Source organism: Rana temporaria, chromosome 1, assembly GCF_905171775.1.
Source record: "Rana temporaria chromosome 1, aRanTem1.1, whole genome shotgun sequence".
Classification (NCBI taxonomy): domain Eukaryota; kingdom Metazoa; phylum Chordata; class Amphibia; order Anura; family Ranidae; genus Rana; species Rana temporaria.
The window spans coordinates 53,273,972-53,418,150 of NC_053489.1; the positions used below are offsets into that span (position 1 = coordinate 53,273,972).

General features: G+C 43.8%; 2 protein-coding genes and 4 non-coding genes across 10 annotated transcripts in view; 2 read left to right on the top strand and 4 right to left on the bottom strand.

Moving 5' to 3' along the window:
• Positions 1–7,866: 7,866 nt before the first annotated feature.
• On the bottom strand, positions 7,867–114,444 carry ZFR (zinc finger RNA binding protein). 4 transcript variants are annotated; one of them, XM_040337976.1, is made up of 21 exons: positions 114,338–114,443; positions 86,292–86,421; positions 68,983–69,064; positions 58,743–59,025; positions 56,451–56,589; positions 52,757–52,972; positions 50,339–50,589; positions 47,933–48,124; positions 43,836–44,100; positions 42,429–42,610; positions 39,691–39,810; positions 37,674–37,819; positions 35,734–35,896; positions 35,371–35,576; positions 34,541–34,691; positions 32,602–32,743; positions 28,196–28,293; positions 27,273–27,368; positions 21,236–21,347; positions 11,688–11,785; positions 7,867–9,138 (listed from the first exon to the last, which is right to left on the bottom strand). In XM_040337976.1, the coding sequence occupies exons 2-21, from the start codon at positions 86,326–86,328 to the stop codon at positions 8,959–8,961; spliced, it is 3,159 nt and encodes a 1,052-aa protein (XP_040193910.1). In that variant the 5' UTR covers positions 86,329–86,421; positions 114,338–114,443; the 3' UTR covers positions 7,867–8,958. The 4 variants fall into 4 exon arrangements, with proteins under 4 accessions (XP_040193910.1, XP_040193900.1, XP_040193928.1 ...); XM_040337966.1 differs by having other exon boundaries at positions 52,757–52,996; XM_040337994.1 differs by lacking the exons at positions 7,867–9,138; positions 11,688–11,785; positions 21,236–21,347; positions 28,196–28,293 and having other exon boundaries at positions 27,282–27,368; positions 52,757–52,996; positions 114,338–114,444.
• Positions 46,512–46,646, bottom strand: LOC120925388. Its single transcript, XR_005746663.1, has one exon. It is a non-coding gene; the product is annotated as a small nucleolar RNA SNORA66 (small nucleolar RNA).
• LOC120925390 lies at positions 68,792–68,928 on the bottom strand. Its single transcript, XR_005746665.1, has one exon. It is a non-coding gene; the product is annotated as a small nucleolar RNA SNORA66 (small nucleolar RNA).
• On the bottom strand, positions 82,906–83,035 carry LOC120925407. Its single transcript, XR_005746681.1, has one exon. It is a non-coding gene; the product is annotated as a small nucleolar RNA SNORA13 (small nucleolar RNA).
• Positions 114,445–135,667: 21,223 nt separating the features above from the next.
• The window catches only part of SUB1 (SUB1 regulator of transcription), a 15,722-nt gene continuing 7,210 nt past the window's right edge, over positions 135,668–144,179 (top strand). Inside the window, exon 1 of one of the 2 annotated variants that reach the window (XM_040338007.1) lies at positions 135,668–135,774. The gene's annotated coding sequence lies outside the window, so the exon portion shown is untranslated. The remainder of the gene's footprint in view (positions 135,775–144,179) is intronic. The other variant, XM_040338016.1, reaches the window with a different exon arrangement.
• Positions 140,785–140,917, top strand: LOC120925389. The gene has a single exon (XR_005746664.1). It is a non-coding gene; the product is annotated as a small nucleolar RNA SNORA66 (small nucleolar RNA).

A 144,179-nucleotide genomic window follows, 5' to 3' on the forward strand; every position in this document is an offset into this window, starting at 1 on the left:
GTAAGAGGAGAGGATGTAATGTTATGCTAAGATTGCCCTGTATTTGGCTTCATCCATCCTCCTATCAACTCTGACCGGCTTCCCTGTCCCTGCTGAAGAAAAGTGTCCCCCCCCCCCGCCCCCCCATGATGCTGCCACGTTTCACGGTGGGAATGGTGTGTTCAGGGTGATGTGCAGTATGAGTTTCCAGCCACACATTAAAGCGTTTGTGAACTAAAAAAAAAAAAAAATGGATCCTGTCCCTTAAAGCATGTTATACTGCAGAGTGCTTGTGCTGTGTAATTTGGCCCCTTGAATCACCTGAAATACCTGGCTGATCCTGCCTGATTATGCACTCCCCTCTGTAAACTGACTACGATATATGATGGCTGCTGAGCCCTGACACCGTTGTTAGTTTATGTGCCTCCGTCATCCTCCGCTGTCCTGCCCTCCTGTCAGCTAATGACAGTGCCTGCCTCCCCCTCCTGCTGCTGGAATAACAACTACATCTTTATACAATTGGTGCTAGCTCCAAATCTTTTGTGTGTGCAATTTTTTTTTTTAAATAAAACTGCAGTCCTCACGTGACCGGCCGGGCTCTCTCCTCCGCCCCTCCCGACTGACGTCTGTGGAGGAATCTCGGCCTTGCCCACTACAGCTGTCAGACAGGAAGAGAGCCGGCCAGTCACGAGAGCGCCGCTCTGAAGCGAGGTATACAGTATACTGCATTCTTTTTTTTTTAAATCACACACAAGATTAGGAGACAGCGCAGATAGTATAAAGATGTTATTAAAGTGGCTGACCAGCCACCCTGTTGGTTTACTAAAATCAAATCCACTGTGCACTAACTGTAAATCCGAAGGGGGAGCTCTACTGATTTCTAATCTATCATGTGCAAGCAAAAATTCATTTTTTTTTGCTTTTAGACCAAAAAGTAAAATTTTGATCTCATCTGAGCAGAGCACCTTAATTCCAAGTTTTCTGTGTCCCCCACATGGCTTCTTGCAAACAGGACTTCTTATGGTTTCCTTTCAACAATGGCTTTCTTCTTCCCACTCTTCCATAAAGGGCAGATTTGTGGAGAGCACGACTAATAGTTGTCCTGAGGACAGATTCTCCCACCTGAGCTGTGGATCTCTGCAGCTCCTCCAGAGGTACCATGGTTACCTCTTCGCTGCTTCTCTGATTAATTCTCTCCTTGCCGGCCTGTCAGTTTAGGTGGACGGTCATGTCTTGGTAGGTTTGCAGTTGTGCCATACTCTTTCCGATTTTTTGGAATGAACAGTGCTTTGTGAGATGTTCAACGCTAGGGATATTATAACTTTTATAACCTATCCCTGCTTTAAACTTCTCCACAACTCTATCCCTGACCTGTCTGGTGTGTTCCTTGGCATTTATGATGTGGTTTGTTAACAAAGGTTCTCTAACAAACCTCTGTAGGCTCCACAGAGCAGCTGTATTTATACAGAGATAAAATTACACACAGGTGAACTCTATTTACTAATTAGGTGACTTCTGAAGGTAATTAGTTCCACTATATTTTAGTTGGGGATATCAGAGTAAAGGGGGTTGAATACAAATGCACGCCAAACTTTTAATTATTTGTTGAAAAAAAAAAAGTTTGAAAACCATTTATCATTTTCCTTCCACTCCACAATTATGTGCCACTTTGTGTTGGTCTATCACATAAAATTCCAATAAAACACATTAACGTTGTTGGCTGTAACATGACACAATGTGGAAAATGTAAAAGGGGTTTGAATACTTACATAGTTGGTAAGGTTGAATTTTTTTATTTTTATAATATATTTAATATTACATTGTATATCCCTTGATGTTGTGGACATTCAGGTGCACTTTTATAGTTTTTTTTATTATGTATGCTCCCTGCTGTGAATACTTTTTCAAGGAACACAATGAATGAAGCTGCCACTTGGAGATCCTTCCACTACAAGTTTCTCTCCTTCTCCAGCAAGCACAGTAATCAAATCCCCAAATCTCACTCCAAAGCACCTGCAACAGCAGTCACATTGATGATCTTAGGCTATAGCTATACAGCTGAGGGGACAATTTATTGTTCTTCAGACATTAATGAGGCCAGTGGGAGTAAATAATGCCCCATTGTTGGTGTCAGTGGAAGGAATAATGCTTCATAAAGGCAAGCAGAGGGCTGCAGTTTGGAGGGCCGTGGTTCTCAACCCTGACGGTCCCCCAATGGGCCAGGTTGTCCTGTTTGCTCAGCTGCTTTAAAATGAATATCAATGACATAGTATTAATAAGAGTTATTCTATCTAAGGAAAATTCCCACAACATGGCCCGTTGGGGGCACTTTGAGGACTGAGGTACTACTTACTGTACTTTAACCACTTAAAACCCGGACCATTATGCAGGTTAAGGACCAGGCCCCTTTTTGCGATACGGCACTGCGTCGCTTTAACTGACAATTGCGCGGTCGTGCGACGTGGCTCCCAAACAAAATTGGCGTCCTTTTTTCCCACAAATAGAGATTTGGTGGTATTTGATCACCTCTGCGCTTTTTTTTTTGCGCTATAAACAAAAATAGAGCGACAATTTTGAAATAAAAAACAATATTTTTTACTTTTTGCTATAATAAATATCCCCCAAAAATATAAATAAAAACAACTTTTTTTCCCTCCGTTTAGGCCGATACGTATTCTTCTACCTATTTTTGGTAAAAAAAAAAAAAATTTATCGCAGTAAGCGTTTATCGATTAGTTTGCGCAAATTTATAGTGTTTACAAAATAGGGGATAGTTTTATTGCATTTTTTTTTTTTTTTTTTTACTACTAATGGAGGTGATCAGCGTTTTTTTTCACGACTGCGACATTATGGCGGACACATTTTTGGGACCAGTCATTTTCACAGCAAAAAGTACTATAAAAATGCATTGTTTACTGTGAAAATGACAATTGCAGTTTGGGAGTTAACCCATTCAGCGCCCCCTAGTGGTTAAGTGTGAACTCATGTGTTTCTAACTGTAGGGGGGCAGACTGGACGTGTGAAGTCATTGATCGCCTTTCCCTATATCAGGGAACAGACGATCAATGACATTGCCACTGTGAAGAAAGGGGAAGGCGTGTTTACACACACACCTCGCCCCGTTCTTCAGCTCCTGTGACCGATCGCGGGACTCCGGCGGCTATCGGGGCCGTGGTCACGGAGCTTCAGACCGAGTCGCGCGCCCACGGCTGGGCACTTAGAGGACGTACAGGTACGTGATTGTGCCCAGCCGTGCCATTCTGCCGACGTATATCGGCGTTAGGCGGTCCTTAAGTGGTTAAATACCTGTTCTTCCATGTAAGCTCGGCAGCGAAACCTCTAAACCACTGTTGCTCAGCTCACAATGGGATCTTGGAAGAGCAGGGACAGAAAATGCAATACCTGGGAGGTTGTAAGGTAACTTATAAAATATCTGTATTAAAGTTATCCTACATTTGTTGCTGTAAAATATTTGCCTCAAAGTAAAAATACTGTTGTAGTATCAGGGATCCAGCTACCAGCCTGAGGGGTAGAGACACTGCTATACACAGGGTATGAAGAATAGGTTGGGTTGGGCTTGAGTACCACATTAAGCTTCTAGTCCTGCCACCTATAGGAGGATTAGACATTGGCAAACAACACTTTAGACCAGCCCAAGTTAGCCCCCCTCCCACCAGTATACCTCCATTTTGTCAGAGCATGATCATAAACAGATCGCTGTCCCTCAACAACCTCCATGAAAAGCATTTTAGGTTGTGTACAAGAAAAAAAAAATAGTAAATTTGACAGATCGATAAAGCCCATATTATCTACATTGCCCCCTGGTTTACAAATACGTAAACATTCCTGTTTGCTTAAAACTGTACAGGACACAGTAACCGAAGATCATGGGACAACCCACCCCCAATAATTTGAGGGGTGGACAAGAAAATGGCCAAAAAAGGTCCACATGGTAAAACGTCACATGAGATGGACGAGAGGAGGGCTGGTGGGGGGAAATCAGCATATCAGAACAGGTAGATCTGCCAGAAGCGTCCCTGCATCAGGAGACTGCTTCTCTGCCCTGACCACCCAATCTGTACCGCGTCCTGCTGACCCCCATCCTCTGCTCTACCTACTACTGACCTCTGTACTGTGCTCTACCAACTTCTGACCCCTGGATACTACTTACACCAAGGAGAACTCAGAGCAGAGATCCATGCTAACAATGAGGCCAGCTAGGTCTGAATCTAGTCAACCTGTAAAAGGCGTGCAGAATTCTCACGTGAGCTTTGGCTTCAGGTAAAGCCAGGAAAGTATTGGGACCCCAAAAGCCTAAATTTCTGTCTCAGTGACCACTGCCATCAACATAACCAGTCTGGACATGCTCACAATCTTGCTTTTGGGCTACCAATTTATCAGGTAGTACTGTTAAATTCTGGGATTAATGAAGACTTCCCAGTGTTGACAAGCCAAACCAGATTCTCCCCCCCACCATGAGAGGCTACTTATATATTTTCCTTTTACTTTCCCTCTGTTGTGCATGAAGGATATTGTTCAGATATGGGATGGGAGAAATGTTCTGAAGTCTCTCAAATACATGACATCTGCTAGGATCTTGTAATAGTCTAGGGCAGGGATATTCAATTAGCGGACCTCCAGCTGTTGTGAAACTACAAGTCCCATCATGCCTCTGGGTGTCATGTTTGTGGCGGTCAGTCTTGCTGTGCCTCATCTGACTTTTTGTTCTACAACAGCTGGAGGTCCACTAATTGCATATACCTGGTCTAGGGGCTGCCAAGAGCCCATGGGGTAACAATGATACATTTTTTGGCGCGACTACCATGAGACGAAGAAATTTCAGATGGAAAGTCCAATCTTACCATAAAAAAACACCTTCAGGGTGGTTTTGTGCAATCATTTAAAAACCTTATATATTTTGCCCTGCATGGGCCAAAGGTTCACTGTGAACTGATAATGGAAAAAAAGGATTTTTGTACTCACCATAAAATCCATTTCTCTGAGTTCATAGACGGACACAGCCTTCATTGACCTTAGGGGTTATGCTTCTTCCTACCAGGAGTCTCCTGGTAGGAAGAAGCATAACCCCAAGGTCAATGAAGGCTGTGTCCGTCTATGAACGAAAGAGAAATGTGTGCTGGTCAGGCTAAAAAGGAAAAGCAATTCCTGTGTCCACCACTGAGTGCGGGAAGGAGCTTGTCTCGACTCCAAACTGTTATGCGAATGATGGATACCATGAAGCCACACATCAATGCAGACCCACTGGTATTGGAATGAATGGCAGTCTCTCAGCCTGGGCTCCCAGCAGACCATGCCTTAACATTTCAATCCACCCCTCTGAGCTTTATCATGGGGATCCCTGTGATTAACCTCTGAGGGGCAGAGTGAAACACATTGGGGAGTGGCAGGGCAGGAACCTAGGCTGAGACTACCATCCATTCTAATACCAGTGGGTCTGCATTGATGTGCAGCTTCATGGGATCCATACTTTGGCCAAGGAAAGTTTACACTACAGTGAACCTGTGCCTTGACCAATGAGGAACATGTAATAGTGCAGTGTAAGTGGGTTCTTAGGCCCCTGGTGCTGTCATATGGGCAAGGAGACAGAGTCCTCAGCCCTGTGTAAGCTCCAGATTAAGCTCACAGTTTCTTCACTGCACTCCCCAGAACAAGGGAGTAAAGAAAATGTGAATAGGGGCTGCTGTGGAGGGAGGCATGTACAGTTTATTGCAATGGAACTTGCAATTTACCCACAAAAGAAAACAAACAAATCACAATTTTCACTGCAGGTTACTAATATCCAATGCAGTGATCTTACCTCACGTGACAGAATCACCACTGCTCTAGCAAGGCAAGTTACAGTTTAGGCCAGATAGTCATATTTAATACACAAGAAATATCAGTTTAAGATTGTCCACTTTCAGGTTTATTTCACTGCAGTGTTGACAACAAATGATTTTAGTGCCAGTTTACATGAACAGTATGATGCAAATTATAGTACATAAGTATCATCAGCTTCTCACATGACACATGAAGGCAGGCCAGACCAAACCAAACCAAATCAATTCAGCACACACTCTTCTTGTATTAATACATGGTGGGGCTTATTGAAGGGTGCAAGTCACTCTGAAGACTCTTCTGAACTGCTGCTGGACCAGATAAGAGTACTGCTGACCGGACAACTAATGTCGTTTTGTTGTAGCCTGAATAGATTTACCTATAAAGCCTCACGTGCACACTGGACATTTTAAAAGCTGCTTCTAGGGGCATCTGCCCCCGCCCCCCATCTAATCTCCCTTGTGTGTTAGCCTATGTGGAGAACCTTGACACCCTGGCTGTTTTGGAACTACATTTCCCATGATGCTCATGCACTCTGCAGTGCTATTGAACATCATGAAAAGTGTAGTTCCAAAACATCTGAGGTTCCAAGGTTCACCATCACTGGCCTGTGTGATGCACACAAACTTTAGAGGCTTTTTTTATGGATATAGGGCATTTAAAGGTGGGGGGGCGGAAAGCCCACTGCCAATGCGCACAAGAGCAGCAGCGTTGGCAGAAAAAAACACTTCTAAACATGCGATAATGCTAGGTTCATTTAGCGCTTGAGCGTGAATGTATTTCAATGGCCAGAATTCTCTATTCTGGCCAATGTAACAAATTAAACTCCCAAACACTTGATGCAGCTAAACCACACCACAATGTGTGACATAAGCATCACGCTTTTTTTCCTGCCAAAACGCTGCAGACAGGAGAAAGTTTCGAAGAGTTAAAAAAATGTCCTGTGTGCATGAGGTCTTATTGTTAAATAAATTGTACTCTGCAATATATTCCATCTGTACAGCTACATTAACAAACAATGCACAAATGTTTAGAAAACAAAAATACAAACACGTAAAATCAGAAGTTTTCTGTTAAATCTTTCTATAAAAAAAAAAAAAAGTTTCAATCGTCCAAACTAGCCTCTTAAAAGATCAGGCTATACACGTATCAGGTACATGTATCAAATGCTGTTGCACGGTGTATCAGCTATTGCTTTTGTTCTAGGCTCCGTTCACACATCGGAATCGCACACTTTTCAAAACGCACATCAGCATGTTCAGGTGCCATTCATTTCAAAAACATTTTCCTAACAATACAATGCGATTCTACAGCGACATATCACGCAATCCAAATTACCCAAAAGTACCGGAACGTTTCTTGGGCAATACGTTGCACGATTTGGTTTGCGTGACAGGATTACACTGCTTTTAAATTGGCAATGAATGGCACCTGTACACGCTGATGTGCGACATTAACATCGTATTTTGAAATCGTGGGCAGAATCACGGCAGTGCCAAGCGCCCATGTGTGAACAGAGCCTCAGGATCACCAGTGGTCTCTGAAGTGCACCCTATTAGGGCTTTGAAAACTTGTATGGGTTTTGTTATGAATTAATAAGGCCGTGTCTGGTAGAGATCCAACTACCAATTATGCCACAACATGATTTTGCTCATCTAAGTGCCACAAGATTTGTTTTCCTACGTGGTTTCTGAAAACAAATTGAAGCTTCTTCAGACCATTGCCCACAGTTAAAAAAAAAAAAAAAAAAAAGAAGATGAAAAGATGCACCTTGGCCCCAGGGAAGGGCACAAAAAAGATAACCAATGACGGGGCATTACTGCACAGTTTACTCCCACTGGTGAAAGGACAGTTTCTATTCGCACTGGCCACAGTCCAGTCCCCCTAAACTCTGAAGGAGCAACCAATCACAGATTACAAAAAATGTCCCTGGAAAAAAATTATACTGGGGAGTTAGCACTTAAACAACAACAAAAAAAAAAGTAATAAAAAAAATAATGAGTATCGAAATGCTGTAACCGGCGATGAAACGTACAAACCTACATCCAATGATGGAACTTGATTTTTTTTATTTTTATGGAATTATCTTTCTAATGTTCCCACAAGTCACAGAGTTACAAGTGACTTGCGAGATATTGTTGCCTGTCATGCCTTAGAAGGCTTAAACTCGCTGAACTTTATGCTTCATTCACATTAGCCTTGCTGCACATCAACACCTGAAGAAAATTTGCAAATGGAGGCAAAAAGACCTATTACTATAAAAGCCATTCTATTAAAAAAAAAAAAAAATAAAAAAAAAAAAATTTGAGAATAAAAATAAAAATAAATGCATTCATGCAGTACTGGCAGCATCTGTGTATGAAAGACCGTAACAAAGGAATATATTAGCTTTACTCTGTCCTTAGCACAACTAAGAGCAAACAAATATAGACAGGAAGCTGCCTTAGTTACAACTATATAAACCATTGACACTAATGCCACGAGATTTCCAGAAATGTTTACTTCTGACTGCTGCAATTGGAAAAACGAAACAAGAAAAGTGTTTTAGTTTTCACACAATACGTACATGTGTATCGATTTACAGAGACAAGAACTGAAAAGAATTAGTGAAGGCTCATGCCATATCTAATAAAGTAACTTACAACTAAAGTAAGCGGTCCCTTTTCCCCTGTCGCCTTTTATTGTTAATTAGGTTTTATTTTAATAAAACTTAAAAACACAAAACCAAAAGCACAACTGAAAATTAAATACTACAACTACAAGATAAAAAGACACTGCACAGGGAGTGAGTGGGCATCCCAGTTGCCCTAAAAACTTAACTAAGAATACCTATCCAGATCACAAGGAGACGGCACGTCTAAAGACATGCACGGCCCCTACTGAACAGTAAATTGTGTTGGTGGTTATATCAATCTGGCCAGGGGAAAATAGCTTCTAAATTTTAACAGCTATACAAATATTTAACCTATTAACAACCCCAGAGGTTCTACATCAGTATGAAGCAAGGGTAACAACGAGACAGTTGTGCCAGGACATGTAACCCTGCCGCAGACATGATGAAAGACCTCTATTAGTGGAAATGTATTTTTTGTGGGAAACTGAGCACGAGCTGTGCATGGGTGGGCATCTTTGTGCCCTTCATTAGAAGTTATCATAGTCTTTTTTGTCCTTCTTCCCTTCGGCTTCGAAACTGTCCACACCATCGCTGTCTCGCCTTCGCTTGCGGTTATTGTGAATGTTAAAGCGTTGGTTCATCTGGGACAGAGGATCCATACCGAGGACTTTGTGGATCTGTCTAAATGCAAGGAGCCTCAGTGCAAACTGCCAAGGAAGAAGAAAAATAAATTACCATACAAGACCGTGTTAACGATAGGAAGTAAAATTACTTTGCAAACAACAAGCTAGGGCATGTTTGGTTACAGAACCGTCATTAGTATTAACTAGGGTTGTCCCCGATACCACTTTAAGACCGAGTACAAGTACCGATACTTTTTTCAAGTACTCGCCGATACCGAATACCGATACTTTTTTTTAATGTCATGTGATGTTTTCAAACCACAATACAGACTGTTCCTTACATTGGTGATCAGTGAGAAGAATGCCTGCCTTACAGATAGCGAATACATTCATTGGGGTCACCATTTTATTATCTGCGAGTTGGAAACAAAAACATTTGATCACTGCTGAAGAAACCCCCGGCAACCTCTTGAGGAACCTGTAATTTTTCACATAAACTTAATAGAGATTGGATTTTGGACCCCAAACCAAACAAAAAGAGTTTTTTTGGGCAATTGCGGTACGATAAACAATTATAAAAAATGCACGTGTAAAGGAAAGTATACATTTTATTAACACAAACAATAAGATACAAAGATGCAATTTAAAATAGTGACGATCGTCACTATTTTAAATTGCTTCTTTGTTTGTATTTTATTGTTTGTGTTAATAAAATTTATACTTTCCTTTACACGTGCATTTTTTATAATTGTTTATCGTATCGCAATAGTCCAATTGCCCAAAAACACCTCTGTTTGGTTTTGGGTTTGGGGTCCAAAATCCAATTTCTATTCAATTCTGATTCCTGGATGATGGTTCTTTTAACTAATCTTATACTACATGTATTTTTTTTAGAGTCCAATTCTATTTCACATAAACTTAGTTAAAAAAGACTGGTTTACTGATTATTAAGCACTATAGTACTTCCAATAAAGAAGAGCTGTCAGCAGGTGGCACTGCAGTTCAGTTGATTCCAGGGAAGAAGTTGATATTGCACTCTCTCTCTCTCTGAGCTCATATCCTGCCCTCCTAACAGTTCTTAATTTTTCACCAGAGAAAGGCAGGACCCCCCCCCCCTCCCACTGGGCCGTTCTCAGTGCTGATGAAAACTCCCTCCCTCCCAGCATCGAGTCACCTATTGAACAGCAGAACACACGCTGCGAGTTTTCAGGATGATCAGGAAGACATTTAATTTCACAGTTCAGCAGTTTACTTACATGCTGAGGACTCACTCTCCCCGCCCGCTCTGCTCCCGCTGACTCCGCCCATCCAAGGTATGGGCTAGGCATCGGGAGCATTTGTGCGAGTACAAGTACTCACGCAAATGTCCAGATACTGATACTAATATCGGGACAACCCTAGTATTAACAAATTTAATCTCGCATACACTGAACCAATCCTATCCCATGGCTAGTCAACTCTTACTAGGAGGATCTCATTGGTAAAAGAATGTTTCCTTTCTATTCTCCACCACTTCATAGTCCCGCCCTCTGTCCCAAACACAAAAAAACAACAAAAAAACACACGCCCTTCCCTCTCCAGGAGTAGGACGCGGATGTATGATGGAAGTTTTGGACTCTCTGCCCCACCCCATTATTTTCATAATTTGCCTTCTTTCTAGGTTATAATTATGGTTTTGTAAGTTTTGTAATGGCATTATACACAAAATGTATATTTTCAATAAATAATAAAAAAAATGTAAATACTAGTCCATAAAATTCATCACAATAACAGTATTAGCTTTGCCAATAACAAGCCCCTCCTCATTCCTTGCCTTTGAGCTTCTCCTTTGACAGAATCATGATTTTTGGGCATAGCTATGGCTGAGCTCAGTTGTCACTTCCACTGTTAAGGAAGCACCCTTGGGGGGGGGGGGGGGGGGTGTCATATAGAGAACTCCCACCCAGTTTCCCTATTCAACAACCCCAACCTTTTGAGGTGATCCCTGACGCTCAGCATTCTTGGTTGCTAGGATGCAGGCTGTTTCCGCTGCCTAGCATCCTTTGTTTCCAGAATGGCTACTGCCACCTCGAGGGTCCTTGGCTACCAGGATGTGGGCAGGTCCTGCCACTTCGCATCGTTGAGGGATGATAGGTCACCGCCCAGCTGCACAGCATCATTGGATATGGTACAAGACAGGACAGGTACAAAAAAACAAAAAGCCCCAGGTGGTCTCTTCTGTAGTTAGCGCCGTTGTTTTAAGGGCCCGTTCACACTATAATGCAGCTCAGGAAAGCCGTGTTACAGTGCGGCTTCCGGCACCACATCCTGATCACAATGCCCATTGCAATCTGCTGCAGGGGTCAGTTCAAGTTAACGAAATCGCAAACGCAGGTCACAAAACGCATTGCATTTTTCTGCATGTGGTACAAAAGTACCATTCAAAAGGTAGTGCAGCACGTGTGGTGCGATTTTCAGTCCATTCAAAACGAATGGGGCTGAAATCACATTGCACAGATCTGCATAGCGTTCCTGTGCACTCCACATGCAGTGCCTTGTGTGAATGGGCCCTTAGATTCTTCCTTCAAGCTTTCATGTATGATTGATCAAATGACCATGTGTGACATTGCTCCCTTTATGATTAAGCCTAGTACCTGTGCACTAGAAGTTATATCCTCCCGCTGCTGTTCATTCATTGTAGCCAGAGTGTCATAGGGATCCTTTTCACAAGGATCAAGTAAGCCTGGACCACCTGTCAGAGAAGAGGACAGAACATGTTAGCACGTGTGCAATGGTACTTTAAGCTCTTACGTCATTCTTCAGGACTGTCACACTGAAGAGTCATACAATTAACAGAAAACTGGATGTGACATTTTATACATTCATAATGCTCCCACTGACAGCCGGGATACAGCAGATGGATCTGCACAGAGTGGTTTTATAACATACACTGAAATATGCATTTGTTCCAGGGAACTAGACAATGAGATCTGACAAAATTATGATCAGCAATTACCAGGAATTTAGGACTGCCTTTAGTATCAGTTTATTTTTTTATTTTAATTTGTTTTTATTGAACTTTTATACATTACAGGAAAAAAAAGGAATGATTTAAGAAAATTGAATAGGACAGCAGTACAGTATTGGTCATGCTGGATTTTATACACATTTATATCTGTTGGTAATACAACGTATGAGATATTAAATTGAGAATACTACATCTTCTACACTCTGTCCTAAAAAAACAAATCAGAGAGAAACATGAGCCTAGAGGCCATCACATAGGTTATTTTTTAACCACTTCATCCCTGGAAGAATTTGCCCCCTTAATGACCAGGTCATTTTTCGCGACACGGCACCTGTCGCTTTAACCGACAATTGCGCGGTCGGGCGGCGCTGTACCCAAACAAAATTGACGTCCATTTTTTCCCCCCATAAATAGAGCTTTCTTTTGGTGGCATTTGATCACCTCTTTTTTTTTATAGCGCAAAAATAAAAACCAAAAAGTTAGTGTCTACAAACTTCTTGTAGCGTCTACAATATAAGATTTATGATATTTTTTTTTTTTAACTAGTAATAGTGGTGAACTGCCATTTTTTGCAATACTGTGACATTGCGGCGGACAGATCAAACACTTGACACATTTTTGGGACTAGTGACATTTATACAGCGAAAAAAATGCTATAAAAAAAGTGCTATAAAAATTCACCGATTACTGTGTAAATGTCACTGGCAGGGAAGGGGTTAACACTCGGGGGCAATCAAGGGTTTAAATGTGTTCCGTAGTTAGTGTTTCTAACTGTATGGGGATGTGACCGACTGTAGGAACACACGATCTGTCGCCCCTCCCCTGACAGAACAGGGATGTGTGTGTGTGTGTTCGCACGCACACATACGTGCAATCGCAGGTGGCTGGCGGCGGTCGCGCCCACCGGCCACACGCAGCGACTCCCCGATGCGCGCCCGCTATGGCTCTTAAAGGGGCCGATGTGCAATTCTGCCGCCGTATATGTACGCAAGGTGGTCGAAAGGGGTTAAAATTTTCTCGGCAGGGTGCGAGTACCTATACGAATGAGTTATGTCATCCAATCTGTTTGGCTGGACGAAGTGACAATATCATATGGTGCCACCTAAAACCTGTTGAAAGGATTTCAGTATTCGATTTCAACACTTGCACAGGTTAAAGACGAACCAAAACACCCCCCCCCCCCCCCCCAAATACTCCTGATCACCATTTCTCCTGCAATACAAATACTATTAACATTCTCATAAGAAGGTCTTTTGACTGAAATATTTTAAAAACACCAACTCTGGGTTCTGCTGGTCAGGTTAGCTCCTGCTTCGGATTCAACGTGCTACTAAAGCTAAAAACATTTACCTTAACCACTTAAGGACCTTGCCTGTTTTTCAGATTTGGTGTTTACAAGATTAAAAGTTTTTTTGCTAGAAAATTACTTAAAAACCCCCAAACATTATATATATATTTTTTATAACACCCTAGAGAATAAAATGGCTGTTTTTTGGGGGGGGAAAAATCATGTTTTTTTATAAAAAAATAAAGACATCAGTAAAGTTAGCCCAATTTTTTTCTATATTGTGAAAGATAATGTTACGCAGAGTAAAATGATACCCAACATGTCACGCTTCAAAATTGCGCCCACTCGTGGAATGGCGTCAAACTTTTACCATTAAAAATCTCCATAGGCGACGTTTAAAAAATTCTATAGGTTGCATGTTTTGAGTTACAGAGGAGGTCTAGGGCTAGAATTATTGCTCTCGCTCCAACGATCACGGTGATACCTCACATGTGTGGTTTGAACACAGTTTTTATATGCGGGCGCTACTCACGTATGCGATCGCTTCTGCGCGCGAGCTCGTCGGGTTGGGGCGCTTTAAACATTATTTTTTTTATTTTATACATTTTTTACACTAAAAAAAAATAAAAAAAATTGGTCACTTTTATTCCTATTACAAGAAATATAAAAATCCCTTGTAATAAAAAAAAAAGCATGACAGGTCCTCTTAAATATGCGATCTGGGGTCAAAAAGACCTCACATCTCATATTTAGACTAAAATGCAAATGGGGAATTCTATTTTTTTTTTTTAAATGACAATAAAATATGCCTTTAAGAAGCATGGGCGGAAGTGACGTTTTGACGTTGCTTCCGCCCTGCTATGGAGACGGGTGGGGGCCATCTTGCCCTCACTCGTATCCCAGCCACCGATATCACTGTTATCGTTTAAAGGAGTGCTCACTGAAAATATGGATATCTCGATTGTGGCAGCAGCTGCTGCCGTTACAGAGATATTAATCTTTAAAAAAAATGGCGTATATACACAGTGAGGGGTCCTTAAGTGGTTAATGCATTCCTGCATTTAGAGACAGTTCACACCAGACGCAGTTCCGTTTGCTTTTTTTTTCTGCACTAAAAATGCATGCATCGTGTTTCATGTATTCCAATGGCTCTAGTTCACACCATGCACGCAGTTTCCGGTCAGTTTCCAGTGCAGAAACTGACTGCATGGTGTGAACTAGAGCCATTGGAATAAAGGGAAAACACGATGCATGCATTTTTAGTGCAGGAAAAAAAAGGGATTTTTAATACAGCTTACCTGTAAAATCCTTTTCTTGGAGTACATCACGGGACACAGAGCGGCATATTCATTACTATGTGGGTTATATGGAGTACCTTCAGGTGATGGACACTGGCAATCTCAAACAGGAAATGCCCCTCCCTATATAACCCCCTCCCATAGGAGGAGTACCTCAGTTTTGTAGCAAGCAGTATGCCTCCCAAAATGGTCCCTATAAGAGGGGTGGGAGCTCTGTGTCCCGTGATGTACTCCAAGAAAAGGATTTTACAGGTAAGCTGTATTAAAAATCCCTTTTTCTTTCTCGTACATCACGGGACACAGAGCGGCATATTCATTACTATGTGGGATGTCCCAAAGCAATGCTTTAATGAGGAGAGGGAGACATCTTCCCAAGACAACAGGATTTAATTAGAGGTACACTCTAAAATAATAATAATAAATCCAACTTAGTCAAGAAAGAATAAATTTAAATTTAAATCAAGGGTGCCCCCGATTCCGAGGGTCTTAAATCGCAGCCTGCAGCACTGCCTGCCCAAAGGCTGTATCAGTATTCCTTCTTACGTCCAACTGGTAGAACTTTGTAAACGTGTGGACTGAAGACCAGGTTGCCGCCTTGCATATTTGAGCCATAGAGATCTGATGGTGTGCTGCCCAGGAGGCGCCCATGGCCCTGGTAGAATGAGCCTTTATTGATAAAGGAGGAGGCAACCTCTTCAAGCCGTAGGCCTGAGTGATTAACTGTCTAATCCACCTCGAGATGGTGGATCTTGCAGCCGCCTGCCCCTTCTTGGGCCCATCCGGCAAAATGAACAACACCTCTGTTTTCCGAATCTTCTCTGTAGCTTTAAGATAGGCCTTCATGGCCCTGACAATATCTAGGGTATGCAGCAACCCTTCTTTTCTAGACGTAGGTTTCGGAAAGAAGGATGGTAGAATCAAATCCTGGTTTAGATGAAAACCGGATATAACCTTCGGCAGAAAGGAAGGATGAGGACGGAGAACCACCCTATCCTTATGCAGAATAAGATATGGTTCCTTACAAGATAAGGCAGCCAATTCTGACACTCTCCTGGCTGAAACTATGGCAACCAGAAATAACAACTTCCTTGTTGGTAAAACCAAAGGAATCTCAGCCAAAGGCTGAAAAGGTTGCTTCTGCAAAGTTGACAGAACAAGATTTAAGTCCCACGGACAAAGTGGCGACCTGATCGGAGGATTAATACGCAAGACCCCCTGAATGAAGGTCTTAACCAGCGAGTGGGTGGCCAACGGCCTCTGAAACCACACTGACAGAGCTGAAATCTGTCCCTTAATTGTGCTTAATGCTAGGCCTTTATCCACTCCCAGCTGGAGAAAACTTAACACTCTATCAATGGTATACTTGCGGGAAAGCCATTTCTTGGACTCACACCAGCCTACATAGGCCCTCCAAACCCTGTAATAAATTACTCTGGAGACCGGCTTTCTAGCCCTGATCAGGGTGGAGATAACCTGCTTAGACAGACCTCTACCCCTGAGAATCAGGGATTCAGCCGCCAGGCCGTCAAATTTGGACGCCGTAATGCAGGGTGGAGGATCGGGCCTTGAGAGAGTAGGTCTGGTCGTAGGGGAAGAGTCCAAGGGTCTTCTACTGCCATCCTCAAGACTAGTGAGTACCATGCCCTCCGGGGCCACGCTGGAGCAACCAGGATTACTGGCTTGTGCTCCATCCTGATCCTGCGCAGCAGGCGGGGTAGTAACTGGAGCGGGGGAAAAGCATAAAGGAGTTTGAACTGATGCCAAGGGCAAACTAACGCATCGGTTCCGCAGGCCATCGGGTCCCTTGTCCGGGACATGAACCTGTCTAGCTTCTTGTTGAATCTCGATGCCATGACATCCACGTCTGGCACCCCCCATCTCTGGCAGATTGTCTGAAAAACCTGGGGATGTAGAGACCATTCCCCTGGCGACATAGTTTGGCGACTTAAGAAGTCTGCCTGCAGGTTGTCCACTCCGGGAATGAATATTGCCGATATGCAGGGCACATGAGCCTCTGCCAACAGGAAAATCAAGCTCACTTCCTTCTGAGCGGCCTGACTCTTGGTTCCCCCTTGGTGGTTTATATATGCCACAGCCGTGGCATTGTCTGATTGTATTCTCACCGGGAATCCCTGCAATTTGGATGTCCATGCCAGGAGGGCTAGCCGAGCAGCTCTGAGCTCCAGGATATTGATGGGCAGCTGCTTCTCCGCCGCTGCCCAAGTACCTTGGCGAGTACAACCATCCAAGACCGCTCCCCAGCCTTTCAGGCTGGCATCTGTGGTTACTATCTTCCAGGCTATGGGGCTGAAGGATTTCCCTTTCAGCAGATTCTGAGGGTTTAACCACCAGCACAGACTTTGCCGGGCTCTTGATGATAGAGCTAAAGGAAACTCCAAGGCCTGTGCTTTCCTGCTCCAAGCCGCCAGAATGGCTGCCTGTAGGATGCGAGTATGGCTCTGTGCGTAAGGTACCGCCTCGAACGTAGCCACCAGCTTGCCTAGTAAACGCATACATAGGCGAATAGTTGTTTTTTTTTTTGCTTAGAACCAGCTGAATCAACTCCTTGATAGCCTTGACCTTTACCAGGGGTAAAAATACCCTTTGCTGAGCTGTATCTAACCTCATGCCGAGATATTCCAACTGTTTTGTTGGTTGGAATGCTGATTTTTCTCGGTTTAAGACCCAGCCGAACCTCTCGAGGTATTGACCCGTGAGGGCAACCGCTTGCTCCAAGCAAGTAGGTGAGTGATCTATGATCAAGAGATCGTCCAAGTATGCTAGGACCGTGACCCCTTGGATTCTTAGATTGGCTAAAATTGGAGCTAGAACCTTCGTAAACACCCGGGGGGCCGTAGCCAGCCCGAAAGGAAGTGCCACAAACTGGAAGTGACGCTGAGCCACCGAGAAGCGTAAAAATCTTTGATGTGGCTGAAAGATCGGTATATGAAGGTAAGCGTCCTTTATGTCTATGGAAGCCATAAAGTCGTCCTTCTGGAGCGCGGCGGCTGCTGACCGAACCGATTCCATCCGGAATGACTGAACCTTTAGGTAAACGTTTAAACCTTTTAGGTCCAAAATTGGTCTGACATCACCGTTGGGCTTTGGTACGACAAATAGATTGGAGTAGAAGCCTAGTCCTTGCTCTTGGACTGGTACCTCTACAATCACGCCCTGGCCGAGCAGACGATCCAATGCCGTTAGGAACGAGGCCTTTTTTGCTGGATCGTTCGGTACCCTTGACTCCTGAAAATGAGGCGGCGGAAACTTTAGAAACTCTAACTTGTAGCCTATGGCCACAGATGACCGGACCCATCTGTCGGGGATGTTGGCTTCCCAAACCTCTGAAAAGAGACGAAGCCTTCCCCCCACTCGAGTGAGTGGGGGCGCCCCTTCATAAGGCAGACTTAGGGGCTGGCTTTGTTGGTTTGCGATACCATGGCTTCTTGCCCCCAGGGGCCTGTCCCTGTGACTTATTGTTAAAGTTGGATCGCGCAGGAGGCCGTCGATACTGCCTGGAATTTGAGGGCCCCGGGACAGGGGAAATCGGCCTTTTAAAGGCAGGACCCCGGAACTTCTTTTTGACTGGTAGGAGGGTACTCTTACCACTCGATATAGTCTGAATGTATTTATCTAGATCTTCTCCGAAGAGTCTTCCCCCATGGAAGGGAAACCCTGCCAGAAGTTTCTTACATGGGGGCTCGGCCGCCCAGTTCTTTAACCATAAGAGCCTTCTCATATGCACTACCAATAGTGATAAACGAGACGCCTGCTGGATGGAGTCCTTTATAGCATCCACCGCAAAGCATAAAGCTCTGTGAATATTAGATAGCTCCTCTGCCTGTTGGGCAGGGATGTCTTTCAGCATCTGTTTAGTCTGGACCTTCAAAGCCTGACAAACTCCGATAGCAGCTACTGCCGGCTGTACCACTGCTCCTGCCGTAGCAAAGGAAGCCTTTAAAAGTGTCTCTAAACGTTTATCAACCGGGTCCTTAAACATTTGTATGTTTTCTACCGGAGAAGTTAATGTTTTATTTACGCATGAGATGGCTGCGTCCACAGCTGGGGGCGCCCATTTTTTGGAAAATTTCTCTTCCATGGGGTAGATAACAGAAAATCATTTAGGCGGCAAAAAAATTCTGTCCGGTCGTACCCAATCCTGGTAAATCAATTCCTCCAACAGAGGATGGACCGGAAAAACTGCGTTATTCAAGGGGGCTTTTAAAGAGCCCAAGGAGGAAACTGTCGGAGCCCGAGGCTCCGGTGAGGGCAACTTAAATGCCGATCGGACCATGTCTGTCAAGGACTGGATCCACAGACTTTCTGCTTGGGAGGCAGAGAATGGTTCCTCCACAGTAGAATCCTCAAGCTCTGAACCTTCTAGGTTCTGGTCCAACAGGTCCTCCTGAGATTCTAATTCCCCTGGAGAGAGAACTTCAGCATCTGAGTATACACACTTTGGTGAAGGGGACCTAGACCGCTTCTTGTCTGGCAACGAATTAGCGATCATAGCTGCCAATCTTTTCTCTAGCCCTCCTAAGGAGATAGCTAGCATTTCCTCAGTGACAAACACCGGGTTGGGAGGATCTGGGCCAGCCTCCGCACCAGACCCCCCTATTGGCTCAACCAAGGCGGCCATCCCCGGGTCAACAGGTGGGGAGAGTACTGGCATAGCCTGACTCATATCCTCAGAATCTGAGGGGGAACCCTTTTGTTTTTTGGCATTTTTTGCCCCTCTAGATCCTGAGCCTTTGGGAGCCATAGTACAAGACCGAGGTACCCCAGCATACAACAACTGACTGTTTGTAGCTAGGAAAAAACTACGTGGTTAAGGGAACAGCAGTATTACTAATGTCCCAAACCTGGTGGGGCGCCGTATGTTCCAACAAAAAAGAACCACTTTTTTTTTTTTTCCAATACATTATTATATATATATATATATATATATATATATATATATATATATATATATATATATATATATATATATATATATCCTTTAACTCATTAAAGGTTTTTTTTTTTTTTTTTTAAAACATACAGCCCCACCAATACTTTACCAGCCTCCAACCTGCTGCAAAGAGGATTTTTGGCTTAACAGATAAATATAGGCTAAGCCTAGCATGTACTACCCCTTTCCTGCCACCGGGGGTCACTAGTGTGCCGCTCTGTGTCCTCTCGCTCTCAGCTCAGTTTCAGACTGAGCCATGAACGAGGACCTGCTTCAAATAACAGAGGCGAAAGCCCGCCTCTTTCGACGCCGGCCTGCACGCTCCCCGCCCCCCCCCCCGAACGGCGCGAAACCGCTCTATTAACCGTGCCCGCGCGCGCGCCCGTATGTCAGGGGAGGGGAACACATGGAGACGCGCTGCCAGGCTTCAGGAAGCCGGGAGAGGATCGCCCCTACGGGCTGCAGAGCGGCAAATTCAAAACCCCGGCCAGGTAGGACTTAAACACAGGCCTCTTAAGGACACATTTATAGCCCTGAGACAGATCTCCTAAGAAGACCTTCCCAACCAGCGGGGCAGCAGGTAGCCAGTAAAGAGATGCCTAGACAGGGGGATCCAGTTATGGGGGGAAAAGTTTAGATCATCCAGACATAACAGACATAGTGACCATGGTGCCAATGCAGAGCATACTCAGGCAAACCCCCCGCAGATCTCCCCTGGAGAGCCCACTGTCGGACCAAGTCCCGCAGGCTCTCCACTTACCTGCTCCATGCCGCAGGACGTTTGCCAAGCAACAACAGTCCAATCTTCTCCCATCTCCGTGGGTAAAGTAGTAGACCATCAGGTACTGGGGTCCTGGAAGGAACCGACTGACCTGGACCTATATAGCACCCTGGCAAACAGGATACTTTTGGCTTAGGAAAAGCTCTAAGTCCTGGGCCCAGGGTCCAGCCCTCTAGAGAGGGCATTATAGGCAAAACCCCACGGTTTGGGGCACGGGTACTGTCCACTTTGGCGCTGAGGCACTTTGGACAGATCCGGTTAGCCCGCCTTAATCCCAAGGATACGGAGGCAAAGCTAATCCATGACCAACACCTAAGACACTGGCGAAAAAACTGAGGTACTCCTCCTATGGGAGGGGGTTATATAGGGAGGGGCATTTCCTGTTTGAGATTGCCAGTGTCCATCACCTGAAGGTACTCCATATAACCCACATAGTAATGAATATGCCGCTCTGTGTCCCGTGATGTACGAGAAAGAAAAAGCAAACGGAACTGCGTCTGGTGTGAACTAGCACCAAGATAAAAAAAAAAAAAAAACATTACCAGCCACCAGGATTGTGGGATAATTTTTTTTGTAAGAAAATGTAAGGCAATTCTAATCAAACACTTTTTTTGGTTATTTTTCCCCCCTTTATATAGCCCCCCCCCCCAAAAAAGGGGGGGAACCTACCACCAGAAGAAAGCTTCTATACAAAGAATTTGGGCAATGTTGCCTGACCAAGTTAACAAGTCAAACTACCACATCTGTGAAGACTGAAAAATGGCCCAAGGGGGAATATACAGGCTGGTATTGGTAATGGTTATTACTGTCAACATTTTCACATTATTTGAATAGCGCTATTAAAATCTGAACTTACCCTTCAGAATGATACCAGATGAAATGCACTCGAAAACTCTCCTTAAGGCATCTCCGGGACTCTGGGGACTAGAAGCACTGCTGATTGCCTTCTCCACCAACAGCTCCATTGCCTATGGAATGCAGATTTTAGGCATTTTAAAAATAGATGTACGGTGAATGTATGCAGAAAATCCCACATCCGAAACAAAACAAAAAGTAAATGTGAATCCCATTTCTCTTTAGTTATAGGAAGGGTTAAAACCTGTGTCCAAAAATATGAGAATGAAAGCTATGAATTTTATAAAAAATGTATCATTAGATGTAGGAAAGATACTAGGTACAGGGTCTCTGCATCTACACACCAATACCTTGGAAAATTACAGAACATTTATCAAGTATAAAGACCGTCACTTTCTCAGTGTTGTTATGTTGCTGCCCAATACTACAGTTGTTTAAATTCATTATTTTTTCTCAACCACATACATAAAATTTAGGTGGCGATTTGCAAGTGGTTTACCCTCGGTACGGTTTATTTTTCTGCAGGTAGCCGGCTCTCTCCTGAAACCGGTCCGCGTGGCTCATTGGGAGAGGTGGGCGGTAAGTAAACAGAGAGGGCAGTGTAAACTCCCCCTTCTGCTGGCGTTTTCTAGGCTGTTTCCGGCAGTTCGCACAAGAAACGATCCGATGGTGAGGCTGGCTGCTCCCATAGGCGATGAAAGATTTAACACTTTGACCAACTATGGCCTTGGGGGACCGTCACTTCCGATCCAGGCTGGAAGTTTATTTTTTTATCTTTTGCTTTTAAAAAAGGTCAAATAAGTTTTGGATGTTGAGGGATAGCAAGATCCCTTTCACACTGAGCCGCCCATAGCGTCGGCGGTTAAACACCGCTATATTTACCGTTGACGCTATGGGTGGATTTGCAGCGCATTTCGGCTACTAGCGGGATGCTGTTAATCCCAGCTAGCGGTCGATAAAGGGTAAAAACCGCCCGCAGTGCGCTGCTGAGGTATAGCCGCGGTGTCCTATTGATTTCAATGGGCAGGAGCAGCGGAGGAACGGTAAACACACCGCTCCAAAAGGTGCGGGTAGCAGGACTTTTTTTTACCGTTCTGCTAGCGTAATGCCCCAGTGTGCAAGCCCTCGGGCTTGCACACTGGAGACAATGGACCAGCTGTTTGAGGGCGGATTGCAGGCGCTATTTTTAACGCTATAGCGCCTGCAATATGCCCTCAGTGTAAAAGGGGTCTTAAAATAAAAATACCTTTTTAAAGCGCCCCCTTTCCTCTGCTCCCACACTCAGAAGCGAACGCATATGCAAGTCACACCCACATATATAAAAAACGGTATTCGAAAAACATATGTGAGCCATCGCCAAAAACATTACCGCAAGAGGAAGAATTCTAGCGCAAGACCTCCTAAACAGGTAACCTGTAAAGGCTGATGTGCAGTATCTGGATTACTCCAGACATAACGTTGAGCATTGAGGCCAAACCATTCAATCTTGGTTTCATCAGCCCAGATAATCTTGTTCCTCACAGTGAGTCCTTCAAGTGCTTTTTTGCAAACGCCAAGCAGGCTTTTACGTGTTTTGCACTGAGGAGAGGCTTCAGTCTAGCCACTCTGCCATAAAACCCAGATTGTTCAAGGGATGCAGCGATGGTTGTCATTCTGGAACTTTTTCCCATTAAGATCTCTAGAGCTTAGAGTGACCATTGGGTTCCTTGGTCACCTCTCTCACCAAGGACATTCTCCCCCCCCCCCCGATTGATCGGTTTGGCCGAGCGGCTGGCTTTTAAAAAGGGTCCTGGTCGTTCAAAACGTCTTCATTTTGAGAATCATGAAGGCCGCTTTGCTCTTAGGAACCTGCAGTGCAGCAGAAACATTTTGTAGTCTTCCCCGGATCTCTGCCTTGCAATAATCCAATATCTGAAGCCAGTTGCTCATGGCTTTTGCTCAGATACAGTATGCATGGTCAGCTGTGAAGCCTTTCACCGAGAGGCGTGTACCTTTCCAAATCATGTCCAATCAATTTAATATACCACCATAGGTGGACTCCAATCAAGGTGAAGAAACATCTCGGCAACGATCATAGAAATGGGAGGCATCTGAGCCAAATTTCAAGGGCTGTTGCAAAGGGTCTGAGGCCGGGTTCACACTGGTCCGACAAACGCTCCGACATTGGGAGCTCATGTCGCATGATGTGTGAAATTCAATGTTTCCCTATGAGTGCCATCCTAACTGGTCAGACCGTCTGTCTGACTTTGAAAATTCTCCCTGTACTACGTTGGTGCAAAGTAGGATCCTTGTCCTTACCATCCGACATTGTGATTACAGCAGCAGTAAAAGGAATTTATCTCACACTGGGATTGTTTGGTTGGTCAAAGAACACGTCAGACCAGGGCTGTGGAGTCGGTAGCTAAATGTTCCGACTCCGACTCCTCAGTTTTATGTACTTCCGACTCCTCTGTATTAATATGCGAATGTATTTTATACATTCCTTGAGGGAAAGAAACGCAACCTACCACAGGACTACTGGCTGGGAAGCCAACAGTCTACTGTATTGCACAGTTTAAGCAAAAGACAAACACAATGAAAACAAAGTTTTATAAAAAAAAAAAAATATTAATCAATCAAGTGGCTGGATAGTAGCAGCAGGCATAAACATCAGGAACAGGATCTTTACCAGTTCAAAAATACAAACCACATTATTTGGTTGTTTTAGAACAAAAACATAGCTTATCTATAATGAACCAAAAACAAAATCTGCAAAACCTAGAAATGGTTTATATTAATCTTGAAATGTAGTTCTAGGCTTAGCAAATGCAAATCAATTCAATGTAGAGTTCTAAGGAAGAGAATTGCCTCTGCCAGATCCTCTTTCATAGAGGCTCTTAAGTCAGACTTTATTATTTTTAGGGCTGAAAATAATCTTTCGACACTGACTTGGGTGGGTGGCATTGCAGTAACTATTCTGGCCACATCACGAACGATCTCTGGATAAACAAGGATGGCTTCTTCAACAGTAAGTTTTGATGAGCGATCATACTTTTCAACTTCTTTTAGTGCTTTATAAAACTCCTGTTGGAATTTTTTTATTTGGACACTTACTGGTTCTCTAATTCTTCGTTTGAAGAAGATGATCCGGAGTTACCACTATTGCTTAAAACAGGGATCTTCAAACTACAGCCCTCCAGCTGTTGCGGAACTACACATCCCATGAGGCATTGCAAGACTCTGACATTCACTGACATGACTAGGCATGATGGGAATTGTAGTTCCTGAACAACTGGAGGGCCATAGTTTGAGGACCCCTGGCTTAAAAGAACTTCATCCCTGCATGCATTGGTCTTTATTCTTACAGTAGAGAAGTCATTAATTATAACTTTTTGTAAATTGGGACATTTAAACTTGCTTTTTTTTATTTTTTTATTCCAATCTAAATTTAGTAGGAGTCGGAGTCGGTGCATTGTTTGCCGACTCCGACTCCAGGTACCCAAAATTTCCTCCGACTCCTCGACTCCAACTCCACAGCCCTGCGTCAGACTATCACAAAGTCGGATCAAAGTAGTATCCTGTTCATGAAAGTCGGATGGATGTTGGACCAATGTCACAGAGCAAAGTAGGATGAAAGTTGTATGACTGTCGTGTCGTACCAGTGTGAACCCGGCCTAAAGACTAATGCCTCATACACACTGTCCGATTATCAGATAAAAATCTTTTTCGGATAGATCGTTCGATGATCTGATCGTTAGTACACAACTTTTGACATCCAATCACAACAGTCCGTCCAACAAAATCCTAAGGGGGCAAACATGAAAACTTTGCTCGGACGGCAGCCTATCGTACGACAATCGTTTAATCAGTACAGTATGCGTCCGCTAAAAATTGATAGAAAAACACCACGCATGAGCGGAAACACGAAAATAAACCAGGAGGACATGCAGTGCCTTGTGAAAGTATTCGGCCCCCTTGAACTTTGCGACCTTTTGCCACATTTAAGGCTTCAAACATAAAGATATAAAACTAATTTTTTTTGAAGAAACAACAAGTGGGACACAATCATGAAGTGGAACTAAATTTATTGGATATTTCAAACTTTAACAAATAAAAAAACTGAAAAATTGGGCGTGCAAAATTATACAGCCCCCTTAAGTTAATACTTTGTAGCGCCACCTTTTGCTGCGATTACAGCTGTAAGTCGCTTGGGGTATGTCTATCAGTTTTGCACATCGAGAGACACATTTTTGCCCATTCCTCCTTGCAAAACAGCTTGAGCTCAGTGAGGTTGGATGGAGAGCGTTTGTGAACAGCAGTTTTCAGTTCTTTCCACAGATTCTCGATTGGATTCAGGTCTGGACTTTGACTTGGCCATTCTAACACGTGGATATGTTTATTTGTGAACCATTCCATTGTAGATTTTGCTTTATGTTTTGGATCATTGTCTTGTTGGAAGACACATCTCCGTCCCAGTCTCAGGTCTTTTGCAGACTCCATCAGGTTTTCTTCCAAAATGGTCCTGTATTTGGCTCCACCCATCTTCCCATCAATTTTAACCATCTTCCCTGTCCCTGCTGAAGAAAAGCAGGCCCAAACAATGATGCTGCCACCACCATGTTTCACAGTGGGGATGGTGTGTTCAGGGTGATGAGCTGTGTTGCTTTTACGCCAAACATAACGTTTTGCATTGTTGCCAAAAAGTTTGATTTTGGTTTCATCTGACCAGAGCACCTTCTTCCACATGTTTGTGTCTCCCAGGTGGCTTGTGGCAAACTTTAAACGACACTTTTTATGGATATCTTTAAGAAATGGCTTTCTTCTTGCCACTCTTCCATAAAGGCCAGATTTGTGCAGTATACAGGGACTGATTGTTGTCCTATGGACAGAGTCTCCCACCCCAGCTGTAGATCTCTGCAGTTCATCCAGAGTGATCATGGGCCTCTTGGCTGCATCTCTGATCAGTCTTCTCCTTGTATGAGCTGAAAGTTTAGAGGGACGGCCAGGTCTTCGTAGATTTGCAGTGGTCTGATACTCCTTCCATTTCAATATTATCGCTTGCACAGTGCTCCGTGGGATGTTTAAAGCTTGGGAAATCTTTTTGTATCCAAATCCGGCTTAAAACTTCTCCAGTATCTCGGACCTGCCTGGTGTGTTCCTTGTTCTTCATGATGCTCTCTGCGCTTTAAACGGACCTCTGAGACTATCACAGTGCAGGTGCATTTATACGGAGACTTGATTACACACAGGTGGATTCTATTTATCATCATTCGTCATTTAGGTCAACATTGGATCATTCAGAGATTCTCACTGAACGAGAGAGAGTTTGCTGCACTGAAAGTAAAGGGGCTGAATAATTTTGCACGCCCAATTTTTCACTTTATTTGTTAAAAAAAGTTTGAAATATCGAATAAATTTCATTCCACTTCATGATTGTGTCCCAATTGTTGTTGATTCTTCAAAAAAAATGACAGTTTTAAATTTTTATGTTTGAAGCCTGAAAAGTGGCAAAAGGTCGCAAAGTTCAAGAGGGCCGAATACTTTCGCAAGGCACTGTAGGGGTCACACGTATTTGACATTTCAGATATGTAGCTACGCACGCGGGAAGGTTTTTCATTGACGCTACTTTGAAATCGTGCTACTTTACTTGAAGTAGCACGGTTTCAAAGCAGCAAGGTCAGCACGATTTTAGGTGCTACTTGATAGACATCTGTGTGGCTTCATACACAGATGTCTATTGAAGCCGTACCTGAAAATCAGCAAAAGTAATGCAGGAACTACTTTAACAAATCGATGCGGTGTCGCATAGATTGGAACAGTGCCATTGCCTCCATTAGGCTGCAACTTGTCATGCAATTTGATCTCTCAAATCGCATGACAAATTGCTCCAATGTGAACCTAGCCTTAAACAAACTGTAGTATCCAGCTGCAACATACCAAAATTAAAGACGTGAAGGGGGTACTTTATGAATGCATTGTAAGAAGGTCAGACCAAGTTTACTCTGCATCTTGTTTTCAAGTTAACAGCTTACACAACAAACAGAATTTGGAATACATACCCAGCTTGGAAAGTCAGACCATGTTGGCACACGCTGGCACAGGTCACGCAGGATACGGATGATGATTACACAGGACTGCAAACCATTGGCTCTAGCCTTGCATACAAGAACAGCAACAAGTTACCAACAACATAAAGCCAGCAGGCGAAAGACTAAAATGCCACTTTTTGAAGCACTGCGCTCATCAATTTCTGTGGCATTTTAGACATAAGAGAAAAGAAAATAATAAAACTACATTTTGTGATTTTCTGTTAACTGTGACTTGAAAGCCTTGCAGACAAAAAGGAATTGAATCACATTTACATTCTAAAACAAAGTTCTAGCAAGAAAAAAATAACCAAAAATAAAAAAACATGAAAAAAAAAAAAAAAAAAACACAAGTAGGGACTGGAAGGTGGCCAGAATCTGTTTGGCATTGTACTGTGGCTTTGCGGGAAAGCAAAGTCACAATGCCAAATGGGTTCTCGGTACCTTTCACTTCCTACGCTAAAAAGATAAAAAAAAATAAAAAAAAATAAGATTTAAAAAAAAAAAATTAAAAGCTAAACAGGAAGCAGTTTACACATTTCATCTGTTAAGCAAAGATACTCTGCAGCCTTATGGAATAATACAGATTCACAACACAGTCTAGGATGGGAACACTGATAAAAATGAGTCAGTCTTTAATTAATGACTACTCAATGACCAGAAATTAATAAAAAATTAAATGGAGCAAAACAAAAACAAAACAAACAAAATTGGCAATAAAACAGCTGGATGTAAGTCTTTATACATTTGAAATGTTCTTGTTCCATGCTTCTGGTCATTTAATTTTAATTTTTTTAATAGGAACAAAACAAGCGTGTAGTAACTATACAACAAATTAAACAGTGAGTGCTAATCTCTCATAAGGCTACAAGAAGAAAGTAAAATGATGTGCGAACCTGGAACCACTTAGCGTGGCGGAGAGCAGCCAGAGCGTCAAGGCATTTTTGCCTGTCCAAGACGTCCGGTGGGTCTTTCACCATACCCGAGGTTACATCTAAAATGGATTGAATTGGCAAAAGTGCAGTGAGGAACGGGTGTTTGACCAGGTGAGCAAGACAAATCCTTCTATACAGCTACAGTGTCACACAAGCCATTCCCATGACAAGTACCAATGTTGTCTGACAACGTAATGAGCCCCATACATGATGCTTGACAGCAAATGACATTTAAACACGTTACCACACCAGATTTCCTGTTGCCGCTGAAGTGTCCTTTACTGCAACAGCAAATTATTTGTAAATGTAATATCATTAAGGAGGAGGGTAGGGGAGGTAGACTATATGTGGTTGTTCTAACCACAAATATTTTAGGGGCGATTTGAAAATGCCGCTTTAAGGCCTGGGTGCCTCTAATGTTTTCTTGATTATGGAAACTAGCAGATTAGCTTTTGGAAAAGTGTGAGAGGTCAATCAGTCCAGTCAAACTTCAACGACATAAAACTCACCCATAATAAAACCTCCATAACGTGGAAGAAGCCCAACGGTGTGGGATGCAGGGACACCCTTAAAAATGTAACTATGGGGGGCTCAAGGAGAGAAAAAAAAAAACACAGTGCCCACCTTTCGTAACCTCCTCTTTGGTAAAATATCAAGACTACAGGCGCAGGTTTTGTCTAAAATTGGTTAAACCTACATGCAGCGACCTTGGCTAGTTAAGTCTCCCACTACATTGTGTGAATTAAAGAAGGATGGTTGACCACAATGCACTAGCAAACTAGATCACAAGACAGAAGGGATGCAGAAATCCACTGCAGCAAACTTATACCAATTTAAGTACAAGAAAAAAGCATTCAAACTAGTCATGCACCAGCAGTCCTGGCTGCTACATATGACTATCGGCAGAGGCGACTACTGGATTTGGCCAGGCGATGGTCTTAAATGCTCTCACTGCACAAAAAGGTATTGATCAAATACCTGGTTGTAGACATCAGATGATGTAGGAGATCAGATTGATGCTAATCAGGACTTGGTCAGCAGCATGTAAGTTCACTAAATTGATTAGAGGTTAGCTTGTAGAAAAGATGTAAATATGGCTTAAAAGATCATGTCACCCAAAATGGATACTTCAGTTTCACAGATGCTCAAGGATTGCGGCACCCACTGCATTCTATTTTCTCTTGGAAGCTCCAGATCAGAGATGACCTTTCTGCAATTCTCTCCTGGTGCTACACTGTCCTTACCATAAAAAAGGGATATCAGGAAAGTGAGCCCCAGAATGACATACCTGGGCACAGGGTGCAAAAGACAAGAGCAGCCTGCAGATTTAATCAACGCCTCAGCATCCACTTAAAACTGAAATTCAAGTTTGGGTAGACTAACCCTTTAAGCTGCTTTCATAATTGCCCCATACACGGGCAGGGAACAGTAGCTAATCTAACCAAACCCTTCCATGGGATATGAAAATCAGAACGCGCCACAATGCACACACTATAGTGGAGTGTGGATTTTTGCATCCAATTTGAATGGTTTTGGATCAACCCCTTGAGAGTCAAGTTCAAGAACACTTTAGCAGTGGAGAATCAAGGAAATCCAGCTGATAATATGAATTGGCAAACTGCTTAAATGTTCTAATAATGTCTGCTAGAAAGGCGATTGCAAAAAAAAATTATAAAAAAATTTGATCCGGTCAACTAACAATGTGACACTGGTTAAAAAAGTTAAGGCAAAATGCATGGACACAAAAATATATATTTTTTTTTTATAGGCTCCTTTGTCAATGCACTTTTAAACAAAAATGAAGGAACCAGGGGGTTGTAGGGGTGCCCTGCATGCCATTTAAAAAATAGCAAGTCTCTGGAACCAGGGGGTTGTAGGGGTGCCCTGCATGCCATTTAAAAAATAGCAAGTCTCTCTGGGGTGAACAAGCCATGAAATGATGATAATCTGGTAATTCACCACGCTCTTTAGCTTTGATCACAAACTCAGGACTTCAATGTAGTAGTTCACTGTTCAAATGTGCAGTTATAAATTAGAAAGGAAAGCAGTCAATGTTGGCAAATTATATTATCACTGGGTTGACGTTTAAACAGGGAAATTTAAAGGGCTCCACCAAAAACAGGATCCTTTGCCTTTACGAGCAGGGAGATTGGGGGACTCATGTGAAGCTACACTTGCCTCCTCTTTCTGCTCTTCTCAATCCCTTTCCGATAAGTCGGTTTGATTTTCTATGGAACTTTCCCAGCACAGTTGTTCGGGAAAGCTTAACAGAAAACATTAATAGCAGTGATCAGGCAGCAAGTGATGCTTGACATCAGCGCACCCCAATACACCCAAATTAAACAGTTACCCGTTAACTTGATTTCCAAAATGCTCTTGAAATAAGAGGTTAATCAGTGAAAAGATTGCTGTGCCCACACTATTTCATGCTTCGCTTTGGGAGAAAAAGAAAAAGGATTTTCAGAAACTTGTTAATTAGCTAAGAAGGGTGGTAATTATAAGTCTCCGCCCATGAGGAACCAATTTACCAATGCTTAGTCAATTTCCTGCATCTCACAATCAGAACTAACATTTCTTTTGGCTTCAGTTACTATATCCTGTAGGCAATAGCGAAAACATGAGAAAATATGTAAAACCATCAGAGAAAATAGTGTGAACACTGCATACATTTGAGAAGAAACAAGAAGGGAAGGAGTAAAAGCAGATGCCTGCACTATGCAACCAAACCCCCCTCTGTAATATATTAACAAGGCTGGTGTGACACTGAGCTAGAAAAACCTTGGTCAAAAATCCTTCCGTTGTCTTGGCAGAAATTCCTTGCTGGAACCAATTCTCAGCTACAAGGCTTTAGAGGAACAGCTGAAAGGATGGAGAAAAACACACACACAAGTATACTTGCTGGTGGAAAGGCTCAACAGCAAGGTTAACATATTGCAACTAAAAGGGTCACTTTGGTTTCAATGTAACAGAGCTGTGGCATCTAGAATCAGGAGAACGACATGCAACAAAAAGGGAAGCCCCTAACCCATTAGTTACCTTTTAAAACAAAGCAATTTTGAGGTTAGGTGACAGACTGTGCACTGCAAAACCTTGTTATTTATGCAGAAGGTAGGAAAGCAGGAGGCACAATGGTCATTATAGACAATGTCAACTTTAACTGAAAAGTGGACTTCCACTTAAGACCAACTAATGTGGCAACATTAATGTGGCAATATCTGACTTGACAAGGACAGGGCCCACTGATCTTGAAAGAATTAACCATGGGAAAAAAAAACAAAACAAAAAAAAAACACCACCATTTACTGGGAAACAAAAACCAGTGATGGCACCAACAGGTGAATAAAATTTGGTCTATCACAGAGTAGCACTAGCAGATACATAAATAGTTGGGCTTAGGGGACTAAGGCAATACAATAAAATTAGGGAGGTCTAAAATTGTGGTCCACATATCAGTTAAAGTGGAAAAACCCCTTGCAAAATAAGGAAAAATTCAGCAATGTACTTCAGGAAAATAAATAAACCGAACCTGGATTGTTTAGTGCAATGCAGGATTCACACTAGGTCAGATCAACGACAACTTTGTTTCCTTTTATAAGAATAAAGCATGCAAAGGATAGCTATAAAACATTTCCTTCATGTCTGTAAAAACATAATTATTAGACAGAACCACAGGAGGAAAGTACTGCTATACTTCTAATTACAAATGATGGGACTTAAATAGCTCATCTAACAAAATGATTAAACATTTAATGCAGACTGGAAGTTGCCTGTATCACAGTGAGCAGTTTCCCTGACACTAGCAAAGGAAACAAATGTCATTCTCTGACCTACATGACAGAACCAACAAATTGCAGACATTGCTTCTGCTTTATATAGCAAGTAGATGACCGGAAAGAGGTATATAAAACACCATGGCAGCAACACTGGCGTCACATCAATTCTTTTCAGAGATGCAAACTGTTCATAATAAAGCAGCCATCTTTATGGAGGATGCTATATTTAATTGTGAAGAAACAAGGAAAACGTACTATTCAGCTGGCAATATTAAAAAGGAAGGGGAGCTAGATCTCTTGCTATAAATTCTCCTCAAACATGCATGAAGTCATAAAATGAAGGGGAAAAAAGCGGGGTATTGCATAGCTCTGTGAAGAATTATTAATGGACCTTTAAATGTTCACTTTAAAAAGAAAAAAAAAAAAAAGAAAAGTTTTTTCCTAAATGTGAACTGATTAAATTTAAAAAGGCAGTATGCATCTGGTAGAAGTGTGACACCATGTTTGTGCTAGAATCTGTCATCCCATTAAGAAATATGCAAATAAAACAAAATATACAAGTGATCATGGCAGTAATGTTAAGGTTTTTCCAACCTCCATCCCTCGAGTTTTCTTCTCTCATGATCGGAGAGGTCAGCGTTATTGTGACCTGCATTTTAGGTTCTACGCAGGAATTTAAAATAATAGCAGATTCCGGAATGGAAGACACCACCTCATATTTCTCAGGGCTGATCACCTGTAGAAAATGGAGACAATGGGATTTTAGAGGGACAATGTAACAAAAAAATATAGGAGGGGGAAGAAATAATAAAAATAAAGCTCATTGTTATACAGAAGTTATATAGCACCGACAGATTACAATGTAGAGGGGGGACAGCACAATTACAATACAGAAGGAATAAGAGGGCCCTGCTAATAAAAAATAAACCACATTTAAAAAGAGACTGTTGGCAGACCATTCATTTAAAAAAAAAAAAAAAAAAAATTCCTGTAAGATTTAAATGTGCATTTTATTTATTATAGGTACTTCTATAGTGTCAACTTATGCAGCACTTTACACACACACAAAATTATATATATATCTATATCTATAGATATATATAAAAATATCTTAGATCCCCAACTCACATACTAGGGCCAATTTAGACAGGAACCAACCTACCAGCACGTCTTTGGAGTGTGGGAGGAAACTGTAGCACCCAGGGGAAGCCCATGCAGGCACAGGGAGAACCTGCAAATGTTTTTTTCCTGTAAAAGCCTCCCATGTGTAGACATCAACAAGCCCCAAGACTCCTCTTATGGGGGTCCCCCTGTGGTGCTCTAGGCTCCTTTTCCTCATCGTTGAAAGGGACAGCAGCAGACCAGTAGTGTTGGCTGCAGACTGGCATAGAGCTGGATCGATGTAGGACTCAGGTAAAGGGCAAAAAACTTACAGAAATGTGTTTATCTTAAATGCAGGGGGGGGGGGGGGGTTATAGGGAAGAGTAAGATAACCCCTGTCAGTTTTAATTACTTTGTCCCCATTAGGGAGGATTACCCTCTCTATCCAGTTTACCATTATCAAAGTAAAAGAAAATCCCAAATTTTGAGTTGTCCCCTGAAAAGTAATAATGGGGAATTTTCGAATAGGGGACACTAGTTCTGGTGACCTGGGGGTCTCCAAGAGATTCCCTTTATTTGCAGGAATTTACTTACTTCCTGTCTTTGCTATGGAATAGGAAGTGAAGGGAAATCTCCCCAATGGGACAAGGCACAAAAACAAAACATTACAGGGGTTATAACCCTTCCTTTAGCCAAAATGTAAAAAAAGTGTTTTGCCTATAGTTCTTCTTTATAGGCAAAAAAAGTATTGCCTTTAGAACCACTTTAGCAGCTCACTGGAAGGTATTTTTCTGTGCGAGTCGTTTTTTTTATTTTCATATAAAAAGGGAGGACAAAATAAAGAAAACGGGGAACCGTAGAAAACGTTATTTTTTTATTTTAGTCCAATGTGGGTCAGAAGGAGCTGTAGAAAAAAAAAAAAAAGGGGGAACCATGGTGGTAGTAGTAGGGTATCATCTTGGGTTGGCCTACAAGTTTAATAGGTGTGCTCGTGCAGTGCACTGCCCCTTCAAATAACATGCCAAGTGAAATTTATATTATATATATATATATATATATATATATATATATATATATATATATATATATATATATATATATATATATATATATATATATATATATATATATATATATATTTTACGTGTGGCAATAGTAAAGTTGAATCTGTCCAACACAATCAAAATAAAAAGCAACCTAAAAATTCATATATGCAGAGTGCACTCTGCAGCAATGTGTACAAATGAAATTAATTCGAGTGAAGATCAGAAAGTAAACACTGTCTCCTTAAAAGAATGGATCATGAGAAAGGGACTCAAGGATCCCAGAGAGGTTACTGCTGATTAACATAACATGAATGCATTCTACAGTGTGGTCTTGAATGTACCATATAGTGTTATTACAGAGACATTGTGATCCAAAGCACACTTACAGTAAGCTGCTTGGGAAGATTCTCTGCTATACGAGTAAGCAAAGACTTAGTTGGTTTTTCAGCACAGAGTAAAACAAGGCTGACATTTCGATCACCACGCAGAAGCAATCCTTTTGCCAGAACACCAACACGCAGGACTCCCTTCAGTGCTCTGAAAAGAAGAACAGCCAGTTATACATAATGCAGTATTCATTCTACATAATGCAGTATTCATTCTACATTGGTTTATATCAAACTTTGAATTTCATCATGAAATTTGGGGGTCTATGTGACCACGATGGAAGAGAAAGGTATACTTTTGCCCCGCTCCTGCGGATACACTGAGGTGGGACGGCACCAGCAGGCTCCGTCACGTATATATACATGACTGAGCCTGGTCAGGGTTAGGAGTGTGCTCCTCCTGTGACTGATGTGTCCATCAGGCACAGCGGATCACAGTTACCGGTATGAGGTGATCACTATGGTTGGTCATAGCGACCACATCATGTAGAACAACCTGTCATGAACAGACTGCTTACTGTTGTGATCTGTGATTGCTTTGGGCAAATCACATGGCACCTGTACCATGTGATCAGCTTAGCCAATCACAGATCCAAAATTAGAGCTAAAACTATTGCTTATACAGTGGTCATCCCTGTATAAGCAATAACAGTGTTAAAAAAAAAAAAAAAAAAAAAAGAAGAAGAAGAAAACCCCCCCCCCCCCCCCCCCCCCCCCCCCCACACTCTATTCTTTCCCATTCTGTCCATGCATGCACACAAACATATATAAAAATAAAAATGGAGGCAGATATAAAAACTCTGAAATGGCATCTTATGAGCTGCTCATACCTCTCTTTGCTAAGATCCTTCTTCTCTTCGGTCTCCTTCACCTTACTCTTGTCTTGTTCAGCCATGGCGTCAGAGACCAGTTTTAATGCGCGTTCAGTCAGAGACACTATTTTCTGCACAGACTGCAGTTCCTCCTCTGTTGGGTAGATGGTGGCATGTTTGGTCATAACATATCGGTCATCGGAGGAATCTGGTCGCCGTAGAGGCTGCAAGACACAAAATAGGTTAATATGAATTAACAAATAAAAAATAGTTTGCGTTAAAAAATACTAGTGATGTAGTTGTTACGTTGATAGCATTGTGGCGTTCTAAAAATCCAGCGGCTTCAACAAAGATCAGCAGCACTGCTCTTGCTGTACTTACAGCTGGCCCTTGTGGTTGTGGTGGCATCCCTGGTCTCACTCCCAATAATCCAGGAGGTCCAGGGGGACCGTGGTGATAGCTTCCGTCCGGTCCTCTCCGTCGGTCATCCCAATGATGCTGCTCCTCCTCCATTCTCCTCCAGTACATGTCTTCTTCGTAGCGCCTGCAAACAGTACAAATGTGACGATCTCTGGCATCAATAAAACCGCTTATGCAAATTTTATTTAAAAAATTACTTATTTTTAAGAACAGTTTTGATAAAAGTAAACTTACTATTTTATAAGTAATTGTACTGGGCATCACAACCAATCAGGAGTTAAATACTGTCTATTTAAACACCTCAAATCTGACAGCTATAAGAACTTTGCCTTCCAAAAGCTAAAAACTAGCAGCCATGTCAATACAAATTGGTTACACAATCTCCTTTAGCTCTACAAATGATGCAGCGTGAGGGTCTGCTCGACTGGTCATAAATAGGCAAACTAAGACATTTTGGTAAATCGAAAGGATATTTTAGGCATAATTAGGCATAATTAGCATTTGGGTGTAACTTAAAACGTTCAATCCACAGAGCTTTGACAAAAGAGAAATGTGGAAGTTGCCACCTCTCATATCAAGGTTCAGCCTTCTATACCAAGTCAATAACCCAGAACTAGCTTGCAGCCAGTGAAGTCAGAAAACACTTGAAAGCTTGGTAGTGAAGTCAAGAGCAAGGTGACCAGTCCAAGGCCTGCATCTGAATGAATAGGGGGAATTCCCATAATTCTGCCCTCACAGGTACCCCTTTCAGCACTGCATGGCAATTAGTTTTACCTTGGCGGCCCACTAAGTGGTGTTGTAGTGGAGCTCTACCATTCTGCAGTCATAAAATTGGCTAGTTTACCATAGGGTCCTACCCCATTTTGAGAGGCGACAGTCGTCCCAGTATGACAGCTAATGCATCCATTATAGGTCAGTGATCAAACCTATGTGTGAAAGTCATACACATGTCCTGCAAGAATAGAGTAGACTCTGCAATGAAGTCTTTGCACTGTGGACAGGCGGCTATAAGGCCTCTTTCACACGGTTAGACCGATCAGGTCCGCCTGTCTGTTTTTCAGTCCGTCTGTCAGTTTTCTCAGGCCACCCATTGTTCTCTATGGAGAGGTGGATGTCAGTGGACATGTGTCTCCCAACACCTGCCTGGCATACGATAGAATCAGCTAAAAACAGACATATGGTGATACGTTCGCCATCTGTCCAGCGTGTCAGATCAGGTGGCAATATAATGATATGGACATGCAGTCCATTTCCATTCAACTGTTCCATGGAGGAGAGAAGACTATGCAGAGCAGACAGGACGTGTCATCCGCCTGCTCTTTGGGGGGGGCGATCAGCTGCCGAGCAGGCAGAAGCAGACACTGCTTGGACGGATCGGCCCAGGGGGAAAGAAGCACAAGACTCTGCAAAGGACTGGTCAGGAACAAAGCTGAGTGTCAATTTTGTAACCCACCATCCGTAACTAAAAAGGTTAGGCCCCATTCAGATGGCACTTGTACTGCATGCAGGCTGCGCTTGTTTTTACATCTGCATCCAGAGTGGTGTACAAGTAGCCACATCTATAGGCTGCCTGCAATCCACACCAAAACAAATGCCACCTGCATGCAATACTGGTGCCATCATCTGCTTAAACAAAGCCCCAACTCAATTTTTTATTTCATATTATTTGGACAGGTGTTATTTGCTAGTACCCTATTGAGAGGTTTCATCAACCTTGCATGGGATATTTCTTGTATTGTATCAGGCCATTTTCAAACTCGGGCAAAGTAAAACACCAAGATCATGACAATGAGCGCAGCTATAGGACAGAAGAATCAATCAATTTAGAGCATCATATCTTTTTAACACCAATTACAGCACACTACTTGATGTTAAACACTTCATCAAAGCAATCCACGCACCTCATCTCCATCCTCCACCGCTCCTCCTCTTCTCGCCTTCGCCAGTATTCTTCTTTCTGCATCTGTTTCCGCATCTTCTCCTCTTGGATCTTCCTGGCTCGAATGCTTGGCTTCACTTCCACCTGTAAATCTGGGTTTACCTTTTTCTGTTTGTAGAGGAAAAAGAGAAAGCAATTCAGTAGGGATATTTCATACTTCAATTTTGGTAGTTGATACAATTTAATCAGTAGCTGGAAGAAGAAAATAAGAGGACATCCAAATAAAAAATTGAGAGTCAACAGCTACAAATCCTATAGCTGCCGACTTAAAAGCGGTGGTTCCCCCTTAAAAACAACTTTTTTTTATTCCACTGCCCCCCCACATTCCATCACGATTAAGGCACATATTTTTTTTTTCCTGCTGTACATACCTTACTACAGCATATTCACCCGTGCATCCGGGTTGCGAGTCCCGCGGGAGTGGGCGTTCCTCACATGCTGTTGATTGACGTTTTGCCCAAAAACGAGCTCTCCCCACGTCGCGTAAGCCGCGTCACGGTTGGCGAAAGGAGCCGAACGGCGAGTCGGCGCTATACTGCGCATGCGCATCGCCGTTCGGCTCCTTTCGCCAATCGTGACGCGGCTTACGCGATGGGGGGAGAGCTCGTTTTTGGGCAAAACGTCAATCAACAGCATGTGAGGAACGCCCACTCCCGCGGGACTCGCAACCCGGATGCACGGGTGAATATGCTGTAGTAAGGTATGTACAGCAGGAAAAAAAAAAATATGTGCCTTAATCGTGATGGAATGTGGGGGGGCAGTGGAATAAAAAAAAGTTGTTTTTAAGGGGGAACCACCGCTTTAATAAAAAAGGACACTCAGGCCTCGTACACACGACCGGACATGTTCGGTCGGAGATTTCTGTCTGTCTGATGTTTGTACACACCATCAGACAGAAATCCGCGCGTAAACAATACGCGGGGACGTGGCCGCGCCGTCGCGGGCGGCCCTGGAAGTTCAAAGCTTCCACGCATGCGTCGATTCAGTACGACGCATGCGAGGGATGGCCGTTGGTCGGACATGTCCGGTGAGTCTGTATAGACGACCGAACATGTCCGACGGACATGGTTCCAACGGACAGGTTTCTTAGCATGCTGAGAAACATTTGTCCGCTGGAAACTGTCCGATCCGCCGGACAATTGTCCGGTCGGGCCTACACACGACCGAATATGTCTGCTGAAACCAGTGAGGCCTCGTACACACGACCGGATCTGTCCGCTGAAACTGGTCCGTCGGACCAGTTTCAGCGGACAGATCCGGTCGTGTGTACGAGGCCTCACTGGTCCAGTAATCCTTCGGCATCCTCACCTAGGGCTAGTTCATCACTAGCCTTTGAGTTCCCGGTGCCAGCATTCCAACTGTGGGCAGCTGGCTATGTGGCTTTGGGCTTCAGTCGGCTGCCCTATGAGCTTAATGAGAATAATCCCACAGTCTTTTGGGACACGTGTCGTGACCAGGAGGGATGGGATTTTGTACCCGCCCCCCTCCCCCCAAAAAAAGTTACATGGCAGGGTAGGACGACTTAAAGCAGAACTTTCCCTTTTGGGTAAAGTTCCACTGTAAGGTTTCGTTCACACTGTATACGGTATGTATAAAAAGGATGCACATTTTACTTGCATAGGCCTTTTCACACCATGTGCAGAGATGTGCATATTATGTAGGTCTCTGCACGGACCAGGACGCTGCTGTCACTTGAGCTTTTTTCTGTGCAGAAATATGTAACAAATTCTCTGCAAGGGAACAAAGAAAACAATTGTTCTGTTCACACACAATGTTGATGGGACATCAGATTTTATTTTTCTGTACAAGTTTTTCCCACGTAGAAAAAAAAAAAATCTGCATGCGATAACAGTGTTGTGGTGTGATAAGAAACGGAAGAGTGGTTTTTCTTGTGTCCTTGCAGAGACCGGTGCAGAATAACTCGCATTACTGCCCATGGTGTGAACAAGGCCTAAAGACATTATTAGTTTAGCACTCACCTTATACTGCAGCCGATGCCTCCTCCCTTTAAGATGCATTTCTTTAGCATTGGGATCATTAAAGCTGCATTCACACAGCTTACAGTGGAATCTGATAACTTTTCCTTCATCATTTCGTACCTGAAGGGAACATTTGTAGGTAAAAATACGTAGATTTGGACAGAGCTTTGTGCAATATACATTACAATATGAGAATACATTCATACATCTTGTTATAAAAACTTTAGTGGTGATCCCAGCATAGAAAAAAAACTATTCAGTCTCAGGAAGTGTAACAGGGCCACATGAGCTTGGAGACGAGGCTTAACCTAAGGCCGAGTAGGGTTTTTTCCACTGTCAGGGTGATAAGGAGGTAGAACTCTCCCACAATTGGTGGGGCCCTCAGGGAGTATTGATATTAAAAAAAAAAAAAAAGACACTGGAATGTGCATCTTGGTGAACGCAAAATACAGGGATATGGGAAATGATAATCGACACTGACACACGTACACCAACAAATGTTTGAACTGGATGGACTATTATCTTTAATAAGGCTGGGTTCACATCTATGCAAATTAGATAAGAGTTTCCCTGCATCCAATTTGCATAGCAGGCAAATGTGACCAGCTCTCTATAGAGCCGGTTCACATATCTCCAGGATGGCTGAGGAGCGCAATGCACAGAGGTGCATCTTTAGCTCTGTTTCAGGGCCGAATTTAGGCACAGATTTGTCCCCAAAACAGACGCACAGCCTTACTGTACGATTCGCAGGCCGGTTTAGATGTGAACCACTTCTAAACCTTACACACTATGTAACTATGGTACGTACTATACTATGGTAATGAGCAATCTGGGTATATGCCAATTGCCTGTAGACTACTACTCACTTGCCAGTGGATGGATAATTAAAATTAATTTTTTTTGTGGAATTATAACCAAAAAGTTTAAAATCTTACTTGCAGTTAAATACAAATACTAAAAGCAGTACACTGAGGTTTTCTATGCTACCTTTTCATGGCAAGGTTGAGCTCAGTTAAATTAAAACAGTCAATCGATTAACTGAGCTGCAAGTGTGAATACCTAATAGAGCTGCACGATTCTGGCCTAAATGAGAATCGTGATTTGTTTGCTTAGAATAAAGATTCTGATTCTCGTGGCACAACACCACCTTTCACATTATACAAAAAAAAAAAAAGCTCACTACCAACAATGGTTCAGTAAATCAAGAGACAAAAATCAACCTTTTCTCTGACATTAAAATGGTTGTAAACCTCTGTAAAAAGTAAAAAAAAAACAAAAAAAAAACATGCAAGACAAAAAGGCATAATGAGCTAGTATGCACAGCATACTAACTCATTATGAAATGCTTAAAGAGGAGGTCAAGGGGAAAAAAATATATTAAAAGCCAGCAGCTACACATACTGCAGCTGCTTTCTTTTAATAAATGGACACTTACCTGTCTTGCTGACCCTGTATGTCGGCAGTAGGTTTCCCGGCGTTAAGCTGAAAGGCTACACGCTGTGAACCCTACTGCGCATACGCGAGGCCCCGCTTTTCTATCCTATTAGCCTGGCGGCCAGGGAAGGAGAAGGAGGGAGCCCCGCGGTGACGTCGCTGCCTCGGCCGGACTCCCAGAAGTGGGAGTTCCACTTTAGGGTGGAGCACCGCTTTAAGTGCTTTGAGGAAAGGGGACATGGTAGTCGTAGGGTTGGCTGACTAACTTTGCCTTGAATGGTTAAGGTGACAGGGTCTGCAAGCGGCTTGCCTCAACATTGATTATTGCTGGACAGCTTGACTTTTGTAAATGTGAAAAAAAATTACATGCATTAACAGTTACTGTAGGACAACTTATTTTTTTTGCAATAGTGATCCTTTAACTCAGAAAGTAGTAAAGCAAGCAAACATGTAAACTTCTAACTGGTGTTTAGCAATTTAAGATCATACAGTATTCACCGAATTGAAAGGTCAAAAGAATGAATTCTATATAAACACACACACGTGCTCTTGAAAAATTTCCTCTTAAAATTTGAACGTTAGGTCAGAAAATTAAGTCCTGATAGAGGACTTCAGGGTGGCCCCTTTTGGCAGGTATAGCTAGGTAAAACCATTAAAAATAAGTGCCTACACTATTTAAAATCCATTAATACACTGTCTCACCCTCCTCTGCACATGCTCCATTGCTCTATTTTTAGGCACTGACAAATTTGAGTCAGATACGACGAGAGCCTAAAGCGAAATGAAACCCTCCTATTCTTTACAGTCAAGAAAGCTACTTCTGTTTGATCTGCAACTGCCATGGTGCTGCACATGTGATCAGTTATGACACCAGTCATTTGATGGTTTGATTAAGGAAAAAAAAAAAAAAAAAAAAAAAAAAAAAAAAAAAAAAAAAATAAAAAGAAGGAATTAGCAATCCAAGCATTGCAGGAAAGTAACAGAATTTAGTTCTAGCAGCCTCCAGCAAGAAGAAACCGGAGCAATGTGGGGGAAATTTACAGCACACACTAAATGTTGGTAGCATAGTTAGTAATGTGAAATGTAAATTCCTTGCTTAACTATTTTTTTTTAAAATTATGGATAAAAAGCCACTTTAAGAAGTATTTTCTCTGAATGCATTATGCGAAATTGCCAAGCAGTCTATGGGGGATTGATACACAGCTGTCATTTATCATATGCAGATACGTAGGAAGCAAGCCGAGTGGGAAATTAGTAGCAGTCCTGTATCTTCAATTTGTATTTGGGTCCAATTTTCAACACACCTCTTCAACATAATCATGACCCACAGGCTGGACATCACTCTGAAGAGCAGCAAGGGTCTGAGCAGCTTCGGACATTGCATCCATCTTGGATTCGGGTGACTGCACACTGGAACTAGGAGTAACCTTAACACCGTCTTTGCTGTCTTCAATCTTATTCCCAGTGGACTGCAATTTATTACCACCTACGAAGGAGAGAGTAAATAAGACCTTAAAAAGCTACTATAACCAAAAAGTGACCATAGGCTACGCTCTTTAAATAAAAAAAAAAAAAAAAAAAAAAACACAAGCGCGCGCACACACACCCTTTTTAGCTCAATTTATAGTTAAACAGTGAATGATGGACTTTATGTACATGTAGTAGTAAATGAACGTCTGCTAAAAAGCCTGCAGCTTAGTGTAGATACAGAAAGTAAACAAAACTCTAAGCTGATAGAGCAGACCATTGTTTTCACACCAATACCGCTGTCGCTAATAACCGCTATTGCAACAACATTAAAATTTACTAAAGCAGAATGAAAAAAGACTACACAAAACATAGCTGCTAAATGTGGCTTCCCCATTGTTTTTATACGCCGACAGTTTCTACTAAATCACCATCACCTTGGACAACAGGAGTCAGGACGCCCACTAACACACAACTCCTTTCTCTAGCTGCAACGTAGAGAGTCCTGACTCTCCTGTAGTCCAAGGGAGGGGGCGAGCACAACACTCCACACCAGGGAGAAAGCCTCCCATTACTGTGTGTAGTTACAGACAGAAGAACAGGAAGTGAGGATTTCTCAGAAGAAATAAGGACATTTAAAAGCAAAAATCGAAGGATGAGGTAAGTGAAGGAGGACTGCACTAAGGTAGAGGAAACTAAAGGGGTTGTAAATGGTGTTTTTCCCTAAATAAAGGATGCACTGTGGATGTCTGGAAGCCTATATATCTGTAGGTGTCTGAAAGCTTATGTGGGGACACTAGAGACAAAGAGTGGACAGGATGGAGTAGGAGTTCCTCCTGTGATCTCAAGCTACCAGCACCTAAAAGGAAATGCAGCAACGAGTGGAGAACCGAAGGACTGGGCAGGAGGGATGGTGTTGACAGTTCTCCCAAAATTCAGTCTGACAACACGGAAGGGGGGTTAACAATGAGGGTAAAAAAGGAGTGGAAGTAAAAAAATAAAAATAAAAAAGTATTTTGCAGGAACAGAAGGAATTGGAAAGAAAATAGAGAGAAAGCAAATGATGCACTTGTTACCGCCGAGCACCGATTATGCCTATGTCGCATAAGCTGTAGATCTGACTGACTTTTACAAAACTGAAATTTTAAGGATTCCTCAGCTTTAAAAAAAGTTAAGAAATGTTCTTATGAGCCATCCACAGCACTTATTACACAACAAACATTATTAGACAGAAATGTACTTGCCCACAAAAGTTATTTTTGGCGTGGTTATTTTCTTAACGATGTTGTTAGATGAGATGGTAGACAGTTTGCTTGCTCCCATAGTGCCAACAGATGAGCCGGATGTAGACGTGGACAGTTTTGAAGCAGGTGTAGTAAGAGAGGAGCTGGATGTACTGTTTGATGAGGCAGCTGACTTGGAGACAGCTGCCGAGGTGACAGACTGGTTCACGACATTTGGTTCTGTTGACGGAATGGGTTTGCCAAGTTTGGTGTGCAACTTCACAACCTGATGAAGGAAATAAAAAGAGTTATATATTTTACATCAAGCCCAAAAGTAATATCAAAAACATTCTGTGCTCCATCTGAGATGGACCCGTCACCCATTAAAAAAAAAAAAAAAAAAAAAAAAAAAAAAAAGAAGGTGTTGTGCACACAGACATAATTTTGCACATTGACCGCAGTAATCTGAGCAGGATACACTGTTCACAATCACGCTTTCATTACAGCCCATAGATCAAAACCACATATGCTCTGTAGTCATGAAGAATGCTGTGAAGAATGAGGCTAGTAGGTAGATACTGTGCTGGTTCTTCAAGTAGGGAAAACTAGTGCCTACATGCTGTTAACCAGCCATCCTGGCTGGCCCATGTGTATCATGGAAAAGGGCTTAAATATAATTCTGTATGTCACTGTAAAAATGTCAAGCCACTGCAAAGCAGCCATCTAAAAGATGCAGTATTTGTTCCACCACTCACGCTTGGTGTTTGTAATGCCAAAAAAAAAAAAAAAACTAATGCTACTTCCTTTTTTAAAGCAATGTAACATGTTTGTGAATATTGCCATCTTATCGAGCCCAGCCTGTGTTGTGGAATACCTGGTTGATCCTACTTGTGCGCCTCCTCCTCCTGACCACACTAGCATAGCAGCTGATCCATGCTAGCGTGGTCAGTTTACATTCTATGTTATGCTGCCAATACAACAAGCATGCTGTCCTAGAGTGCAGCATGCCTGTATCTTCCGTTTTCTGTGGAAAGCCACGTCCCCTCCAGTCACTACTAAATTCTTCTCACTGCAATCAGCTGGGGTCACCGGGTCTGTTATATTTCTATAGAAACGTAGACGCTCGCCAGCAATGTAATTTCCTGCAATGATGTCACGCCTCTCTCTTGGCATGACCATCAGCAGGTACATGGATCGCCAAGTAAGCTAAAGCAATTTAGCACGTAGGTCAAGAACAAAAATATAAAATACCTGCATTTAGGACAGAGTAGAATTTATCCTCAAAATAATGTGTCTTAGTTCAGTGGCCCTCGACCACTGTCCTCAAGCACTTGTGTGACCTGAAAGTTGCGTGACTTTTCCAAGGTTGACACGACTTGAAGCAATGCCTGTGTAATCGTGAGGTCTATGGATCTCAAGTTGCATCAAAAGCAGTGAAGGGACTACTTTGAAGTCGCACAGATATGAATGGTACTCATTGGAAATCATGGGGTGAGACTTTGCAGTCCCAAGTCGCACAAGTGTGAAAATGGGCCCAACTTTTGTGAATGCAGAAGCTGGCATGTGGTTCAATGACAGCAGTGCCAATGTATTGCAAACAGGGCTCGGGTCCTATTCGCTGTCCTTTTTGTATGAAAGTAAAGGCCAATACACTTTAGGTTAAATTGTTGCTTCCCCCTCTTTATACCCACAATGCCGACTGTTTGTAAAAGTTCAGCATAAATACTTTTTTTCATCAGCTTATGCATGGTCATGTGATCTGTAAGAACTGGTTGCCCTGTGACTAGTTTGCTCTCCTGGAGAAGCAACATTTTGAACCTAAAAATTGTATATACTTGACTGACACTTTTAAAGAAAGGGACATTTAGGCTTTATTTCCACTGGCGTTTTTACAGCCACTTTTCTGAGCGTTTTTTACAGCTTAAAAACGCCTATGTGGCATCATTCCCACATAGGCGTTTTTGAGCTGCAAATGGCATAGGCGTTTTTGAGCTGTAAAAAAAACGCGGGACCAGGGCGTCCTGTGGCTCCAGCAATAGAGATGCAAAGACGTAAAAAAAAAGACATTAAAAAACGCTACCGCAGCGGTTTTTTGTTTTTTTTTACAAAATAAACATGGACAGGCGTTTTTAAGCTGTAAAAAAGGCTAACAGTGGCTGTAAAAACGCCAGTGGAAATGAAGCCTAAAAGTTTTTTTAACCAACATGTCACACTTATCTGCTCTGTGTAATGGTTTTGCACAGAGCAGCCCTAATACCTCTTCTCTGGTCCCCTGCTGGCATTCCCAACTCTCCCTTTCTCCCACACACCCAAAGCAACTTTCTATGGCGTCTTTCGTGCAGGCTCACTCCCAAGCCTCACTGTCTACGTTTACCAACGGGGGTGCTCGGCCCCGCTCCCTGCTCCTTCATAAGATTTGATTGAAAGCAGTGGGAGCCAATGGCTCCTGCTGCTATAAACCTGCCCAGTGAAGTGGGGGAGTGCCGCTGCCCTTGCGCACAGCGCTGGATCGAGAGCAGGCTCGGGTAAGCATAGTTATTTTCAGCGAAAGCCTTCGCAACATTTTTTTGCGATGGGAGTGCATCTGGTCTAAACAGACCGTTAAAATAATTATTTTTTCCACAAAACTCATTGATAGAGATAAATAAGGGTTTGTGCTTTCAGTGCTCGTTCGACTTCTTAGGAATGCCAGTGACTGACTGTTTTGTAGAAAAAAAGGTAGCAAAAGAAACGGGACTCTAATGCAACTTTCTTTTTCTACATCAATTTATATAGCAAACGTGTTCCCCTTGCTTCTGCAACACCATGCAGAGCCAGTGATCTAGTTTGCATAAAAAAAAAAAAAAAAAAAAAAAAAAAAAGCACAAATATTTACATAATGTTCTAAGAATTATTATAATTTTTTTTTTTTTTTAAAAAGGACGTTTGCAAGACAAAAGCCAAAAATCTGAATGTTACAATGTGCAGCACCCCAACCGTTATTGTTCAAATATTTTATTGAATGAAGAACAGAGATTATAACAATCCGTACATAGCCAAGGTAAACCATAGAAACCGGTGCAATGAGAAAGTGGGTAAAAAAGTACCATTATGTATTCTGCTACATTTTTTTTTTTAACCAAAAATAACCACCAATAAGCATATATTGATTGGTTTGCGCACAAGTTATAGCGTCTACCAACTATGGGATATATATTGTAACGGCGATCAGCAGCATTTAGCGGGACCGCAATATTGAGGCAGATAATGACTTTTTTGGGACCAGTGACACCAATACAGTGGTCAGTGCTAAAAATATGCACTGTCACTGTACTAATGACACTGGCTGGGAAGAGGTTAATGTAATGGGCAATCAAAGCGTTAAATGTGTGTCTAGCCAGTGCTTTTATGTACGGTTTGATGTACTTTCAGTTCGGGAAATGGATCATATACAGGGAAAGAAAATCCATCACCCCCGCCAGAACGGAGCTCTGCGTTGTTTACATAGGTAGAGCTCCGTTCCGTGCGATTTCCAGACGATCAACAGATCACAGCAGAAGTGGCACGCCCCTCTCTGGCAGTAGCAGAATCACATATACACACACACACACAAATTATGCACAGCCACCCCGTAGCAGAAAATCTGCTATGAGGCAGTCAGCAAGTGGTTAATATTACAACTTCAATCAACTCGGTATTTTTGTTTACATTCAAAAAGGTATTAAAAACGGAACTCCAGACTTCCGTCAGTCTTGCAGCGTTGTACTGAAAATGCTTACTCAGATTTCACTGCTCACCGGGTTTTCTCAGTGAGCATTAGAAGCTATAGAAGAACTCGCCTCATTTTCAGGCTGAAGGAGGTCCAGCATAATCTAGTCATTTCCTCCTCAGTCTGAATGTTCCCTCATCCTTGACTTTCATTCATTGGATTGCAATTATTTCAATCATGGAGGATCTAGGCCCTAACTAAGGCAGTCTGCAAGAAGTCTCCTCCAGACTGACATCCACCCATAAAGACATACTTGCATCAGGGTTCTTGAGAGGTGCACTGAAGGGTGTTGTGATATTTTCATAAAAGTAGAGTACAGCACCCACTAGTCCCTGCCACTGTTTATTAGGTTTATACAAATAAAACATACCTTTTGGTGTTTAGCACCCCTGATGTGGGCAGCATAGGCATCTGCCCCTGTACACGACACATCACAGAGCTCACAGCGGAGCTGGTTCTGGGTCCCGCGGACTGCTGTACTGCTGCTGGTTGTGTTTTGGGAGGCTTTTAAGGCCGCCTCTTTCTTCTTGTGCTTTTGGCCTTCTAAATGCTCCTTGTACGTCTGTTGTGACACAAAAAAAACAAAAAAAAAACAACAAATTTACTATACCTGCATTACGAACATAAAAAAATAAAAATAAAATAATAATATCTAACAAACTTTGTCATTGAGGCATCCGATTCATTACAAAACGAACCGCCAATACACCTCAGCACTCACACCAAAAGACACACATGACCCTTTTATGTGAACACTGTCCACCACAACATATATGTACAGTTCATTGAAATGCTATCTACAATAAATACTTCAAAACACTGCAGTAAGCATTGATTTGTACTGCTTCAATGCAAATGTTACTAAACCCAGAACTCTGCATTCATTATATCTGCTCTTCCACAGTACACAGAACATGGAAATGCAATTATTTTAGTAAATATAAACTGCAGTATAAAGCAGTCGGGTGACTTCTATCAGTGTCTAGATAAAGCTTGAAGGAGTTTTCATTCTCCTCTGACTGTCCTATGAGGCTGCATGACCCCTCATCCTCTGTTGATTGGCCCTGTGCTTGTTACACGCACCCTCCCAAGAATATAAAAACAAACACACACACACACACAAAAACACACACACACACACACACACACACACACACACCATCTGCAGAGTGCCCTCAAGGCTCTGTACCATCAGATGGATTGGGGACAGTAAAATAAGGGGAGGATCAGAGAAGAAAGGATCAAGCAGCCTTTTTAAACAATGCGGATGATTAACCCCTTATGTTCCACAGTGAGTATAACAAACATGCTTTATTGCACATACAGACTGATTTTACTGTTGTGGGTTTAGTAACACTTTCAAGTCAGTGGCCCTTAAAGTTGGTGCAAACTGATTTAACCGAAACCACCAGAGACTGCTACATACAGACTTCTCAAGGTCTTGGGTCCCAAAAGCAAAGCATGCAATTCACATAATAACTGTCAATTCACAAGATTTAATAAAATTAGCACAGGAGTTATTTTCAAACAAATGGTTGCTGTCAACATGTATAGCCAAACCTAGAATGGTGCTGTGCTACCATATAATTAAAAATTATGCTATGTATTATGCAAATAAAAATGAACTCATTTGATTGCATAATATATTGGCACAGTTTTTACTTCTCGTTTTTGTAATTGCGATATGGCATTTCATATGGTATATTTTTTATTTCGACGTATGGTTGGCACAGCACCGTTTGCCACTCTAAAGCCTCGTACACACGATCGGATTTCCATCGGACAAATCCGTGGAATTTTGTCCGAAGGGAGTTGGCCGTGAACTTGTTCTGCATACAGACGGCAAAACTTTGTCAGACAACAAAATACGAAACTGCGTGGTTTTTCAGCTCTTTAGCGGCACCCTTTGGGCAACATCTGCTAATGTTGTGCTATGGTTAGCATCGCTTCTGAGCATGCGTGTTTGTACTTTTTATTTTTTTCCAACGAACTTCTATACACACACGATCGCATAATCCGACGGCACACATTTGTTTTCGGAAAATTTGAAAGCATGCTGTAAAACATTTGTCATCGGAAAATCCGACAACAATTGTCCGATTGAGCACACAAAACAGTCGGATTTTCCGACAAAACCCTTCCATCACACATTTGTTGTCAGAAAATCTGATCGTGTGTACGGACGGGCCTTTGGGATGCACTTCAGATAACTGCAGTGATCTTAAAGTAGAACTACAGGCAAAACTTTTAGTTTGTTCATTTTGAATAGAGCAAGGGAAACTTACAAGGTCACCTGAACTAGTGTCCCTATTGGAAGATTTACCCTCTATTACTTTTCTGGGGACAGCAAAAATTTGGCATTTATCTTCTGTTTACCTTTTAATAATAGTAAGCAGGACAAAGGAGGTTGAATCTCCTTACAGTGGCACAGGCAGCAATAAAAACTGACAAGCATTATAATCCCTCTCCACTCTATCCAAAGCTTAAAGAAAAAGCGTTTTGCCTTAAAATCACATTTCATTGTAGACAAACAAAAATGGGTGTCATTGTTTAGAACAGGAGCTGCAGGACACCACACAGCATTCAGAAAAATGTAATTCATGAGCTACTTTCTACATAGACTGCCCTATTGAACATTATCCATGTGCATTACAAAACATCAGCACTCACAGGAAAGATACCGTCACAAGCCACAGACCCAAGATACGGAGCTTAAATGACAAACACTGCTTATTAATGATATGCATTATCAGCCGGAGACAATCAAGAAGAGTACCTGAGGTCCAGCACAGCTAATCTTACAGACATCACAGTAGTGGATCTGAGGTGGTTTGGGAGGCTGTTTAGGCTTCAGTTGCTTATTCTGAAAAGTAGTTTTCTTAGTAAAGTTGGACCCAGTCCAGGCGGCAGAGGCGGCCACCGCTGCAGCAGCCGCCGCCTGTTTTTGCTGTTGCTGCTGCTGCTGTTGGTGATAATAGGAAGAGGCAGCCGAGTACACTGCTGCTTCATAACCCGAGTATGCCGCACCTGAAGAAAAAATGATAATGGTCAGCATGCATCCCAATATTAATATGACATCTCATTCAAACACAAGACAAGCTTAAAGTAAAACTCCAGGAACCTTTTTTGTGGTGGGGGATTACAAGGCATTTCTAATGAAGACTTGATTACTGTACAAATCTTCATTTTATTTATGCTGGATACTATACACAGTTCTCTTCTTCCGCAATAGAGTTCCGCCTCTCGTACAGTAAAGGATCAAGTTGTTGACCTGCCCCCTCCTCCTCCATTCACAGAGTTGAAATCTTTTCACAGAATTCCTTCTGTGAAAGGACAAGGGGAGGGTGAAACATGGGATCCTTCACTGCACGAGTGGGAAATCTGTTGCAGCACCAGAAAAGTGCTGTGTGTAGTACCCAGCATGAGAGGAAACTAAGAATTTTACCATAATCATATTCAGCATCGGATAGTCTTCATTAGAGGAAACCAATTTAGATTGGGTTTTTAAATCTGTGTTCTTAGGCCCCCCTTTCACACAGACGCCTCCGTGAAGTGGAATCCGCCCGGCTCAGTGGGTGATCCTTCTGATGATCCGCGATGAGCAGGCGGATGAAAAGTCCTGTCCGCTATGCGGTCCTGTCCGCTCCGTCTGTTTTTGGAGGAGGACAGGATCAGAATGGATGGTGGCTGGTGGCTGCCGACATCCACCCCCTGATAGAGACTGAAGGGTCAAATCAGGTCCGGAGGAAAAAAAAAAAAAAAAACACTCCAACAGGCGGAACTGATCGGATCCACCGTATGGAAGGGGCCTTAGAGCAGTTCAGATTAGATATATGCAAATGTATTAATTATGCTAAAGAAAAAAACGAAATTTGACCTCAGCCCCTTTCACATGGGCTTTCCGATCAGGTTCGCCTGTTGGTTTTTCAGGCAGACCGGATTGGACACGCCATTCACCCCTATGGAGTGGCGAATATCAGCGGCGACATGTCCACTGACATCCACCGCTATCAGATCTGTGAAATCTAGATGCTTGGTGACCCTATCTTCAATCTGTCTGGAGGATCGGATGAAAACGAACATGTGGTCAGTTTTCATCCAATCTCCCCATAGAGGAGAGAGAGAGAGACCGACAGGTCCATCTCAGCACAGTGAGCAGAGACATACCTGTCATTTGCCTGCTCAGCAGATCAATCCCTCGCTGAACAAAGCGGACTGCCCGTGTGAAAGAGCCCTTACAGTCTCATAAAAAGTGGTCAGGCATCAAAATGGCATCTAAGCAGGACTGCAGCCTCTTGATATGACTTTTCCAGAACACAGGATTGACAGCACTCAGAACAACTTACCTGGTACAAATCATTGATAAAGGAGGGGCAAGCTCTAGGAATACATACAGGTAACAGACTACTATAGCACTTTGTGGTATTGCACTAATCAATTGCATTTCTCCCGGGTCTTCTGGAAAACTATTTCCTGGTGTAAAATGTTGAAGTGCATCCCCTGACCCCCTTCCAATCTCTCACATACAGACAACTATAAATCAGTACTGAAGTTGCTCATGGGCACCAGTCTGATTCCAACCGGTCATGGAGGGCTGAATCTGACAAGTTATACTGCATAAATAAAAAAGTTTCAGCAAACAGGCCACACATGTGAGGAACTTCCAGAAAAAAAAAGTCAACTGGGCAGACAGAATGGACTTTCTTACTAGTTGCAGCATTAACTAGATAAAAAAATCATAATTTTGTTCCACATGTTGTCTGAAAGTTTCCTTTACTCTGACCAGTAGGCTAAATACAACAAAAAGGAACTTATGTGCTGGTAGGCTTATTCCAATTAGGAAAAAATGAAACATTGCTGAACAAGTGCAAATAAAAAACCTAACATGCTCAAGCTAGTACTCAGAAGAAGATACTGTGCAGCAACTATATTAAAAATGAGCTTGTGTTAAGAAATATGGGAAGTGTCATAGCAGACTCCGGGGATCCCATCCTAAAACGGGGTTAACTACCTGGCAAATAATTAACACTGTAGGCAAGGGACACCTTGGTGAAGCAATAAGGACGGACGACAGAGCATTCATCTGCAACAATAAGACCGTAAAAGCAGCTCCCTATTCTATCCCAACTTTTACACTCCATAATTTTCAGATCAAACTTTAAAATTATGTAGGGGGAAAAAAAAACGTAATTACCAGAGTAAGTAACAGCAGTTGTGCTGTAGGTGGCGCCCTGTGTGTACGAGGGAACCGCAGTGGCAGCAACAGGTTGCACAGTGGAGGACACGGGATATATGGAGAAGGTAGTTGTTGCTGGATTTGGGTTGGCAGGCTTGATCGCTGTCACTTGCCGAGTCTGTTGAGCTTGTGTGTACTGAGCAGCACCCTGGCTGTAGCCAACCTTGGGGGCAACTGGAAGAGACAATGCGAAAGGAGCTGGTACACAAGAGGAAGAAAAGATGTATTGCAGAAGACAAATGTGATTTAGTTGCATAGTTTTGGGAAATGTTTTATAACTCTATAACTAAAATAACTATACTTGATATAAGTAGCTCCTTCCGGAGAACATGGCATGGCCTAAAAAACTAAAATAATAATATGTAAGAGCAGTCTTGACTGTTTAAACATTAACAGAAATATTCATAGCAGAGATCAATATCTAAACTCCACTGCATACTGCAGTATTACTCAATGAGACCGTATTTTACATCCATCCATAAATGCAGGCGATGGTGTATATTCTGTGTCGTCCCACAGAGTTCTCTGATAGGATCAGACCGCATTACATTTACCGCCCCCCCCCCCCAGACCGCATTACATTTAGCCCCCCCATATACTGTTGAGCTTTATACATGGGGTTTAAAGGGCAGATTAAATAAATTAAAAAAAATATGTGACTGAACATGGCACATCCTTCTCATAGGAAATCAATAGCTCATCACCTATAGAGTGATATGTCATTTACAAATCAAAGTTGAAAAGCTCATTGGGGGGGGGGCAGTAGCCAAGAATGTGGCAAAAACTGCATTCCTTATTGAAAAATATGATATATCCAACCGACTCAAACCCCAAAAACCTGCGTTCTTAAATACAGCACAAGACAAGCAGCGAGTCCAAAGGGTTAATGACAGTCAGACTGATCATTCACTACTTTATAAGTTTGCCAAACTGCCTGAAAGGCCTTCCAACCACTTCCCTGCCCGGCCTATAGCATAATGACGGCCGGGTGGTGGTTTAGTTATCCTGACTGGGCGTCATACGACGTCCAGCAGGACAACATGTAGGGGTGCGCAGTGGTGATTGCTAGTGCTGTGTGTCAATCTGTCACACCGCATCTCCGATTGTGGTATGGAGCCTCTGCACAGATCCAGCCCCCCCCCCCCCCCCATCAGCTGCCAGTCTGTGCCCCTCAAGAACGCCAGACAGTGCCAATCAGTAGCTCATCAGTGAAGGACAAACATTTTATAACAGAAACAAAGAAAGACTTTATTTTTCAAAAATGTGGGTCTTTATTTTTTTGCAGAAAATAAAAAACCGCAGAGGTGATCAAATACCACCAAAAGAAAGCTCTATTTGTGGGAAAAAATGATAAAAATTGAGTTTGCAATGTTAAATGAGCGCGCAATTGTCATTTAACCACTTGACAACCGGGCCTATTTTGGCACTTCTCTTCTTCATGTTTTTTAGCAGACACCCTAGGGCAGGGATATGCAATTAGCGGACCTCCAGATGTTGCAGAACTACAATTCCCATGAGGCATAGCAAGACTCTGATAGCCACAAGCATGAACCCAGAGGCAGAGGCATGATGGGACTTGTAGTTTTGCAACAGCTGGAGGTCCGCTAATTGCTTATCCCTGCCCTAGGGAATAAAATAGCGGTCATTGCAACTTTTTTTCCTTGCACGGTATTTGCGCAATCATTTTTCAACTGCCTTTTTTTAGGGAACTTAAAAAAAAAAAAACAGTAAAGTTAGCCCATTTTTTATGTATAATGTGAAAGATGATGTTACGCAGAGTAAATAGATACCTAACATGTCACGCTTTAAAATTGCACACACTCATGGAATGGCGCCAAACTTCGGTACTTAAAAATCTCCATAGGCGGCGATTTCATTTTTTTTACAGGTTACTATTTTCGAGTTACAGAGGAGGTCTAGTGCTAGAATTGTTGCAGACGCTCTAACGCACGCAACGATTCCTCACATGTGGGGTTTGAACGGCGTTTACATGTGGGCGGGACTTGCATGCGTGTTCGCTTCTGCGCGCGAGCTACCGGGGACAGGGGCGTTTTAAAATAAAAATATTTATTTTACTTCATTTTTACACTTTATTTTACATTTTTATTTATTTTTTATCACTTTTATTCCTATTACAAGGAATGTAAACATCCCTTGTAATAGGAATAACTGTGACAGGTCCTCTTTATGGAGAGATGTGGGGTCAATAAGACCCCACATCTCTCCTCCAGGCTTACAAGCATGAAATCTATGGGGGGGGGGGGGGGGGAAATAAAAATCACCGATCACATGTCGACAGCCGCGATTGCGGCTGTTTACTTCCGGTTACCGGGCGTGAAGTCATTACGTCACGCCCGGGCCTCCGACGGTCATAGAAAGGACTGGTGACCATCTGGTCACCAGTCATCTCTATGCTTTCCAGGCAGCGCCGGCCGATTCGCTCTCCGCGCCCCCGATGGCACGGGAGAGCCGGAGAAGCACCGGATGGCGGCGGAAGGGGCGTCCCCTCCCGCTGCCTATAAGAACGATCAAATGGCAGAACTGCTATGCATACTAGCTCATTATGCCTTTGTCTTGCAGGGTTTCTTTTTTCTTTTTAATATAGGGTTTACTTAATCTTTAACTGACAATTGAGCGGTATTGCGATGCTCTAGAGCAGTGGTCATCAACCCTGTCCTGCAGGGCCCACTAACAGGCCAGGTTTGCAAGATAACTGAAATACATCACAGGTGATATCATTTGCTCCTCAGTGACTGCAGTATTCTAGACTGCATCTCCCCAAGGTAATACATAAAACCTGGCCTGTTAGTGGGCCCTGCAGGACAGGGTTGATGACCACTGCTCTAGAGTACCCAAACAAAATTGGCGTCCTTCTCCTCCCCCCACCACAAATAGAGCTTTCTTTTGGTGGTATTTGATCACCTCTGTTTTTTATTGTTTGCGCTATAAACAAAAAAAGTTATATATTTTTTTTTACTTTTGGCAATAAAACACATCCAAACAAAATTAAAAAAATAAAAAATAATAATAATAATAAATCTTCATCAATTTAGGTCAATATGTATTCGGCTACAAGTTTTTGGTTAAAAAAAATAAATAAAAAAATTCCAAGCAGCGTATAAGCAGTGCCCACATGTACCTTTAGGTCAGGGATATGCAATTAGCGGACCTCCAGCAAGTCCCATCATGCCTCTGTCTCTGGGTGTCATGCTTGTGGCTGACAGTGTTTTGCTATGCCTCATGGGACTTTAAGTTCTGCAACAGCTGGAGGGCCACTAATTGCCTATCCCTGCTTTAGGTGAACAAACCAGATCTGGGAGATCCTTGAAGTCTGTCACATGCTTATTTCAGTGCCTCATACCTGCCTAGACTGGCCCTAAATGCCAAAAAGGAAGGAATGAGAGGAGGGAGGAGTTGGGCTAGATTTCCATCGTAGTGGGAAAGGTAAAAAGGTATGTGCAGGTACTGTTGGTGCCAGCACTGTGCTGCCACAGCCCATTTAGTAACCACAACTGATAAATGCTAGGTCTGCTTTAAGGATATTTCTATAATCTGGAACAAATCTATTGCCTGAGAAAATGGCAGAATTTCCACAATTTAATATTTTACTGAGCTATAAATGTTGAAACTTCAAAAATTATAAGACACCGACCTGTTTGGTAGTAGGATTCCGCCACAGATTGCTGAGGCTGAGCAGCTACAGCTGCTGCAGTTGCGGTTGGCTGCTGGTAGTAAGTCTTGTTGTCATATGTTACAGCAGGAGCTGTGGACCGGACATAGGAGTACGAGTCCTGGTGAAAGAATTAGCAAGGTTACCAACTCCTAGAGATGCAGCATTGGTAGACACAAATACAATACTATTCTCTTATCAGTATAAAACCAGGGCCAATATCTTTAAAATACTTTATGCATTAACAAAATTGTATTAGTATACTTAAAAGGGACAATCCCCTTAGTCCCAGTAGCACAGAATAGGACCAAATTTTGCAGATGGACCATGGTTTTGCAGTGTGGCTTTACATATAGCTGTAAAAAAGGTACGCAACAAAGCCTTCATTTTTTAAATGTAGATATAGTTTTGTTTTACAACTAGCTAAACTGACTTTTTTTACATTGTACAAAAAGCTAAAAAAAAAAAAAAAACACACACCTTAGTTCTCCAACAAAGAAAATACAGGTGAAACTCGAAAAAATATATGAGACTCATTACATGCAAAGCAAGATAGTTCAAAGTCGTGATTTGTCATCAATTGTGATGATTATGGCTTACAGCTCATGAAAACCCCAAATCCACAATCTCAGAAAATTAGAATATTGTGAAAAGGTGCAATGTTCTAGGCCGAAAGTGTCCCACTCTAATCAGCTAATTAAGCCATAACACCTACAAAGGGTTCATGAGCCTTTAAATGGTCTCTCAGTCTGGTTCAGTAGGAATCACAATCATGGGAAAGACTGCTGACCTGACAGTTGTGCAGAAAACCATCATTGCCACCCTCCATAACAAGGGAAAGCCTCAAAAGGCAATCTCAAAAGAAGTTGGATGTTCCCAAAGTGTTGTATCGAAGCACATTAATAGAAAGTTATGTGGAAGGGAAAAGTGTGGAAGAAAAAAGGTGCACAAGCAGCAGGGATGACCGCAGCCTGGAGAGGATTGTCAGGAAAAGGCCATTCAAAAGTGTTGGGGACTTTCACAAGGAATGGACTGAGGCTGGAGTCAGTGCATCAAGAGCCACCACACACAGACGGATCCTGGACATGGGCTTCAAATGTTGTGTTCTTCTGGTCACCCCACTCCTGAACAACAAACAACGTCAGAAGCGTCTTACCTGGGCTAAAGAAAAACAGACCTGGTCTGGTGCTCAGTGGCCCAAAGTCCTCTTTTCTGATGAGAGAAAATTTTGCATCTCATTTGGAAACCAAGGAGCCGGAGTATGGAGGAAGAATGGAGAGGCACACACTGCAAGATGCTTGAAGTCCAGTGTGAAGTTTGCACAGTCTGTGTTGATTTGGGGAGCCGTGTCATCTGCTGGTGTTGGTCCACTGTGCTTCATTAAGTCTGGGGTCACCGCAGCCGTCTACCAGGAGATTTTGGAGCACTTCATGCTTCCTTCTGCAGATGAGCTCTATAGGGATAATGACTTAATTTTCCTCCCACACTGCCAAAAGCACCAGAACCTGGTTCAATAACTGTGGGATTACTGTGCTTGATTGGCCAGCAAACTCGCCTGACCTGAACTCCATAGAGAATCTATGGGGCATTGCCAAGAGAAAGATGAGAGACATGAAACCGAACAATGCAGAAGAGCTGAAGGCCGCTATTGAAGCATCCTGGTCTTCCATAACACCTCAGCAGTGCCACAGGCTGATCGCTTCCATGCCACGCCACATTGAGGCAGTCATTGCTGCAAAAGGGGCCCAAACCAAGTACTGAGGGGCACAAACCAAGTACTGAGTACATAAGCATGTTCTACTTTTCAGAGGTCCGATATTGTTCTATGTACAATCCTTGTTTTATTGATTGCATGTAATATTCTAATTTTCTGAGATTGTAGATTTGGGGTTTTCATGAGCTGTAAGCCATAATCATCACAATTATGACAAATCACGGCTTGAACTATCTTGCTTTGCATGTAATGAGTCTCTCATATATTAGTTTCACCTTTTAAGTTTCATTAGTGAAATAAATTAACTTTTGCACGATATTCAAATTTTTCGAGTTTCACCTGTATGTTTCATTTCAGTTGAATTTAATTCATTGCAACAGGAAGCCACATTGAGCACATAAAATCTTCAAGGGGCCACACCTAGATTACGTTACAGTAACAATTACAACTTATACAGTTTTCCAGAAAATTATTTCTAAAAACCTGTCCACAAAAAAAAAAAAAAAAAAAAATGGTTTTAAGCTTTTCCCTGCTAATAAATAAAATGTTACACAAGTTACCTGGTAATTCTGTGTTGTGACTGGAGGTGGTGGCGGAGGAGCTTCCTGCTGACGTTGAGCGTAGCCGTAATCTGTCGCTGTATGAGCTGTCGGATAGCCCCCATAAGCTGCTGCAGACGCAGCAGCTGCCACGGCAGCGGGAGCGGGCCGAGCTACAGCAACTGTGGCTGCTGATGGAGCATAGGCTGCTGTCACAGTGTGAGCCGCCACTGGAGCCTGATGAACAGTGTAGCTACCCACAGTGGTTGGATGCGAATAGGCTACGCCTGATGCTGGTTGCTGGCTGAGAGTAAAATAGGTGGAGGAAAAAGAAAAAAAAAAGTGAAGTTAGAACAGGCATTGAATTTATGCTAACCATGCGCTAGTCAAGGTGCATCTCTCAATTAACCACTTAAGGACCTTGGGTGTTTTTCAGATTTGGCGTTTACAAGACTAAAAGTTTTTTTTGCTAGAAAATTACTTAAAACCCCCAAACATTATATATATTTTTTTCTAACACCCTAGAGAATAAAATGGCGGTCATTGCAATACTTTGTCACACCGTATTTGTGCAGCGGTCTTACAAGCGCACTGTTTTTGGAAAAAATTTACTTTTTTGAATTAATAAGACAATAAATTTGGCACAATTTTTTTATATATTGTGAAAGATAATGTTACGCTGAGTAAAATGATACCCAACATGTCACGCTTAAAAATTGCACCCGCTGGTGAAATGGCGTCAAACTTTTACACTTAAAAATCTCGATGGGCGACGTTTAAAAAATTCTACAGGTTGAATCTTTTGAGCTACAGAGTAGGTATAGGGCTAGAATTGTTGCTCTCGCTCTAATGATCGCGGTGATACCTCACTTGTGTGGTTTGAACACAGTTTTCATATGCAGGCGCTACTCACTTATGTGCGCAAGCTCGTCGGGACGGGGCGCCATCAAAAAACATTTTTTTTGTTTTCTTATTTTTATTTATTTTATTATTTAAAAAAAAAAAAAAATTGATCACTTTTATTCCTATTACAAGGAATGTAAACATCCCTTGTAATAGAAAAAAGCATGACAGGTCCTCTTAAATATGAGATCTGGGGTCAAAAAGACCTCACATATCATATTTAGACTTGAATGCAAAAAAAAAAATGGAAATATAGTCATTTGAAAAAATGACATTTAAAAAATGTTGCTTTAAGAAGCATGAGCGGAACTGACGTTTTAACATCACTTCCGCCCTGCTATGGGGACGGGTGGGGGCCATCTTGCCCTCACTCGCATCCCCACACAGCAGGAGAGAGGACCCGATCGCCTCCGCAGCTACCGACGGCTCCGGTAAGCGGCGGAGGGCGCGGGAGAGCGGCCCCTCTCCCGCCGCCGATAACGGTGATCTTGCGGCGAAGTTGCCGCTGAGACCACCGTTATCGTTTACAGACCACTCACACTAAAGATGGATATCTCGGTTGTGGCAGCAGCTGCTGCCGTTACCGAGATATCCATATTTAAAGTACCAACGTAAATGTACATGAGCGGGTCCTTAAGTGGTTAAGGAAGAAAAAAATAAAAATATTTATAGGGCCGAAACAACCAATTGATTAATCGACAACTAATAGATTATGAATATAGTTGACAACTATTTTCATAATCGATCAGCCGATTAGTTAGCCTGCGTACAGAATACATGATTTGTTTACATATCAAAAATACAGTGAAGCACACATACAGCTCAGTACACCATTCATACATGTCAGTAAGTGCCTGAGAACTTGTGACTGTGAATGTGTGAGGAGCAATGCCTCATGGGACATGTAGTCCTGGGCTGGGTTCTGAAGGCAGAAGTTTTTTTTAAACCTGCTATAGGGGCACTCCATGCTGTATTTTGCAGCTTGCTATTGGGGGTGCTCTGAAGGCAGGAGGAGCCAGATATGTCGGTGGGGATTCCTTTGACTACAAAGTCTTCTATTCTACTGCTTCCAATTTTCCTGTCGCTGTGGTCGATTTGACCCCACTAAAAATTTGTTCTTTAATTGGATTTTTATTTTTGAAGGAAGACATTGTTTTTGTACGGCCAACAAAAGTGACAGCAGGCACAGGGACAAAGGGAGCCAGTCATACATAATATATTACAGTTCTGTCCGAAAATCCTCAAAAGTCTTTTATTTAAATAACAAAAATTTAATCTCCGAGTCTGACGATACCACATTCAACCTCTAATAGTATATACAGTATATCTCTTCTGTCTGTTATTCTCAGAGTGGATTAGAGATTTTGCTCCCGACCCATATAGTTGGTTATTTACATTTACCATGGCATAGAGATATTGAAGAATAAATTGCCTTTAAATGTTAAACTTTACATATTAACTAAATTATACACCACACTTTTTTTTTTTTTTAAGGTTATCCGATCGAAACAATAAATTGGCCAACTAATAAGAGTATGAAAATAATTGCCCTAGATTTTTAACCACTTCATTACCCACATATATTAAAATGACGGATGCAAGGTGGCTCTGCCATCCTGGGCGGCTGTCATATGATGTCCTCGGGCCTCCCGACCGCTAGAGTACGCGTGCCCGCCGCGTCACTCGGGTGCAGATGCACGTGCCTGGCAGCTGCGATGTCCGCCAGGCACAGGTTACACAGCCAAGGACGTGAACGTAAACACCTAGACCAACGTTGTGTCAGGGAAAGGAGACCAATGGTGTGTCAGTGACCCAGTCAGTATCACTCCCTAGGACACACATAACCCCTTAATTGCCTCCTAATGTTAACCCCTTTCCTGCCAGTGATATTTACACAGTAACCAGTGCATTTTTATAGCACCGATCACTGTATAAAATGTAAATTTACACATTTTTGGGACCAAAGTGTCCGATAGGTTCGTCGCAATCAATTAAAATAAATAACAAAAACCCGCAGATCGCCGCCATTACTAGTAAAAGAAAAAATGCCATAAATCCCCTATTTTGTAGACACTATAACTTTTGTGCAAACCAATCAATATACACTTGTTGCGATTTTTTTTAACCAAAAAAATGTACAATACATATCGGCCTAAACTAAGGGGAAAAAAAATAGATAAAAAAAAAAGAAAGTAATTATAGCTAAAATTTTAATAAATATATTGTGTTTTTTTAAAAGCTGTCGCTCGTTTTTGTTTATAGTGCAAAAAATAAAAAAAACAGCAGAGGTGATCAAATACCACCAAATGAAAGCCATATGTGGGGAGAAAACCCCATAAAAAAATAATTTGGGTAGTTTGGCAATTGCGTGGTCATGCAATTCAAAGTGCGATAGCGCTGAAAACTAAAAAAAATTGGTCTGGGCAGGAAGGGGGGAAAAATGCCCTGCATGGAAGTGGTTAACTAGCTGCAAGAAACACCGATATGTGCCTAAGGTGGGGGCCTCCCATAAGGGGAAATAATAAAAAAGTATTACTAAATAAATCACATTTTGTTGCTTTGCAGCTGGAAATTAAAAAAAAAATTGTGCTAAGTAACTTGTAACATCCAAGTAAAAATATAAAACACCAACATGTCAGGGAAAAAGAAAACAAACACAGAATGAGAGTTTAATTCCAGTCTGTCGGGATATATGTCTCCATTAAACTTTGCACCTCTAGACTTTGCAATATTTGCCCACTCTTTGCAGAATTGCTCAAGTTCAGTTTACTTTAATAGTGAGCATTTGTGGACTACAGTCTTCAAGTCATTCCACAGATTTTCAATAGAATTAAAGTCTGTGCTCTGACTAGGCCATGCGAGGACATTCACCCTTTTCTCCTTTAACCACTGTGGTCATTTTTGCTGCGTGCTTTGGGTCATTGTCAAGTTGGAAGGTAACCCTTCTTTCCCATTGACAACTTTCTGCACTTGGCCCTCCCCAATGCTGCCCACTAGGTCCCGATCCCTCTTCAGTCCATCATGAATGCTGCCGACAGACTCCTCGACCTTACCAACCGCTCATTGTCTGCCACCTCTCCAGTGGCTTCCAATTGCACAGCAACTGAAATTCAAAACACCAACATACAAAGCCACACCCAAACCGTCCTCTCTGCTTCTCCCAAGACCTGCTATCAAGCTCTCGTCTCCTCCCATGCTCATCTCCAGGACTTCTCCAGGGACTCGAGAACTCTAACTCAATGTGCCTAGCCTTCTCCTACTCTAGCCACCTTTAGGCAATCCCTGAAAACTCATCTCTTTAGGGGAGCCCATCGTGCCTCCAACTAACTGAACCTTTAGCTCTTCCATCCCCCCAGTTATTGCCTTTTGTACCACTTTATTAGATAACAGGCTCTTATGAGCAGGATCCTCATAACCCTCTTGTTTTGTAATTCTATTGTAACAGTATCGGCTTCCTTTAGATGGTCAAAAGCTGTGCAAACAGTTGGCGCTATACAAATCCTGAATTATAATACCCCCAACATAAGCTGTAGTGTCTGGGGAGTGCGAGACACATTAATTAAAGAGGATTTGGCAAAGTCATGGAATGTAAAGCAAGTATAGTGAACTTTATGTGTCTTGTACATCACATAGTAACTGCTTTTAGTATATGCTTAACTTGTTATGCAGAAGCCTGAATATTGTACCTTTCAATATCTTTGCCAATGCAGGCTTAACACTTACGTTTGATTTCAAAAATAATCCAAGGGGTTTTAAAACATCAGCAATTGTGGTACACATTTTTTATTTATGGGGTCATTTAGGCCCCTTTCGCACCGAGGCGCTTCTAAAATTGCCCATAAAACACTGAGCGTTTTTCAGGCATTTGCAGTGCACTTTTTAAAAAGGACAGGCGACTCAGAAACTTCTCCAAAAACTATTTTGGAGGAGCTCTTGAAGTGCTTTATCGCTTCCCATTTATTTCAATAGAGGGGAGTTTTTGAGGCACTTTTTTTTTTTTTAGTTCTCCAAACATGCTCCATGCCGTATTTGTTTCACTGCACTGCCAGCGCACCATCCCAGTGCGACAGCATTCACGGATTTTAATGGGCAGCAGTTTTTGTGAGCTTTTCCAGGGGCCTTAAAGGGGTTGTAAAGGTTTGTTTTTATTTTCAAATAGGTTCCTTTAAGCTAGTGCATTGTTCGTTCACTTATCTTTTCCTTCGATTTCCCTTCTAAAATTATTATTTTTTTCTTTGTCTGAATTTCTCACTTCCTGTTTCTCCTCAGTAAGCTTGCCCCCATCATCCATGGGGGTTAGTCAGCCAAGACAGCTTACTGAGGAGGAACAGGAAGTGGGAAATTCAGACAAAGAAAACAAAAAAAAACATTTACAAGGGAATTAGAAGGCAAAGGTAAGTGAACCAACAATGCACTAGCTTAAAAGGAACCTATTTAGAAAATAAAAACACGAACCTTTACAACCCCTTTAAACACCAAAGCATTTGGAAAAACTCCTCAGTCTGGTATATGTGGAAGAAATCAAGACATTAAAAGCAAACAAGTTGTAAGAGAAACATGGATATTATCATTGCTGACCTCTCCTTGAAGTGCATGCTGCCTGGCTGACCCCTTTTGCTTCAATACTTTGAGTGAGATCTGAACAAGTACATAAGAACTTCTAAGCTCCTAATCCATGTTCTTGGGACAGTGACTCAAAGTACTGAAGAAAGTGGTTCTGTATACGATTTTTCAGCATGCCAGCAGTCACTATACTTCTCTTACAACATTTACCTTAAGATATGTACATGGTCAGTGTTCCACCGATGCAATGCACTGACAGTGGTCAATAAGGGTTATAAAAATTCAGGTGCCCCTACCCTTAATTCTACGAGTTCTCATCTGCTCAGTTTCAATTGCCCAAGTTTGTGCATGGCTTACTTTACACAGGCAAGACAAAATAATTCTGGGTGTCTGGTTTAGGTAATACATTTGTTTACTGACAGACCTCCAAACTTTGTAAACTGAGACAAGGTTGTTAAGGGGTTAGGTTTCAAACTAAGGCAGCCTAGTCTCATTAGACGGAAAGAGAATTGTGCACAAGTTTGACTAACATGGTGACTGAGAAATGACACCTATCCTGTACAGAACCAATGCACAATGTAATATAGGAGGAAAAAAAAAAAAAGTATAATATATATATATATATATATATATGTGTGTACACATACATGTGGATAAAACATATGTAGCACTGAAAAAAGTCACATGTTGCCAAAATGATTCAAAGATAACGAAAATAATGTCCAATAAGGTGAATGAAGTTCATATGCATACATACATACATACATACATACATACTGTACATACACACACAAAGCAAAAAAAAATTAAATAAACCCACACATATAGTGAGGGGACAAAAGTATTTGAAAACCCTGATTATTTTGTAAGTTTGCCCACTGACAGAAATGATCTGTCTATAATTTTAATGGTAGGTTTATTTTAACGATGAGACCAACAGAACAAAAATATCCAAAAAACGCATTTTTAAAAGTGTTAAATTGATTTGCATTTTAATTATTATTATACGATTTATATAGCGCCAACAGTTTATGCAGCGCTTTACAATGTATAGGGGGACAAGTATTAATTTAAGTAATAAAACAAGTATTTGATCCCCTATCAGCAAGATTTCTGGCTCCCAGGTGTCTTATACAGGCAACGAGCTAAGATTAGGACCACTCTCAAAAGGGAGAGCTTATTACCTGTATAAAAAGACACCTTTCAACAGAAGCAATCAGATTCCAATCTCTCCACCATGGCCAAGACCAAAGAGCTGCCCAAGGATGTCGGGGACAAGATTGTAGACCTACACAAGGCTGGAATGGGCTACAAGACCATCGCCAAGCAGCTTGGTGAGAGGGTGACAACAGTTGGTGTGATTATTTGCAAATGGAAGAAACACAATAACTGTCAATCTCCCTCAGTCTGGGGCTCCATGGAAGAGCTCACCTCGTGGAGTTTCAATGATCATGAGAACGGTGAGGAATCAGCCCAGAACTACACAGAAGGATCTTGTCAATGATCTCAAGGCAGCTGGGACCATCGTTGCCAAGAAAACCATTGGTAACACTCTACGCTGTGAAGGACTGAAATCCTGCAGTGCCCGCAAGGTACCCCCGTTTAAGAAAACAGATGTACAGGCCCGTCTGAAGTTTGCTAGTGAACAGCCAAATTATTCAGAGGAGAACTGGGGGAAAGTTTTGTGGTCAGATGAGACCAAAATCAAGTTCTTTGGCATCTGTTTGGAAGAGGAATTCTGCCTATGACCCCCATGAACATCATCCCCACCGTCCAACATGGAGGAGGAAACATTATGTTTTGGGGGTGTTCTGCCAAGGGGACAGGACAACTTCACTTCATCAAAAAAGAGAATGGACAAGGCCATGTACTGTCAAATCTTGGGCGAGAACCTCCTTCCCTCAGCCAGGGTACTGAAAATGGGTTAGGATGGGTATTCCAGCATGACAAAAAAAAACACACACAGCCAAGGAGTAGCCCAAGAAAAAGCACAATAAAAAAAAAAGGTCCTGAGTGGCCTAGCCAGTCTCCAGACCTTAATCCCATAGAAAATATGTGGAGAAAGCTGAAGGTTGGAGTCAAACATTAGCTTTGAAACCTTAATGACTTGGAGAGGATCTGCAAAGAGGAGTGGGACAAAATCCCTCCTGAGATGTGTGCAAACCCGGTGATTAACTACAAGAAACATCTGACCTCTGACCTGTGATTGCCAACAAGGGTTTTGCCATACTAAGTACCAAGTCATGTTTTGTGAAGGGGTTTAAATACTTGTTTCACTCATTAAAATACAAATCAACTTTTGAAATGTGTTTTTCTGGACATTTTTGTTATTCTGTCTCTCACTGTTAAAATAAACCTACCATTAAAATGATAGACTGATCATTTCTTTGTCAGTGGGCAAACATACAAAATCAGAGGATCAAATACTTTCCCCCCCCCCCCTCACTGTAAATATACTGCTCTCTTCTGTAAGAAGTAACATGAGTAATATGGTGGGAACCTAATAAGGAAAATCGAGAACACATCAGGTCTCCTCTTGGCTCAAGAGTTCATGGAAACCCACGTTCTCTTATGTCCTGTTACCTACACTCCCCATTTCCAATAAAATGTAGCCATTAAATGGAAGCCACTGTCTTTACTTTTCTTTATCCATAATCTTCACATTTGTTTTAAAGGAGTATTAACCATTTTATTTTATTATTTGTGACAGAAAAATTAAATATATTTAATGTGGCACTAAGGCTCCTTTGTCCAGGGTTGTTATTAGGGTTCTAGTATCGGTACCGATACTGAGCATTTGCGTGAGTACTTGTACTCGCGCAAATGCTCCCGATGCTTCACCGATACCTTTTTTTTCACCCTCAGAGGGGGTGGAGAGCGGTCAGAGAGGGGGCGGAGATGGGGCTGAGAGGGGGCAGAGAGCAGTCCTCGGGTATGTAAAACATGCCACTGGAGGAGAGGAGAGCTGCTGTCGCTGCCACCGTCTAGTTGATCGGTGCTCGTGGAACATAACCGCTTTCATTTTAATAGTTGTGTGTTCCCCATCGCGTGTCTTCATATTTAGCCCCTCCCCCTTGTCTGGGCACTTTGATAGACAGATCACCCGTCCCAGGATTGGACGGGTGATCTGTCTATCAAAGTGAAAGCTGTTATGTTCCCGAGCGCCGATCAACTAGACGGGGGGGGGGATAGCTTTCTCTTTGCCACTGGAGACCTATACAAAGCTTCATTTGGGGACACGGCTGCATTTGGGAGACACATGGACACATTTTTTTTAAAAAAAGTATCAGTAATCGGCGAGTACATAAAAGTATCGGTACTTGTACTCGGGACATCCCTAGTTTTTATATATTTTACATCAACTTAAGCTACAGCTAATGAATTTTCACAATGCATTGGACCACGACTAAAATGTACAGTAGTAGTGCATACACAATTTAGCATGCAGGTTAGTGTGAATGAGCCATTAGTCTTCACCCCCAAACCCTGTACTGCCCCATTGATCCTAAACCCAGGTTGGACATGGAAATGCTGCTTATGCCAAACCTTACATGAAGCCCCAACTACTAGTGCCAAGCCCCTTCCCACCTTCATTTGCATCTACTGTCCATACAGGGTTTTATTAGAGGACCTGGCAATGGTGTGGAGTCTAAAGAACTGCACATTTTGTAGCTCTGCCTCAGTGCTCACACCATATATCATTCATGCTAGAAGAACTTAGGGGCTCCCTCAACTACGAACATATCTATCTCCTAAACTTCACTCTCAGTCAACATTATTTCTAATCTTTATGCTGCTAGCATTAGTAGATAGATGGGAAGGTACATCATTTACTGGCTTTAGACTGCCCCCCATTTCTTCAGTTCCTTCCTGGTTTCTTGCCTAGGCAAAAGAGGTTATAACCCCCCCCCCCTACATTTCTTCAGTTCCTTCCTGGTTTCTTGTCTAGGAAAATGAGGTTATAAACCCCCCCCCCGTGTCTTAAAAAAAATGTATACTTTACAACCCCTTTTATTTTAATTCTCTAAATAGCTTCCTTTACCTTAGTGCAGTCCTCCTTCACTTACCTCATCCTTCCATTTTGTATTTAAATGTCCTTATTTCTTCTGAGAAATCCTCACTTCCTGTTTATCTGTCCAACTACACACGGTAATGCAAGGCTTTCTCCCTGGTGTGGAGTGTTGTGCTTGCCCCCCCCCCCCCCTTGAGGGGGGGGCGAGCGGGAGATACAGGATACCCACTAATACACAGCTCCTCTCTTTATCTGCAACGTAGAGAGCGTCCTGACTCTCCTGCTCCACACCAGGGAGAAAGCCTCACATTACACTGAGTGTAGTTACAGACAGAAGAACAGGAAGTGAGGATTTCTCAGAAGAAATAAGGACATTTAAAAAGCAAAATGGAAGGATGAGGTAAGTGAAGGAGGACTGCACTAAGGTAAAGGAAGCTATTTAGGAAAAAATAAATAAATTGTATCTTTACAACCCCTTTAAAGCTCATTGGACTAAACTATACAAGTGAACTGTGCAAATGACAACCCCCCCCCCCCTCTGCTTCACACAGTGTCTCAATTTAAGCACAGTCTGGTCATATCCTGAAAAAGTAAATGTATTGGCATAGAAGCGAAGGTCACATTCACATTGCTGAGGACCAGGCTCTTCTAGGACAATGCTTATTTTAGCAAACATGTTCCCCTTGCTTCAGCAACATCATCATGCTGTGCTAGTGATCTTGTTTGCAAATAATAAAGATTTCTGCATGCAAATGCTACAATATATATCATGCATACACTTACCTGTACTGGGCGGCAGCGCCGTGGGTAAACCCAAAGTAGTTGCCAGTAGCCATTTTGGCCTCTTCACCAAGCCGGCTGGGCACTAACAGAAGAAAGAAAAGAAAAAAAAAAACAAACATGAGTGAGGACTGCCTGTTCATGGGAAAACTTTTACAATGTTTCACAAACTACTAGACCAGTTTGTTTTAAAAATCAAAAAGAGTACAATTAACTATTTTAATCGTGCCTTAAAAACATTTAAGGCCCAAATCCTACGTTTAATACACCCTTTAAATACACGGCTCAAAAAAATTAAAGGAACACTTTGAAAACACATCAAATCTCAATCAGGGAAAAATATGTTATATCTATACTGACATGGACTGGGTAATGTGTTAGTAAAGAAAGGATGGTACATCATTTGATGGAAATGAAAATGATCACCCTACAGAGGGCTGAATTCAAAGACACCCCGAAAATCAAAGTGAAAAAATGAAACAAACAATTATGCAGCAGACTTGTGCGTTTTTTCCTGAAATTTCATTGCAGCAACTCAAAATGGTACCCAGTAGTTTGTATGGCCCCCCCACCTGCTTGTATGCATGCGCAACATTGGATTATGCGCTCAATGAGACAGATGGTGTCCTGGGGTATTTCCTCCCAGATCTGGCCATGGCATCACTCAGCTCCTGAACAGACTGAGGTGCAACCTGGCAGCGTCGAATGGACCGAAAAAATTTCCCAGAGGTGTTCTTTAGGATTTAGGTCAGTCGAAACTGTCCGCATATTCTCGCCACATGAGGTCGGGCATTGTTTTGCACCAGGAGGAACTCGGCACTGCACCAGCGTAGGGTCTGACAATGGGTCCAAGGATTTCATCCCAATACCAAACAGTCAGGGTGCCATTGTGTAGCCTGTAGAGGTCTGTGCGTCCCTCCATTTATATGCCTCTCCAGACCATCACTGACCCACCACCAAACCGGTCATGCCGAACGATGTTACAGACAGTATAACAGCTTCTCCAGGCCTTTCACATCTGTCACATATGCTCAGGGTGAACCTGTTCTCATCTGTGAAAAGCATGGGGCAACAGTGGTGGACCTGTCAACTCAGGAGTTTCATGGCAAATACCAATCAAGCTCCACAGTACTGGGCAGTGAGCACAGAGCACACTAGAGGACATCGGGCCCTCAGGAAGTCTGTTTCTGATTGTTTGGTCAGAGACATTTACACCAGTGGCCTGCTGGAGGTCACTTTGTAGGGCTCTGGCAGTGCTCATCCTGTTCCTCCTTGCACAAAATAGAAGATACCGGTCCTGCTGATGGGTTAAGGAACTTCTACGGCTCTGTCCAGCTCTCCTAGAGTAACAGCCTGTCTCCTGGAATCTCCTCCATGCTCTTGAGACTGTGCTGGGAGACATAGCAAACCTTCTGGCAATGACACGTATTGATGTGCCACCCCGAAGGAGTTGGTTTGCCTGTGCAACCTCTATAGGGCCCAGGCATCGCCTCGTGCTACTAGTAGCGACACTGACCCTAGCCAAATGCAAAACTAGTGAAAAATAGTCAGAAAAGATAAGTGAGGGGAGGGGGGTGGTTGGAAGAAAAAAAAAATGAATAAACAAAAAAAAAAATCTTCATCAACACCAAAGCAGCGAAACTGATAAGCAACCCCCCTCTGCTACTTAACTGACCAGATTAAATATCCCAGGAGTTTAAAGTGGTTGTAAACCCTTTGGGGAAGGGGGAAGGAAGAGAAAAACAAAAAAAACACACACACACCTGCAAGACAAAAGGCATAATGAGTTAGTATGCAAAGCATACAAGCTCATTATGAATTACTTGCCTTAGATTGAAGCCCCCACAGCGGTCCTTGTCCCCCTCCAGCATCTCTCCCGGGGGTTACTTCCAGGTATTGCGGCTCCGGCACTGTGATTGGCTGGAGCCACGATAACATCACTCCCGCACATGCATGCAAAAGCCACCGGTAACGGCACGGTCACTGAAGCAATACGTGGCATTGCTTCAGTTTTCCCCAGTGCCGATGACATTGGCACATGCAGGGGACAGGTGGTCTGTAAGGGTTTATAACCACTTTAATTGGCTTGATGCTATACTCAAATTAAAAAGCACTCCTTTAAAAAAAATTTTGGGGGCATGCTAGTTTGGGCCAAGCTGACCCAAAATAACTATTTACTGCACTAATAGATACACCGTGTAGACTGTATGTATAGCAATGTGTTGCTGCAATTGAACAAAGACTTCCTGCATTATTACCAGAACAAAACACAATCAGGCCAAGTGATGATCAGCCATTCACAGGAAGCTTTGTATTCCATGAATGAATACATAGCTTCCTCTGACTGGCTGGAGGCGGGAGGATGATGTTATGCTCTCCGCCTCAGCCAGAGGGAGGAGTACATTCACAGAATACAAAGCTTTCCCCTGAATACCGAGTTTCCTATGAAAATAAGCCTGGGTCTTATATTAATTTTGGCAACAAAAAGGCACAGTAGGGCTTATTTTCGGGGTAGGTCTTACCATGTAATGTGCCATCTTCTCTCCCCCTCTCTCTCTGCTATCAGCAATCCCCAGTGTAATCTGAGTTAAAATGCTTATAAAATCCTATAATCCACTTTATTACAGTAGTATATAATGTACAATGTGTGTGCTTATGTAATATAATTGTGCCAAATGCCTTTTGTTATAGTGCCGCTCTGCGCTTCTGTGACCCACCGGAGTTCTCTTCTCCACATTTATATTACAGAACACACATTGTACATTATATATACTCCTGTAATAGAGGGGATTATAGGATTTTACAAGCATTTTAAACTAGGGCTTATTTTCGGGGTAGGGCTTATATTGCAGCACTCCAGGAAAATAACGCTAGGTCTTATCTTCTGAGAAACACAGTAGCCGAGCACCACTCAGCCCAATTTTTTTTTAGCAAAGTGGACAAGGGTCAGAACGTCCGACAATGTTATCCTGCCTTTGCTATCCCATTCTGGTGATCACATAACTCATTTGAATAGGAATTACAGGGACAGGAAGTGACTAAACACAACTCCACCTATCTCTATATATCTAGATCTCTTTTTTTATGTTGCCGTGCATTAAAGAATTATGATTTATAGTATAGTTTAACAATCAAAATGTACACAACATTCACATAAGCATTAGATAAAGATCCTGGACTGCTGCACTCCTTAAAACGATATCTTTATTGTATAAATAAAATCCAAAACAACCAAAGCGATGCAGTCAAAATGAAGTGAACAGGAAAAAGGTGGCCGACATGTTACACATCATGTGATGCTTACTCGTAGTCACCCTCTTGCTCGCTCCCGAGATAGACTATGGGGATTTGCCAGGTTAAAAAAAAAAAAAAAAAGTATTGTACATGACCACAACTAAGACTGACCATACACTATGCAATGAGGTCATACCTAAACACTTTAAATTTTACGCAATCAGGCAGGCCCCCCTGCACTAGATAGTTGGAGGCTAGGCCTCATGAACACTGGATGTTATCAAAATTCCAGTAGCGTTCACGGTAGAATTTGTTTTTCAGTGTTTTTTTAACATAATTCATACTCGCAAAAGCTTACAGCACTAAAATGCTGATAAGTGCCGAATACCCGCGTTTTTTGTGTCCCCCCCCCCCCCCCTTTTTTTAAAGCTTGGAGTTAGAGCAATTTTCGAGCTGAAAAACTCATCTTAAAGTGGTGGTTCACCTGAAAAAAAATATGGATTTTACGGTGAGTACAAAAATCCTTTCTCCGAGTTCATGGACGGACACAGCAGCAATTGACCTTAGGGTATTATATCCTTCATTCCAGGAGAGACTAGGCAGAAAAAAACAGCACTTCAAGTGTTAAAACACTTTTCAGTACAGCTCCTCCCAGGGGGTGTGGTCCCCCGGGTATAACTCTCTGACTCAGCAGCTCCAGTTCATAACAAGCATTACAAACAAAAAGGAGGGGTGGGTGCTGTGTCCGTCCATGAACTCAAGAGAAATGGATTTTACGGTGAGTACAAAAATCCTATTTTCTCTTCCGTTCATGGACGGACACAGCAGCAATTGACCTTAGGGACGTCCCCCAAGAAGTGTCAAAAAATTTGAGGGATGGGGGGGGGGGGGGGGGAACACAGCAATTAAGCTTCACCCCAAACAAACCAGAGTTCCTCAACGGAGGAACTTCAATCTGAAACAGCCGCCTGCAAAACCTTGCGGCCAAAAGAAAGGCATCCGCAGATACACTCACATCCACCTTGTAAAACTTGAAAAGGTGTGGATTGACGACCAGATCGCTGTCTTACACACCTGTAAAACAGACGCCCGATGGCGGAAAACCCAAGAGTGATCAACCGCCCTGGTCGAATGCGCCGTAACTAGAAAGGGAGGCGCCCGCCCCTTTAGGGCATAGGCTTGGAGCAGTCTGATCCACCTGAAAATGGAGGCCGATGAGACCGCCAGACCTTTCTCATGAGCAGCGAGTCCGATCTCCGGGATGGAGCCATAGCAGACAAGTACGCCTGTAGGACTCGCACCACGTCCAAGGGAAGCAACGTGGCCTCCTTCGAGTTCTTCGGCTGAGGACATAAGGATAGTAAAACAATGTCCTCATTATAAAAGAGCCCTGCAAGACAAGGCCGCCAGATCAAAAACTTGTCTGACTGAAGGAATGGCTACTAAGAAAGACCACCCTCTGGGACAGAGAGAGAGAAAGAGGAATCTCCCGAATGTCCTCAAACGGAGCCCTTTTGAAGCACAGAGAGGACCGAATTCAAGTTCCACGGAGGCAGTGGAGGAGACACATGAAGGTCACAAGCCAGACCCCCTGTACAAACATACGCACCAGGGAGTGCGTCGCCAACGGTCGCTGAAAATAAACAGCCATGGCCGAAATCTGACCCATAACCGTACTTAAGGCGAGAGCTTGACCCACTCCTCGCTGTAGGAACAGCAGCACCTGGGACAGCACGTATGTGCGGGGGTGTCCTTTCATCTCTGCACACGAAGAGATGTAGGCCTTCCACGTACGATGGCAAATCCTATGTGAAGTAGACTTCTGTGCAAGTAGCACGGTAGAGATCACAGAGTCCGACGGACCTCCAGCTCCTGGCTCCCAACAGCCATGCCGTTAAAGCCAGCGACTGTAAAGCAGGGTGAGGAAAAATAGGACCCTGCGACAGAAGATCTACTCTCAGGGGCAGAATCCAAGGGACGTCTGCCACCAGACGCACCAGGTCCGCGTACCAGGAAAGGCGCGCCCAATCCGGAGCGACCAGGATTGTTGGCATCCCCTCCACTTCGACTCTGCGCAACAGGTGAGGGAGAAGCTTCAGAGGAGGGAACACTTGGTTTAGGCGATAGTGACCCCACGGTGCCACCAACGCGTCCGCCCAAGGGTCTCTTGACCTGGCCACGAAACGTGACACTTTCCGATTGAGACGGGACGCCCGAAGGTCAACGCCTGGTGTGCCCCATTTTTGGCACAACTCTGAAAACACTTCCAGGTGCAATGACCATTCTCCCTGGTCCTGTGTTTGGCGACTTAGGTAGTCGGCTTGCCATCTCTGCACCCCCGGAATGTACACGGCCGACAGAGCCGGAGCGTGCCTTGTGGCTCACCGGAGGATGTGTGCAACCTCCACCACCGCAGCCGAGCTCCGCGTGCCCCCTTGATGGTAGACATACGCCACGGCCATGGTGTTGTCGGACTGGAACCTGACTGAACGGTCCTGCAGACCCAGAAACCACTTGGGGAGACGCAGCCCGATAGCCCGGAGCTCCAGGACATTGACTGGCAGACGGGACTCCACCTGGGCCCTGGGCTGAATGGACACTCCAGAACACCCCCAGCCGGAGAGGCTGGCATCCGTTGTGACCACTGTCCGATCGGACCGGGAAATTATTTTTGCCGTGCCAAGTACCGGAGAGGTCAGCCACCACACTAGGGAAGACCTGACCAGGCGACTTCACCCAAATCTGGATTAGATTTTTTTTTAAATTTATGAATGTCAATTCAACATTTCATATTCCTGATATGTGCCTGCTGTACTTGTAAAGTATTTTGCTCTCTTTGTATTGCTTCCTTTGTGTGAAATCCCTGATGTTCCTGCCAGTCTCTCTGCTTTCCTATCAAAAATTGACCACACTAAAGGCCCATACACACGATCTGACCTTTTGACAACAAACCTCCAACGGACCTGTTTAAATCGGACAATCCGACCGTGTGTACACTCCATCGGCAAAAACTTTCATATGACAAATGTTCGCTGTGAGAACAGACAAACTTTCCGGCAACAAATGTCCGATGGTACAAAATCCTATCCTGTGTGCACAAGTCCATCGGACTAAAGTCCAAAAGTACAAACACGCATGCTCAGAACCAATGCAAAAGATCAGCCAACAAAAGCAGAAGTTGCCCACAGGGTGGAGCTCCGCTTTAAGAATGAGAGCACAGCCTGCTCGATTCTCCAATTATGCTGGGAACTCAGCCTGCTCTCCTCCAACGATCAGACGATGGGGGCCGATGCATTCGTAACATCTTACACCCTAAATATGGCTGTAACATGTTACAAAAGGGAGCGAGGGTTACATGAAAAATTCACCCCAATATACTGGACTGATGAATTGTCCCGAGTATTAATCTAATAGCAGCACCATCTTTGGTATATAGTTAAAGGGAGCACAGCAGAAGATAGGCATCCAATATGTCCCGACTTACAATGTTCACCAACATTTTAATACGGGGGGGGGGGGGGGGGGGGATTTTGCTGTAGCAGAAAATGGGTTAACTGTAGGAAGAGTACAAAACTGGCAAATGGAGAATTTAAAACTCCTTATAAAACATTAAGGCCCCTTACACAAAGCTAGCGTGGCCGCATTGGCGGTAAAGCGCCGTTAGTTTTATCGGTGCTTTACGGTCGTTTTTAGTAGCTCTTTTCGGCCACTTCTGCAGTGGTGCCTATTCATTTCAATGGGCAGAGGCGCGGTCACCGCTCCTAAACCACCCCAAAAGATGCTGCTTGCAGGACATTTTCCAATGACCTGCAAGTGCACAGCTCCAGTGTGAAAGCACTTAGGCTCTCACACTGGGGCAGCAGGGGAGGCATTTACAGGTGCTTTACAGAAACATATTTAGCCCTTTAGTGCCTGAAAAACACCTCCGGTGTTAAAGGGGTCCTTAAGCGGTGCTCCCCCCCCCCCCGAAAAAAAAATGGGACACTTACCGGTCCAGCGATGTCAGCACCTGCAGCTGATGTTTCCAGCAGCCGTCGGGTGCTGCCGCCACCATTGTGGGCAAGGGTACCCGGCAGTGTAGCCTTTCGGCTTCATGCCGGGAACCCTACTGCACATGCGCGAGGCCCCGCTTCTCTCTCCTACTGGTCACCGACTGAGGCTCTCAGAAGTGAGAAAGGTTACCTGTCACAAAAGGTATCCTGTCCCCCCCAAAAGGTGCCAATTGTGGCACTAGGGGGGGGGGAATCAGATGAGCAGAAGTTCCACTTTAGGGTGGAACTCCGCTTTAAGGATAAGTTCAGATTTCATAACATGTTACACCTGGGTCTAACACGCAACGTTACTAAATGAGCAGCCCCTGCATTGAGTCCCTATTGTGACAGCGGGCTGAGGAGCTTTTCCCTGCACCCGGTGACAATTTAGATTTGGGGGGAAAAAACTAAAGACGGCGGTGCAGAGCTTCTTTTCACCTGGCCGCATCATTCACACAGTTCCCTGAATGGGAGAACTACAATCACTTGTCTCAAGTAGTTTCTCAATGAACTTCCATGGCACTGAGGAGTGCTCAAGGTAGTTATGAATGCTTCCAGTTTAGTACCTGCCTGCCCGTATGAGAAGACAGATTCACAGACTGTCTGCATGAGCCAGAGAGCATGCATGCAATGCTTTACAGGCTCCTAATAAAATAAAAGTGTGTGTGTGTGTACCTACACACTTTTTTTTTTAAATAGCACTTTTAAGATGTACATTTATTTTTTTATTTAAATCCAATAGGGTCGAGCATCCTCCTAATACCCCTAGATCTGTCACCAAGAGATGATCCTTGGACATGTAGCAATTCACCAATTAGTTTAATCACCATGTCACTGCTCAGGCTGAATAATTGCCAGCAGTGTCAAGTTCCCAACTCCACACAGAGCCAGACATTTAAAGTGGACGCATCCATAAACCAATGTAGTTACCCTGTGAATGAATGACGCGGCTGTGCGGACCTCAAACTATTGCACCGCTTTTAAATGCAACAGCAGCTGCTGCAGAGAGGAACCCCCACCTGCTGTCACAGGAGGAGGTGGGGGCTGGCATGTGTTGTATCCTAGATACATATATATATATATACTCGCCAGCACACCAGGAATCATAACGTCCAAAGATTTAATGCATATCTATTATGTCAAAAAGAGCAACGTTTCGAGGCCACGCAGGACCTCTTCGTCAGGCAAAAAGATACAAATACAATAAAGCAAACAAATATATAAGAAGCTGTCACCAATGAAAATCTTTGAAAAATAAAACCCACCCACCCCAAACACCTCCTCCCTCTACCCACCCATCCAATCAGGAGTCTATTAGGTATGTTATGCAAGCACCTATTAGTGATCAGTTAATCACAAACAAGCATGAGCAAAGAGTCACATGGGGTACATACCCCCAGCTGTGTTCACGATCAAAACAGTGATCGCATAGCTGCTCAGTTGTACATTGCCAGAAAAAATGTATAATGTGACAGCGCGACTTGTAAAACAAGCCGCTGTGATATGGTTCAATGGGAGGTACTAGAGAGGAAGCGTGCTATATTCACCCAGGATAAGATGATAAGTGAAGAAAAGAAGAAACTTTTTATAAAAAAAGGTAAAATGACTAATAATAAGCACCAATAAAGAACCATACACCTACATAGATAGACAAAAAAGAAGAAAAAAAGGAGAAAAAGAATAAAGAAAAAAAGAAAAAAAGTAAAATTAAACAATAATAAACAACTAGAAAAAATGTAAGAAATAAAGAATATAAATAAAAATAAAAATAGATGTAAATTAACATAAATAAACATAAATAGAAAAAAATCAAAATAAATATAAATAAATATAAATAAAAATAAATATAAAAAATGAAAATAAATATAAAAAATAAAAATAAATAAATAAAAATAAAAATAAATAAATGCAAATAAAAATAAAAATAAAAATAGAAAAATACAAATAAAAATAAAGATAAATAAAAATAAATATAAAACAAAAATAAAACAAAACAAGGCAGAAATCAAAAAACAAAACAAAGTGAAATTACTGAAACAGAAGAAAAGAAAAAGCAAAAGAAAATACCAAAAAACAAAAAGGTAAGAAAGCACCAGGGTGAACAGACTGTTAAAAAAGTGTAAGATATGACATGTAGACACAATACAGAGGGCTAACGGTCCGGGTGAGAACACCAACAGACAAATGGTCACTCAAAAACGAGCCATATCGATGTACATCCTATGTCAAACCTGCCTAAAGGTCTAAGTTGATAGGGTCATCGTCCATACATAGTCAAATGTAAAAATGTCTACAATGTCAACCATGAAAAAAGAAAACAAAATACAGTTAAAAGAAGCCCACAGGGGGCTTGAAAAAAACCGATGGTATAAAAAATACCATATGGGATGTCATTTCTAATATACAATGGCAAGATAAGATCAGAGAATAACTTTAAATAAATACGATGGCGCAAGAATAATATGCGATTGAAGAAGAACACTAGATAGATAAGCCCAATCAAAGGCCATAAGGCATTGCATAGGGGAGCTTAATGGAAGTCACAGCGATCAATCAGCGATCATCTATAAAGCACGTCAGTGACAAATTCGCGTTCAACCCACCAGGTTGCACTGTCCCTAATGTGTGTATCCAATAGGCCTCACGGCAAAGTAGTGCTCGATTCCGATCACCACCCCTATAGGGTGCTTTAACGTGTTCAATAACCATACCCCGGAGTTCGTGGATCTGGTGTTTGACTGTCACGAAATGTAAAGCCACAGGTTTGTTGAAGTCTACCTGTTCCCCCTTGGCGGTCTTAGTTAGGGCTACCCTAATGTCGCTCCTATGTTTTTGGAAACGCTTCTTAAATGGGCCTATAGTCTTTCCAACATATACCAATGTACAGGGACATTTTAGAATATAGACACAGAAGTCGGTGTTGCAGTTTAAATATTCGCGTATAGGATAGCGACCTCCCATATGTGGATGTGAAAAATATTCACCACAAATAAGGGAGTTGCATATATTACAGTTATAGCATCTAAAACATCCGGTTTTGAGGGATATCTTAGTTGCCGTCTTCGCGTACTTGTGTCGTGGGTCAGCCTGTACTAGATGGTCTCGTAGCGTTTTTCCGCGTTTGTACGCCATCATTGGTTTGGTCTTGATTGTAGGACTCAAAGATCTATCTGACTGCAATATTTTCAAATTGCGTTCCGTGGCGCATTTGATTGTGCCTGACTCTTGGTTGTACGTGTGAACTAGCATAGGGCACGAACTAGCCCTAGAGCTTTTGCTACTACCAGTTAATGCCTTATCTAGAGCTTGATCCAGAATTGGTCTGGGATAACCACGTTCGAGAAATTTCTGGTACATGATATCAAGTTCTTTCTTTTTATCTTGCTCATCTGAGCAGATCCGTAAGACCCGTACAAACTGTGAGATCGGCAAATTGTGGCGTAAATGCGTTGGATGTGCACTCTGAAAGTGTAGCAGAGTGTTTCTATCGGTGGGCTTAGTATATAGGGATGTGGTCATACTACCACCAGTGATGGTGATAAGTACATCGAGGAATGGAATACATTCACCCGAAATCTCTGGGTTGAACACGATCCCTGGGAAAATGCTGTTAATATACTCCACAAATTTCACAAAGTCCGTCTCACTCCCCGTCCATATAAATGGACGGGGAGTGAGACGGACTTTGTGAAATTTGTGGAGTATATTAACAGCATTTTCCCAGGGATCGTGTTCAACCCAGAGATTTCGGGTGAATGTATTCCATTCCTCGATGTACTTATCACCATCACTGGTGGAAGTATGACCACATCCCTATATACTAAGCCCACCGATAGAAACACTCTGCTACACTTTCAGAGTGCACATCCAACGCATTTACGCCACAATTTGCCGATCTCACAGTTTGTACGGGTCTTACGGATCTGCTCAGATGAGCAAGATAAAAAGAAAGAACTTGATATCATGTACCAGAAATTTCTCGAACGTGGTTATCCCAGACCAATTCTGGATCAAGCTCTAGATAAGGCATTAACTGGTAGTAGCAAAAGCTCTAGGGCTAGTTCGTGCCCTATGCTAGTTCACACGTACAACCAAGAGTCAGGCACAATCAAATGCGCCACGGAACGCAATTTGAAAATATTGCAGTCAGATAGATCTTTGAGTCCTACAATCAAGACCAAACCAATGATGGCGTACAAACGCGGAAAAACGCTACGAGACCATCTAGTACAGGCTGACCCACGACACAAGTACGCGAAGACGGCAACTAAGATATCCCTCAAAACCGGATGTTTTAGATGCTATAACTGTAATATATGCAACTCCCTTATTTGTGGTGAATATTTTTCACATCCACATATGGGAGGTCGCTATCCTATACGCGAATATTTAAACTGCAACACCGACTTCTGTGTCTATATTCTAAAATGTCCCTGTACATTGGTATATGTTGGAAAGACTATAGGCCCATTTAAGAAGCGTTTCCAAAAACATAGGAGCGACATTAGGGTAGCCCTAACTAAGACCGCCAAGGGGGAACAGGTAGACTTCAACAAACCTGTGGCTTTACATTTCGTGACAGTCAAACACCAGATCCACGAACTCCGGGGTATGGTTATTGAACACGTTAAAGCACCCTATAGGGGTGGTGATCGGAATCGAGCACTACTTTGCCGTGAGGCCTATTGGATACACACATTAGGGACAGTGCAACCTGGTGGGTTGAACGCGAATTTGTCACTGACGTGCTTTATAGATGATCGCTGATTGATCGCTGTGACTTCCATTAAGCTCCCCTATGCAATGCCTTATGGCCTTTGATTGGGCTTATCTATCTAGTGTTCTTCTTCAATCGCATATTATTCTTGCGCCATCGTATTTATTTAAAGTTATTCTCTGATCTTATCTTGCCATTGTATATTAGAAATGACATCCCATATGGTATTTTTTATACCATCGGTTTTTTTCAAGCCCCCTGTGGGCTTCTTTTAACTGTATTTTGTTTTCTTTTTTCATGGTTGACATTGTAGACATTTTTACATTTGACTATGTATGGACGATGACCCTATCAACTTAGACCTTTAGGCAGGTTTGACATAGGATGTACATCGATATGGCTCGTTTTTGAGTGACCATTTGTCTGTTGGTGTTCTCACCCGGACCGTTAGCCCTCTGTATTGTGTCTACATGTCATATCTTACACTTTTTTAACAGTCTGTTCACCCTGGTGCTTTCTTACCTTTTTGTTTTTTGGTATTTTCTTTTGCTTTTTCTTTTCTTCTGTTTCAGTAATTTCACTTTGTTTTGTTTTTTGATTTCTGCCTTGTTTTGTTTTATTTTTGTTTTATTTTTGTTTTATATTTATTTTTATTTATCTTTATTTTTATTTGTATTTTTCTATTTTTATTTTTATTTTTATTTGCATTTATTTATTTTTATTTTTATTTATTTATTTTTATTTTTTATATTTATTTTTTATATTTATTTTTATTTTTATTTATATTTATTTATATTTATTTTGATTTTTTTCTATTTATGTTTATTTATGTTAATTTACATCTATTTTTATTTTTATTTATATTCTTTATTTCTTACATTTTTTCTAGTTGTTTATTATTGTTTAATTTTACTTTTTTTCTTTTTTTCTTTATTCTTTTTCTCCTTTTTTTCTTCTTTTTTGTCTATCTATGTAGGTGTATGGTTCTTTATTGGTGCTTATTATTAGTCATTTTACCTTTTTTTATAAAAAGTTTCTTCTTTTCTTCACTTATCATCTTATCCTGGGTGAATATAGCACGCTTCCTCTCTAGTACCTCCCATTGAACCATATCACAGCGGCTTGTTTTACAAGTCGCGCTGTCACATTATACATTTTTTCTGGCAATGTACAACTGAGCAGCTATGCGATCACTGTTTTGATCGTGAACACAGCTGGGGGTATGTACCCCATGTGACTCTTTGCTCATGCTTGTTTGTGATTAACTGATCACTAATAGGTGCTTGCATAACATACCTAATGTAGACTCCTGATTGGATGGGTGGGTAGAGGGAGGAGGTGTTTGGGGTGGGTGGGTTTTATTTTTCAAAGATTTTCATTGGTGACAGCTTCTTATATATTTGTTTGCTTTATTGTATTTGTATCTTTTTGCCTGACGAAGAGGTCCTGCGTGGCCTCGAAACGTTGCTCTTTTTGACATAATAGATATGCATTAAATCTTTGGACGTTATGATTCCTGGTGTGCTGGCGAGTATATATATATATGATTTGCTTTCCGGTTCCCAGCCGGTGATCGTTTCAGCACCCTTTTACTACTTGGCCATTTTGCCGGAAGGTGTGCAATCGGAATATTTTTGAGTATCCTAGATACAGGCGTAACATGTTCTGAAGGTGAACTAATCCTTTAAGTCTTTGTGACCAAAGTCATTTTGGGCTGAAGGGATTTTTCTTTTTTACACATAACCGAATTACAACCCAATACAGCACTATGTAGCCATGTTTATCTAAAAGGAGGGATTTTTTTTCCTTGTGTATACATGATCACAATAACGGCAATGAGACTACCATTCATGTTTTTATACATTTCTAGAATTGACTTTCATGCAGCATGGCAGAAACCCGGGACAGATGCATTTCCAACATTGTGCTGTTCATGCCTTAAAAGTTTATTCCAGCACAGCCATACAACCAAGTGCTGAGTATCACAAGGTGTAGCAGGCTATGGTGGGTTTTATTTTTGCCTTTTTTGACACCTCATTTACTACTTTCAAAGTAAATGTGCAACACAAAGGCAGAGAGGGATTTTTTGTTTCCCTGTGGGGCCAGTTTATATTTCTGACATGCATTTTAGGTGTGTTACCATCAAACTCTCTCTACCATGTGCTTTATGAATGTGCATCAAAAACACAAACTGGATTCACACTACATTACAACAGACATTTGTGAATGTGGTGGTGCTGGGCCTCGTTCACACACCCAATGACATACAATATGCTTGTGTGTGTTTATAGGACATTCATAAAATGTAAATGTAGAGACACATCCAAAACTCTGAGCACATGTAAAAGTACAAAAAAAAAAAAAAAACTTCATTGGTCAATTTCTTCTACGATTAAAGTGGAACGGAGTGAATATCCCCCCCCCCTCCCCTCACTGTTGGATAAAGGGAGGGTTATAACCATTGTCAGAATTTTTCTGCCATCTGTGTCCCTCTGGAGAGATCCCCATCACTTAATTTCTCTTATCCAAAACAGCGAGTGAGTGACCACACACAATTTAAGATTTTTCACTTTTGGGGAGAACAGTCACCAGGACAAATAGAGAGGGTGAACATCCCTAAGGCCCCATACACACTATTAGATTTTCTGCAGATTTTTGTCTTCAGATTTACCAAAACCATGTAGTGCAAGGGCCTGCCTGTTTGCATACAAATTGAAACTCTTAGGGTTTGACCTCATTCTATATGGTTTTGGTAAATCTGAAGACAAAAATGTGCAGAAAATCCGATAGTGTGTATGGGGTCTAAGGCCCATTTCACACTTGTGCGACTTGTCCTGCGGCTTGGGACTGCAGAGTCGTATGACAAGTTGTACCCCATGATTTCCAATGACTACAGTACTACTTTGGTCGGACTTTCATGCGAGTTTTGGTCCATAGACCTCAATTTTACACAGGCATTCCGTGAAATTAAGTAAAAATCACATGACTTAAGTCACGGCAGTGTGAAAGGGGCCCAATAGGGACACCGGAAAAAAAAAAAAAAAAAAAACTGACAGCGTTCTAATCACCACCCTATCCAAAAGGGAAAACAAAAAGGAACACACAAGGACATAAATCTTGTATTGATAATACATGATGATACCCCATAGGGCATATAACCATGGGTTATGAAAACAAGCTCCGTTTTGTACAATTAAGACAAACATTGCATTCAGTTACTGTATATATGAATGAAGCCTTAAGCAAGGCTAGGAACAATACGTAAAGCACTTGCTAGGACAAATCTAGTTTACAGCGGATAACGAGACCTGCCAGCACATTACAGGCAGGGTAAAAATAATGCTATAATGGCCTCCACAGCACCTTGTAAGCATTGCAGATAACTAAAAAAAAGCAAAGTGAGATTTTTTTAGTTTTCAGGAAAGAACATGTTAAACCCAAGTATTAAAATATTTGCATTATATGTTATGCTATGTGAATGGGAACATGTAACAAATATAAAGTGTTATCCTAATTGAATGCATGAGGGGAAATACAGTTTAAAAATAACCTTGCTGCTAAAACATAAAATAAAGCCAAAAAGCAGTAAGAGATAAGACTTTATACTTACCTGTCTGAGGCGCCCATTAGTGCAAAGCAGCCTGAATATCTTCGGATCACTGTCTGCTACGTTTGATGCCTCCACCCCCCCCCCCCCCCCGCACTCCTTGGTTTTTCCAGTTGGCCCCCCACTTCTCTACAGAACACAGTAGCATCGAATGGGCCAGAGGAAGCCATACCGTGGCGGAATGCAGGAATCAAACGCAGCCAGAGGTGTCAGGAGTACATTTCTTGGTTACTTTGTGCAACAAAATTAAGATTCTACAAAAAAGCAGTTAGTACAGGCAAGTATAACATTTTACATGTTTAGTTTTATTCAGCAACAGTGTCATTTTAAAGCTAAACTCTGGCAATTTTCTGGGGGGGGGGGGGGGGAGAGATTCAGCACCAGTCAGTCAAATAATTTACCTCTGATGTATAGAATCTTATGCCCAGCAGGCTGATGTTTACTGTACAAATCCTCACTTCAGTGATCTTGGATACTACTAGAGCAGTGCTGCAGGGGTGAAGAGCGGCGACAGCGAATGATCATGTATTCCCTTTCTCCTCCTTGTCCATTCACAAAAATGCCCCCTTTACTAAATGTAAGGCATTCTCTAAACAGGCAAAAGGGAGATCCCGTCGTTCATCTTCCCCATCTCTATTTTACAGAATACCTTGTATCCTGAGAAAAACACACAAGGCTTTATGTGAATGAATGAGGGGAGATGAAAGGGAGTGTTAAAGTGGAAGTAAAGTTGGTTTGTCAACAAATGGCTGACATGCAGGGTAATGCAGGGTATTAAGGCCCTATTGGTCTCTTCTGCCATAAATGCTTCCTGCCTGTGAGCAGTCATGTTCACCGTGCCGCGAACAATACCGGTCCCGATTCATGCTGCAGGGATGGGACTCCCGTGCGCATGCGAGGGAGTGGCATCATCGTAGCTTGGCCTATAAAGTGCCCAAAGGCACTGGACCCAGACGGAAGACAGGTGAAGATAGAAGTGACGGTGGGCACACTGGATCGGTCTCAGCGGTGCACTGGAGGACACCATATGACAAAACAGGCAAGTCTGCCATAATGTACCAATATGCTGTGCATACTTGTACATTATGTCATAACCCCCCTGGGAGGCTTCCACTGGATGATTCCTTACCGTCACAGCCTCTCATTCCTGCAGCACCAGAAGATCATCACTCCATACAATATACAGGATCACCGAACGGAGGGTTTGTACAGTAAACAGCAGTCAATCAGACATGGGATGCAGGTCATTAGAGGTAAAATGTGACTGGTGCCATGCCCCAAAAAATTGACTAGAGTTCAGTTTTAATTCATGCCAGTTTTGTGCCGATTTATTATTTTTCTTGCAACCGTAGTGACCCTTTGCGGTCTACAAAAAAATAAAAATTATATGTTAAGCATGCGCCTGTCAGATCAGCAAATGGCACCACAAGAAAAACATACAAATGCTACTTTCTACCACTTACAATCTTTCTGATGGCTTAAACTTTAATTTTTTATAAAAAAAAGATAGATATATCCATTTCAAGAGTGAGAATATATAAGCAGGCAGGGTATGACCAATCAAACTGCACAACATAACCTCTAGGTGACCAGCCAAAGGTATTAGTAGATTATGCAGTACAGCGCTGATCAGCATTCCAGGAAGAGTAGAATAAGAGGATAGAAGCTCTCGCAGAACACAAACATATAGATTAACAAAACTCAATGACTGAATGATACTTACCATAGGTGAAAGAAACTACAGGGCATATAGGAATCATGGGTTCTTCTCTTAGCTGACGAATCAAACGACTTCAATTCCTGGTCATAACTCACACATGCAGGTGCAAGTAGTTACGATTCCCGTGTAAAAGCTGTAAAGAAAGGCACAGACTTTTACTGAAGAGAAACGTGATGCTTTAGGCTGCAAGCTGCTTATTTTAATCTGCTGTCTTATTACTGTGTGCAGGGGCTGATGAGGAGCTGGAGAAATGTGTAGATGCAGCTTTCCCTTATCAGAGCACAAGAAGGTCACATAGCTCTCAGTTTCAATCAAGAAACCAAATGCTCAGTGTGAAAGCAAAATGACAAACTGCTTGCTGCTCTCACTAAACATGCAATCAAAAACAATGTATTTAAACTGAACACAAAAAAGGTTAGACAAGCAAAAGCACTGACCTAGCAAAACGGCAATACAGTATAAGGTAAAACCAAGTACTTCTGTGGATTATAGGAGTGCAATTTGTTCAGCGCTCCTGTGACCAGTTTTCAGCAGACAGCGGGCTGAAGTCTGCTGTCATCACAGAGCCAGTCCAAGCTCAGGCAAGAGCACCACCATATAGTCGGGATATGCCCACATGCCTGGACCGGCACCCAGCCTCTCACGCCCCCTCAACATCCCAGCACTTCAGTGAGCAAGGTGGGGGGCAAGAGTAGAGAGCCAATGGCTGACAGTCACCAGCTCTCTGCTCAGGGAGCCCCAAGAACCGAGCGACTGGCGGTGTTTGATTGCTCGGTTCTCAGTGTTGGAGCCCGCGTCAGACTGATGCTGCATTAAGCTAGGCAAGTATAAAGCTGCAAATAAAATTTATACAATATCCCCCTTTTAGTAAAAAGCAGCACCCCACTCCAAATATTCACCTGACCACCACTGTGCATGTCTGCAGCAGCTCTTCTCCCCTTTCCCGACTCTTACAGGCTTGGCTCAGAACAGTGGGAACCATTGGCCATTAGTCAAAACTTATGAGCACAGATCAGGGCCAAGCCAGGCTGTGTGTCTGAATAGGCACAAATAGCCCAGCTCAGGAGCGAGCACGCACAAGTGTCCCCACATAGCAAGCTGCTTCCTATGGGGACACTCAGTGTGACGGGGAGGAGCCAGGAGCACCAGCAGGGGACCCAAGAAGAGGGTGAGGAAGAGGATCAGGGCTGCTCTGTGTATAACCACTGAACAGCACAACATTATACAAGCAGTAGTATTTATTTTCAAAAATAAATAAATAAATAAAATCATCAAAATCTTTACAATTACCTTACATATAAATAATAACAAAAAAAAAGCCAACTCACGAATAAAATACTGATAGTCTAACAATGGTGTTAAGGAACCAGTCACAAAATAGATTGTACTTTACCAAGGGGACTTGAACACTTGCAATTACAACATTCTCAATTCCAAATGTAAGTCTATTTGTATTGTCCCTTGCTTTTATATGAAGCAGGTCAAAAACTGACCATTCAAGGGGTTTGGGATAGAATATATATATATATATATATATATATATATATATATATATATATATATATATATATATATATATATATATATATACATATATACATATATATACATATACACACACACACACACACACACACACACACACACACAAATATTAGTTACATTCCTCTGTATAAAGAATAAAAAAAAGTTTGGCAGCTTTCATAGAATACGTAGACCCAGCACTTCATATTCCTGATATGTACCTGCTGTACCATGTACTTGTATGAGAAACTATCCTATTCTTTGTATTGCTTCCTTTGTGTGAAGTGCCTGGTGTTCTTGTCAGTCCCTCTGCTTTCCTATTAAAAACCAATAGATATAGATTCTATAGATGGATTTTTTTTTTGATATATTACTTATTTATGCAAAGGTTTTTCATTCATTTCTAATTTTAAAACAAATGGGTTGAATCAATTACCACATGCAGGAACTCCATGCAGTTATCAGGATTACATTTTTTTGCCTTTAAAAAGGGTCCATTTACATCAATGTGCAGGCTTTGGAAAACGCCTGGTATCGTCCACAAGTAGGTGTAAATGGGTACCCGATAGCATACCTAAAGCAATAAAAAAGCAAAACAACCTGCAGGGCATATGTATGAAACAACCAAATGGCAAAGAACATGATTTCTACAGCAAATGTATTTTTACGTGCCAACGTGTGTTTTACTAGAGGACAATGGACAAGTGTGACTAGGCCCAAAGACTGATCTGATACTTTATTATTATTGTATAAATTCAATCCTTTCCAACACTGCTGACTCAGTAATACAATAGGGGAGATGGGAGGAGAGATGGGCTGTGACTGTTGAGAAACCCCATAGCCACAGCGGGCAAAAGTAAATGAACAGCATTGAGAGATAGGTTGGTTAAGCCCTGGTTCACACTGGGCTGCGGGAGTGAAGCCGTGCGAGTTCAGCTGAACTCGCACGATTTCACTCCCGCTGGCAGTCCCGATTTCGGCCGCGATTTAAGAGACATCTGTGCAGGTTTCTGCACAGATGTCTATGTAAATCGTGGCCCTAAATCGCAAAAAGTAGTACAGGAACTACTTTTTGAAATCGGTGCAGCGCTGCAGATGCGGCGTCGCACCGATTAGGACGGTGCCATTGCCGACAATTGCCGGCAAATGCCGCCGATTTGAGATGCGATTTCACAAGTGAAATCGCATCTCAAATCGAACCAAATCGTACCCAGTGTGAACCTGGGCTAAAGCAGAGTTTCGACGGGAAAAAAACCCACAAAATTAAAAGTCATCAGCTACAAATACTGCAGCTGCTGACTGTTAAAGCGGAGGTTCGCACAAAAAGTGAACCTCTGCTTTTTGGATCCCTTCCCCCCTCCGGTGTCACATTTGGCACCTTTCAGGGGGGAGGTGCAGATACACTGTTCTCAGGAGAGAGCGGGGACCATTGACGGCGCGCAACGATCCTCGCACATGCGCAGTAGGGAATCGGGCAGTGAAGCCGCAAGGCTTCACTTCCTGATTCCCTCACCGAGGATGGTGGCGGGGGCACCTGAGGACCGAGCGATTGCTCAGCCTCGTCTGCTGACATTGCGTGCGCGCTGGACAGGTAAGTGTCCATTTTTTTAAAGTCAGCAGCTGCAGTATTTGTAGCTGCCGGCTTAAAATTTTTTTTTAATTAAAGCGGGTGGACCTCCGCTTTAATATTAGGACACTTACCTGTCCAGTGAGCCCACAATGTCCTCACCTGAAATTGATCCGTCCCCCTCAGGTGGAGGCGTCGGCATCTTCAGTAAGAGAATTGCGGCTTCACAGCCTGGTTTCCTATTGCGCATGCGCGAGTTGCGCATCCCCACTGGTCCCTGCCATCTTCTGGGACCTGTGTGTCTCCCATAAGACAGCAAGAGGGACGGAGGAGGGGCCACACATATCACCGATTACCTCGAAATGTGCGGCAATCCATCAACGGAAGCAGGAGCCAATACCTGTATTAAACAGGTATCTTCTCCCCCTCGAAAAAGGTGCAAAATGTGACAAATTTGTCTTTAAAAACTGTTAGTGGTGCATCCCTAGCACGTAGAAATTGTTTTACATGGGCCTTTGCACTGCAGATCAAAAGTAGCCCAACAGATATATACAAAGAGAGCTGCTGCTCCAAGTGTACGATGATAACCTGAGGTGGAATGTCTCGAAGAGTGTCAGCCCGGGACCGTCTCTGTGGGAAACTTGTAAGAAAAGAAATGGCTGCACATCCAGCAATTACGATTGCCTTTTATCGTTCAAAGTGATAACACCAAAGACACCAACACGAGGTCACCTAGATGCGTTTCACACAAACATCTTGTGCTTAATCATGATTAAGCACAAAATGTTTGTGTGAAACACGTCTACGTGACCTCGTGTTGGTGTCTTTGAACGATAAAAGGCAATCAGAATTCCTGGATGTGCAGACATTTCTTTTCTTACAAGCCCAACGGATATGGTGTGAACAAAACCTAATTGTTTGTTACTTGAAAATTTGTAGCCACAGCTGCACTAGACAACTCAGCAAAGATGCCCAATAATTGGATAATGGGTGGTTTTGCATGGCTCAATATTTAGTTAGTAAAGAGTTAACATGAGCTCATTACATGAATAATGAACACTGGAGACATACAAATAAAACATGCAGTGGGCTGAGCTCATCTCAGGCTACCAGAAACTGAAACCAACCTCTAAAGTTCACTACTACCAATTCTGGTGATTAAGAAAAACAAAAAAGAAAACCACACACTGATGACAAGGTTTACGCTGTCCATAGTGGGAAAATGGTTCTAAATTTTCTTTAAAACATATACAAGACAAGATTTCATTTTTTTAGCAGCTGTACTAAAGTAGGGAACGTTAACAAAAAGGTAGCGCTCCGCCAAGCTTAGCCTGCAAAGGCCATTCTGGTCATAAAAAAAAAAAAAAAAAAAGCAAAAATCTGATGTCAGACAAGAAATCCTGTTGCTAAACAAGATTTCTTAAAAGTTAGGTTTAGTTCTGCTTTAAAAGGATAAGATACCCTTTCGTACGTTACAAAAAAAAAAAAAAAACAGCCCCTGCATTCAAACCATCTATGGGCAGGCTGATTGGACCGACTTGGGAAGAAACAGCTTGTCGGATTTCTACATGCGATTGCCAGTGGCTAAAGCCGCTAGCAGTAATCACTGTTGTCCTAGCTGGGACAGCTCCCCCTAGGGCAGTGTTTCTCAATTCCAGTCCTCAAGGTGCATGCACCAACAGGTCATGTTTTCAGGCTCTCCATTATTTTGCACAGGTGATTTGATCAGTTGCACTGCCTTAGTAATTACCACAGCCGTTTCATCTGAGGGAAATCCTGAAAACATGACCTGTTGGTGCGCCTTGAGGACTGGAATTGAGAAACAGTGCCCTAGGGAGAGACCTAGACTGAGGGAGATGGACAGTAATTCTTGTAGCCCATTCGAGCCTTCTGTAGGTCTACAATCTTGTCCGACATCCTTGGACAGCTCTTTGGTCTTGGCCGTGGTGAATAGATTGGAATCTGATTGATTGATTCTGTGGACAGAGGTCTTCTATACAGGAAACAAGCCGAGATTAGGAGCTAGGGCCGAAACAACTAATCGATTAATCGACAACTAATCGATTATGAAATTAATCGATTACCATTTTCACAATCGATTAATCGGCCAGTAACATAATGGGGTTAAAAAAACTAAAATTATCCCTTTATAGTACAAAAAGAGCAAATGGCTACTGTAAATATTACTTTCACTGTCCCACAGAAAAAAAAGAACCCCTTACAGTAGCGATTATTTGCTCTTTGTACTAATTTTTATTTTTTTAACCCTATTATGTTACTAAACATCTCAGGCCTGGGTCACACATCTATGCTTTTTGCAGAAACACACTACAGTTCATTTACATGGTTTTACATCCATGATTTTTTCAGCTGTTGTGTATTTGGAAAGTGCAAGGACTTTTTTTTTTTTTAACACAAAATGGTGCCATTTTGTTTTTTTGGTTCAATATACTTCAATAGAAAAGCTTCAGAAAAGCATTTTTGTGGCAATTTGTGTTTTTTAATCTGCCCAACAACAAATTGGCCCAAAAAAAATTAAACTGCAATTTGCAGAAAAATTTCTTTTTTTTTTTAGGGTTATTAACTGATTAATCGAAAGAATAAATCGGCCCACTAATCGATTATGAAAATAATCGTTAGTTGCAGCCCTATTAGGAGCATTCCCCTTGAGAGTGCTCCTAATCTCAGCTCCTTACCTGTATAGAAGATACCTGGGAGTCAGAAATCTTGCTGATTGATAGGGGATCAAATAATTTGTCACTCATTAAAATGCAAATTTATAAGTTTTTTGAAATGCGTTTTCTGGATTATTTTGTTGTTATTCTCTCTCTCACTGTTGACTGATCATTCTTTTTGTCAATTTGCAAATGTACAAAATCGGCAGGGGATCAAATACTCCCCCCCCCCCCCCTCACTGTATATTCTGATGTATGTGCAGTTGCTGGCTGTATTCACAAATGTCTGACACAGATCAGTTCCTGCTGTAGCCTCCCACCATTTGATTTTAACCACTTAGCGCAAACCGTTATTATACGTTGGCACTTTGACGCTAAATACCTTTATGGCAGCCACCTGCTGCCATAACCTTGGTATTTTAAACAGCGAGCGGCTGACTTTCAGATATGAGTGGTCTCCGTGGCGGATTCCCCGCAAGATCACTTATCAGGTGCAGGAAAGGGGACACCCCCCTCCATCGCTTACCGAAGCCATCGAGAGCGGTGGAGACGATCGCATACTTCCCCCGACAGGTATGGAGCCGAGTGAGGGAAAGATGGCTCCTGCTTGGCTCCATAACATTGAATGGCAAAAGCAAAGTCACTTCCGCCCAATGGTCTTAAAAGGGGAAATTAAAAAATAATGACATTTAATTTTTCTTATTATTGCATTTTAGTGCAAATATGAGATCTGAGGTCATTTAAGATGACCTGGCATGCTTTTTTTCCTATTACAGGGGATAAAAAAAAGTGAGCCACTCTAGGGTGTCTATAAATTTTCAATGGGAAAAAAAAATGTTTGGGGGGGTTCCAAGTAATTTGAGCAAAAAAAATAATAATAAAAAAAAAATATATATATATATATATAGATATAGAAGTAAACCCTCTAAAGCATTTCTTTATAAAAAATAAAAAAAAACACCTGCAAGATAAAGGCATAATGAGCTAGTATGCACAGTTTCTAACGGCGATCATGCTGTTAGTGGCGGCACCCGCAGAAGTGACATCATTGCGGCTCCAGCCAGTCACATCGCCGGAGCCGCGATACCTGGAAGTCACTCCGGGAGAGATGGAGGAGAGGCAAACAAGGACGGCTGCGGGGGCTTCGATCTCAGGTAAGTACTTCATAATGAGCTAGTATGCTATGCTCATTATGCCCGTCTTGCATGGAGTTTTTTTTTTTTTTTTTACAAGGCTTTACTTCCTCTTTAATGTATATCTAAAATCAATACTTGCTTCCCATTTTAGAAAGATTACAGTACATAAAACCCTGTCAGTCTCTGACCGCAACCTACAGGATTTCTAAACTGCCACCACCACCTAAAACTACAAAGAGTTTTGGCCTTCTATGAAGTTATAATATTGCAGCGTGATCAACGAACGTACGTCGGCGCATTTTTTTACATCGTATTCGTTCGGCTTTTTCCGGCGTATAGTTAAAGCTGCTGTTATGAGGCGTACTCAATGTTAAGTATGGCCGTCGTTCCCGCGTACAATTTTGAAATTTTTACATCATTTGCGCAAGTCGTTCGCGAATGGGGATTTGCGTAGAATGACGTCACCGCGGAAGCATTTAAAAAAATGTGTTTACGTCGGGTCACGACGTATTAGCATAAAACACGCCCCCATTACATCCATTTGAATTCCGCGCCCTTACGCCGCCGTAACTTACAGTGCGAATTCTTTGTAGATTCGAAGAAAAAAAATAAGTTGCGGCGGCGTAGTGTAGAATTGCTGAAAGATCCACAGCGATTTCAAAGCCGCAGATTAGTGCGATTGCACCTCCGATTTCATTGCAGCTTGCGACTTCATTTAACAGAAGTCTATGCAAATTGCAATGAAATCCTAAAAAAGTAGTGCAGGAGCCTTTTTCAAAGTTGCTGCAACTCAAGTTGGAACCATTTTATTTAATTTATTTCAGGTACTTGTATAGGGCCGTCAATGTATGCAGCACTTTACATATACATTCACATCAGTCCCCACCCTCAAGGAGCTTACACTCTAAAAGTCCCCAACTCACAATCAAACACATATTAGGGACAATTTAGACAAGATCCAATTAACCTACCAGCATGTCATTGGAGCGTGGGAGGAAACCGGAGTACCCGGAGGAAACCCACGCAGACACACGGAGAACATGCAAACGCCAGGCAGGTAGTGTCATGGTTGGGATTCAAACCAGCAACCCTTTTGACTGCTAGGCGAAGGCGCTATCCACTACACCACTGTCACCCGATATTTGAAACGTTCCATTTCCGGTAATAGGGTGCGACTTATGTGATTTTGAACGGTCAATATCCAGGGCTAAACAGAACTAAAAGTATATATTAGCTTGTATATTCGGACTTCATTTTAATATTCCAACTGGGAAAGATTCTGCAGGACAGTGCTGCGTTTTGCTCTTCTATCCGTGGAAAGGTTTCCGATACAAACTTCACAATAAACACCCTGTTCTTGTGTGTGTTGCATTCCAATCTTCCAGTCCACTTTGTTTTGCAGTCACAGGCAGATTGACAATTGTCCCATTGTGTAAGTGAAAAGTCCCTACTTTCTAGCTTTGTAGCAAGCTTGTTACATGGATCACTGAAAACCACTGCAAATAGCTGGGTAACGTTGCAAATGTTCCTGATATTAGCAAGACTGTAGTGCACATATTCAAGTAATATTAAACTGCCATGTTACTGTAGGCCTAAGGTCTGCATTAATACTTGCAAAGCCATGAGGCAGGGACAGTAGGAATTTTAAATGGGGGGGGATCATAAACTACCTTAAAGCGGATGTGCCACGGGGTAAAAATATTAAAAGCCAGCAGCTACAAATACTGCAGCTGCTGACTTTTAATATTAGGACACTTACCTGTCCTGGAGTCCAGCGCTGATCGCAGCAGAGACGAGCGATCGCTCGTCTCTCTGCTGCTCCCCCCGCCATCCACGCTGAGGGAACCAGGAAGTGAAGCGCTGCGGCTTCACTGCCCGGTTCCCTACGGCGCATGCGCGAGTCGCGCTGCGCCCGCCGATTGGCTCACACGCTGTGTGCTGGGAGCCGAGTGTTCCCAGCACACAACGGGCGACAGACGGGAAGTCAGAAAAACCCGTCTTTCGCCCGTAGCGTGTGGCCGGAAGTGGGTGCAAATACCTGTCTTTAGACAGGTATCTGCACCCCCCTCCCCCCTGAAAGGTGTCAAATGTGACACCGGAGGGGGGGCGGGTTCCGATCAGCGGGACTCCACTTTAGGGTGGAGAACCGCTTTAATGAAAGAAACCTTCTGGAAAAGCTGCAGTGGATAAGACTCTCTCTCTCTTTTATAAATCACACACACGGGGGGGCACTGCATTAGGAGACAGATTGGATAATATGAAAATGTTATTTCAGCAGCAGGAGGGGCAGGCACTGTCACAAGTCGACAGGTAGAGAGGGGGAGGGGGGAAAGCAGACAGCAGATGACGAGGCACATAAACTGACCACAGTGTCGGGGCTCAGCAGCCATGATGAACCGTGGTCAGTTTACAGAGGGGAGGGTAGAAGCTGGCAGAATCAGCCAGGTAATTCAAGGGGACAAATTGCACAGCACAAGCACTGTATAACATGTTTTCTTTTTTTTTTTAAGGAGCAAATGCTTTAAGTTGAAAATCGTTAGGCTTTATAACCACTAATATACCAAAACTAACAGGTGATTATTATTCTCACAGGGGTCTTCATAATCTTCCGGACAATGCTTTTCCCCCCCTAGGAAGATAGCACCATCCTTGCTCAGGCATAATTCAGGGTCAGCATCTACCTCCTGGACTGGGGTGGTGACTTGCAGAGAACCATGTAAATCCCGGTGCCTTTGCGGTGTTCACAAATGTCTTCCAATCATCTGCCTCTGACCTTGCGATTTACTACAATGTTGCAGTCAGGTCACTTCTCAACCTTAGCAAAGTCATCTGCCTGGAGCTCAAGGGTTTTTAATGATGGATGGTATGGCTTGTTTTTGTGCTTTTTTCTATACATTGTAACAAGACACAAATGTATTCATGCAGACTTCAAAAGGTTCACTTTAATTAAAACAAGGGAGGGAGCTTGCTGATAATGGTGAGGAAAGTGCATGCATGGGTGGTCATGCACAGAGATCTCACTACCAGAGGGTTGCCGAGCACAACAAGAAACTGACACTATGTGCATCTACAAGCAGCCTGCTACCACCACCATCACTGATAGAATACTTAGACAAGAGAAAACATTTACAACAGGGTTCCTTCACACAATGTGCTGCGCTTTAGGGTATTGGAAACCAAATCCCACATATACCCACTTCAGAGCGATTCCACCTTCCCTCATGGTCTATGCCAACAATCTCTGCAAGGAGTATTTTAACATTTGTTGTGAGGCAAAGATTTTTTTTTTCATAAAAAGGAATAGGAAAATCCTGCTGATTTTTTATTGCATTACAGATGTGCCCCACAGCCACCTCATCATCCAATCAAAGCAACCTCTGAATGGGAAGATATCCTCCCCACCAGGGTCCTCGTCGTGCTTACCTTTGCAAGCGATGAGGCGTCAGTGCCCATGCAGTGGTCTGGGCATTTGAAATGCCCACTCTTCTCCCTGCAAGGCTTCCAGGATGGATCAGAGCAATTCTGGATTTGCCAGCATGGGCAAAGCGAATCGCTGTTACTCAACCAACCCAGAAGCACTGAAGAGGGGAGAAGAGTGGGCATTTCAAATTCTAGGACCACTGCATCGGTTGTGTAGTACCTACAGCTCACTAGGGCTGCAACTAACGATTATTTTCATAATCGATTAGTTGGCCGATTATTGTTTCAATTAATCACATAATAGCCTTAAAAAAAGAAAAAATTGCATTTTTAAACATTTTTGGGCCAATTTGTTGTTGGGCAGATTACAAAACACAAATTGCCGCAAAAACACAAAACATGCTTTTCTGCAGCTTCTCCATTGAAGTATATTGAACCAAAAAATAATAGCACCGTTTTGCGTTAAAAAGTCCTTTCTCTTTCCAAATACACAGCAGCTGAAAAAAATCATGTATGTGAACGTGTCCCATAGGAACACATGTAAATGAACTGTAGTGTGTTTCTGCAAAAAGCACCAAAAAACAGGTGTGACCCCGGCCTGAGATGTTTAGTAACATAATGGGGTTAAAAAAACAAAAATAAGTACAAAAAGAGCAAATAATCGCTACTGTAAGGGGTTATTTTTTTTACTGTGGGACAGTGAAAGTAATATTTACAGTAGCGATTTGCTTTTTTGTACTATAAAGAGCTAATTATAGTTTTTTAACCCCATTATGTTACTGGCCGATTAATCGATTATGAAAATTGTAATCAATTCGTTGTCGATTAATCGATTCGTTGTTTCAGCCCTAAGCTCATCACTCACAGGAAGCAAGTATATGGTGTTAGTCAATCTTTTCCAAAAACGTGAACTAACCCTTTATGGCCCCTTTCACACGGCAAGCCCACTCGAATCCACCTGTCCGTTTTTTCTGAGTGGGCCATCCATTGACTCCTATGGAGAGACGGATGTCAGCGGAGATGTGTCCCCTGAGTGGATCCACCCCATATGAAAAGGGCCCAGGGCTCCATTCATACATACAGACTGTTCATTTCATCAGTTCAGTCACTTTTTAAAGTGGTTGTAAAGGTTGAAAGTTTTTTACCCCCCCCAAACCCCCTCTCGATCCAGCGATATGCACAGAAGGCCTCGGCTGTCCCAGGTCTCTGCTCACTGAATGAGTCATAGCAGTGAGTGCTATTGGCTTACTCTTGTCAATCACAGCCAGTAAGTAACCGAGAGGCTGCGGGGTGGGGGGGTGGGGGGGGAAGTGTTGAGCCACAGCTCTATGTGCCTTTTGGATGAATAGGAACAGGGCTCGGGAGCGAGCACGCATCAGTGCCCCCATGGCAAAAGGCTTGCCATCTGGGAGACTGGTCAAGAGGGAGGAGCCAGAAACCCCCAGCGAGGGATCCGAAAAGAGGAGGATCAGGGCTGCTCTGTGCAAAACCACTGAGCAGTTAATATTACTCTCTGTGTCCCCCTTAGGGAGATTCACCCTCTCTATTTGTCCTGTTTACCATGATCAATGAAATTATCAATGAAAGTTGTCCCCAGAACAGTAATAGAAGGGAAATCCAACCCAAGTTTTCTTACTCGCTTCCAATTTTGTCTCTGGGGCAGGAAGTGAAGGTCAATCTCCCCAATTGGACACAGATGGCAAAAATAAGCTTCACAGGTGTTATACCAAATCCTTTATGGAAACAAGAAAACATTTTTTTTGCTTTAGTTCTACTTAAATTATACACACTCTGGAAGGTTTTAACCCCATTCATTACTAGGCCGCGTTTTGCTATTCAGCACTGTGCTACTTTTATTTATTTATTTTTACACAATTAGAGTAGGGCCCGAAACAACTAATCGATTATGAAATTAATCGATTACAATTTTCATAATCGATCGGCCAGTACCATAATGAGGTTAAGAAAACTGAAATTGGCTCTTTATAGTATAAAAAAGCAAATCGCTACTGTAAATATTACTTTCACTGTCCCACAGTAAAAAAATGAACCCCTTACAGTAGCGATTATTTGCTCTTTGTACTTTTTGTTTTCTTAACCCCATTATGTTACTAAACATCTCAGGCCGGGGTCACACCTGTCTTTTGGTGCTTTTTGCAGAAACACACTACAGTTCATTTACATGTTTTCCTATGGGACACGTTCACATCCGTGATTTTTTTTTTTTCAGCTGTTGTGTATTTGGAAAGAGCGAGGACTTTTTAACGCAAAACTGTGCTATTTTTTTTTGGTTCAATATACTTCAATGGAGAAGCTGCAGAAAAGCATGCAATGTGTTTTTGCGGCAATTTGTGTTTTGTAATCTGCCCAACAACAAATTGTCCCAAAAAAAAAAAAAAAAAAAAAAAAAAAGCAATTTTTTTTTTTGGCTATTCGATTAATCAAAACAATAATCGTGAGTTGCAGCCCTAAATTAGAGCTTTAGCTAGTATTTTTTTTTTTATTATATTAATGAAAAAGACTGAAAATGTTGAATAATCTGTTGATAAACATATCCAATAAAATGTAAATGTCTTCATAAATTTAGGTCAAATGTATTCTGCTACATGTCTGGTTAAAAAAAAAAAATCACAATAAGTGTATAAGCTATGGTATTTATATCTGAAAATTGATCAATTCTGACAACCTTATTTCTGGATTAGGAGCTCCATTAAAATGCAGCAGCTACAGTATTTATAGCTGCTGGCTTTTAATATAAGGACACTTACCTGTCAACGAATCCAGCGATTTTTCAATCGGCTCTCAAGTGTTTCCACCGCCATTTCTTATAAGGGAAACCGGCAGCGAATGACCAGGCAGCAGGGGAGGGGGGCCAAACTTCTGGCTGAGTGAGGTCGAGGCGGTGAACTCAGCCAGAAGGGGGGGGGGGGGGGGGGAGTCAGAAAAGAGGAGCTCCACTTCAATGCCCTCAAAATGGCAGGACAATAATTACATCCCCCTAATGACCCCTTTTTGGAAAGCAGACAGTCCAAATTAAGCGACATGGCAAGTTTTTTTTAACCCCTTAGCGCCGACCGTATGCACATATGCGGCCTCGGCTTTAGGGGGTCATACTGGGATGATGATACCTGCAGGCGTCATCCTGGTAACGTTTATTAGAACCTCTTTAGGGAGAACAACTGATGCGACTAAAAGCTGCTTGGCTGTTATTCTAAGGAAGGGGACATTCCACAGGCGCCCGCTCCTGGCGCACTCTGATTGCTGTGTCCTTCAGACACAGCTGATCACAGATGGGGGTAAAGTGCCAATCACAGTGCCTCTTTACCACGTGAACAGCTGTGTAAACACACTTGCCACTTATCAGCATTCCTTTCCTCAAGCAGAGAGCCGGTAATCAGCTAATGTGAAAGGGGGACATCATCTACACTGATAAATCAGGGCACTGATGAAGGAGAAAACATATTTTCCCGGGATTTTTGGTCTTTTTTTAATTTGATTACCAAAGAAAAAACAAAAAAAACCCACACACAGTGATAAACCACTTCAGCTATGGAAGATTTACCCCCCCCCCCCCGACTTGGCCATTTCTTGCAATATGGCACTGCATTACTATAATTGACAATTGCGCAGTCATGCGACGCTGTACCTAAATAAAATGTATGTCCTTGTTCCCGCAAATAAAGCTTTCCTTCGGTGGAATTTGATCACCTCTGCGGTTATTTTTTACGCTACAAAAAAATAAATACACAATTTTTTTTAACTTTCTGCTATAAAACGTATATTGAGTTATGCAAGAGTTATAGAATCTACAAACTATGGGATCATAAATTTATGGAATTTTTACTACTAGTAATGGGGGACTGCGAAATTGCGGTGGACATAAAATGACACAATTTTTTGTTCCCCTTTTAGGGACCAGCAACATTATTACAGTGATAAGTGCTAAAATATGCACTGTCACTGAACTAAAAACACTATCAGAGAAGGGGTTAACATCAGGGGCGATCAAAGGGTCAACTGTGCCTAGCTGGTGTTTTAGTGTAGTGGAGGAAGGGGGGGGGGGTGCTTTTACTAAGGGAAGGCAGGATCAATGCCTTATGTACTGACAAAACGGTGATCTGCCTTGCTTAGAATAAACCTGAATGATCAGCAGGTGCCAGCAGACATTGGGTCTTGCGGGGCCTCAAGAAGCGAGCCATATCTTCTCTCTCTCTCCATTATATATATATATATATATATATATATATATATATATATATATATACACACACACATACATACATACACACACATACGTACACATATATATATATATATATATATATATATATATATATATATATATATATATATATATACACACACACACACACACACACACACACACACACATACACACTACTGCGCAGCATGATTGCCCTGTAGCAGTAAAACAGCTATAGGGCAAATAGTTAATTACCACAAAAAGAAAGCCCTATTTGTGTGAAAAAAAAAATATATAAAAAAAGGCATTTGGGTATAGAGTTGCATGACCGCGCAATGGTCATTCAAAGTGTGACAGCGCTAAAATTTGGCCTGGGCAGGAAAGGGGTGAAAGTGCACAGCAGGCAAGCGGTTAAACGACACCCCAAACACATGCTGCCCTGAATCACAGGGTACAGAAGTATCATGCAATCCAGTTGCACTACTTTTGATACGGTCCAGTGAGTTACAGCTCAAAACGAATGGGCGCAAATGGCTCCGCATTTGTATGGCACAGGAATGATTCCTGGGGAAAAGCAGCCCTTATTTACTTTTTTCCCCAAAGGTGAACTTATTTAAATTGTTTGCCGACCATATAACTTGCATATACAGTGACAAGGTGGCTCTGCTGCGCAGGATCTCTGTACCTGGTACATGATGTTGTGCTTCTGGGGCATGCAGCCAGCTTCCACTGCGATTATACACAGCAGGAGCTGAACGGCGGGTAACACTGACACAATGTTCACCAGTATTTGCTGATCCTTCGGTAGAGGGAGAATGGTGATCTGTCTATGTAAACAAGGCAGACCCCCGTTCTGTCAGTACAGAAGGCATGGATCCTGTGTCTATGCAAAGCTGGGATTAGGACCTATGCCTTCTCAGGGCCAGTTTTCACACCATAGGAGCACAGTCCGGATGCATTTCAGATGCTTTTCTGCACATGCATTTTTGATGATGCAGTCCAGTGCTTTTCCTCCCTCTCTTAACCTTAAAGCGGAGTTCCACCCAAAAATGGAACTTCCGCTTAATCCAGTCCTCGCCCCTTTACATGCCACATTTGGCATGTAGTTTTTTTTGGGGGGGCTTCAGGAGGAGTGGGACTTCCTGTCCCCCTTCCTACTTCCGCCGAGGGCCTGCTAAGGCGAATAGTCATATTGCCTTTTGGCAGCCCCTCCCTGTAGGCGATCGCCCGGGACACGTGACAGGTCCCAGGCGATCGCCTGTCCAATCGAATGGCGCTCGCGCATGCGCAGTGGGTGCCCGGCCGTGAAGCCGAAATCTGTCACGGCCGGGTGCCCACACTTAGAATGAAGACGCCCGCCAGAGAGGGGGGAGAGAGGAGCGGAGCCCCGGCCGGCACGTCGCTGGAACGTGGAGCAGGGGAGTGTATGTTTATTAAAAGCCAGCAGCTACACTTTTTGTAGCTGCTGAATTTTAATAAACATTAAAAATTACCGGAACACCCCTTTAAGGACATCTGTGTTCCAGTGCATCTTTGGTGCTTTTTATTGCATTCCAGTACAGTGCAGGAAAAATGCAGCATGTCCTACTTTTTTTTTTCCTGGAACTGGAAGCGCTGGTGTGAACAATGCCATTGAAAACCACATAACCTACTTTCAGTACGTTTTTGATGAAGTAAACAAAAAAAAAAAACACACACTCACTGGACTGTATGTGGCACGAACTGGCCCTCATAGTACAAGCACCTCCCCCATAGTAAGGAAACACCACCTATTATACAGGATTTATATAGCGCCAACAGTTTGCACATGGTACGCCAGAAACCACGGCGTCCACCAGCGGCAGAGGATGTCCATCGAGGACTGTCGCAGACTGATCTTCAGCCTGCTGAGAGACTATACCTTCCCCGCCTGTATGTTTACACTGACATTGACTTTTCTGGACACGTTTTTTTTTTTTAACTACTGTTTTCAGGGTAATGCGGCGTCATGCATGATGTGATGTTTCAGGGTTTCACAACTCTGCGCAACACATCAGGCATCATACCGCAGGATGAATGAATGTAATTTAATTGTGCGGGGGTGTGGCTTGCGCATGGAGGAGTGAGGGAGTAAGTTGGTGAGCTCCCGTCCTCCACAGCTCCAGGACTATTGAAGCGGCATTAAGGGGATCGCATGACCGCTGCCCTGACTAGGTGGTCTGTACACCGCAACACACGCGCAGCGTACTAGCAGCAGCAGCAGCAGTAGAGGCGGAGACAGTCCCGACGCTCTCGGCGTCCACGTGGAGAGACGGAGAGTGAGAAGCGGAATTAAGGGGATCGCGGCATCAAGGAGACCACATAACCGCTGCCCTGACTAGGTGGACTGGACACTGGTGCCTCAGTAGAGCGCAGAGTGCGAGGAGGATCGGCAGCAATACTAAGCTGAAACAGCCTGTCAATAGTATAATCGCAGCAGCAGCAGAGGCGGAGGCAGCCCCGACGCCCTCGACACCCACGTGGAGAGACGGAGAGTGAGAGGAGCCTGAAGTAAGTGGCTGTCAGGTTAGAGGAGCGGGACGGAGCTGGAATATAACTGCGGGCAGAGAGGACGTATTGGTGGTTTAAAGGAACTGCTTACCAGCTGGTGTGAGTGACCCTGGCAGAGGGCAGCCCCTGACGCTCTTAGCGTCCACGTGGGGGGTCGGGTGGAGTGGAGAGCAGGGGTGGTGGTTAAGTGCCTCTCTCCCTGTCAGCTGCCAACACTGTACATTTAACATTGTACACTTAACACTCAATTTAACATTCAATATATCCAATACCACCAGTATCAGATTTCCCTGGCTCTCTGTTACGGACTTTTAATACCTGTTGTTGTCCTGAGGAAGGGTTTGGACTGGTGGAGCCCCTGCTGCAGGATCAGTTTGTTGCGGCGGGGAATACAAGGTATGCACAGGTATGCGCAGCGCGAGAGCCGGACATCTCGCAACGCAGCTCTGACAGCACAGCCACAGACAACAACCCACTCATCTAGACCTGTAGAACAGCAAGAGATCCAGCGGTATTTCCCTGCAATTCAGGGGGGGGGTCGCCTCTCCGAAGGTAAGAGCGGGCTGCTGGACGGTAAGGGGCTGACAAGTGGGGGCCCCAATAGGACTGTACCCCAACATCAATTGTCTATTAGATCTGACATGGAGGTCCTACAGGCGCCGCCGCTGAGCCCTCGTTCTTCTGCAGCCTCACCAGGGGCTTCGCGGGAGGATGGGGGGCTGAAGAGCGAGATTGATGTTTTGAAAACCCTAATCCAAGCACTCCCCACTAGAGCCGATATTACTGACTTGATCATTAAAGTGGAAGAGGCACATACCAGGGACTTTGAACAGGTCAGGGTTGAAATGCAAGAATTGGAGGCCCGTACTTCAGTAGGGGAGAGTGGGTTGAAAGCTTTGGAGACACGCGTGGGGGTATTAGAGAGTGAGAGGAACATGCAGAGGGAGGTGTCGATTTCCCTGCAATTGCAATTGGAAGAACTCCAGGATAGGAGCCGCCGTAATAATATACGAGTGCGGGGGGTTCCAGAATCTGCCGATCAGGAGGAATTACATGAGATTATTAAGCTTATCTTGCAGAACTTGATGAAAGAACCTATTTTGGTAAACTATGAGATGGACAGAGTGCATAGGGCACTGGGCCCTAAATCAAAGGACATTAGCCGTCCCCGGGACGTGATCTGCCGCTTACATTATTTTTCCCATAGGGAGGTAATTTTACGGAAGGCATGGGAAGCCGGCTCGATTGACTATCAAGGAGTCTCTGTGAAGATTTTACCTGACTTATCTAATGCTACCCTTCACAGAAGAGCGTTACTTCGCCCGGTCCTGGACCGGGTGAAGGCCTGGGGAGGGTCGTATAGATGGAGGTTCCCTATATCAGTGCTTATTAAAAAAGGCCAACTATCTTTTTGGTTGCGCTCAAGAGGCGACCTCCCATGTCTTTTTCCCTTCTTGGAAATGGAACCATTTGCGGTCCCCGATTGGCTACAGTTGAACCCCAGAATAGCGGACTTTAAAAGATCCTGAGTTTTGGGGGGGAGGGGGGTGAGGTAGAATTGGGTTATCTATGGATCTTGCCGGAATCCCCTCCCTCCCCTCTTTCTCTTGGATCCTTTTTTTTTTTTTTTTTTTCAGGGGCCTTCCTCTTGGGGGGGGGGGGGGGGGGGAGGGGAATGGAGAGATCAAGGGCAAATACGGTTTATTTTTTTTTGGCCTAAAGAGACGGTATAATCTGGTAAAGTTTATTTTATATTTTGATAATGGACATATAGACAGGTCAAAATCTTGTGTTTTTTTTTTTTTTTTTTTTTTTTTTTTTTTTTGTTATTTTTTGAAGATATGTTGATAAAGTGACACGGGGTGGGAGGGGGGGGATGGCTTGGGGGGAGAGTGTATAATGTACAATGGACTGTAGGGGCGGGGGAGGGCACCAATGACATAGGTCATAAAATATATTTGGCACTGATTGCTGGTATGTTTGCTAGGGGTCACAGGGGGGGGTTGGGGGGGGATTAAGGAGGGGTATGTGATGTTGCATTATGTTACAAAATGGTATATTATATTATATGGTTTAACTCTGAGATATATATGCCCTGCAGGTAGAAAAAAAAAAAAAGTACTTCCCTTGTATTTTTTTTTGTTTTTTAGTACTCTGGGTAGAGTTTCTGATTTTTTTTTCCTGCTGTTTGGCTGTGCCCCGAGTTATATTAAGTAATTGGTAATTAGGGAACGACCTAGGGAAGGGTTAAGGGTGAGGGGGGTTTCCCCCCCTTTTTTTTTTTTGTTGTTTGTTTGTATTTTTTTTTATTATGAGGCACGGGGGGTTAAGTAAGCAGGGTTGGGAACACAGTGGCAGCCATGTCACTTAATAGGGGAGCGGGGGGGAGGGAACTGGCACTGTAGGGGGTTAAGTGGGCTACCACTTAATATATTATATATAAGGGGAGGAAGGGGGGCGCTGAGGGACGGGGCTTATATGCTCTGCCCCCCCCCCTTTTTTTTATTTTTATTTTTTTATTTTACACCAATTTATTCCAGTTTAATTTGGTAATCTGGTCATAAGGAATAGCACATGAAGATCACGGGGAGATCAGTGGGGAGGGCGGGCGGGTAGGGTGGGGGACCACTAGATTGCCAATTAATTGATAAATAATATAGTTGTGTTAAGCGGGAGCACAAGGGAGTACGGTTTGAAATCATGGGTTTGAAATTACTAATGAGGTAGATATGTATTGATTTATTATTAATAAGTATTATTAAGTGTTATTATCATATTATTGAGAGAAAGAATTCAACAGAATATCCAGGATATGAATCAAGGGGATTCTAGTTTAAAGGCTAAACATAAGGTGCAAAAGATGAACTCCGGGGAAGGGGGTACTGGGCCATTTGGGGAGGGGGCACTATAAGGGGACATAAATTAATTTTTTATTTTTTTCTGTTTGTTTTTATTTATTTATTTTTATTTATTTTTTTGACAGATATTATAAAGTAAAATTGGTGGATGTGATTAGTATAGGAGATACCAGAGGTGGCGGTTTTGCCTTTGATCGAGCAGGGGGGGGGGTATTCCCCCCTTTCTTTGTAATCTCTTTTTTTTTTATTATCCCTTCTCCCTTCCCCCTCCCTCTTCTTTTTCCTCTGGGAGGAGGGCTATAATTTTCTGGGGGATTAATATCCCAATTTCAGAAGGAGTGGATGGAAGGAGCTGGGTAGGGGGGCGAGGAGGAGCACTCATAGGGGCCTGCGCAAGTAAGTAATCCTCCCCTGTTAGGCCAACACTCATAGGGTTTAGGGGTTGAGAGTGTTTAAAGCTTTGGCTTGGTGGTATCCCTGAGGGGGAGAGGGAGGTTTACGTCCTCCCTCACGCCTCTTGGTGATATCAGTTTAGAATAGGGTTTTTTTTTTTTTTTTTTTTGTTGTTTTGTTTGGTTTTTCAATTTTTTGGGTTGGGGGGGGGGGGTTGCTCTTCTTCTTTTTTTTTTTTTTTTTTTTTTTTTTTTCCCTTCTCTCTCTTCTTTTGATTATTTGTGTACTGTCTCCCCCGTGGCCCCCACGGGTGTGCTTCGACCGGACGTGGGCGGTCTGGGAATACTGAGGGATCCCCTGTGGATACGTTTCTGGTCTCAGAGATGGATCCACTGGTAGTGATATCAATTAATGCTAAGGGTCTAAACATACCCGAAAAGAGGAGGATTTTAGTTCAAGATTTGAAGAAAAGGGGTTGTAATATTGCCTTGGTACAGGAGACCCATTTCAGGACAGGGGGGCCTTCCTTTCTTGCAGGTAGACCCTTCCCGGTGGTATACCATGCGACGAACCCAGAGGCCAGAAAGGGGGGAGTGTCTATTTTAATTTCAAATAATACCCCATGGTCGCTGACAGAGTCATTGGTTGACCCTGGGGGTCGATACTTGGCGCTGAAAGGGACCATAGGGGGTAGGATAATAACCCTTGCTACTTTTTACTCCCCTAATACTTATCAAGACCGCTTCCTGAGAAGATTTCTAGACAAATTGGCAGATTTTCAGGAAGGACAGTTGATAATGGGAGGAGATTTGAATGCGCCATTGAACCCAGAGTTAGACGTTTCTTCTGGTAGATCATCAGTCACGGGGGGAACTCGGAAGAGAATTCTACAGATGTTGCAACGGGCAAGGTTAATAGATGTATGGAGATCGATGCATCCAGGGGAACGAGACTATTCCTTTTATTCTTTCCCACATAAAAGCTATTCGCGTATAGATTATTATCTCATCCCACATAATCAATTGCACTCTATAAAGGAGGTTGTAATGGGAGAAATTACATGGACAGACCACGCCCCAATCATCCTAAAATATGCGCTAGGGGACATACGGCCAGCGGGTGCCGGGTCCTGGAGACTGAACGAAAGTTTATTGCAAGAGGAGGCGGTACTAGAAGAGGTGCGGAAGGAACTAAAGTGGTATTTTGAGGCCAATGTGACCCCTAACTGTGATTTGGGAGTGGTATGGGAGGCCCATAAGGCGGTGATAAGGGGGGTACTGATGAAGCATGGGGCGAGGATAAAGAGAGAGAGGGAGACCAAGGTAACAACCCTTATGATAGAAATTGCAAATTTGGAGACAAAACATAAACAGAACCCTAACCCTGCGTTGGAACAGGATCTACGGGTGGCACGTAGACAAATTACAGAACTACTTTTAAAGAGGGCCAAATGGGCAATACAAAATGGCAGAAGACAGAATTACGAATTCGGTAATAAAAGTGGGAAACAATTGGCCAGAACTCTAAAGGAACAACTGACTAAAACCTATATCCCGTTGATTCAGGGCACAGAGGGGGAGAAAATTGTGCTACCTAGAGAGATAGCAGGGAGATTTGGGGAATTTTATGGCTCTTTATATAATTTGGAAACAAGTTCTCAAGATGAGGTGGAAATGGGTAACTATATAGCAACTTCAGGCACCCCCAGCTTAACATCGGAAAGGAGTCAGGAAATGGAAAAACCGATCACAATCGAAGAGTTACAGAAGGTAGTGAAAAAGGGGAAGGGAGGGAAAGCACCTGGGCCGGATGGCTATTCCATTCATTATTATAGAGCTTTTATGCCCGAATTGGGCTTATTTATGGTGAGATTGTTTAATAGTCTAGGGGACTCCGGTATGTTCCATAACGAATCATTAAAAGCGGTGATAGCTGTGATTCCTAAGGAAGGAAAAGACCCCTCCCAATGTGGGAGTTATAGACCAATTTCTCTACTAAATGAAGACCTGAAGCTCTTTGCCAAGATTTTGGCAGGGCGGATACAGCAGAATATACTAGAACTTGTCCATAAAGATCAGGTGGGATTCGTCCCGACGCGGGAAGCCCGAGACAACACAGTCAAGACCATGAATCTGATCCACCTGGTGGGTGCCACCCGAACCCCTTGTGTCTTTCTAGGAACAGATGCAGAGAAAGCATTTGACCGGATCAACTGGCAATTTATGTTTGCGGTGTTAAGACACATGGGGTTCGGGAGGAAGATGTTGCATTGGATTGCAAGTAACTACACACAACCAACGGCCCAAGTTAGAGTGAATGGAACACTATCACCTCCCTTTAAACTTTCAAATGGGACAAGGCAGGGCTGCCCTCTATCACCGCTATTGTTTGCCCTGACTGTTGAACCGCTGCTGAGTCGGATCCGGCTGAACTCTGGTATTAAGGGGGTGTCCTTGAAAGGTACAGAATATAAAACTTCAGCTTATGCTGATGACATGATGTTTAGTGTAACCAGCCCGATGGAATCCCTCCCTAACCTGGAACAAGAACTAAATGTGTATGGAGAGTTGTCCAACTTTAAGATTAACTATGAGAAATCGGAGGCGATGGGAGTGGCGATACCGGGGAGAGAATTAAGGATACTGAAATCAAAATTTAGATTTAAATGGTCTGATACTGCTCTTACATACCTGGGGACCTCTATCCCGGCGGACCTAACGCAAGTTTTTAAACTTAATTTTCTGCCTTTGCTGTCCAAAATGAGGGCTCTCCTGGACGGTTGGCGGAAGGGGTTCCATTCATGGCTTGGAAGATCTAGCATTGTTAAAATGAGCATACTACCCAAGTTTCTGTACCTTTTTCAGACCCTCCCGATTGAAATACCCAGATTTTTTTTTAGGCAAGCACAGTCTCTTATTAATGGGTTTATATGGGCAAACAAACGCCCAAGAATTAAGGCCAGTATAATCTCATTGGCTAAACGCGACGGAGGAATATCGGCCCCAGATATTTATAGATATTATCAAGCGGCACTACTGTGCCGACTCATTGATTGGAGTCGGCATGCTGGAGAAAAGTTATGGCCGGGGCTCGAGCAGGATCAATGCGGCGGTATTCTGCAGCGGGCGGCATGGTGTTACCGGGGTCTTCCATCAGATACCAAGTCCCACCCGTTGATAGGCCCCACCCTGCGGGTGGCACATAAGCTATTCGTGAGGGGGGTTCTGTCTACGGAGGATTCACCACTTTTTCCAATCTTGGGAAATCCACAGTTTGAACCAGGGTTAGGGAGTGGACCCTTTAGTAGATTGAGGGAACAAGGGAGGTTCCAAGCATCGCACTTTTTGAGGGAGGGTGGATGGATTACCAGGCGGGAGATGGAAAAGGAGGATTTGCCTTATCAGTTGGATTTTTGGAGATCTTTACAATTGCACCATTTCTTAGACTCCCTAAAACCACCAGCTAGATATGGTCGAAGATTGACAATGTTTGAGAGATACTGTAGTGGGGGAGGGATTTTAAGACACTCTCTATCAAGAATTGGTGATCTATTGAACACCCCAACAGGGGATGTTCAGATGCCCTTCTTTAATAAGTGGGAACGGGAATTGGGTAGACCTTTCACAGAAGATCAAAAGACTAAGATAGTAAGGAATATTTTTGAAACATCCATGTGTATAAAGACACAAGAGATGAATTATAAAATACTATCCCAGTGGTATCGGACCCCGGAGATATTGAACAAATGTTTCCCAGAAATAACAGACAGATGTTGGAGATGTGGAAAAAAAGGAGGAACCTTATTGCATATCTTCTGGGCTTGTCCTAAGATTCTAAGCTACTGGAGAAAGGTCCGGGAAATAACCCAAAGATTCAGTAGGGAACAATTACCAGACGAGTGGTCTTTCTTTATACTACAAGATGTGGAGATACCAGTGAGGCAATATAGGAAATCAGTAGTATCCCACCTCCTAAACGCGGCCCGGGCCTGCATCCCAGGGTTGTGGAAGCAGACTCGGGCCCCATCTGTAGGGATGTGGCTTACTAGAGTGGAAGAGCTGAATAGAATGGAGGATTTAGTATGGACTTCAAGGCAGAAGCGGAAGGTATATTTAGAAACGTGGGCGGAATGGAACCTATTTAGATACTCTGAGGAGGGGAAGGCCCTGATGGATATGGATTGAAGAGGGTCCGGCAGCCGGGGGGTCCCGGGGGGGGGAGACGGACAGACTTTTCCTTTTTTTTTTCTCTTTTGTCATTTTTTTTATTTATTTTTTTGTTGTTTTTTGTTTTTTTTGTTTTGGGGGATAGGTTAGGGATTGGGGTTATAAGGGAGGTAAAATAAACTGAAACAGAGAGAGACAGTCTTATTGCCCCTAGTCTGGCGGGACATAGGGTTCCCGCTGGGAAAGGGACAAAAGAGCATCACGGTAAAGAAGGGGTTATTAGAGTAGAGAGTTGACCTTGATGACGGATAGAGGGGAAGGACATTAGGCTAAGATAAGAATATCTAAAATGAATTACGATTTCTCTTCTCCGTGTATACATGGAGAATGATATGACGGGGAAATGTTTTTGAGGTTTCGTGAATTTTATGTTGATATCCCTGTGATATGTGAATTAAATGGGTTAAACCAGAGGAATGCCTCTTAGGTTTCTGTGAATTTCTGTTTTTTTTTCTGTTCAAAATCAAATAAAGGATGATTAAAAGAATGTAATTTAATTGTATGCTTGGAACTGTATTGATATGTAGTGTATGTATGCGCTGCGTCGCAGTACAGAGCAGAATGTACCCTGTTGAAAGTATTTTATTTTGGTATATTTGCTTTGTAAAATAAACTTAAATATTGCCAACAGTTTGTACAGCACTTAAGAAAATGAAGACAGATATTACAGTTATGTTACAAGATGGTACAAGAGGAATCAGAGGACGCTGCTCGTTATGAGGCTTACAATCTAGGAACACACATTTAACCCCTTCCCAGCCAGCGTCAGTCCATATTTTAAAGCACTGATCACTGTATTAGACCCCTGTCACACTGGAGGCATTTTTCAGGCGCTAAAGGGATAAAAATAGCACCTGAAAAACGCCTCGCCTGTAGTCCCTGTGTGAGAGTCCGAGTACTTTCACACTGGGGCACTGCGCTGGCAGGACGTTAGGAAAAAAAGTCCTCCAATCAGCATCTTTGGGGAGGTTTAGGAGTGCCGTATACAGCGCTCCTGCCCATTGAAATTAATGGGCACTACTGCTGAAAGCGCCTGCAAAATGCTTCGGCAGCAGCACTTTTAACTCTTTCTTCTGCCGCTAGCGGGGGTTAAAAGCGACCCGCTAATGGCCAAATAGCATCGCTAAAACTACAGTAAAGTGTCTCTAATACTAGCGGTGATTTAGCGCTAATGCCATCCGCTGGCAGTGTGAAAGGGATATAAGTGTCACCGGTTCCCCTGCAGAGTGTCAGATTCATCCCCTGTAATATCGCAATCCCGCTATAAGTCGCTGATCGCCGCCATTACTAGTAAAAACAAAAAAGTTTGCAGAAGCTATAACTTTTGCACAATCATACGCTTAAAGTGGAGTTCCACCGAAAAAAATAAATAAAAAAAAGTCATCAGCTACAAATACTGCAGCTGCTGACTTAAAGCGGAGCTCCACCCTAAAGTGGAACTCACGCTGATCGGAACCCTCCCCCCCTCCGGTGTCACATTTGACACCTTTCAGGGTGGAGGGGGTGCAGATACCTGTCTAAAGACAGGTATTTGCACCCACTTCCGGCCACACAGTCTCGGGTAAACTGCGGGCATGATGTCACCTCCCGTCCCCGTTGTGTTCTGGGAACACTCGGCTCCCAGAGCACAGCGGGAACCAATCAGCAGGCACGGCGCAACTCGCACATGCGCCGTAGGGAACCAGGCAGTGAAGCCAGAGCGCTTCACTTCCTGGTTCCCTAACAGAGGATGGCGGGGGGGGGGCAGCAGAGTGGCGAGCGATCGCTCGTCCTCTGCTGTGGACGGCGCTGGACTCCAGGACAGGTAAGTTTCCTAATATTAAAAGTCAGCAGCTGCAGTATTTGTAGCTGCTGGCTTTTAATATTTATTTTTTCAGCGGACATCCTCTTTAATATATGGACACTTACCTGTCCAGGGTGCCCGCGATGTCCTCACCCGTATCCGATTTGTCCCTTGGCTCTCCGGTGGAGGCGCCGCCATCTTTGGTAAGGGAACCAGGATGTGAAGCCTTGCTGCGTCACTTGCTGGTTCCCTACTGCGCATGTGTGAGTTGCGCTGCACGATCCGACTAGTCCCTGCGTGTTTAGCAGAAAGAAAAGGGGGGGGACAGACATGACCTAGGTCGCAGGGACGACCTATGCCTGGAAGTGGGAGCAAATACCTGGATTACACAGGTCTCTGCTCCCTCCTCCCCCCGGAAAAGGTGACAAAACATGTCACCGGAGGAGGGGATTCAATTCTTGGGGGGGAACTTCTGCTTTAACAGGATTTGTTTTCCTACTAAAAATATGTAGAAGAATATACAGTGGCCTAAATTTATAAAGACATTTTTATTTTATTAGAAAGGAAGAAAAAAAAAACGCACACACACAATTACCGTATTTATCGGCGTATACCGCGCACTTTTTTGCCCTGAAAATCAGGGCAAAATCGTGGGTGCGCGGTATACGCCAATACCCGCGCCGAGTTTGTATACTGCGCCGACATATACCGAGCGCAGTACACTCGGGCAGTCTCGGCTCCTTTCGCGCTCACGTCCTGGACGTACAGGACGTCAGCGCGAGAGTTGCCGAGCCTGCCCGACAATACAGGAGTGTACTGCGCTCTGTATATGTCGGCGCAGTATTCAAACTTGGCGCGGGAAACGAGCGGGGAGGACGCCGCGGGAGGACGCCGGACCCGACCAAGAGGACACCCGAAGCCGCAGACGGACGCCGCGCAAGACACCAAAACTGTAAGTACAAAAAAAAAAAAACTTTTTTTTCCACAGGATTCGGGGCAACTTTAGGGGTGCGCGGGAGCGCGTTATACCGCGATAAATACGGTATATATTTTCTCTCCAAATTGTGCGTTTTTTTCCCCTGCATAAAATAAAAACCGCAGAGGTGATCGAATACAACTAAAAGAAAGCTCTATTTGTGTAGTGGGGATAAAAAATAAAAATAAATCAAACGGGATGTCATTTTTTTTATTTGTGTACAATGTCGCACGACCGCGCAATTGTCAGTTAAAGTAACGCAGTGCCGTATTGCATAAACCGGCCTGGTCATGAAGGGGGGGGGGGTAAATCTTCTGGAGGACGAGTAGTTCATTTTGGCAAAGGGTGGACAATGCCTTGAATATTAGATATGCCCATTAAAATAAATGCTGATATTCTATAGGAGATGTATTGTAGAGGTGATGGTGATGTGGGTTGTAGTAGTGTGATGTGTAGTGTGCCCAGGCCGTGCCCCCTTCTCTGCCAGTACCAGGGGGTGAGATTCCTCCACCTCGTCCTCCCCTCTAATCCCCTGACCTCCCGGGGCCCTCAGGACGGTCTAGGCCCACGCGGCGGCCTGCACACATCACTCCGGGCTCACAGAGGACACAGCGCCATAGAGCCAGGCCGAGGAGGCGCTTATCACTAGGCCGCAGCCTGCTCCCGCTGTCCTCTCTCCTCCCCGGAGACCTCCCTCCCCGGCCGTTCCCCCCCACTTATACTCCCCATCCCCCCCTCATCACCCAAGTCACACACACCTGTCCGGTCTGTTCCGTTCTCCTCTCCAACACCGGCAACACACACCGTCCTCCGCTGCACACACTCGCCACACTGAAGAGGGCGGGGAAATACGTGACGTCAAACACCGGCAGTGCGTAGGGCTGGCTAGAGACGAACGGACGCCACCTTGGGGTTGGCAGAGGGGCGCAGCGTACTGTGGTAGAACTCCTCAGACGTTCTGCACGCTCGCAGCGCTACTTGCCAACCAGCGACGTCGTGAAGTCATGAGAGGAGGACGTAAACGGGGGCTTTACTGCTGGGAACATTCTGGAATGCGCAGTGTCGTGATAGGTGGCCAAGTGCAGTGTTACTTTCCTTAGCTTGGGTTACAGGCTTTGTGTGCCACCATGGTTACCTACAGCGCCCACATTAAAGCATATCTCCTCATTGTAACTGATTACCAAGGACTGTCCCTCATCATTTGTCCCTTATTTTGGTCTCATCTATCTTAATTAAAGAAGAATTAATATAAAAATAAATAACAAACCTGTCATACCTCCACTGTGCAGTTCGTTTTGCACAGAGTGGCCCCGATCCACGTCTTCTGGGGTCCCACAGCGGCTCCTCCCCGCAATAGATAACCCCCTCTGGGAAGCTCCCTCCCGAGGGGGTTACCTTGCAGACATGCTTCCGTGCCATACACTCGGTGTCCATAGCCGGGTCATTGGATTTGATTGACAGCAGCAGGAGCCGATGGCTGTGCTGCTATCAATCTATCCAATGAAGAGCCGAGAAGCCGCTGGGAGAACGACGCGGGATCGCGCCCACGGAAATTCGGGGCTCAGGTAAGTAAAACGGGGGCTCGGAGGGGCCAGACAGTGCTAGGTGTTTTTTCACCTTAATGCATAGGATGCAAATTTTTAATAAAAACAAAAGACAACAGTAAAGTTAACCCAATTTTTTTTTATATATTGTGAAAGATCATGTTATGCCGAGTAAATTGATACCCAACATGTCATCCTTCAAAATTGTGCCCGATGTGGTATGGCGACAAACTTTGACCCTTAACCACTTAAAGTGGAGTTCCACCCAAAAATGGAACTTCCGCTTTTCGGGTTTCTCACATTTGGCACCTTTCAGGGGGGGCAGATACCTGTCTAAATGGGTATTTTGCTTCCACTTCCGGGCATAGATACCTGAGCCACCCGTGGGTATCTACGCCACTTCCTGCCCCTTTTCCATCCGAGAGCTGAGGGATAGATCGGCTTTGGGTGCCAACATCGCGGGCGCCCTGGACAGGTAAGGCCCCTTTCACATGGGGCAGATCAGTAATTATCCGCCTCCCTATGCTCAGCGGGGATCGCTCCGTTGATCCCCGCTAAGCCAGCGGATGACAGGGCGGTACCCACACACTGTGCAGGGACCGCCCTGTCTTTTCTCCGCTCTCCCCTATGGGGGGATCGGATGAACACAAACCGTGGGGGAGATTCAGAAAGAGATACGACGGCGTATCTCCTGATACGCCGTCGTATCTCTGAGATCCGACGGTCGGATCTATGCGACTGATTCATAAGAATCAGTTACGCATAGATCTCCCTTAGATCCAACAGGTGTAAGTGACTTACACTGTCGGATCTTAGGCTGCAATCTCCCGCCGGCCGCTAGGTGACGCTTCGTTTTTTTACGCGACGAATATGCAAATTCCGATTTCCGCCGATTCAGAAACGAACGCCCACCCGTCGCTTTTTTTTTACGTCGCTTGCGTTCGGCTTTTTCCGGCATATACTTACCCCTGCTATATGCGGCGTATCCAATGTTAAGTATGGCCGTCGTTCCTGCGCCGAGTTTTGAATTTTTACGTCGTTTGCGTAAGTCGGTCGCAAATACGGATGGACGGAATTTACGTTCACGCCGAAAACAATGACGTTCTAGCGACGTCATTTGGAGCATGCACACTGGGAAAAATCGCGACCGGCACAGGCGCAGTACGATCGGCGCGGGGACGCGCCTGATTTAAATAATACACTCCCCCTAGCCTCGGAATTTGAATTCCGCCGGGGGAGTTACGATCCGCCGGCGCAAGTTTCGAGGTAAGTGCTTTCTGAATACAGCACTTGCCTCAAAAAATTGCGCTGGCGGATCGTAAATAAGATAGATTACGCGGAAAAAAAAAATCAGCGGAGCTCCGCTTTTAGGACCGAACCTCTTTCTGAGATTTGGTGTTTACAAGTTAAAAACATTTTTTTTTTTTCGTTGCTAGAAAATTACTTAGGACCCCCAAACATTATATATATTTTTTCTAACACCCTAGAGCAGGGGTGTCAAACTCCATTTCATCTTGGGCCGCATCAGCATTATGATTGTCCTCAAAAGGGCCGGTTGTGTCTGTAAGATTAGATGTCCAGCGCATCCCCTCTCCTTACATCAGATGTCAAGAGCCACCCCACCATCAGAAGTTGAGTCCCCCACTCTCCCTTACATCACAGTGCACCCCCCTTTCCTTATACTGCTGCTGGGAAGAAGCTGGGTGCATTAATTGAAAGAAGAAATTAAGGGTCTGGAGGAGACCAGAGGAGGGCTGGAGCTCTCCTGCAGCTGCAGGAGAGGTGCAAGGGCCACATGAAATGTCCTTGAGTGCCGGATTCGGCCCGCGGGCCTTGTGTTTGACACCTGTGCCCTAGAGAATAAAAAGGCGGTCGTTGCAATGCTTTCTGTCACACCGTATTTGCACGGCGGCCCTTCAAACACACTTTTTTTGGAAAAAAATAAGAAAACAGTAAAATTAGCCAATTTTTCTTTTATATTGTGAAAGATCATGTTATCTTGAGTAAATTGATGCCCAACATGTCATCCTTCAAAATGGAAATGGTGACAAACTTTGACCCTTAAAAATCTCAATAGGCGACGTTTAAAATTTTTAATAGGTTACCAGTTTTGAGATACAGAGACCACTTTTATTCGAAAGCAGTCTGCCCGCCGTTTAAGAATATACCGGGGTTATGGCATCTATCTGCTGCCATAACATTGGTATTCAATGTCAAAGTACCGACTTATAACGCCGGCCGCCGTCCTATAAGTGGTTAAAGGGGTTGTAAATTCTATGCAAGGTGAAAAACCTCCTGTCATGCAGCAGCCCCCCGAGCCCCCCCTTATAATTACCTGAGCCCCGTAATTCCCACAACAGGAACGAGCACACCAGCTCCAGCCGGCGTCTCATGTCCTGATTGGATAGATTGATAGCAGCGAAGCAATTGGCTCCCGCTGCTGTCAATCAAATCCAATGACAGGGAGCAGGGCCGAGTCCTGCTGTCTGTGTCAATAGTGCCTCGTAAGTGCGCCGGCGGGTCCCGGGAACGCGATGTTCCCAAGCGGCCCGCAATTATGGTCGGCAAAGGCAGAACAGGGGGATGCCTTTGTAAACAAGGCATTCCCATGTTCTTCCTAGTGACACGTCAGGGATCTACTGCTCCCTGTGATCGGGAACAGTGATCGCTGACGTGTCACTGGTAGCTCCTCCCCCTAACAGATAGAATCACTCCCTAGGACACACTTAACCCCTTCAGCGCCACCTAGTGGTTAACCCCTTCGCTGTCAGTGTCATTTTACGGGGCTTCTTCGCCTCAAGGCCCTCCTGGCGCGAGGTATGTGTCATGTGATTATTTAGCCTCAGGGCCATGCTGGCCCGAGGCTGCATTTCTGCCTGGTAGGCCCAGTTATCCTGACTGGGGCCTATGCAATGGAGGTGATCCTGTGCTGTCTGTCCTGCGGGAAGAAGACACTAAATGGAGGAAGCCAGGGGAGGACCTGTCCCGGAAAGGACAGAGCAGAAGGCTGGTACTTTGGGAGAGGCCTGGTAACCTATTGAAGGATGCACCGTAGCCTACAATACCTTAGTGTTCCGGGTTGGCTTAAAGGCTCTAGAACTGTAAGGCTGAATCTCCGGGTACCAAATCCTGTGGCAGAGGATTCCAGAATCCCTCATCTGAACTTGCAACCAGTCTGTGGCAGAGACTGAGATTATTCTTGTCCGTGCGTCATCCTGGCTGCTAGGCCAGGTGAGAGGGGCCTATCCGGGTGAGCAATACCCACTTAAGAGAAAGTGGTGAGTGTGACTTTGAAGTTTAGCAATTCCCCAGTGATCTGCTTTGTGCGCCTGAACCTTCCCCTAATCCTTCATCCCTCTACTTCTACAAGTTGGTTGAAAATAAATTGAAAGAAAAGGAACTATAACTTGTGGACATTGATCTTTTCACAGACTCTCAACCCCTAGACGACAAGGAACGAGGTAACGTGCAAGGCCCACATTTAAACCAGCAGCTCCTATGGGGGTAGTGCTACATATGTATCTATAAATTATTTATATCTATTTTTAGATGAATTAACGTCCTTACACGTCCCTGAAGAAGCCTAAACTAGGTGAAACATGTAGGACTGCAAGTTTGTGACTTTTTATGAAAGAGTGCATTGCGTTGTATCTTTTTTAATATACCGTATTTATCATATAACACGCACCCCAATTTAAGAGAGAAGTTTCAGGAAAAAAAAAAAAATAAGCCACTTAGAAGCAAAATAATGGTCTGTGTCCCTCTGCAGCCTGATGCCCATTTGCAGACTCACCATCTCCTCATACAGCCGTCATCACGTACAACCGTCATCTCCTGTTCACTTGGAGTCAGCAGTCACATACACAGTCCCGCCTCCGCCATCAGCCTGTGTGTCCATCTGATCTGCAGCCTGTGTGTCCCTCTGCAGCCTGTGTGTCCCTCTGCAGCCTGTGTGTCCCTCTGCAGCCTGATGCCCATTTGCAGACTCACCATCTCCTCGTACAGCCGTCATCTCCTGTTCACTTGGAGTCGGCAGTCACATACACAGTCCCGCATCCGCCATCAGCCTGTGTGTCCCTCTGCAGCCTGATGCCCATTTGCAGATTCACCATCTCCTCATACAGCCGTCATCTCCTGTTCACTCGGCGTCTGCAGTGAGTCACATACACAGTCCCGCCTCCGCCATCAACATTGGACCAGCTCCTGTGATTGACAGAACACTGGTCCAATGCCGGTGGTGGAGGCAGGACTGTGTTTGTGATGTCAGAGCCGAGTAAACGGAAGATGACGGCTCAGTGAATTCCGGCGGCACTTGTTCCCCTCTGAGTCCGAGGTGCACTATCGGCGTATAACACGCACCTGCGATTTTCCCTCCTATTTTCAGGGGGGAAAAGTGTGTGATATACGCCGATAAATACGGTATGTTCTTTTATGCCGTGTATTTACATGAATAAAATACATATATTTTTATGAAATTTCTCTTTTCTTTGATACTGTAACAGTACATATAAACACCCTCTAAAAATCCCACGCATTTCCCCGGTTCGGGGCTTTCATACATACTCTTGGTTTTAGTTATTTCTGTTGATTAAAGCGGGGGTTCACCCTTAGAGGGCACTTTTCCCCCTTAGATTCCTGCTCGTTTTCTCTAGGGGAATCGGCTATTTGTTTTAAAATATGTGCAGTACTTACCCGTTTACGAGATGCATCCTCTCTGTCGCTTCCGGGTATGGGCTGCAGGAATGGGCGTTCCTTCTTGATTGACAGTCTTCCGAGAGGCTTCCGACGGTCGCATCCATCGCGTCACGATTTTCCGAAAGAAGCCGAACGTCGGTGCGCAGGCGCAGTATAGAGCCGCACCGACGTTCGGCTTCTTTCGGCTACGAGTGACGCGATGGATGCGACCGTCGGAAGCCTCTCGGAAGACTGTCAATCAAGAAGGAACGCCCGCTCCCGAAGACCCATACCCGGAAGCGACGGAAGAGGATGCATCTCGAAAACGGGTAAGTACTGCTCATATTTTAATACAAATAGCCGATTCCCCTAGACCGAACGAGCAGGAATCTAAGGGGAGAAAAAAAAAAATGTAATAAATGGGTGAACTCCCGCTTTAACTTGACATTTATATAGTGTTACTGTCTATTACTTTTCCAAACCTTATAGTAAAGACAATGGGCCAGATCTACGTACCTCGGTGCTTCTTTACGTCCGGTGTAGTGTATCTCAGATACACTACGCCGCCGTAACTTACAGCGTATTTCCCGTATCCACAAAGAATTTGCGCCGTAAGTTACCGCGGCGTAGTGTAACTGTGTCGGCGTAAGGGCGCGCAATTCAAATGGATGAGATGGGGGCGTGTTTTATGTCAATACGTCTTGACCCAACGTAAATTACATTTTTTCTGAACGGCGCATGCGCCGTCCGTGGGGGTATCCCAGTGCGCATGCTCCAACTTAACCCGCAACAAGCCAATGCTTCTGACGTGAACGTCATTCTACGCAAAGCCCTATTCGCGAACGTTTGACGTACACGGCGGAAAATTTGACGCTGGCTCGACGTCCATACTTAACATTGGCTGTGCCTCATATAGCAGGGGTAACGTAATGCCGAAAAAAGCCTTACGGAAACAACGTAAAAAAATGTGCTGGCCGGACGTACGCTTGTGGATTCGCGTATATAGCTAATTTGCATACTCGACGCAGAAATCGACGGAAGCGCCACCTAGCGGCCAGCGTAAATATGCACCTTAGATCCGACGGCGTACTAAGGCGTACGCCAGTCGGATCTAGCCCAGCTTCAGGCGTATCTTGTTTTGTGGATACAAAACAAAGATACGCCGGAGCAACCTAGCAGTTACGCGGCGTATCAATAGATACGCCAGCGTAACTGCTTCATGGATCTGGCCCAATTTCTGTGTTTTATCATAACGTGTGTTTCTCATTGGTCATTGCACTTACACTATTGTCGGGGGTGCCAGAAGGGGCTGAGACTGTTGGGGTTGAGAGGCAGAGTACAGAACCAAACATACTTAAGCGGCTCCTCTGGGGGTAGCGCTACATGTATATTTCAATATTTTTACAGCACAATCAACAGGTCAGATCTCATCCTAGTCTTTGGAAAGTATTACACCATTGATTTATTTCCCCCAGAAAAGATGACACCTTTTGACATTATATTTGCATAATTTTGTTCTTTAAACTTCAACATGCTTGCCTAGAACCTGCCTGTTATTATTTACAACAGTAAGAAATCTGAGTGCTATTCTCTTACAGATATGGAGGCTGATCGCAGATTACCATATAATTCTATCCTTTCTTCTTCCTAACATTGATGGTGAACACTTAAAACCTTATTTTGCATTACTTTGCATGTTCATCATTTGCTTTCCTTTATCACTGACAGCTGGTAAGGCTTTCTTGTAGTACATGCTAATTAGTTTTTGAGAGCTATGCCAAATATTATTAACTATCGACATTTGTATTGGAGGAGCAGGAAGGCAGCTATTCCTCACTTGGAAGGTGTCTGAGCTCCTGATAAGTCCACACATTTTTTTAAAGGTCAACCACAGAGCATTCCTAAAAGTGTTCTATTTAAAGGAAACCTCTTATGAGATAATAATGGAGGCTGCCATTGCTGACCTCATGCTGCAAATTCTAGTTGGCTATCTGTCAATATGACCCATATGGGGACATGTGTTTTGCAGTCTCTCTCCCTGTATAATATCCGCAGTCTCTCTCCTGTATAATATCCGCAGTCTCTCTCTTGTATAATATCCGCAGTCTCTCTCTTGTATAATATCCGCAGTCTCTCTCCTGTATAATATCCGCAGTCTCTCTCCTGTATAATATCCGCAGTCTCTCTCCTGTATAATATCCGCAGTCTCTCTCTTGTATAATATCCGCAGTCTCTCTCCTGTATAATATCCGCAGTCTCTCTCCTGTATAATATCCGCAGTCTCTCTCCTGTATAATATCCGCAGTCTCTCTCCTGTATCATATCCGCAGTCTCTCTCCTGTATAATATCTGCAGTCTCTCTCCTGTATAATATCCGCAGTCTCTCTCTTGTATAATATCCGCAGTCTCTCTCTTGTATAATATCCACAGTCTCTCTCTTGTATAATATCCGCAGTCTCTCTCCTGTATAATATCCGCAGTCTCTCTCCTGTATAATATCCGCAGTCTCTCTCCTGTATAATATCCGCAGTCTCTCTCTTGTATAATATCCGCAGTCTCTCTCCTGTATAATATCCGCAGTCTCTCTCCTGTATAATATCCGCAGTCTCTCTCCTGTATAATATCCGCAGTCTCTCTCCTGTATCATATCCGCAGTCTCTCTCCTGTATAATATCTGCAGTCTCTCTCCTGTATAATATCCGCAGTCTCTCTCTTGTATAATATCCGCAGTCTCTCTCTTGTATAATATCCGCAGTCTCTCTCTTGTATAATATCCGCAGTCTCTCTCTGGTATATCCGCAGTCTCTCTCCTGTATAATATCCGCAGTCTCTCTCCTGTATAATATCCGCAGTCTCTCTCCTGTATAATATCCGCGGTCTCTCTCCTGTATCATATCCGCAGTCTCTCTCCTGTATAATATCTGCAGTCTCTCTCCTGTATAATATCCGCAGTCTCTCTCCTGTATAATATCCGCAGTCTCTCTCCTGTATAATATCCGCAGTCTCCCTCTTGTATAATATCCGCAGTCTCTCTCTTGTATAATATTCGCAGTCTCTCTCTTGTATAATATCCGCAGTCTCTCTCCTGTATAATATCCGCAGTCTCTCTCTTGTATAATATCCGCAGTCTTTCTCACTGTATCATATCCGCAGTCTCTCTCCTGTATAATATCCGCAGTCTCTCTCCTGTATAATATCCGCAGTCTCTCTCCCTGTATAATATCCGCAGTCTCTCTCTTGTATAATATCCGCAGTCTCTCTCTTGTATAATATCCGCAGTCTCTCTCCTGTATAATATCCGCAGTCTCTCTCTTGTATAATATCCGCAGTCTCTCCCCTGTATAATATCCGCAGTCTCCCTCCTGTATATTATCTGCAGTCTCTCTCCTGTATAATATCCGCAGTCTCTCTCCTGTATAATATTCACAGTCTCTCTCCTGTATAATATCCGCAGTCTCTCTCCTGTATAATATCCGCAGTCTCTCTCCTGTATAATATCCGCAGTCTCTCTCCTGTATAATATCCGCAGTCTCTCTCTTGTATAATATCTGCAGTCTCTCTCTTGTATAATATCTGCAGTCTCTCTCCTGTATAATATCCGCAGTCTCTCTCCTGTATAATATCCGCAGTCTCTCTCCTGTATAATATCTGCAGTCTCTCTCCTGTATAATATCCGCAGTCTCTCTCTTGTATAATATCCGCAGTCTCTCTCCTGTATAATATCTGCAGTCTCTCTCTTGTATAATATTCGCAGTCTCTCTCTTGTATAATATCCGCAGTCTCTCTCCTGTATAATATCTGCAGTCTCTATCTTGTATAATATCCGCAGTCTCTCTCTTGTATAATATCTGCAGTCTCTCTCCTGTATAATATCCGCAGTCTCTCTCTTGTATAATATCCGCAGTCTCTCTCTTGTATAATATCCGCAGTCTCTCTCCTGTATAATATCCGCAGTCTCTCTCCTGTATAATATCCGCAGTCTCTCTCTTGTATAATATCCGCAGTCTCTCTCTTGTATAATATTCGCAGTCTTTCTCACTGTATCATATTCGCAGTCTCTCTCCTGTATAATATCCGCAGTCTCTCTCTTGTATAATATTCGCTCTCTGTATCACTGTATCATATGCGCAGTCTCTCTCCTGTATAATATCTGCAGTCTCTCTCCCTGTATAATATCCGCAGTCTCTCTCTTGTATAATAACCACAGTCTCTCTCTTGTATAATATCCACAGTCTCTATCTTGTATAATATCCGCAGTCTCTCTCCCTGTATAATATCCGCAGTCTCTCTCTTGTATAATATCCGCAGTCTCTCCCCTGTATAATATCCGCAGTCTCTCTCCTGTATAATATCTGCAGTCTCTCTCCTGTATAATATCCGCAGTCTCTCTCCCTGTATAATATCCGCAGTCTCTCTCTTGTATAATATCCACAGTCTTTCTCCCCGTATAATATCCGCAGTCTCTCTCCCTGTATAATATCCGCGGTCTCCCTCCTGTATAATATCCGCAGTCTCTCTCCTGTATAATATTCACAGTCTCTCTCCTGTATAATATCCGCAGTCTCTCTCCTGTATAATATCCGCAGTCTCTCTCCTGTATAATATCCGCAGTCTCTCTCCTGTATATTATCTGCAGTCTCTCTCCTGTATAATATCCGCAGTCTCTCTCTTGTATAATATCTGCAGTCTCTCTCCTGTATAATATCCGCAGTCTCTCTCTTGTATAATATCCGCAGTCTCTCTCTTGTATAATATCCGCAGTCTCTCTCCTGTATAATATCCGCAGTCTCTCTCCTGTATAATATCCACAGTCTCTATCTTGTATAATATCCGCAGTCTTTCTCACTGTATCATATCCGCAGTCTCTCTCCTGTATAATATCCGCAGTCTCTCTCCTGTATAATATCCACAGTCTCTCTCCCTGTATAATATCCGCAGTCTCTCTCTTGTATAATATCTGCAGTCTCTCTCTTGTATAATATCTGCAGTCTCTCTCCTGTATAATATCCGCAGTCTCTCTCTTGTATAATATCCGCAGTCTCTCTCTTGTATAATATCCGCAGTCTCTCTCTTGTATAATATCCGCAGTCTCTCTCCTGTATAATATCCGCAGTCTCTCTCTTGTATAATATCCGCAGTCTCTCTCTTGTATAATATTCGCAGTCTCTCTCTTGTATAATATCCACAGTCTCTCTCTTGTATAATATCCACAGTCTCTATCTTGTATAATATCCGCAGTCTCTCTCTTGTATAATATCCGCAGTCTCTCTCTTGTATAATATCCGCAGTCTCTCTCTTGTATAATATCCGCAGTCTCTCTCCTGTATAATATCCGCAGTCTCTCTCCCTGTATAATATCCGCAGTCTCTCTCTTGTATAATATCCGCAGTCTCTCTCTTGTATAATATCCACAGTCTCTATCTTGTATAATATCCGCAGTCTTTCTCACTGTATCATATCCGCAGTCTCTCTCCTGTATAATATCCGCAGTCTCTCTCCTGTATAATATCCGCAGTCTCTCTCCCTGTATAATATCCGCAGTCTCTCTCTTGTATAATATCTGCAGTCTCTCTCTTGTATAATATCTGCAGTCTCTCTCCTGTATAATATCCGCAGTCTCTCTCTTGTATAATATCCGCAGTCTCTCTCTTGTATAATATCCGCAGTCTCTCTCTTGTATAATATCCGCAGTCTCTCTCCTGTATAATATCCGCAGTCTCTCTCTTGTATAATATCCGCAGTCTCTCTCCTGTATAATATCCGCAGTCTCTCTCTTGTATAATATTCGCAGTCTCTCTCTTGTATAATATCCACAGTCTCTCTCTTGTATAATATCCACAGTCTCTATCTTGTATAATATCCGCAGTCTCTCTCTTGTATAATATCCGCAGTCTCTCTCTTGTATAATATCCGCAGTCTCTCTCTTGTATAATATCCGCAGTCTCTCTCCTGTATAATATCTGCAGTCTCTCTCCTGTATAATATCCGCAGTCTCTCTCCCTGTATAATATCCGCAGTCTCTCTCTTGTATAATATCCGCAGTCTCTCTCTTGTATAATATCCGCAGTCTCTCTCCTGTATAATATCCGCAGTCTCTCTCCTGTATAATATCCGCAGTCTCTCTCCTGTATAATATCTGCAGTCTCTCTCCTGTATAATATCCGCAGTCTCTCTCCTGTATAATATCCGCAGTCTCTCTCCTGTATAATATCCGCAGTCTCTCTCTTGTATAATATTCGCAGTCTTTCTCCCTGTATAATATCCGCAGTCTCTCTCCTGTATAATATCCGCAGTCTCTCTCCCTGTATAATATCCGCAGTCTCTCTCCTGTATAATATCCGCAGTCTCTCTCCTGTATAATATCCGCAGTCTCTCTCCTGTATAATATTCGCAGTCTCTCTCTTGTATAATATCCACAGTCTCTATCTTGTATAATATCCGCAGTCTCTCTCTTGTATAATATCCGCAGTCTCTCTCCTGTATAATATCCGCAGTCTCTCTCCTGTATAATATCCGCAGTCTCTCTCCTGTATAATATCCGCAGTCTCTCTCTTGTATAATATCCGCAGTCTCTCTCCTGTATAATATCCGCAGTCTCTCTCTTGTATAATATCCGCAGTCTCTCTCCTGTATAATATCCGCAGTCTCTCTCCTGTATAATATCCGCAGTCTTTCTCTTGTATAATATCCGCAGTCTCTCTCCTGTATAATATCCGCAGTCTCTCTCCTGTATAATATCCACAGTCTCTATCTTGTATAATATCCGCAGTCTTTCTCACTGTATCATATCCGCAGTCTCTCTCCTGTATAATATCCGCAGTCTCTCTCCTGTATAATATCCGCAGTCTCTCTCCCTGTATAATATCCGCAGTCTCTCTCTTGTATAATATCTGCAGTCTCTCTCTTGTATAATATCTGCAGTCTCTCTCCTGTATAATATCCGCAGTCTCTCTCTTGTATAATATCCGAAGTCTCTCTCTTGTATAATATCCGCAGTCTCTCTCTTGCATAATATCCGCAGTCTCTCTCCTGTATAATATCCGCAGTCTCTCTCTTGTATAATATCCGCAGTCTCTCTCTTGTATAATATTCGCAGTCTCTCTCTTGTATAATATCCACAGTCTCTCTCTTGTATAATATCCACAGTCTCTATCTTGTATAATATCCGCAGTCTCTCTCTTGTATAATATCCGCAGTCTCTCTCTTGTATAATATCCGCAGTCTCTCTCTTGTATAATATCCGCAGTCTCTCTCCTGTATAATATCCGCAGTCTCTCTCCCTGTATAATATCCGCAGTCTCTCTCTTGTATAATATCCGCAGTCTCTCTCTTGTATAATATCCACAGTCTCTATCTTGTATAATATCCGCAGTCTTTCTCACTGTATCATATCCGCAGTCTCTCTCCTGTATAATATCCGCAGTCTCTCTCCTGTATAATATCCGCAGTCTCTCTCCCTGTATAATATCCGCAGTCTCTCTCTTGTATAATATCTGCAGTCTCTCTCTTGTATAATATCTGCAGTCTCTCTCCTGTATAATATCCGCAGTCTCTCTCTTGTATAATATCCACAGTCTCTATCTTGTATAATATCCGCAGTCTCTCTCCTGTATAATATCCGCAGTCTCTCTCCCTGTATAATATCCGCAGTCTCTCTCTTGTATAATATCTGCAGTCTCTCTCTTGTATAATATCTGCAGTCTCTCTCCTGTATAATATCCGCAGTCTCTCTCTTGTATAATATCCGCAGTCTCTCTCTTGTATAATATCCGCAGTCTCTCTCTTGTATAATATCCGCAGTCTCTCTCCTGTATAATATCCGCAGTCTCTCTCTTGTATAATATCCGCAGTCTCTCTCCTGTATAATATCCGCAGTCTCTCTCTTGTATAATATTCGCAGTCTCTCTCTTGTATAATATCCACAGTCTCTCTCTTGTATAATATCCACAGTCTCTATCTTGTATAATATCCGCAGTCTCTCTCTTGTATAATATCCGCAGTCTCTCTCTTGTATAATATCCGCAGTCTCTCTCTTGTATAATATCCGCAGTCTCTCTCCTGTATAATATCTGCAGTCTCTCTCCTGTATAATATCCGCAGTCTCTCTCCCTGTATAATATCCGCAGTCTCTCTCTTGTATAATATCCGCAGTCTCTCTCCCTGTATAATATCCGCAGTCTCTCTCCTGTATAATATCCGCAGTCTCTCTCCTGTATAATATCCGCAGTCTCTCTCCTGTATAATATCTGCAGTCTCTCTCCTGTATAAAATCCGCAGTCTCTCTCCTGTATAATATCCGCAGTCTCTCTCCTGTATAATATCCGCAGTCTCTCTCTTGTATAATATTCGCAGTCTTTCTCCCTGTATAATATCCGCAGTCTCTCTCCTGTATAATATCCGCAGTCTCTCTCCCTGTATAATATCCGCAGTCTCTCTCCTGTATAATATCCGCAGTCTCTCTCCTGTATAATATCCGCAGTCTCTCTCCTGTATAATATTCGCAGTCTCTCTCTTGTATAATATCCACAGTCTCTATCTTGTATAATATCCGCAGTCTCTCTCTTGTATAATATCCGCAGTCTCTCTCCTGTATAATATCCGCAGTCTCTCTCCTGTATAATATCCGCAGTCTCTCTCCTGTATAATATCCGCAGTCTCTCTCTTGTATAATATCCGCAGTCTCTCTCCTGTATAATATCCGCAGTCTCTCTCTTGTATAATATCCGCAGTCTCTCTCCTGTATAATATCCGCAGTCTCTCTCCTGTATAATATCCGCAGTCTTTCTCCCTGTATAATATCCGCGGTCTCTCTCCTGTACAATATCCGCAGTCTCTGACCATTTCCTGTATAATATCTGCAGTCTCTGAACATCTCCTGTTGTATGTCTGCAGCCATGCAACCTGGGCCATGCAACCTGTTGGAGATTGTACAATCGGGTTGCATGGAGGGCCATGCAACCTGTAGGAGATTGTACAATCGGTTGGATGGAGGGCCATGCAACCGGTAGGAAATTGTACAATGGAGGGCCATGCAACCGGTAGGAGATCTGTACTGGAGGGAGATCTGTACTGGGGGGAGATCTGTACTGGGGGGAGATCAGTACTGGGGGAGATCTGTTCTGGGGGGGGGAGATCTGTACTGGAGGGAGATCTGTACTGGAGGGAGATCTGTACTGGGGGGAGATCTGTACTGGGGGGAGATCAGTACTGGGGGAGATCTGTTCTGGGAGGGGAGATCTGTACTGGAGGGAGATCTGTACTGGAGGGAGATCTGTACTGGGGGGAGATCTGTACTGGGGGGAGATCAGTACTGGGGGAGATCTGTTCTGGGAGGGGAGATCTGTACTGGAGGGAGATCTGTACTGGAGGGAGATCTGTACTGGAGGAAGATCTGTACTGGGGGGAGATCTGTACTGGGGGGGAGATCTGTACTGGGGGGGGGGGGTCTGTACTGGAGGGAGATCTGTACTGGGGGGGAGATCTGTACTGGGGGGGAGATCTGTACTGGGGGGGAGATCTGTACTGGGGGGAGATCTGTACTGGAACCACATCTATAATGGGGGATCTATACTGCGGAGAGATCTGTACTGGAGGATCATCTATATTGGGATAGGTCTGTACTGTGGGGAGGTGAGGAATCTTTATGGCGGAGAGATTTGTACAGGGGTAAGAGCTGTGCTGGGGGGGGGGGGATCTCTACTCTAGAGGTCCGAGCCCCCCCATGGAAATAAGTTATCTATGGCCTCGCTATCTTGCCATTTGCCCCAACAGCAGATAAAAAGTGCTTTGAGTCCCCAAGGAGAAAAACGCCATGTACTGTAGATTTGCACAATTTCAATCAAATACTTTGCATTCACCGGGCTTGTAGTAATGTTGCTCTATGCAAGAACTGTTGACAAATCCGAAGTGATCAAATCTGATTTTTGCATTGAGGGGTCCTCAGGCGCAGTGTAACTATCAAATGGTAGGAGCGCCATCTGCTGGGCGAAAGGCTCTTTAGTGAAATGAGATCAGATCTAAAGGCTTTAGGTGTCTACAGTGAGAAAAGACTGTGGACTTGGTTTATTGTTATTATAATACAAGATTTATTTGGCACCAACAGTGTGCACAGTGGTTTCAAACAAAGGGTGGCGCTACAGTTAAAATACAATTCAAGACAAGGGGATTAGGTGGGCTATAGATGTTCATATCCTTTCCAAGCCAACCACTAGAAGTCTCATTGCCGGTGGTGTATGTCAGGAAAAAGTATAAATATTCGGGATGACCTTGGTGGACAAGCAAGTACGGTGACAACGTGTTCCATTGAGAACTACGAGTCCATTTGCCGGGGTGACAGTTGGGACTTGTAGTTCATACATTCACTTATAATATGAATGAATGACATAGTTGTGCGGGCGGAAAGTCGAGCCAATTATTCAAAAGTGATAGAGTGGAACCTCGGATTATGAGCATAATTCCTTCCAGGAGAAGGCATGTGCCCCTTGGTGAGTGCCTCCCTGCCACTGCTGGACTAAAGGGTATCTATGCAGCTGCTTCTGTCAGATACGGTGTCTATTATATGAACTCGCTGTACTGTAAGAATGTACCCCTTGCTATAAAACACAAGAATATAAACCTGTGTTATTTTCGTTGATGAAAATATTTTCATCAGCGACCTTTTTACAGGGACAAACTAAATGGAAAGTACACAATGTTTTCATCCACTGACGAAAACTTTGACGGAAATCAGTTCCGTTTTTGTTAACGAGTGAAAGGGAAAAGGAAATGTGAGGGAAGGACGTTTACCTTTGTGAAATTCCGGTTTCCACAGAGCTCCGTGCTTATCAGTTAGCACTGTGCAGTATTACAGCCCCTCAAACTGCCGTCCAGAGAAGCACTGTGCATTACAGGCCTCCCGACAAGAGTCCCAACTCATGTCCATCCAGAGCAGAGCACTGTGATTGTGTACATTATAGGCCCCCCCCCCCCAGACCACTGTCCCAGAGCACTGTGCAATAAAGCCCCCCCCCCCCCTCAGACCACTGTGCATTATAGGCCCCCCTCAGACCACCATCCCAGAGCACTTTGCAATAAAGCCCCCCCCCCCCTCAGACCACTGTCCCAGAGCACTGTGCATTAATACAGTCCCCCCGTAAGACCACCATTTCAAAGTACTGTGCATTAAAGGCCCCCTCAGACCACCATCCAGAGCACTGTGCAACATTACAGGCTTCTCATACCTGCCCACTGTCCAGAGCACTGTGTGCATTACAGGCCTCCTCAGACCATTTTACAGAGCACTGTGCATCATTACAAGACTCCTCAGACCATTTTCCAGAGCACTGTGCATCATTACTGGTCTCTCAGACCATCGTCCAGAGCACTGTGTGCATTACAGGCCTCCTCAGACCACCATCCAGAGCACTGTGTAGCATTACAGACCCCCTCAGAGCACTGTGAAGTAATACAGGCCTACTCAGACCACTGTGAAGTAATACAGGCCTCCTCAGACCACCGTCCAGAGCACTGTGTGCATTATAGGCCTCCTCAGACCACCGTCCAGAGCACTGTGTGCATTACAGGCCTCCTCAGACCACCATCCAGAGCACTGTGTGCATTAGATGCCTCATCAGACTACCATCCAGAGCACTGTGCAGCATTACAGACCCCCTCAGAGCACTGTGAAGTAATACAGGCCTCCTCAGACCACCGTCCAGAGCACTGTGTGCATTACAGGCCTTCTTTAGACCACCATCCAGAGCACTGTGTGCATTACAGGCCTCCTTTAGACCACCATCCAGAGCACTGTGTGCATTACAGGCCTCCTTTAGACCACCATCCAGAGCACTGTGTGCATTACAGGCCTCCTCAGACCATAGTCCAGAACACTGTGCAGCATTGCAGGTCTCATCAGAACACCCAGAGTGGCTAAATCTGGATCTGTGATTTTTTTCAAACCTCAATACCATAAATAATAAGACATTAGAAATTCTTACTCCAGGAGTATTTAATGAGTTTGGAAATTCTAGTGAAATGCTTAAAGCATTTGTTATCCCCCCCCCCAAAAAAGATCCTGTTCCTTTAAAGCATGTTATACAGCACAGTGCTTGTGCTGTGTCATTTGGCCCCCTGTAACACCTGTAATACATGGCTGATCCTGCCTGACTATATCCTCCCCCTGTACACTGAATGATATATCAGGGCTGCTGAGCCCTGTCTCCTCTGTGCTCTCTCTGCCTCCCCACTCTGCCTGTCAGCTTGTGACAGTGCCTGGCCCCCTCAGCTCCTGCTGCTCAAATAACTTTCACATCTTCACACTATCCCCTCTGTTCTAATCCTGTGTGCCCCTGTGCAAGTGATTTATAAAAAAAAAAGCCTGCTATACCTCATTTGACAGCTCTTCTCAGCGATCACATCATCAGCTGGCTCTCTCTCTCCTCTCCCGAGTGATGTCAGCGGGGGAATCTCGGCTCCGCCCGCTGCATCTATCAGACGGGAGAGAAGAAAGCAAGCCGATCATGTGAACGCTGAGAAGAGCTGTGAAATGAAGTATAGCGGGCTTTTTTTTTTATAAATCACTTACACAAGGGGGCAAACAGGTTTCAAACACAGAGGGGATGGTATGAAGATGTGAAAATGGCTTAACAACCACTTTAACTGATTGCGGACCAGCCGCTGCGCAAACTGGCAGGTTGGCTCCGCTGCGCAAACTTGGGGGGAAGTTCCATTGGCCACACTCACCCCAGGGTGGTTGCGTCCCCTCTTGGTGGTAGATGAGTGCATGTAGTTGAGAGCAGGGGGTATTACCAGTATGCTGGGTGTGGAGGAGTGAGTGCAGATGAAACTTGGGGGGAAGTTCCATTGGCCACACTCACCCTCTACCCAGGGTGGTTGCGTCCCCTCTTGGTGGTAGATGAGCGGGTTTAGTTGGGTGCAGGGGGTATTAACAGTATGCTGGGTGTGGGGGAGTGAGTGCAGATGAAACTTGGGGGAAGTTCAATTGGCCACACTCACCCCCTACCCAAGGTGGTAGCGTCCCCACTTGGTGGTAGATGAGCGGGTGTAGTTGGGGGGAGGGGGTATTACCAGTATGCTGGGTGTGGGGGAGTGAGGACAGATGAAACGTGGGGGGAAGTTCCATTGGCCACGCTCACCCCCTACCCAGGGTGGTAGCGTCCCCTCTTGGTGGTAGATGAGTGCATGTAGTTTTACGGCCGGGTACAAGCCACGCCTACTCCTGACGTCACTGCATGTAGTTGGGGGAAGGGGGTAGTACCAGTTTGCTGGGTGTGTGGGAGTGAGAGCAGATGAAACTTGGGGGGAAGTTCCATTGGCCACACTTATCCCCTACCCAGGGTGGTTGCGTCCCCTCTTGGTGGTAGATGAGTGCATGTAGTTGAGGGCAGGGGGTATTACCAGTATGCTGGGTGTGGGGGAGTGAGTGCAGATGAAACTTGGGGGGGAAGTTCCATTGGCCACAATCACCCCCTACCCAGGGTGGTAGCGTCCCCTCTTGGTGGTAGATGAGAGGGTGTAGTTGGGGGCAGGGGGTATTAACAGTATGCTGGGCGTGGGGGAGTGAGTGCAGATAAAACTTGGGGGGAAGTTCCACTGGCCACACTCACCCCATACCCAGGGTGGTAGCGTCCCCTCTTGGTGGTAGATGAGTGGGTGTGTGTTGGGTTGTGAGGCAGTTGATCCAGAGGAAGGCAAAAAACACCAGCAAAGCATGATCAATGTGCTCCAGCTGGGGAAAAAAATCCTTCCTGATCCCCCGAGAGGCAATCGAATATTTCCTGGATCGGCCCTGTGTGGGGGAGGGCGGGCAATTGGAGCCCCACCCTCCGCGGTAGGTGAGTGAAGATGTGGGTGTCGGTGTGTGGAGAGCGGGGAGGAGGGACCATCCCCCACACAGAGCTTCGGAGATAGGAGCCATTGTCCGGACTACAGGTGGGTCACGGCGTGTCGTGTAATCTGCCACCTCTGCTCAGGCTCTGAGGGAACTACAACTCCTAGCAATCTTTGTCCACATGAGGAACTACAACTCCCAGCATGCACGGTGTAAGTAGTGGGGGTTCAGATCCCAGCATGGAATAAGAGGCTGTGGGACTACATATCCCAGCATGATTTTTTTTCTATGGAGATATTACAGATCCCAGTGATCTCTACATACCCCAGTCTGCTCCCCTCCCCCTCCTCAGGGGGAATTGCACCCACCCCCCCCCGTCCCGCCACCCCACTCTTCTCCCACTGCCCTATACCCCTCCCCCGCAGGCCCAACCGGCCCACCCTTATCCTGGGGGGGAGGAGACCCACCACCCGTGGGAGAGGAGTGTGGGGTGCAATTACCCCTGAGGAGGGGGAGGGGAGCAGGCTGGGGTATGTAGAGATTGCTGGGACCTGTAGTACATCTATAGAAAAAATCATGCTGGAACATAAAGTCCTGTAACATCTTATTCCAGGCTGGGAGCTGAAGCCCAATTACATACACAGTGCATGCTGGGAGTTGTAATTCCCCATGCGGACAGAGATTGCTGGGAGTTGTAGTTCCTCAGAGCCTGAACAGAGGAGGCAGATCCCCGGACACATAGACACGCTGTGACCCGCCTGTAGCCCGGATAATGGCTCTTCCCTCAGGAGCTCTGCGGTGGAGCTGACACCGACGCTCAACCTTACCCTCCCCCCCCGCTCGGCTATGTACCAGCTCAAGCCACGCCTACTCCTGACGTCACAGCAGGGGCAGCTGTAGAACGACGTCACGTGTCATGTTCACGTGACACCGGCGTGAGATGATATTTCCTCCTCCCGCCTCTTCCCTTTCCCGATTGGCTATCCCATTCTCTGGTCACGCCCGTCCCATGCTCTAATCACGCCCACTCCCACCTGAGCCGTTGTTCTATCGAAAAGTACTGCCTATCATTGAAAGAATTTCTTCAGTCGCCTATTGTGCGCAGGCGAGCACTGAACTTACACAGGCGCAAATATTGTGGTTGGAGTATAAACAGTGGGGTAGATTCACGTAGGGGCGCGCAATGATACGGCGGCGCAGCGTATCGTATTTACGCTACGCCGCCGTAACTTACAGGAGCAAGTGCTGTATTCACAAAGCACTTGCTCCGTAAGTCGCGGCGGCGTAGCGTAAATGGGGCCAGCGTAAGCGCGCGTAATTCAAATGTGGAAGGGGGGCGTGTTTTATGTAAATGTATGATGACCTGACATGATTGAAGTTTTTTACGGACGGCGCATGCGCCGTCCGTGTACATATCCCAGTGTGCATTGCTTCCAAGTAAGGCGCAACGACGTATTGGTTTCGACGTGAACGTAAATTACGTCCAGCCCTATTTGCGAACGACTTACGCAAACGACGTAAAAAATTCAAATTTCGAAGCGGGAACGACGTCCATACTTAACATTGGCTGCGCCTCCTAATAGCAGGAACAACCTTACGCTGAAAAAGCCTAACGTAAACGACGTAAATACATTGCGACAGGCGTACGTACGTTTGTGAATCGGCATATCTAGGTAATTAGCATATTCTACGCCGACAACAACGGAAGCGTCCCTAGCGGCCAGCGTCAGAATGCACCCTAAGATACGACGGCGTAAGAGACTTATGCCAGTCGTATCTTAGGAAAATGTCGGCGTATCTAGCTTTCAGAATACAGAAAGTAGATACGCCAGGGCAGATTTGAATTTACGCGGCGTATCTATGGATACGCCGGCGTAAATTCTATCTGAATCTACCCCACTATTATTTCTAAACCAACCACAGCATGGTATCCGTAGCAACTACAAGGGTTTCTGTGCCAGGAGTATAACGCCAACCACAATATGGCTTCGCCAGCCACGTTACGCCAATCACAATATGGCCGCCGCACCTACGTCCCCTCGTCACTCCCGCCTCTTTACAGGCGGGGCGCACAGAGAGGCGCCGAGACGTCATTTCCTGTCAGGGACGGTAGCAGAAGTGTGAGCAGCGTGTGTGAACAAGGAGATAGGTGAGTGCTCCTCTTAGAATAATAGAAGGCAAGGGCGAGGTGGCATAAACGGGGGTTACCCTCCTCCGGGGTTGCAGGGCGCGCACTGTAGAGGACGCCTCATGTTGGGCGAGGGCGGGAAGGAGTCTCGCGGGGGATCATCTCGCGTCCACGAGGAGCGGGTGGATTCTCCCGCCGGCGGGAGCGCGCAGGGTGCTGAGGCCGCGGGGCCATGTTGTTGTCATTGAGGGCAAAATGGCTCCTCAGAGAGGAGAGGAGGAGGCCTCGGATACCTGGCGGCTGTGTGTGTGTGTCTCATCCTCCATTATTCCCTCCAAGACAAAGAACTGGTCCTTTCTCTCTCCCCCGCCCCCTCCTCCCTGAGAGAATACAAGTCTTTGTTCATTTCCTGAGCACCCCCCCCCCTCATGCCATTATCACCAGAGCAAGATTGATGCCCCCCTTATTATCCTACAGGAGCAGGGGGGCGAGACATATGGAGGAGCCCCACATCAATGGGCTTCCTCCTCATCCCTGTACACCTGATCACATATGAGTGACACACGCGTGTTCTCATCCCTGTACACCTGATCACATATGAGTGACACACGCGTGTTCTCATCCCTGTACACCTGATCACATATGAGTGACACACGCGTGTTCTCATCCCTGTACACCTGATCACATATGTGTGACACACGCAGGTTCTCATCCCTGATCACATATGTGTGACACACGCAGGTTCTCATCCCTGATCACATATGTGTGACACACGCAGGTTCTCATCCCTGATCACATATGAGTGACACACGCAGGTTCTCATCCCTGATCACATATGCGTGACACACGCGGATTCTCATCCCTGTACTCCTGATCACATTTGACACATGCGTGTTCTCATCCCTGTACTCCTGATCACATATGAATGACACCCACGGGTTCTCATCCCTGATCACATATGAATGATACACGTGTTCTCATCCCTGTACTCCTGATCACATATGAATGACACACGCGGGTTCTCATCCCTGATCACATATGTATGACACGCGGGTTCTCATCCCTGATCACATATGTCTGACACGCGGGTTCTCATCCCTGTACTCCTGATCACATATGTATGACACGCGGGTTCTCATCCCTGTACACCTGATCACATATGAGTGACACACGCGGGTTCTCATCCCTGTACTCCTGATCACATATGAGTGACACACGCGGGTTCTCATCCCTGTACTCCTGATCACATATGAGTGACACACGCGGGTTCTCATCCCTGTACTCCTGATCACATATGAGTGACACACGCGGGTTCTCATCCCTGTACTCCTGATCACATATGAGTGACACACGCGGGTTCTCATCCCTGTACTCCTGATCACATATGAGTGACACACGCGGGTTCTCATCCCTGTACTCCTGATCACATATGAGTGACACACGCGGGTTCTCATCCCTGTACTCCTGATCACATAGGAGTGACACACGCGGGTTCTCATCCCTGTACTCCTGATCACATAGGAGTGACACACGCGGGTTCTCATCCCTGTACTCCTGATCACATATGAATGACACACGCGTGTTCTCATCCCTGTACTCCTGATCACATATGAATGACACACGCGTGTTCTCATCCCTGTACTCCTGATCACATAGGAGTGACACACGCGGGTTCTCATCCCTGTACTCCTGATCACATAGGAGTGACACACGCGGGTTCTCATCCCTGTACTCCTGATCACATATGAGTGACACACGCGGGTTCTCATCCCTGTACTCCTGATCCCATATGAGTGACACACGCGGGTTCTCATCCCTGTACTCCTGATCCCATATGAGTGACACACGTGGGTTCTCATCCCTGTACTCCTGATCACATATGAGTGACACACGCGGGTTCTCATCCCTGTACTCCTGATCACATATGAGTGACACACGCGGGTTCTCATCCCTGTACTCCTGATCACATATGAATGACACATGCGGGTTCTCATCCCTGTACACCTGATCCCATATGAGTGACACACGCGGGTTCTCATCCCTGTACTCCTGATCCCATATGAGTGACACACGCGGGTTCTCATCCCTGTACTCCTGATCCCATATGAGTGACACACGTGGGTTCTCATCCCTGTACTCCTGATCACATATGAGTGACACACGCGGGTTCTCATCCCTGTACTCCTGATCCCATATGAGTGACACACGTGGGTTCTCATCCCTGTACACCTGATCACATATGAGTGACACACGCGGGTTCTCATCCCTGTACTCCTGATCACATATGAGTGACACACGCGGGTTCTCATCCCTGTACACCTGATCCCATATGAGTGACACACGCGGGTTCTCATCCCTGTACTCCTGATCACATATGAGTGACACACGCGGGTTCTCATCCCTGTACTCCTGATCACATATGAGTGACACACGCGGGTTCTCATCCCTGTACTCCTGATCACATATGAGTGACACACGCGGGTTCTCATCCCTGTACTCCTGATCACATATGAGTGACACACGCGGGTTCTCATCCCTGTACTCCTGATCCCATATGAGTGACACACGTGGGTTCTCATCCCTGTACACCTGATCACATATGAGTGACACACGTGGGTTCTCATCCCTGTACTCCTGATCACATATGAGTGACACGCGGGTTCTCATCCCTGTACTCCTGATCACATATGAGTGACGTTCAATGCATATAATGCACCAAGGAAAGCCCGAAAGCGGAGCCCCACCACAAAAAAACAAGTCCTCACCTACATGTACTGTAAATGCTGTAGCTGCAGACTTTTAATAATCAGACACTTGCCTGTCCAGGGATCCAGCCGTGTCGGCACCACCGCCGATGTTTCCATTCACTCCCAGGTGCTACCATTGTCTTGCCGGTTCCCTACTGCCAACCGCACTGTACTCCAATTGGTCCGGTGGGGGGGGGGGGGGGGGGGTCTGACAGAAGTGGGGACAGGGGACCTTACAAAAAATGGGTACCCCCCCCACCAAAGGTGGGGGGGGGACAGATAAGTTCCACCTTTTGGGTGAAATGCTGTTGTTAATCAGCCCTCAGAACCTTTAGGCCCCTTTCACACGGGTGGATCCGTGGATGACTAATCCGTCTCTGCGCACTTTGCAAAAACAAACTCCGCTTTCCTCTGTGGGGGGGATCGGTTGAAACCGGTTTCCTCCACCGCTACTGCCCATTGAAATGAATGGGCGCCGCGGCTATACCGCTGGCAAATTGGCGCTTTTCAGGTGGTTTTAACCTTTTTCGGCTGCTAACGGTGGTTAAAAGCGCCCCAGATAGTGGCCGAATAGTGCCGCGAAATTGACGGTAAATCGCTGCTAAAAACGTCCCGTTGAAATGATTGGGCAGCACTTCCTAAGCGACAAAAGAGTTTTGAAAGCGATGCAAAACGGATGTATTTTTTGTTTTTTTATTAAAGGTCACCTTGTCACGTGACCTTAAAACCTGCCCGAAAAGCGCCGCAATAACGAGCAACGTTTTAGCAATGTTTCAGTGTTAAAGGGCTCTTGTATTGTAAGCTCCTTGAGGGCAGGGACTGATGTCCATGTAATATATGTAAAATTCTGCGTAAATCGACAGTGCTATATAAGAACCTGTAATAAATATACGGGTCATGCTTGGTAAAGCTTACCATTTGTTGGGGTATATAAGGTAGGTGATGAGGGTGGGTTTGTTTTTTTTTTTTTCTTAAAGGGGTTGTAAAGGTTAATTTTTTATTTTCTAAATAGGTTCCTTTAAGCATTGTTGGTTCACTTACCTTTTCCTTTTATTTCCTTTCTTAACCTCTTGCCCACCGCCCCATGTCCAAAAGACGTCCTCTTTTTAAAGATGGATATCTCGGTAACGGCAGCAGCGTTTTTGTCATTTGAAAAAATTACAGTTTCAATTATTTTTTTATTTTTTTTGCATTTAAGTCTAATTATGAGATGTGAGGTCTTTTTGACCCCAGATCTCATTTAAGAGGACCTGTCATGTTTTTTTCTATTACAAGGGATGTTTACATTCCTTGTAATAGGAATAAAAGTGATACATTTTTTTTTATGTCAGTGTAAAAAATTATTAACTAAATAAATAAATAAAAATAAATAAGAAAACAAACATTTTTTTTTTAAAGCGTCCCGACGAGCTCGCGCACAGAAGCGAACGCATACGCGAGTAGCGCCCGCATATATGAAAACTCTGTTCAAACCACACATGTGAGGTATTGCCGAGATCGTTAGAGCGAGAGCAATAATTCTAGCCCTAGGCCTCCTCTGCAACTCAAAAAATGCAACCTGTAGAATTTTTTAAACGTCGCCTATCGAGATTTTTAAGGGTAAAAGTTTGACGTCATGCCACGAGCGGGCGCAATTTTTAAGCGTGACATGTTGGGTATCATTTTACTCGGCGTAACATTATCTTTCACAGTATATAAAAAAATTGGGCAAGATTTATTGTCTTATTTTTTTAATTCAAAAAAGTGTTTTTTTTTTCCAAAAAAAAGTGCGCTTGTAAGACCGCTGCGCAAATACGGTGTGACAAAAAGTATTACAATGACTGCCATTTTGTTCTCTAGGGTGTTAGAAAAAAAATATATAATGTTTGGGGGTAATTTTCTAGCAAAAAAAAACAGTTTTAGTCTCGTAAACACCGAATCTGAAAAACAAGCCCGGTGGGAAAGAGGTTAATGTTTTCTTTTTCTTTGTCTGAATTTCTCACTTCCTGTTTCTCCTCAGTAAGCTTGCCCCCATCATCCAAGCCGTTGTGGCTGGGGCTTAGTCAGCCAGAACAGCTTACTGAAAAACTTACTGAGGAGAAACAGGAAGTGAGAAATTCAGACAAAGGGGAAAATTTTTTTTAGAAGGGAAATGGAAGGAAAAGGTAAGTGAACCAACAATGCACTAGCTTAAAGGAACCTATTTAGAAAATAAAACACAAACCTTTAACCACCCCTTTTATGGAGCTGTGAGCCAAGAAGGAAGAATGTCGGCATTGTTTGACTATCTCCTGGTAGCTTTTATTTGCAAACTAGATCACTGGCTCTGCATGCGGTTGCAGAAGCAAGGGGAACACGTTTGCTATATAAACTGATGTGGAAAAATGAGTTGCTCTGGAGTCCAATTTCTTCGGCTTTCATTTTTCTACACAACATGTTGCATGCTTTGTTATGAAGCCATTACATATTTTTTTCTTTTTCATTTGACAGACGGGAGAATATGAAGTTTAGTTACATGTTTGCTGGTTTTTCTATCAAAGAATTTCCATTTTTAACAAGCTATGTTGGCGCACCTTTCTGCTTGTCAAGAAGATCATTCTGCAACTTGGCTAAATAGTAACTTTTCCCAATACAAATTTGTCACTGTCCCCTTTACATTTGGTAATATCTTTGTTCTAATTACGCAGGCGCCCTGTCCCATGCCACCACCTTTCTTACTTTCTGTTCTGGGGAACTGGTGGTCTCATCCTCCCTCCTAATGATGGGATGTCGGATCTCACATTTGCAGATATCTAGCACAATGTCCATTTACATCAAGGCTCAACAAACCCCCAGGCGACATGACGACACATTGCATCCTGGTGCCTGCTCCACACACCCTGTGCTCGCCCGTGACGCCACTTCTGAGTCCCCATTGACAGTTTCCCCCGGCCATAAAGGCCGGAAATGAATGTAATGCGATGTGCATTGAATTACATTCAGTGGAGCACAGGTGATACATCCAGGGTCTTTTAGGTTTAAAGTGGATGTGGCACTAAAAAAAAATATTAAAAGCCAGCAGCTACAAATACTGCAGCTGCTGACTTTTATTATTAGGACACTTACCTGTCCTGGAGTCCAGCGCCGTCCACAGCAGAGGACGAGCGATCGCATGTCACTCTGCTGCCCCCCCGCCATCCTCCAGTGAGGGAACCAGGAAGTGAAGCGCTCCGGCTTCACTACCCGGTTCCCTACGGCGCATGCCAGAGTTGCGCTGCACCGCTGATTGGCTCCCGCTGTGCTCTGGGAGCCGAGTGTTCCCAGAGCACAATGGGAGGTGACGTCATGCCCGCAGAAAACCCGAAACTGTGTGGCCGGAAGTGGGTGCAAATACCTGTCTTTAGACAGGTATATGCACCCCTCCCCCCTGAAAGGTGTCAAATGTGACACTTTAGGGTGGAGCTCCACTTTAAGTTTTAGGGTTGACAAGTTTGGTATCTATTTACTTGGCGCAACCAACTTTTTTTTTATTTTATTTTTATGGAAAAAAGGGTAATTTATTGCGTCTTTGCGCCCCCTACAATTGACATAAAGCAGAGTTCTACCCAAAAGTGGAACATCCCCCCCCGTCTGGTGCCACAATTTGGACCTTTTCGGGGGGGGGTTTCCCACTTCCGGGAGTCCAGCACACTGCCCATGACATCACAGTGGGCTCCCTTCTCCCCTGGCCGCTGAACCAATAGGAGAGAGGTCTCACGAATGGCGTGAATCCGAAAGGCTACACTGCCGGGTTCCCTTACCCGTAATGGCGGCAGCACCGGGCAGCTGATGGAAACTGCAGGTGCCGTCATCGCTGGACTTCAGGACAGGTAAGTGTCCTATTAAAAGCCATCAGCTGCAGTATGTGTAACTGCTGGCTTTTATTTTTGTGGGAGGAACACCACTTTAGGCTTCATTTCCACTGATGTTTTTACAGCCACTTTTCTGAGCGTTTTTTACAGCTTAAAAACGCCTGTCCATGTTAATCTATGGCATCATGCCCACATAGGCGTTTTTGAGCTGCAAATGGCATAGGCGTTTTTGAGCTGTAAAAAAAACGCAGGACCAGGGCGTTCTGAAGCTCCAGAGTAGAGCTGTAAAAACGCCAGATGTTAAACGCGCAAAAACGCTACCGCGGCATTTTTAAAGCTTTTTTTTTTACAAAATAAACATGGACAGGCGTTTTTAAGCTGTAAAAAAGGCTAACAGTGGCTGTAAAAACGCCAGTGGAAATGAAGCCTTAATGTTTTTTGCACTCTTTGCTGGAATATCGTGCAACATTTTGGAACCACCACTATTTTATTCTCTAGGGAAAGTGGTCATCAACCCTGTCCTCAGGACCCACTAACAGGCCAGGTTTTATGTATTACCTCGGAGAGATGCAGACTAGAATACTGCAATCACTGAGCAGCAAATGATATCACCTGTGATGTATTTCAGTTATCTTGCAAACCTGGCCTGTTGGTGGGCCCTGAGGACAGGAGTGATGACCACTACACTAGGGTGTCTGCTTTCAGAAAATATGCTTGGGGGGGGGGGGGATTTATGTCCTCTTCAGATCTAAAATACATTTAAATGTGTGCAAAAAAAAATGCAAAAGCTGCTGACTGTGAAAGGGTTAAAGGATAAGGTCGTCTTCTGGTTAATGTTCCACCCGTAAGATTTGGTTAAAAAAAAAAAAAAACTGGTTCCTAGATTCAAAGCAAATTTGTCACACCCTGGTTTACATGTTCTATGCATGGTATGGTGTAAGGCTGGGTTCACACTACTACACGACTTTCATCCTACTTTGCTCTGCTACATTGGTCCTACATTTATCCTACATTGGTCCTACATCCATCCTACTTTCATGAACAGGATACTACTTTGATCCGACTTTGTGATAGTTTGACTTGTTCTTTGATCAATCAAAACAATCCCAGTGTGAGATAAATTCCTTTTACTGCTGCTGTAATCACATGTTGGATGTCAAAAGTCGGAAGGTAAGGACAAGGCTTCTACTTTGGTCCGACTTCAATGATATACAATGGGCTGATGTAGGATTAAAGTCGGAACCAAAGTAGTACAGGGAGCATTTTCAAAGTCGGACCAACTTGTGTCGGACCAGTTAAGACAGCTCTCATAGGGAAACATTGATTTTCATGCGACATGAGCTCCCTATGTTGGAGCGTTTGTCGGACAAGTGTGAACCCAGCCTCAGGCAAGGGTCTCAAACGGGCGGCCCTCCAGCTGTTGCAAAACTACAAGTCCCATCATGCCTCTGCCTGTGAGAGTCATGCTTGGAACTGTCAGCTTTGCAATGCCTCATGGGACTTGTAGTTTCGCAAAAGCTGGAGGGCCGCCAGTTTGAGACCCCTGGTGTAAGGTAATGCCTCCTGACATATGACATCCCAAGAGACTCAAACATCTTGCTTGGGTGATGGTGAAGGCAGAGGGGGCGGGTCAAACAGAAAACATTTAAATGAAAACAAGTTACACCAAATCAAATTTTAAAATGTTGGCGTTTTCTAAACAGTGGAGGGAATTAGAAATGATGTAAAGTGTTTTTTGTTTGAGTAAAAGTGGAACTTCTGCTTAATTGGGGGGGACAGGGACCTGTTTTTGACAGGTTCCCCTATTCTCCCGAAAGTTCAGCCCCCTCCTTTCCCGGGGGTCTGTGTCTAAAAGGACACTGGGAGCTGT

What these genes read in the sequence shown, in the direction of transcription:
- ZFR (XM_040337966.1), bottom strand. Translation starts at nt 86,328, where the DNA reads ATGATTCCTATATGCCCTGTAGTTTCTTTCACCTATG. An exon ending in GGCATCGGCTGCAGTATAAG is followed by an intron (nt 37,820 to 39,690) that starts GTGAGTGCTAAA and finishes CTCTACAAACAG; the next exon opens with AAAAAGGTAAACCCAGATTT. An exon ending in CGGTGGAGGATGGAGATGAG is followed by an intron (nt 35,897 to 37,673) that starts GTGCGTGGATTG and finishes TACTGTTTGCAG; the next exon opens with GCGCTACGAAGAAGACATGT.